The 116896-nt window shown below is 37.4% G+C and overlaps 2 protein-coding genes across 7 annotated transcripts; one reads left to right on the forward strand and one right to left on the reverse strand.

The window, feature by feature from the left end:
* Positions 1-224: 224 nt before the first annotated feature.
* DECR1 (2,4-dienoyl-CoA reductase 1) lies at positions 225-44031 on the reverse strand. Of its 3 annotated transcripts, XM_044245348.1 has the most exons (11): positions 43945-43990; positions 27610-27653; positions 25311-25513; positions 20771-20828; positions 20559-20645; positions 19440-19587; positions 5184-5283; positions 3522-3594; positions 1337-1483; positions 785-847; positions 225-685 (listed from the first exon to the last, which is right to left on the reverse strand). In XM_044245348.1, the coding sequence occupies exons 2-11, from the start codon at positions 27610-27612 to the stop codon at positions 626-628; spliced, it is 942 nt and encodes a 313-aa protein (XP_044101283.1). In that variant the 5' UTR covers positions 27613-27653; positions 43945-43990; the 3' UTR covers positions 225-625. The 3 variants fall into 3 exon arrangements, with proteins under 3 accessions (XP_044101283.1, XP_044101282.1, XP_044101284.1); XM_044245347.1 differs by lacking the exon at positions 27610-27653 and having other exon boundaries at positions 43945-44031; XM_044245349.1 differs by lacking the exons at positions 27610-27653; positions 43945-43990 and adding an exon at positions 41969-41999.
* A 16132-nt stretch (positions 44032-60163) lies between these two features.
* On the forward strand, positions 60164-111295 carry NBN (nibrin). 4 transcript variants are annotated; one of them, XM_044245350.1, is made up of 16 exons: positions 60164-60302; positions 62554-62684; positions 63816-63964; positions 64407-64566; positions 67114-67217; positions 78055-78172; positions 79157-79350; positions 83183-83280; positions 86373-86487; positions 88054-88329; positions 90071-90512; positions 96286-96357; positions 97539-97694; positions 100969-101082; positions 109787-109836; positions 111108-111295. In XM_044245350.1, the coding sequence occupies exons 1-16, from the start codon at positions 60266-60268 to the stop codon at positions 111136-111138; spliced, it is 2247 nt and encodes a 748-aa protein (XP_044101285.1). In that variant the 5' UTR covers positions 60164-60265; the 3' UTR covers positions 111139-111295. The 4 variants fall into 4 exon arrangements, with proteins under 4 accessions (XP_044101285.1, XP_044101288.1, XP_044101287.1 ...); XM_044245352.1 differs by lacking the exon at positions 60164-60302 and adding an exon at positions 61041-61211; XM_044245353.1 differs by lacking the exon at positions 62554-62684 and having other exon boundaries at positions 60193-60302.
* Positions 111296-116896: the final 5601 nt, after the last annotated feature.

Below are 116896 nucleotides of genomic sequence, written 5' to 3' on the forward strand. Positions count from 1 at the left end.
CATCCACAAATAATTATTTATAGGTCTCTCTACCCTTCTAGATAATGTTTCAAGAAGGCAAAGGCTGTAGATGGTTCATGTTGTATCCTCAGTACCAAATAAAATGGCAGACTGTAAGACAGGTCCTGGAAAAAGTTTGTTTGAATTAATATTGAACTATCTAAAGAAGATAATTCACAAATCCAGTGAAAAGGAAATCTAATGGAAAGGCAGAGTCCAATAAATCAGAGTCCATTAAATTTATTGTATACCATCACTTTCTTTTTTTAAGGCCCCATCATCACAGGCATGGTTAATACATAACTCAAATGCTGCTTCGACCATTAAGATTCTCCTGATTTTTCCAGGCTATAATATCTGTTTCATTCACTGCACTTCCAAGCATTTTACCTCTACCATAGCCTTCTCTTACTTGCCTTTTTATTAATTATTAAAAAAAATTCTAGAGGGAAAATATCCCATCTTACATATCTGTTAATGTACAATATCTACCTACCACTGGCCTGGCACATGATATACACTCAGTCCTGGTTTGTTGATTAACAATTTATTAGACTTGAAAATAATTCAAAATATCATAAACTATAGCATTTCCCTTATAACCAAGATGAAGGCAAGAGTGGTCTTAGGAGCCTTTTGTCTTCCTGATGAGTCCTTCTATTCTGTCCCACTCCTCGTTGGTAACCTAACACAAACAGAAAAAGGCAATTTTATGTGGTTCTTGCATATTTTTAAAGCTTGGTATCTTAGCTGCTAATATATTATATTCACAAAATGGCATTACCTTCCTCAGACTGTTGAATTCCCCTGAAATAAATACTTCCTCTCCACCATCAAATCTAATGACCTGAAAAAAAATAACAAAAACTCTGAAACTAACTCCTTTTGAAAGTTTCTGAGTTAGCCATTTTCCCATCTTAATTGGATGTAACATCTCCTTGGAACTTTCAATCAAAACCCAAAGTCTGAAGACAAAAGTCATGATTAAACCCAATCTGATTTACTAATTTTAGAACCTCTTTCCCCCATCTCAACAATTTCAAATTCTACCCAATATTAAAGATCACCTTAAAGACATATCTACCAGAGTAATTGGCATGTAATAAAATTAATTTATCAATGAACAAACTCCATAGGCAAAACACCTATATTAATATTTTAATATTATCTACAGCTAAATAAATATTTTCTTTTCTAACTTAATTTTATTTTTTCAGTGTTCCAAGATTCACTGTTTTTAAGTCACATTTATATTCAATATTGTCAGGAGGTTCCACAATATGCCTTCCCACCCCAAATACACCACCCCAAAAAGTCAAGAGAAAACAATACTTACTGCCCCATTAATCCAAGAAGCATAATCACTGCAAAGGTAAGCAGCAAGATTTGCAAGTTCTTCTACAGTTCCTAGCCGACCACAAGGAATTCTAGCAATCATCTCCTTCTCAAATGTTCCCATTGGGTCAAGACGACTAAAGGCACCCTTAGAAATTGAGAAAATAGTTTTGCTGCATTAAAAAGAATTTAAGAACTAGTCTGCACAAAATGGAATATTACGATGGGAGCCTGTTTATACCGCAGGCCTTGCAAACAACAAAGAATTTTGTCAAATTCTTCCAAAGTCACTTCAGCTCAAAACAGGTCATTTTATCTAATACTGGCCTATAAATATCACCAGAAAATAGAACCTTTTTACCCCCATCTATAAAATGAGGAGGAAAACTGTTGTAAGCATCAAATGAGAAAATGTATATCAAAGTACTCTGAAATCTGTACAAGCTTAGTGTGGGGGATGCCATGGTACTGTGTTTGATTGAATAATCACAGAAGAGTGACTCAAGTGGGAAACCTTTAAAAGGAAATTCCTTTTCTTCTTTCTTCTCAAAATAACTGGAAAGGAAGAAAACAAGTATGTAGGAATATTAAACTGAAGTAGCTCCTAGAGGGAAAAAACCCTGTAACTAAATTTGCCAACCAATGTCTGACTTCTACTAATGATGCAAAAGTGCAGACCAAGATGAAGTATGCATGGGCAGTGATTTTTTTAAAAAGAAGATTGAATTTCTCTGTATCAGTGCCTGGAAGTCTAGGTGAGAGTTTTCTTCAATAAAACCAGTGAGAGACAGAGCAAAGTTGCTCTCAGGAGGCTCCTTGTGAGCCCTCCAGCCCTTTTGCTGTCCCTGGGCAGGTATAACCCAGCAGAGGCAAAGGGCAGCAATGGGTCCCAATTTGGGCTCTGTAGGGATTGCTGTGGAGTTTCTATACTTTGTTTTCTTTTCATCTGTTTAAAGCTACATACTTGTTCCTTGTGTACAACTGATACTTCTACTGCTACACTGTAAACTCCTTGATTGCAAATCCTCTGTCACAAATGTTTGGTATCTTGCTCAGTACCTTTGCACATAGTAGTCACTCAAATATATTTTAAGTAAATAAATAAAATGCAGGTGACCTTTCCTAGGGGTTGAGGTCCTAAAAAGATGCTTCTGTGACTCCAGGTTTCTCTTCAAAGAGTATTCAGCACAGGGCTGCCCTGAATTATGTGTTTCAATGTATGCTTTTGAGTTGTTTTTCCATTAATTGTATTAGATTCTTTATTACTAGAGTGTCAAACATGATAATCAAGTTTCATTCACTCAACTAGTTCTTCTTTCTATTTTCTACCCTTTGAATAACTAAATAAACTATGCAGCCATGTCCATATTGACATTTAGTACCCAGAACTACCTATAATCCAAATTGCTCCTTAATACTGTTTTCTAATGTATTTATACAACCAGAACAAGCTATCATACTTCACATAGGCCTTTGGAGCTACAGGTCAGTTGGGATTGTAAATTCTTGCTTTACACAGAAACGAAGAGTGAGAGTGAAGTTATCTGGGGCAATGTGAGAGAACACAGAACCTGTGGGCCTTCTGGCCGTAACCGCATTAGTAGTCATTGTGAGTCGCAATGAATATCTGTAAGCATTTTTTATTATAGAAGAAATGCCTGTCATCAGAAAGATTTGTAATCAGAGAGACATGGGAGTTATATGACATACATAATGGAGTGTTTACAAATGAAAGGCACAGACATGAGTCAAAGAAAATGCTACCTATAGAAAGACCAAGCCTCTATGATAACTTCCCAGAACATCTCTTAAAATAAAAATATACTTACACTTCCATGAACTAAAAAAGAGATGTCAATCAAAGTTAAGAGTCCATAAAATATGGTGAGGATTAAGAAATATAGGTTAATATCAGATTACTGAAGCAAATCAGACGAAATACGAAAATGGATGGCATAAAAGATCCCAGATTAAGATGTTGAAACAGTTCTTATCAAGAAGTTACACAGCTGTTGTATTCCTGTCCACCTCCTTATTTATATTGGATAATGGCAAACCCCTCTTCCCTACCACCACGGCTCCAAAGTCAGGCATCTCTGACAAGTCCTGCATACAACAATCAGAATATTCCTATCAATGTTTCATTCCTTAATCATACAGGAGATAATAGGCAAACTAAAACTTACTTTTGTTTTTATAGGCCCTGGTTGAATCACATTAAATCGCAGTCCGTATTTACCCCATTCAGCTGCAAGAGACCTAAAAATTTAAAATATTTTAATATTCTAAAATATTATACTATATGTTAAAAATAATAATCCAGACTCACTGCATGTTTACTATATGCCAGGGACCACAACCCCAACAAGTAGGTACTATTATCATTCCTCATGTTACAGACAAGGAAACTGAGGCATAGAGAGATTAAATCACTTGCTCTGAGTCATATGGCTAGTGAAAACCTCAAGCGGTCTACCTCCAGGTTTGTGCCTTTAATCACTCCACTATAATATCTACCATTTGCATTTTAGTGTTCTTAATCACAATGCTGTACTACCTACTCCTTATATTTAGAACTAAGTCCAATATCAAAATACATTATTAGAGTAAGTATCATAATTCAGCATAAAGAGGTGAGAGAATCATGACCCTCCGCCACACTTTCTGGAATTCAGTGCAACATGTACTACTTATATATAGTACATTGAATTATAATGTTTACAACATCATGAGTACTTTTAAGGAAGAGATGGATTACATAGTTATAAAATATTAACCACATCCATGTTTAATGAGGCTTTAATACAATTGCTGCACTACACTCAAAGGGAAATAGGAATCTAACAAAATCTTACTAAATGTCATGAAGCAAAACATAATAATAGCAAACATGGAAACTTGAAGCAATCTGTTTTAAAAGCCTACTTGATAGTTCTAACTTTCACTTTCTAAACTCATTCTACGACTTTACAGTTATATGTACATCTCTGTGTATATATACTGAGTCTAGCTTTAAAAAATGACTTAAGGTAATGACTTTTAAAATATACAATGCAAATGAGGAAGATAAAATCGTTGAAAGGAAAGAGAGACAGAAAAAAGAAGGAACCAAGGAAGGAGAAAGGAATCGAAAAATGGGTAAGGAAAGATTAAAAAAAAACCCAAGAAAGGAGCTAATACCTAAATGTTTTGTGGCATTCTATACAATCACAATAGGTTGGTCACAAATTTGCAACCACTCTTTCCAAGAAGCCCTAATCAATTACACACTTTGCAGAGCCCATAAGGGAAAGGCAAGTTAATTTCTCAGGAAAAGCACAATTGTGCTTGATTAAAAAAAAAAAAATCAGAAAAGCATTTCTTTCAAGAAGACTTCTAAAATGAAAAATGTGTAATACAGCAACACAATACGATACGGTGTCCTTGCAATAGATACAAAGAGATAAGTCTTATGAAACTATAAGATATCAGTTAATACATTCTGACAAGATCACCTCAGAGGCCAATTCAGCAAAACTCATTCGACAGGATAGGGGGCAAGTGCTCCAACTACAATCTGCTAGGCCAATTCAGCAAAACTCATTCGACAGGATAGGGGGCAAGTGCTCCAACTACAATCTGCTAATCTATCTTAGTCCACAGGTGAATTTTAGAGAATGGGTGGACTGCACCTCTTTCAGGCAAATCATACATCAAAACTGCTTCTGAGTGACGCTTTTGACAGAATTCACGACCATACCTCCCCGTGGCATGTGCTTGTAGTGCACCTTCTCCAAACTGCTAGGGAAGTAGCAACTCCGTGTCTTAACAGAATTATGAGCTGATGGGATTAACATAGTCGTACTCACTTGCTCATGGCTTCCACTCCTGCTTTGGCAGAAGCACTTGGTACTACAAAACCTGACCCACTTTCAGCATAGATGGTTGTAATAGAAAGAAATACTGCTCCTGAAATTTGAAAAGGATATAGTAATTAACAATACAGCTAAGTCATTTCACATCAAGAAAACATGATTTAAAAGACTGGGATCTGATTCAAGAGGACATAACAAAAATGTAGCATCTTTTAAACTTCAGTAGCCCTAAATTAATGACAAAGTAATCTAATGGAATTGCTACAACTTGCTAGTACTCTTGCTGTCATGCAAGATGACCCAGTCTGTGCTTACTGGAAATTCTATGGCAGGTGAGTCACGACGGTGACCCAAAACTCAGAGGCATGGCCGTATAACCCCCTGCATAATTAGCTGGATGGGCTTTCCATTAACTAAGCACCCACTTAAATAAGAAGAAATCAGGGACACTTGGGTGGCTCAGTTGGTTAAGCATCTGCCTTCAGCTCAGCTCATGATCCCAGGGTCCTGGGGTTGAGCCCCTTGTCAGTCTCCCTGTTCAGCAGAAAGCATGCTTCTCCCTCTCCCTCTGTTGCTCCCCTCACTTGTGTTCACTCACTCTAACAAATAAATAAAAATCTTTTTAAAAAATTAGAGCAAACAGAATCAAAACTATATTAGCAAGGACTTGACTTCCGGTCATGAGGGACTTGCCCTCTCCCTGTAAATAGCAAGAAAACTGTATAAGATACATAATTACATGATACAACTATTTTCGGATACTGTATAGCAAGCAGGGAAATACAAGGACTCCTGAGAGAAGACAAATGAAATGAGCCCTAAGGTCACCCCAGATTTTTGCCTAAAGGTACTATATGTGTATATACATATGTATATACACATACACAATGTACTGTACAATATACTATGGTGTGTACTACAAATATACACATTATACACACACACACACACACGAAATGTACACTAAACAGGAGGAGAAGTACAAGTAAAACATAGCATTCTCACTGAGTTGAGGAAACAGATTTCAGAGTTTGGGGAGACTGAGGAAGTTGGAATTTGTAAGGAGAGTTCTCCCAAGGAGGGAAGGATACAGAGACAGAGTTCCATAAATCTGCATAGTATCTCCTCGAGTCTTTGGCCAAAATCAAGCTAGAATGTTTAGGGGGAGATTTCATTAGACCAGGCAAAGAACCATCAGACAGCTGTACGCTAAGCAGTTCCTAGAGCTCACGTGGACGGGGAGATAAGTGAGTTCTAGGCAGCTTCACTGAACATCTAGGATTTTCAGTGGAGAATTCAGAAAGGCCATGCCTTATTAGGAGAGCTAAATTAGCTCAAAAATAAAGGCTACTCTAGATGTACCCAAATAAAGCTAAAAATGAACACTGAAATGCTCAAGCTGATCTAATGACTTTTGCTGGACACCCTATTTTCCTATTTTACAGATGTTTAATCCTCAACCCAGAGCAAGGAAGTGACTTGGTCAAGGTCAGCAGCTGTACAACTAGTAAATAGTAGACTCAATGTTCAGGCCTAGACATCTTTATACTATTCTACCTCTGTTGGTTATGGGAACTAAAATTGTTTATTATTTTAGTTTTCATAACTTGGATTGAAACTAGATTTTAGAACATTTGAGTCTTTTGAAACTGGACATAATCTTACATTCTATTATTTTTAATGACAATGTGATTTTTTTAAAAGAAGATTTTATTTTTAGATAATTTCTACACCCAGAGTGGTGCTTGAACTTAACGGGGACATCAAGAGTCTCATGCTCCACCGACTCTGCCTCTAGACTGTGACTTTTAGTGTTTCCTTGTTATTATTTTCTCCCATTTTGAAGTAATGAAGCCACTTGCAGCTTGCAATCTGGGATGACAGAGTTCGTTTCTCTTACGAAGGCCCCATCACCAGGGGTGGTGTGATCCCGCACATCCCCAAGTCTCTCTGATTGGAAAGAAGGGGCAGCAGAGACCCTTAGAGCACTGTTTTAACTAATCCCCTTCCTCCCTGTAATTGCACTGTAACTGGGACAGAAGAAATAATGGGGAGTGTGGAATTTTTGTAAGAGGCAAACAGAAAAGCATAGACAATGAGTGTGGGCATATAAAAGACTCTTGTACATTCTTAGGCTCAAAGTTTGATAAAGTACCTTTCCATGTGGCAGCACTTAATGTCAATTTGCTAGGTTTCTCTGTGTGTTTTATACAAAAATGGAATTGATAAACCATTTTCTAACAAAAAAATAAAATGACAAGCTGTTGCTCCCTTTCTTCATTTACCTGACCACAAATAACAGATTCATTTCTGCTTGTCTGCACTGGGATGTTAGAAATTTGTCATTTCCATACTTCTTCTGTAAGAAGCTATTCTAGTTTAAAGAATTGGCCTTGGGATACCTGGGTGGCTCAGTCAGTTAAGTGTCTGCCTGTGGCTCAGGTCATGATCCCCAGGTCCTGGGATCAAATCCTGCATCAGGCTCCTTGCTTAGTGGGGAGCCTTCTTCTCCCTCTGCCTGCTGCTCCCCCTGCTTGTGCTCTTTCTTTCTCTGACAAATATATAAAATCTTTAAAAAATAAAAACATTAAAAAATTAAAGAATTGGCCTTTCTGCAAAAAGAAAAATGTATCAATAACTAACCCTGGGAATCTGAGAATTTTTTATTTTTTAGTTTTTAGTTAATTTTTTTTTTTTTTTAAGAATTACTCATTTATTTCAGAGAGTGTGCATGAGTGGGGCAGGGGCAGAAGCAGAGAGAGAGAAATGCTCAAGCAAACTCCATGGAGTTTGGAGTCGGGCATGGAGCCCGACATGGGGCTTTGTCCCAGGATCATGACCGGAGCCAAAATCAAGAGTCAGAGAGTTAACCAGTTGAGACACGCAGGCACTCCACCACTGTTCACTCTTTAAAGTCCAGCTGTATTGTTCTACGATGCAGCATTAACCCAATTAGGATAGTACAGTAGAATTTTACCTCTTCCTTACATTCAGGGGCAGCACTGTCTCATTCTAAGCAGTGGGCAACCCAGCTCTTCAAGGCTGAGAAAATAACACCTAAAGGGAGAAAGAGGAGGACAGTATCTTTCATCTTCAGTTTCTGAATTATATAAAATGATTTAATTCTTCCTCTCCCACACCTGAATAAAATTTGTTAAATCTGAATCAGAAGTTAGAGTACTTTCTACTGCAGCATTTGCTTTATGTAAGTAAGTATCACTTTTTAAAGTAGTTTTTATGGTTTTGCTCTAAGGGTGACACAGTTAGCATCTGCTGTCAATGTTCCTTAATTGTGTATATGATTGTTCTATATCCCTCCTTTTCCACAGAGTTATTTTGGAAGAAAAGTATTTTCAGAACTCTGAAAGAGGAAGAGTTTGATATACAAAAGGAGTTGCCATAATGATCAACCATTCTTATTTCTCATACTCTCAGAATGGTACTCCTGCCCCATCTTTTTACCCCTCATGTTGGCCAGGATATGCTGAGTTTTGTTACTACTTTGGAAAATGCAGAGGGGAAGAGAGACTAACTATTTTTGGAGGAGGAATAAAATGTCTCTGAATATTCTTCAAACTATTTTTATTATCTTTCAAACTTGTATCCTTAAAATTTCTTAAAGTATGTACTGCTTTATAAAATATATAGTTTCATCCTTTTGCAAATATTAAACTTGTAATATTTTTTAGTGTAGCAGATAAGTAAGAAATAGAAAATCACTGATTTCTTGGCAGCTAAAGATTATTATTTTAAACTTTCATTTATTCATTCAATTTATTGAGAATCTATTGTGTCCCAAGCACTGTTGATTATTGTAAGTTTTGTGTCTTTTTTAATGTAGTTTTATACAGTGAGTTATTTTCAAAAGCAGTTTGGAAAACAAAAAATTTAAATATTTACTGATACATTTACTATTTCTAACAGCCATCATTCCACCTGAATATTTGAGTTTCTATTTAGTATCATTTTTATTTTGCCTGAAGAACATTTTTCAATATTTCTTGTAGTACACATCTGCTGGCATTGAATTCTTACAGCTTTTGTTTGTCAGAAAATCCTGCTTTTATTTTTGAGAATATTTTGCTGTGTACTGAACTCAGGGCTAATAGGTTTTTGGTTTTTTTTTCCTCTTTCAGCACCTTCAAGTATCATTTTATTGTTCTCTAGCTAACATTGTTTTCTGATGATGTCAGTGAATATTTCTATTAACTATTCCCTTTTTATATATTGTTCTCTGTTTCCTCTGATTGCTATTAAGATTTTCTCTTTTGGATGCCTGGCTGGCTCAGTTGGTAGAATAGGTGATTCTTGATCTCAGGCTTATAAGTTCAAGCCCTACTTTGAGTGTAGAGATTACTTAAAATAACATGTTGTTGAAAAAGGAAATTTTCTCTTTATCATTAGTTTTGAGTGACTGATTATGATATGCCCTGGTATGGTTTTCTTTGTATTTATCCTGCTTAGGATTTGTTTAGCGCCCTGGATCTACAGATTGTAGTTTTTGCCAAATAGGGAAAATTTTCAGTCTTTGTTTCTCCAACTGATATTTCTGCCCCTTCCATCTTTATATTATCTTCATAATACATCAAAGTAAGATATATATGGTTGCTACAAGAAATTTTAACAAATGAAGTTTAAATGTTCCATCAAACTAGCAAGATAACTCTAGCAAACAGTAATTTTTAAAAGGATACTAACACTACCCTAATAAAGTCCAACTGATGACCAGAAATGTTTTTAAAATTCTTTAAATGTCCCCACTATTCTAAGGAAGGCATGGACACAATACACAGAAAGATACTCATATGGTCCTACTCTACTTTAAAATCTAAACAGCACTTAACTTGCACTCATACTACTGAAAGATAGGAAAGCCATATTCTACTCCTGCTCTACGATTCCTTCCTTGTCAAGCAAGGAGCACGGCTTCCATACTACTTGATTTTGTCAAAATGCCTGGTCATCTTCTCTTCTAGTAGTGAAGCTGACAGACAAAACCTGAAAGAAGTATTAAATATGCCCTCAACTTCTCTTGTTTTTGTGGGTCTCAAAAATGTTTCATTTCATAAACAAAGCATCACCTTTGTGCTTAGTAATGAGTTAGGAATTCGTGGAGAGAGGACTGGAGACAGGGCTGAAAGGGTTTGCACATGGGATAGGAGTCGTGTATCTTGTTCGGTAAAAGCATTTCCGAACAATTATATTGTATAATTTAATTGTATAATTAAATATACAATTATATGGATGGGACAAGAGTTACAGGGAATAACAACAAATGCAGCATGTGTATTTTGAAATGCAAAGGTATCCGTAATGGCCTTTGAAAGGGCTTCTTTCATTGAGTTGTGCAACTACAGCTGGGCATGAAGATTCCATGCGGCTTAGGGATAAACAGCCAAACAAGGGGTGGTTATGGAAGGGGTGAGACTGCACAGGCTGAGGGCACCGGATGGTGGAGAGGGAAGGAAAAGGAACTGGCCAAGGACAGTATCAATGGATTAGAAATAAAAATATTTTAAAATTTATTTCTGTGTTTCCAGTTCACACACTAGTCTAAGACAGCAAGATCATTAAAAACCTTGGGATTTCTGATAATTTATTAAAACTTAGCATATGAAACGCATAAAATATTTTACCTAGTTCACATAGTCTACTATGTCTCCTATCTATTGACCAAAAGGATGCTCTCTTTTCTTATTCTTTCTTCAGTTAGTGAATTGGTTCAATTTATTCTTCCTCTAACAAGGCTGCTGGTAAGATTACCTCAGGAATACTTCCAATGACATCCATCTAACCACAATTTCCTTTGGACACATTTTTTTTTTTAAAGATTTTATTTATTTATTTGACAGACAGAGATCACAAGTAGGCAGAGAGGCAGGCAGAAAAAGAGAGAGGAGGAAGCAGGCTCTCTGCGGAGCAGACAGCCCAATGCGGGGCTCTATCCCAGGACCCTGGGATCATGACCTGAGCCGAAGGCAGAGGCTTTAACCCACTGAGCCACCCAGGCACCCCTGGACACATTTCTTAAGTTACTTTCCTCTTTCCCCTCATTTTATGTGATTAATCTGCCTAAACAGTGACCTTTCACTCCCTCCCTTTCCCCCATAAAGGCTTCACATGGTTCAAGCTGTCCTGGACTGCTTCTGACTATTCCCAACGCTTAGACACCCACCAAATTCTTCATATTATCTAGGCTACCATATGTTTATTCACAGGCATGAAGAAGCACATGTGCATTGGCAAGGCAATTTATATTTTTCATGAAGCTTTTGTAGCTATCAGTTTGTTTTATTACTAAACCTTGGAGAAGTAATTAATTATACAATCTGTTTTACAGATGAGAAAGCTGAGTAAAGGTAAAAATATCAGGACTCCCTAAGTGTCCAAGTATCAGAGTAAACTAGATGACTATGACTTAAACTGAACTACAGTTCTTCTTTTTTCTCACTAGACTTTAAAAATGTCAATTGTAGGGGCACCTGGGTGACTCACTCAGTTAAGCATCTGACTCTCAATGTTGGCACGGATCATTACCTCAGGGTCCTGAGACTGAGCCCTATGTAGGGCTCCTTGCTGAGCATGATTCTCTCTCTCCCTCTCCTTCCACCTGCACTTCCCCCACCTCCCGCAGCTTGTGTGCTCTATCTCTTTAAAAAAAAAAAAAAAAGTCAATTGTCAATTCTGACAATGATAGTTGATGCTTAGTAGGTATTTAACAAACCACAGTTTCTTAACTGTAGAACTGAGAATTTAAAACATCTACCTCATATATTAAAAAAAGACTAACTCTGAGCCACCTGTAACTATACAGGAATAAGGTAAGTCGTATCTTACAGAGTAACTGCAAACATTAAGTGAGTTGATAAATCTTTAGCATTTAGAACAAAACCCAATACAGAATAAGCATTCAATAAATGTTTGGTATTTAAAAAAAGGAAGGAAAGATGGAAGGAGGAAAGGAGAGGAGAAAGAGAAAGGAAGAAAATCAAAACATTTCCATATAAATAATGTTTTGTTTTTTGCTTGTTCAGTATTCTAACACCTGTTCAGTCATCTATCTTTATTTAATAATTATAGAAGTTGCAGTAATGACTACAGAATGCTGATATGATCTCATGTGGGAGGAATTCTTGCTTCTTGGTATGAAGTAATCCACGTGTTACCTAAGCTAGTCCAAAATCAAGTATAATATCTGGGTAGTCTATCCTATAATAAAATTTAATAAAAATTTGTTTTATTGAGATAGAATACAAACATGTTTTTTAAAGACAACCATGGATAGGTGGCCAATTTTTTCACTTGGATGTCAAGTCATTTAAGATTCTGATAAACAGCCAAATAGGACATATATCATGCCATGTTGAACGCTCTTCTGATATGCTTTTGACAGAGGCCTAAGAGACGGTTTTGGGTGTAGGTTAAACATGGTATCAATTTCAAAAGGTAGGGCTGTAGCCAGCACATCATATCATGTTCACAAAAAACAGAGCTGAGAATGCCAGAGCAGGTAGGGAGGAGGAAGCAACATCTGCATATAAATTCACCTCAAATATGTGGCTCATCCCCAAACTGAACCAGCACTGTCACAGCTCTAAGAAACGCAATTAAGAGTAATATCTGGAAGCTGAAAATTTTAGCAAAACAAAATCTAGCAATATACAAATAGACAATATATCATAACTAAGCAAGATTTTTATTCATAATGCAATGTTGGTTTGAAATTCAAAAATTAATCAATGGAATTTACCATACTACCGGGTTTTTAAAAATCGGCATCTCAATAAAGATAGAAGATTTGACCAATTTAATGCCTATTCATAGTTTTTTTTTAAACTGTCAGTAAACGAGATATAGAAGCAAATTTCCGCAACTGATAAAGAGCATTTATGAAAACCTACAGGTAAACTCTTAATTAATGATGACTAAATGAGTGCTTTGCTTTTGCTATCAAGAGGAAACATTTGCTTTCACCACTCCTATTCAACATTGTCCTATTTAACATTGGAAGTCCCAGATGGTAACTTAAGGCAAGAAAAGGAAATACAGATTAGAAAAGGAAGACAGAAAAATTGTCTTTTTTCACAAACAATTATCGAATATAGAAAATCCTAAAGAGTCTACTGAAAAAGGTATAAGAACTATTAAGTAATTTTAGCAAGCTCACAAAAAAAGGCTAATATACAAAAACAAACCCACTGTGTTTCTAAATACTAGAAGTAAAAAATTTTTAAAATGAGAATATCATTTAAAATAGCACCAAAAATATACAATTATTTGGCAGAAATTTAACAAAATTTATATAAGACCTTACACACTAAAAATAGCAAAACATTGCTGACAGAAGTTAAAGACCTAAACAAATGGAAAGACACTGCATGCTGAAGGACTGAAAGATAATATTGTCAAAATGTGACTACTCCCCAATATAATCTATAGATTTACCACAACCCTCTTCAAAATTTCAGTAGACTCTCTTGTAAAAATTATTGAATTCTAAATTTATAATGAAAATGCTATAAACAGGGGTCCCTGGGTGGCTCAGTCATTAAGCATCTTCCTTTGGCTCAGGTCGTGACTCACAATACCTGATGTCAAGCTAACATAGGATAGATGTATGTATTACAGAGCTAGGTCATCAAATAATGATAGATGTATCAGTTGAACAGAATAGAGAGCTCAGAAATTGACCTACGTTTATATCACCAACTGATTTTCCATGAAAGGACCAAAGTATTTCACTGAGGAAAGGATGGGCAGTTAGAGGCAAAAAATCACTTACACTGTTGTCTCATACCAAATGCAAACATTAAATCCTAATGGATAACCTAAATGTAACAATGAAAACTATAAAAGTTCCAGAAGAAAACAACAGAGAAATTAATTATTACTTTGGGTTAAGGAAAGATGTCTTAGGATTCAAAAAGCATGAGTCATAAAAGAATAATTTCATTAAGTTGAACAACATCAAAATTAAAAATGTTTCATCTTCAGAAGACATTGTTAAGAACATGAAAGACAAATCATAGACTGAGAAAAGGTATTTGCAAAACATGTATCTGATAAAAGATTTATATTCAGAATATGGAAAATAACTTTTTGATCCAATACCAAGAAGACAAACAACCTAACAAGAAAATGGACAAAAGATTAGAACAGACACTTCAAAGAATTTATACAACTGATGAATAATCACATAAAAAGATGCTCAACTTCATTAGTCACTAGGGAAACATAAGGGGATATTACAAATGAGGGACCACTACACAAACTAAGGAAGGCCAAAATGTAATAGAACCAATCCGATGTGGGCTAGAATGTGGCACAAATGCATCTTATAAATTGCTGTTGGGAATGCAAACTCCTAGAGCCAATTTGGAAAACAGTTGGGTAGATTTGTCAAAATGTAGTTTCTTCTACTCACTAAAAGACAGTGATAAGGAAATGAAAAGACAAGCAGCAGATTGGGAGAAAATATTCTAAATATATGCTATATCTGACAAAATATACAGTCCAGACTAGACAAATAATTTCTAAAAATTAGTAATAAAAAAGACAAATAACCACATAAAAATGTATTAAAAAATAAGATAGTGGGGATGCCTGAGTAAGTCAGTTGGTTAAGCAAGCAACTTTTTTTTTTTTTAAGATTTTATTTATTTATTTGACAGACAGAGATCACAAGTAGGCAGAGAGGCAGGCAGAGAGAGGAGGAAGCAGGCTCCCTGCTGAGCAGAGAGCCCAATGTGGGGCTCAATCCCAGAACTCTGGGATCATGACCTGAGCTGAAGGCAGTGGCTTTAACCCACTGAGCCACCCAGGCGCCCGAAGCATCCGACTCTTGATTTTGCCTCCGGTCATGGTCTCAGGGTCATGAGATTGAGCACCTTGTTGGCTCCACACTCAGCATGGAGTCTGCTTAAGATTCTCTCTCCTTCTGCCTTGCCCTGCCCCTTTCTCATGCTTTCTCTCTCTCAAGAAAATAATAATATTAGTTGTTGTTATTATTATATATTTATAAAAATATATACATATATATGTATATATAGTGAGGAGTAAGTAGAAGATAGCAAGAGGGAACCTTTGGTGGCAGTGGAAATGTTCTATGTCTTGGTTGGGGCAATGGTTACCTAAATGTGTAAGTTTAGCAAAACTTTGATCTGAATATATAAAATTTTTGGATCTCACTATATATAAATTTTATCTCAATTTTAGCAAACTAAAATTAATACATTCAAGTTATGTTATGCATTGATTTACTCTTTTCTTTAAGAAGCTTATAATAATCTTGATTTCATACTGTTTGCATCCTGGTATATGAAAGTACTTTGTAAATTAAAAAATACCATAGTGGTATAAAGTATTATTAGTGCTACCTCAATAAAGTATTTTTTATTAATTATTTTTATTAACATATAATGTATTATTTGCCCCAGGGGTACAGGTCTGTGAATCGTCAGGCTTACACACTTCAAAGCACCCACCATATCACATCCTCCCCAATGCCCATAACCCATCCACCTTCACCATAACCCCCCTCTCCCCAGTGACCCTCAGTTTGTTTTGTGAGATTAAGAGTTTCTTATGGTTTTTCTCCCTCCCAATCCCATCTTGTTTCATTTTTTCCTTTGCTACCCCTCAAACCCCCCACTCCGTCTCTCAAATTCCTCCTATCAGGGAGATCGTATGATATTTGTCTGATAAAGTATTTCTTATGTGTCCTGGGGCACCTGGATGCCTCATTCAGTTAGGCGTCTGACTTTTGATTTCAGCTTGGACCGTGATCCTGGGATTGAACCACAAGTCATGTTCCATGCTCCATAGGGAGTCTGCCTGACATTCTCTCCCTTCTTCTTCCTCTTCCCCACCCATGCTCGCTCTCTCTTTCTCTAAAATAATAAATAAATAAATCTTTTAAAAAACAAAAAACAAAACTTACATGTCCTAAAATCATCTCTTGAGAGTTTTAAGAGGTATCTCTTGTTTCTAGTGTCTAGGGTTTGATGGAGAAATTTAGTATTTATTCTATCCTTGTGGCTAGATTTAAATAAAACCCCATATTAGTCTCTCTTTTGATCTCTTCTCAATGCAAGTTCTCTGATTCTTCAATAAAATTAGGTCTTCTTTTTCATACTGTTCACTAATTTTTACATTGATACAAGACATCCTAAGATGAATGGACCTCTGCATAATATTTTCAATATCCTTCCCAATAAGGATCAGCCACATATTTATTGACTTTTGTGATTATTTTTTTTTCCAATTTATTTATTTTCAGAAAAACAGTATTCATTATTTTTTCACCACACCCAGTGCTCCATGCAAGCTGTGCCCTCTATAATACCCACCACCTGGTACCCCAACCTCCCACCCCCCCACCACTTCAAACCCCTCAGATTGTTTTTCAGATTCCATAGTCTCTCATGGTTCATCTCCCCTTCCAATTTACCCCAAAGCACATACCCTCCCCAATGTCCATAACCCTACCCCCCTTCTCCCAACCCCCCTCCCCCCAGCAACCCACAGTTTGTTTCGTGAGATTAAGAGTCACTTATGGTTTGTCTCCCTCCCTATCCCATCTTGTTTCATTGACTTTTGTGATTATAAAAGCACATTGTGCTAATGTCTTTAAGAGTTTCCTAAATCTTTTATTTGTTCATAATTACTAATTTTTATCAATGCTACTTAAAACATAGTTTAATAATGTCCTTCTAATTCTTAGCTTCTCTAGCTATGGCCACTATTCTCTTCATCCTCAATCATCTGCTATCCCCTCTTTGAGTGTATGTCATCAACAACTCCTGCAAGCAAATGTCTATCTTTCAGTTGCGGTTACCCTTATCTTCTGTAGTCTGACTTCCCTCGATATCTTACCTTGACTGATCTCTTAAACTCCAGACCAACAAACATACTTCTGACCACAGATTACCACAGATTGCCTGCCCCCTGAACTGACTTCTTTGACCTACTTCAGAGATCATTAGCACCTGAATTTCTTAACTCTTGCTCTAATACCAGAACAGACCCTGTGCACTATACTCTCCAGAGCCCAGTGGCATAAGTCCTTCAAACTCTGTCAGGTTATGGCATCAATAACTGACAGGAATCTTGGAAGAATAAAAACTGGCTTCCATTTTTTAAAAAGTCTTAGCTAATATATTTTTAATGAAGCCCATAGAATTTTAATCCAATGTGATGAATAAAAATAGATCATATTCTGTTAAAATGAAAGACAATAATGAGAAAAGGGAGAGTCAGACAGAAATCAAGAGTCAGCAGAAGGAATAGAAAGAGAATGAGGCAGAGGAACACAAAGAGGAGAAGGACCAAGCAAAATAGGGAATCAAGAGTGAAGAGCTGACAGAGAGAGACAGAGAAAGAAATAGAGAAATAAGTAACAGATAAGGAGAGAGAAAATCAGACAGTGACAGGCAGAGAGAGAAGAAAAACAGAGTCAGGGATCCTTGGACAAAAAGGAAGAGAGAAGAGCCCATTCTTCTCTGTCTCTCTTCCCAATCATCCATCTCTTCTGGAAAACAACAACAACAAAAACCAACCACAAACAAATAAGCAAAAACTCACAAAATTAAAAACAAACAAACAAACAAAAAATCATGGACACTCCAAATGGAATTGATATTCACTTTGCTGTAGTGGGAATGAGTGACCTGGGACTTCGATTTTAATGAGTGCATGGAGAAAGGATGGAAGTTATACAGACACCGAAACATCTAGCACCTCTCTAATAGCCTTCTGCCTGTTCTATATCCTTTTTCCAGTTGGCTTGAGAACTATCCACACAGTAAAGAAGAAGAAATTGATAGGGCACCTGGGTAGCTCACTCAGTTAAGCCTCTTCCTTCAGCTCAGGTCATGATCTCAGGGTCCTAGGATCAAGTCCTGCATTGGGCTCCCAGCTCAGTGAAAAGTCTGCTTCTCCCCTTCCCTCTGTCTGCTGCTCCCCTTGCTTGTGCTCTCTCTCTAATAAATAAATAAAATCTTTTTTAAAAACTAAAAAAAAAGAGAAGAAATTGAATCTAATGAGGCAAAAACTTCTGAACCAGAGGACAGAAACTGGCCAGCTCCATGCCTTCTCTTCTCCCCTCAAAACCCAAAGGACATCCTTCAAGGAAAACAAGGACTCTTCCTTCTGTTCCTTGCTCAGAATACTTTCCACCCTGAGAAATAACCCTATCTTTTAAGTCCAAACCCATCCCACTTGTTCAGGGACAGAGTTTCATTCACCTCTATCATTCGGGCATACCGCACAGGACCTGCTACACAAAAGTTATAAGTAAGTGTCCCTTAAGTGAACAAATATACACTAATTCTAGACTTGTAAGTATATACACACAAACATATATGTTTACGCACAAACATATATATATTTACTGCTTATATTATATGAACTTTTATAAGATTTGTACACAATACTAAACAAAAATGTTCTAGTAATTTCCCTCTCAGCAGTGTTCTCAACCACACTGATGTCATCATCATCCAAACTATTCACTCAGCATAAACTCTCTCATCTAATCAGAAAGGCCTGCTGATTTTATCTGCTAAGTGTCTCCTAATTTATCCCTCACATAATGCAGCTACATGCCAAAAGAAAAGTTGGAATGGTCTCCCTACTCTTTTCTATCCCCACATTGTTGCCAGTATCCTTTTTAATCAAGTCACATTCTTCATGAAACACCTTCAAGAGAAATCCATAAGGAAATAACTCCCCATTTCCTTCAGAATTAAAATCCAACTTTCTACTTTGGTGTTGGGAATATTCCCAATTACACCCAACCCACCTACCAATAGTCATTTCCTACCATTCTCCCTCTGCATCTCTAACCACATCAAATTTGTCAACAATCCCTAAACCCTCATTTTTCTCTTCCATCAAGCCTCTTTCATGGACATTTACATTTACTCCCCACCCTCCTTCCACCCCCACTTCTCCACATCTAGATATGGGAAAACTCAGCTCAAATTCCATCTTGTTCCTCAACCTCATACTCATCCTTAGGCAGAATTAGTCATTCCTGTCTCTGGGTTTCCAATATATATGAAGTAAGTATTTATTATAGCTCATATCATAGCATGTGGTAATTATTTAAGTAATTTCTTCTCCATTAGACCATGAGCTGTACAGCTATCAACACTGCCTTATTGATGTTTGAAAATATCCCAGGACTTATCACACAGAACCTGTGTGTAGTAGGAACCTAATAAATACATGAAAAATTAATAAACATACCTTTCTGTGCTTTAATTAGTTGTTTTCCAATTTCTAGTGTCACATAGGCAGTACCATTTAGAACTATGTCAGTTATGGTCTTCCAAGCATTAGGAGAGAGTCTTTCAGTGGGAGAAATAAAATTCCCTGCCGCATTGTTTATCACAATCTAATAAATGAATAAGGCAAGTGACACAAATTTTTAGATAAGGAATAACATTTTCCCTGAAGAGTTTTTACTTCTGAAACTTATTATTCCAAATAATACAATAAAGCTAAAGCTGATAGTCTGCTATAAAATAATACCATCAGATTTGGTTTGGTTTTACTTTTTTTGAGCCTGTGAAAATCTCCTGTGTTATTTACCAAATTTCAGAATCCTAATCCCTGTCAGTAGCAGGGTAGAATCTATCATTACGAAAACAAATACAGATAAGCATATCTACCATCTGTCTATACTGTATTTCAAGGAATCTCAAAATGTCGTTCAATTTCTGGTGATATTTTGGCTTAATTTACCCAATGAAATTCTTGGTTGATAACATGTTTCTTCATTATCAATAAAGATTCTACCTAGTTCTATTAGCAGATCAATATTATTGGTCTGTCTGAAAATACCTTTAACTTAGAACAGTGCTCTGAGACTACCAGAGGAAATGACTTCTTTCTGATACATGAACCAAAAAACAGCAAAATACCCATGCACATCTCGAGTCTTAAAAAGAAAAATTTGGAGTATCTTGTAGATTTCTTTACTTGAATCACTCTCCTCTACTGATAGAGATAATCAAAAGTTATTAGGAAAGGCAAAGAGCATGAATCATTTAAACTAGATATTGTGCTCTTGGATAACTGCTCTTCTTACTTCATGATCTTATTAAAGAAAGTGAAATCAAGTTTGACTGCAAACGCATTTTTAAAGTATTTCCGAAAGGCAATGGTGTAGCAGTTCACCTAATCTGTTCCCTGCTCTGACCAGAGCTGGATCTTTCCTAGGGACAGAAAATAGGTGCTTCTCAACACAGCATTTGCTCACATCAGTATTTTATTTCCTTAGTGCATCCTCAGCACATCTTGGTGGGTGTCATCAATGTCAAAGGCCCCATCAATGGTCAAAGGCCTCATCACCATTACACTTACATCAGGATGTCCTGCAACTTTGATCAATTCTGATACAGTGTTTTGCACCATTTCAGGATTCCTCACATCACACTGAAGCGCATGAACCTGAAAAATATCAGAGAGAAAAAGGAATCCTCAATTTTTTAGACTTCTTAAACCAAAAACATGAATAAGTTACTTAAGCATGTTTTAATTCCTAAATCTAAATTAAATAACTCTTTTTAATATACCTTATTTCCAGTCTGAGAAGAAATTTGTTCTGCAGTCTCTTTTAAAACATCAATCTTCCTAGAAATAAACACATGGTACTTCGCATGAGTTCTGAAATGACTTCATATTATTTTTTTTAATTCCATAAATTAAAAAACAAAGAGCATCTATAGCTTAAACAGAGGCAATCCTGACAAAATACAAAAGCTGTATCTACAAACAAGTCAGTTTGAATGAATTCACTTTCTACAAGTTAAATTAGTACAATTTTTGTATATCTAATACTCAATTACTGAATTATTTACTTTTAAACTAGTTGTTTTATATCTACACACATATTTAAACTTATTTCTGTAATACAAAAATACTGATTCAAAGGGGTACATGCACCCTGATGTTTATAGCAGCATTATCAACAATAGCCAAATTATGGAAAGAGCCCAAATGTCCATCAACTGATGATAGATAAAGAAAATGCAGTGTGTGTATACACACACACACACACATATATTTATATGGATAAAGAATGGATAGATAGATAGATAGATACGTATATGAATGGATAAAGAAGGAGTGTCTTGATGGAATATTACTCAGCCATCAAAAAAGAATTAAATCTTACCATTTGCAGCAGTGTGGATGGAGCTAGAGAGTATTATGCTAAGGGAAGTAAGTCAGTCAAAGAAAGACAAATACCATATGAATTCACTCATGTTGAATTTAAGCAACAAAACAGATGAATATAGGGGAGGGGAAAAAAGAAAGAGGGAGGCAAATCATAAGAGACCCTTAACTATAGAGAACAAACTAAGGGTCACTGGAGGGGAAGTGGTTGGGGAATGGGCTAGATGGGTGACGGGCAGTAAGGAGAGCACTTGTGATGATTACTGGGTGTTATACATAAGTAATGGATCACTAAATTTTATTCCACAAACTAATATTATGCTATATGTTAGCTAACTAGAATTTAAATGAAACTTGAAACATGACAAAAATAAAACAAATAAAATTATTTCACTAACTACAATAATTTCTGTTCCCTTGCCCAAGCCTGCTTTAGAAAGAAAACATACTCATGATATAATGTAAACTTCTACTATACAAAATCTGTTATGTATAAAATTTGTTAGATTTTAGACCAAATTTAAGAATATAAAAGCATCTTTTCCTTCAAGTACTATTGAACTGTATGGTTATTCAGGTAAAAGCAAAATCATGGATAATTCAGGAATGATCTTCCTCTTGATGGGAAAGAGGAAACATTGCTTATTTTCTCCCAGCTCATCCATGTTTTATATGTTTGTTTGTTTTTTGAGTTGACCCTTTATGATATTTCACCAGAACTTGAATATGTGCTAAATCACATCAGCAAAGACCTGGCATACATAATATTTTGTGTGAGAGTGTATGTCAAGGAAACATTTCAGTTCTCTCATCTGCTTTCATATTACCATATTCACACAGAACACTTCACTTCTAACACTGTGGCTGAGGCTGTGGATTTTCCCTCACCAGGCAACTCTGCAACACCAGCTGGGTGTCCTGTAGTTTCACTCAGCTTTGACCTGTCTGCCTTGATATGGCATCTGATCCCACAGGTTAAGGGCTCAGTCATGTGAGACTGTTTCCATCACATTCAGGTGCCAGTCACAAGTAGGAGGGGCCCAGGTTACCCACAACTTCTCTACAACTTGGCTACAAATCAGAGGTTCCTTCAACTCCTCCTCTGGTTCAACTGAGTGGCTCACAGAACTCTGGGAAACATTTGTTTTCATTTACAATTTATGAAAGGTATGATAAAGGATACAGATGAACAGTCAGATGCAGAGACACAAAGGGCACAGTCTGGGAGGGTCCCAAGCACAGGAATGTCTATTCCTGTGGAGCTGGGTTTCATCTCCCTCCTGGTATCTGGATATGTTTACTCACCTGGAAGTTTCCTGAAACCCCTGCTATGAGGATTTTTATGGAGGCTTCCTTACATAGATGTGTTCTGCTTTCAGCCCCCTCCCCTCTCTGGGGGAATGTAGGGGTTGGGGTGGGGGTGCCGAAGATTCTAAATTCTAATCATGGTGCGGTCTTCCTGGTGATGTGTCCTCACTGAGGAGCCATCTGGGAGCCCACCCAGAGTTGTGTTATTAGAACAAAATATTAAACTCAAAGTGGATGAAAGACCTCAATGTGAGATAGGAATTCTTGCCAGTTTTCTTAAGGGGATTCTTTCTCTCTGCTATCCCTCAAGATTCTGTCCTTGCCTCCCTTCCTGACTGCACTGTCCTATTGGGCAATCTTGCCTATTGGGCAGGTGGAATGGACCAGCAGGGTCAAAATGCACAGCTTCTAGAAGACAAAGGGATACTCCAGTCTGCTCTCAGGACTTTGGAGTCTTTGTGTTTTTGGTGCTGGCGAAAGGAAATGAGAGAGGAGAGCAGACAAGAAAGAATGCTAAGTCATTAGAGAGAACTGGTGGGATAAAATACAGGCATGATGAGTAGAATGAGTTTAAAAACCATTGGGTAATTTTTTTTTAATACTCAGTAAGAATATTTTTAACAAAGCGAACTATTTAGTTTTGAAGTATTCATTCTTATCATCATTTGAGTTTTAAGATAGGATTACATTACATGATTGTCAACATTATTTGTCACCATAACTTTTTTTTTTTAATTTCGGATAGGAATTTTAATAAGATAGCATTTTATTTCAGTAGACATTTAAGTTAAAATTTAAATGTACATATGTTCTTTCCCACATATTATCCAAAGGCTACAAATTAGAGTGGAAGAATAAGGAGAATCAAGATACTTGTTTTAAAGTTCTTTTTACATTGTTTTGAAAATATTGTCTTCCTCATTTATTTCCATCATTTACCATGTTAACAAAATCTACAAACCTGTACTTGGTAAGTACTGATTGGGCTGGGTATAGAGGATGTCCACAGGGAAGCTGTCCGTTCTCTTTCAAACTGAACTTTGTTTATTTTTAAGCAAAATAGTCACTTTATTCTTATATTTAATGGTAACTTTATTGTAAGAGGTTTAAAGTTTCCTAATAAATGATTTTACTTATTTGTAAAAAAAAAAAAAAAAAAAGAATATAAAAGCATCATATGTATTGTTTCATACTCTTGAAAGAAACATGAAAAATAAACCATAAACATATATTATGTAGTATTACAAAGAAAATAATATATTAGGGGTGCCTGGGTGGCTCAGTGGGTTAAAGCCTCTGTCTTCGGGTCAGGTCATGATCCCAGAGTCCTGGAATCAAGCCCCGCATAGGGCTCTCCGCTCCATGGGGAGCCTGCTTCCTCCTCTCTCCGCCTGCCTCTGTGCCTGCTTGTGATCTCTGTCTGCCAAATAAATAAAATCTTAAAAAAAAAAAATTTAATTATTTGTAAAAACATAATATTTTTAAAAAATGTTCTTGCCAATTTGCATTAAAGGAAATATCTGAAAGAAATTCCTTTGGCCCTTTGTAATTTACATAATGACTTGTCATTCAGATTCTTATTCAGCCTATGTAAAAATCTGACACTGTTCAAAATAGGAAGAAGGTGTAGATTTTTTTGACCAGTCTCTGAAGTTGTAGACTTACACAGTTACAGGATCCCAGGATAGGCCTAAATAAGAAAATTCCATCTATATGGCCTTATCCTTCCTACATTTATCACAATAGATGTTTTGAAACATCTGCCCATCTTATAGAGAATGGAAGGATTATATCCATTATCCTAATACAACGTTAATTATCCCTTGAAGCGGTAACTATAATCACTCCTACTGAAAGCAGCCTCAATACAGTGCTTTTTAACTTAAGCTTCAGGTACAAGAAAAAAAATTCTATCACTGAATTTGAGAAATGTATATACCATGAGTTCCATAATCAATCATTACTGATCTTCCTCAATCTAACAATGGGGTTACATCCCTGGTAAACCCACTTTAAGTTGAAAATACCATAATGTGAAAATGTATTTAATATACCTAAGCTACTCAACATCATGGCTTCATCTGGCCTACCTTAAATTAGCCTATAGTTGGGAAAAATCATCTGACACAAAGCCTGTTTTATAATAAAGTGTTGAATCTTTCATGTAAACTTACTGAATACCACACTGAAAGTGAAAAACAGAAGGGCTGTATGTGTATAAAATGATTGTGTTCTTGGTTGTTCACTCTCACAACTGAGCGGCGGCTCACTGGAAGTTGCACTTCACTGCCGGCATCAAGAAAGAGCATCTTACTGCATATTATCAGCCTGGGAAAGGTTCCAAATCCAAAATTTCAAGTACAATTTCTACTCAATGTGTATCACTTCCACACCATTGTGAAGTCGAAAAATCCTAAACTGAATCAATGGAAATCATGGTCCATCTGTATTTCTATCATTACAAATTATAACTGGTTTTTCCAAGGAGATTTATTTAAATAATCTAAAGGATATGCCATAGAAAATTAAGACGAAAAACAAAACTCTCACAAATAGTGTTTTCAATATCATGGCACAGAACTGTTCTATAATAGGCTCTTGCCAGACAACTCGCTGAGCAAGACTTACCGGCTGGCTATCACACACTGAGCTCCCAGGCTGGACAGAAGAGTGGTCATTCCTTTACCAAGGCCTGTACCTCCCCCAGTAAGAAACGCCACTTTTCCTTGAAAACTATTAGGTGGTAGCATGGCTTTTTGAAGGGGTTTGAAGAATTTAGACTGAAAAGCTTCATTGTTTTGATACAGTATTTTTGTTCCATAACTGAAAAACTGAAAGGGAAAAAAAAGATTAATTAAAATTTTCAAAAATGCATTTCCACAAAATAGATGATTTTCAAAAAACTTATCTTGAATTTACTATTAATCAAATTCTTGGGTTAACAAACCCACTGTAAACATATTGGTATTGTATTTAATCAATTATGATTCTTTTTTTACTGAAATGTTAAGCAACATAGTGGAATGGTTAAAAGCAGGGGCTTTGGAGCAAGACTACAAAGGACAGAATTTTCCCATTAGTTGCATAACCTTCAGCAAGTGATTCAACCTCTTTGTTCCTCAGTTTCTTCTATAAATGGAGACAATAACAGAACCTAACTCAAAGGATATTGTAAGCATCACATGAGTAAATACAAGTAAAATACCAAGACCATTGTTTAGTTTATACCAAGCACTTTATAAATGCTAGTATTATTATTTACAAGGGTTCTGCTTAAATTTAACTTTAAAAAGCACTAACATAGCAAGGAAACAGTCAATAAAACTAAAAGGCAGCCTACGTAACAGAAGAAGATATCTGCAAATGTCTTATAAGATAACAGGCTAGTATACAAAAAATCCAAAATCTATCAAGAACTTATGAAATTCAACACCCAAAAAAAGAAAAAATCAAGAAATGGGTAGAAGACATGAATAGGTATTTCTCCAAAGAAGACAAACAAATGGCTAACAGACACATGAAAAAGTGCTCAACATCACTCCACATCAAGAAAATACAAATCAAAACCATAATGAGATACCACCTCACACTGGTCAGAATGCCTAAAATTAACAACTCCAGAAACAACAGATGTTGGCGAGGATGCGGAGAAAGGGTAACCCTCTTCCACTGTTGGTAGGAATGCAAACAGATTCCGCCACTCTGCAAAACAGTATGGAGGTTAAAAATAGAGCTACCATAAGGCCCAGCAATTGCACTACTATGTATTTATCCAAAAAATAAAAAAATTGTGATTCAAAAGGGACACATGTACCCCCAATGTTTATAGCAACAATGTTCACAATAGCCAAAATATGGAAAGAACCCAGATGTCCATCAACAGATGAATGGATGAAGAAGAAGTAGTATATATACACAATGGAATATTATTCGGCCATCAAAAAGAATGAATTCTTACCATTTGCAATGACATGGATGGAAGTAGAGAATATTATGCTAAGTGAAATAAGTCAGTCAGAGAAAGACAAATGCCATATGATTTCACTCATATGTGTAACTTAAGAAACAAAATAGATGAACACAGGGGAAGGGAAGGAAAAATAAGATTAAAATTAAAAGCGAGGCAAACCATAAGAGACACTGAAATCTAGGAAACAGAGGGTTGCTGGAGGGGAGGTGGGTGGAGGGAAGGAATAACTGGGTGATGGGCATTAAAAAGGGCACGCGATGTAATGAGCACTGGGTATTATATGCAACTGATAAATCACTAAATTCTACCACTGAAACTAATAAAAAAATAAAAAATGATCCTAGTTGAAAGATGCATTCTAATAAAAGTTGCAAAAAAAAAAGGGAAACAACGTAAAGCACATTCATCTTTTAACGAGAATAATTTGCATAAAAATCACATTCCATTTTTGAATCATTGAAAAAAATTATTCAAATTTCCTCATAAGGCTTATTAAATCAAATGTCTTTTCCTATGTTGTCTTCCTGAGAGTAAATTTAGAATAGATAACTATTTGTTATATTTGAAATAGGGGGAAAATAATATCTTACACTAAAAATATTTGTAGGGCGCCTGGGTAGCTCAGTGGGTTAAGCCGCTGCCTTCGGCTCAGGTCATGATCTCAGGGTCCTGGGATCGAGTCCCGCATCGGGCTCTCTGCTCAGCAGGGAGCCTGCTTCCCTCTCTCTCTCTCTCTGCCTGCCTCTCTGTCTACTTGTGATCTCTGTCTGTCAAATAAACAAATAAAATCTTTAAAAAAAAAAAATATTTGTATTGCCCTATCTTATAAGTCTTACAATTCACATTCTCACATTACTTGTGAAAAACACTGCCACTCTCTCACATCTAATTCTAAAAACAGACTTTTAAGTGTTGAACATAACAAACAATAAAGAGTTAATTTCATCAAATGCTTACCATGTGTCAGGCTTCAATTATCAAACCAGTTCATCTTCACCACTCTATGAAATAGATACCATTTTTACCCAACTGCACAGGAAGGACCCAGAGAAGTTAATTATATTGCCCAAGTCACAGAACAAAGATTCCAATGTGGTCTGATACTCCAGAGCCCTCCCTCATCATCACCTTGTGTATTTCCTCACTACTCACCGAACTTCTACAGACCTTAATGATCACCCCAAAGACGCACATGATATTCCCCAGGTCATGGCTGGAAATTAAAACTCCAGAATCTTATCATTTCCTGATAGAATATTCCTATATGCTAAGTGGGTTTCCATCAGTTGGTCTAGGATATCTAGAAATGTATACTAAAGAAATAACTGGCAATGTAGTCAATGATTTAAGAGAAGGCTGTTTATCAACAGGAAGTACACAAGAAAATGCGTATGATATGATGTTAAGTGAATAAAAAGGTACACAATATGTTCTGAACTATAAATAAAAATATATGCTTAGAAAAAAGACTACAGGGGCACCTGGGTGGCTCAGTGGGTTGAGCCGCTATCTTTGGCTCAGGTCATGATCTCAGGGTCCTGGAATTGAGTCCTGCATCAGGCTCTCTGCTCAGCAGGGAGCCTGCTTCCCTCTCTCTCTCTCTCTGTCTGCCTCTCTGCCTGCATGTGATCTCTCTCTGTAAAATAAAAGAAATAAAATCTTAAAAAAAAAAAAAGACTACAAAATAACAACAGTAAGTAGTAGATTCAATATTTACCATGTTCCAAGGTCTACTAAAGACTTTTAATGCATTACCTTGCAACAATCCTGTAAGGTGAATTCTATCATTATCCCCAAATTATAGGAAAAAAAAGCTGAAACATAGAAAGGTCAAGTAACTAATTTTTGAAGACAAATAACCAGTTGAAAGGGGCCGACTCAAATCTAAGATGTGTCTGAGTTCAGGGTCCATCCATTACATTCCTTACACAGTTATTATCTCTAGGTGATGAGATTATGGATGATTATTTTTGCTTTTTGTTTGGTTGGTGTTTCATATTTTCAAGATCTTTTCAGAAGTATGATTTGCTTTTATACTCAGGAAAAACCACTGTTGAAAGACAAAAATTTGAAAACATGTATAAAGTAATTGGTGAAGATAAATCTGTAAATCTGATTATGTTCCATGCTTGCTGGTTGTTGTATTTCCTTTAACTTCATGTTGACAAAGCATTTTCCTTTTGTATCCCTTTGCCAGAGCATAATAATCCAAGTGACCTACAATAATAATCTTTCTCTACATAAATGGCAGTTTTACTTAAAGTTGCCGCCGCCTCCAGGACTACTACATTAAAATGATGAATCAGGAAATTTGCATAAGTAGGCTGGTGAGTTAGTCATTTCCCATTAATAATGAAAAAAATGTATTCTAATTTTTCAAAGGCTCTAAAATGAATTTTTATTTATTTAGTGTTGATTTGTATAAGGAATACAATGTGGTACTTCATGAAAGATAAATTAAGTAACTAAATAAAATATTTGTGTATATACAAACATTTTTTTATTTATCTTAAAACATTTTCCAACCTCCCAAATAATAAATCACTTTGATAATAATTCCTACTAAGTGTCTATAAGGTATCAGGTTACTACATTGCACAGGCTTATCTGTTGTATTTTATTTGACCTAATCAATACTGATTTTTCCCACTAAATCAGAAGTAAAGAAATTGATCTGCTATTTTAAATCATATTACCTTCTGATAATTCATAGCATATATGCTATTGAATATTAAATTCAAACCATCCGTTTGCCTAAAAGCAGGTTTTTCATTTCAATATTAAGACCCATAGCAATGGGGCGCCTGGGTGGCTCAGTGCGTTAAAGCCTCTGCCTTCCGCTCAGGTCTTGGTTCCGGGGGCCTGGGATCGAGCCTCGCATCGGGGGCTCTCTGCTCAGCGGGGAGCCTGCTTCCCCCTCTCTCTCTGCCTGCCTCTCTGCCTTCTTGTGATCTCCATCTATCAAATAAATAAATAAAATCTTAAAAAAAAAAAAAAAAAGACCCATAGCGATGACCAGACCTCACAGAATCATGTTATATTCAGTCTCCTATTTCTAAAAAGGAGGATCCTGAATAACCTGAGATAGCATTTTGGCCATTTCTTTTTGAGTAATAAAAAGTGAATACAAAATAGACTGTAAAGTTTTCAAATCTTGCTTTGTGTTTTTTCTAGAAATAAGTTGTCTTCTGAAAATAGATATAACACCTTTCATACCAAGATTGATTTCTTAGGACATTTTTTTAATTTTTTTTATGTAAATTCAAGTTAGTTAACATGTAGTATATTATTAGTTTCAGGGGTAGAACTTAGTGACTCATCAGTCACATGTAACACCCCTTGTTCATTACATAAGATAGTGCCCTCCTTAATGCCCGTCACCCAGTTACCCTATTCCCTACAACCCCCTCCTCTACAGCAACTCTGTTTGTTCCCTATAGCTGAGTCTCTTATGGTTTGCCTCTCTCTCTGTTTTTATCTTATTTTTCCTTCCCCTCCCCTATGTTCATCTGTTTTGTTTCTTAAATTCCATATATGAGGGAAATCATACAGTATTTGTCTTTCTCTGGACAGCTTTAAAATCTAAAATTCTTAAAACTCTCTAACATCTTCAATTTTGGCAAACAAATTTACTTATTAAAAGTTCTAAAATTTTCCCTCTCCCAAAAAAATCAGCTATCATCTGCCTTCCCCTCCATATGACTCTCCCACATCATATAAACAATATTTTCTTCCTTCATGTGGTCCTAAATGATAGCATCTAAACTAATGAAAAGTGATCATACTTCTAATCCCTCAGAATGGCAATTCTTTTAAGAGTCTTGACTGTCCCCTTCTAGAGAATGAAAACTATATACCATTGAGATTTCATCTTAAATTACCCAAGTATTTTGGCTGGTCTCAAATGCTAGAATAAATAGCTACAACAAAGGCAGATTGGTGACTCATACCACATGTTTTGTTAGGCCTGCCCAATGTTTGAAAATTTTTGAGCCAATATTTGGATACCGAGAGAATTCAGATAAAAATCAGAAGCTCTACCAACACTTAGGTCCAGCTTCTAATAAGGCTGAGTTAATGTCTCCTTGAGACAAGGCCTGAGCTCTGTCCAGTCCCTACACACAAAGGCAGTCCCTACACACAAAGGTAAAGTGAATTCTTTTCACTGGGCAACCACTGTCATTTCTAGGACCATCCAGAACTTGAGGCATTTGAGTTCATGACCCTTTATCTAAATGAAGCCCAAGAACCCAATACATATTAGAAAGCAGAAATGATTTTTTTCCTTTTTCAATACCAATATAAAAACAATTGTTTAATGTTCTAGGTATACTATAAAGAAAATTGGGTTTCAAATCTGTAAAAATCATTATTAACAGACCCTGACACAGAATTCATGGAGCTAAGGAATGTAGTATTTAAATAACTCCTAGAGATCTTACCATCATTGTCACCATTACTAATTGACTGGGCCTCCACATTAAAATCCCATACCTCGAAAACACTGATGTCCCTGGAGTGCCTGGGTGACTAAGTCAGTTAAGCATCTGCCTTCAGCTCGGGTCATGATCTCTGGATCCTGGGATCAAGGTCGACCTCGGATTCCCTGCTCAGCAGGGAGTCTATTTCTCCCTCTCCCTCTGTCCCTCCTCCCCACTCCGGTTCTCCCTTTCTCTCTCTCAAATAAATAAATAAATAAAATATTTAAAACAAACAAACAAAAAACAACAACAACAAAAAAAAAAAAAAAACACTGACGTCCTCCAGAGTCAAAAATGCAAAAATTACACTCTTTAGCATAACACTCAAGCTGGACAACATGACCTCAACCTACCTTCCTGGCCCTATTTCTAACCATTTCTACCACTTAGAGGTATACTCTATGCTCACCAACCCCTTAACATTCCTGAAACCTGCCAATAACTTTCTCCTTCTGGCCTTGCTCCTGATTTCTTGTCTTCCTGAACTACCCACTTTTTTTGTCAACCTAGCAGAACCAGCCTTCAAAACCAAGCCAAAGTGTCAAAAATTGTTGACACTTTTGAACATGTGCCTTTGTTACAAATGGGCCAAACAAATCCCTCCCTCCAACAGGATCTCCGTTTTTGGCACCAGACTGTGAGCACCCAGGAAGACAAAACAGTCGCCATTCATTACTGTAATTAGGTTTCTAACACCAGTTAAAACATTCAGTAAATGCTTGTTTCATTGATGGTAACCCTGACTGGCCAGGCTCCAATGCCATCAAAAGTGCATGAGTGCAGACAAGTAGTCTTAATAGAGCTATGGATACAAACCCAGCTCTCTGTCACTTGTTTCATCAAGTTGAAATAGTCATTTCCCATGATTCTAAATAATGCCATCTCAAAAAGTAGTTTAACCCCCAAAATTAGTTTAACCCAAAAAAAACCTATTGATACATTAATATTAACAAGTTATTTGCAAATAGAAAAACTGGGCAAAGGCTTTAAAAGATAGTCCACATGCAAAAAATACAACCATTGTTACAACCAAGTGAATGTAATTAAACAAAGAAGGTATCATTTGTCTCTCACAAGATTGGTAAGGTTCAAAATCTCATAATACATAATACAAAAAAATTGCTTATTCAAGTCACTCCTAAAATCTGCTGATATGAGTTGGGGCAACTTCTTTGGAGGCCAATTTGGTAAAATTTATCAAAATATTATCTAAACTATACACACCCTTTGACCCAGCAATTCTACATTTAGGAATTAATCCGAAAGATATACTCATTCGTTTGGGTATGGAGGGAGAAGCTATGTTCAAAGATATGCACTAAGATGAAAATGAAATTAACAATTCTCTTCACAATCACATCAACAGGAATAAAATGCTTACTAATAAATTTAGTAAAAGTATAAGATTTATAAATTTAAAACTATAAAACACCATAAGAGATTAAAGAGGCCCTAAATAAATAAAAAGACATCCTGTGTTCACGAATTGGAAAACTTAATTTTGCTAAAATGACAATACCCCCCAAACTGATCTACAGATTCAATGTAATTCCTATCAAAACCCCAGTTGGGTTTTTGCAGAAGTTGATGAGCGTATCTCAAAGTTCACTTTTAGAGACTCAGAAATGCAAGGGATACAGAATAGTCAAACATATCGTATATGAAAGATTGTTTGTAATCAAAAAGACGAGAAAACAATCTATCAGCATTTCAATAGGTACCCCACCAGTTAGGGCACATCCATACAACAAGATACTGTGTATCTAGCAATATTCTATTAATTCTATTAATATTCTATTCTATTCTAATAACAATATGTGGCTATTCAATCACTCAACAAATATCTGTTGAATACCAAGAATACAAGGCAATACATGTTAAAGGAAAAATCCACAGTAGGGAAATATGTATAAAATACTCCCATCTGTGTGGTGTTTTTTAATGAAAATATCTTCATACATATGTTGATATATGAACAAAAATTATTGGAATGATCTACAAGAAACTATTCAGAGCACTAATCCCTTAGGAGAGGAACTTTCTATACAGTCACTGCATATCATTTTGTACTGTTGAGTGTTAGATATGCTCATAAATTAATTTTACTAAAAATAGTTAACATAGGGGCACCTGCATGTCTCAGTCAGTTGTGTGTCTGACTCTTGTTTTCAGTTCAGGTCATGATCTTGGGGTTGTGGGATAAAGAGCCCAGCATAAGACTCCCCACTCGGGGGGAGTCTGCTTCCCCTTTGCCTCTCCCTTTGCTCCCCAACCCCGGCTTGTGCACTCTCTCTAAAATAAGTAAATAAATCTTTTTTTAAAATAGTTAACACAAAATCAAATCATATTTGCAAGCACATGATCTAAAAAGGGTATAAAGGAAAAGTTACAGCAAGAATACTAGCATATGATCAGTGTTCTGAGGATGTTACTTAAAGTCTAAGTACTATTTATTCCACACATAAGTGTGAGCTATACTTAAAAGGAAAATGAAACATGATCATATCTATTTATTTTGGGGGGGGGTTCTAAGTACCTATTGGTTTAGGTTAACACAAATATTTTTTTAAGAGCAAATTTATCCTGACTCAAATTCACAGAATAAGAGCTTTGCAGATTGGGCCTTGACTGTCATATAAAAATGTCAGCTTGGTAAAGACCTGACAATCTTGTTTTTCAAAGGTTATCTTTGGGAAATGTGTATTTTTGCACTCCCAATGCAACTCAATAGTCCATGCACACAATAAGTCTCTAGTAAATTACTTCCTGATGTATTTTTTTCCAGTTGCCTAGACCACTGCCACTTCAGCATAGTGGAGGTGTCTCTTAGCCAGAAGCATCTCGAAGTTACAAGAGAGAGCTGGGCAAGATGCTCGACTTAATGCTCCAGCACAGAAACAGTGCTGCAGAATGAAGAACTGTCCCACCCACGAATACCAACAGAAATACTACAAACTGTAAAAAAAAACTTAAGAGCCCAAATTCTGCCACAGACCCTGTTGCACTCAAGCTGTGTGCCTGCGTGGATTGCTTGAGTATCTCACCGTCGCCTTCACTTAAAGCAGGGCACTGAACAGAGGCCACTGATATTCTGAGCTTCTGCGGAACACGGATCCCGTTGCCACAGCAACTTGAAGGTAAGGCTGAGCAAACATAAAAGAAAGTGAGCTGGACCCCAAGCTGCAGTGGCTAGGCTGAATTATGCAGTTGTTGCCAGGAGCAACACAGAAATTACATTTTTAAGTCATGATACACCTTATAGCAATGAACATGAGTCTGAAAAAGTAGTTGCTCTGAGCTTCATGGTATATACTTCCTGTTTTTATTACAGTTCTTACTTGTCTGCAGTTAGATGTGGACCAAACGATGCTTCCCCCATGGAGATGGGGAGATGAAATCAAGGAGACAAATTAGCAGGCAGTTTGAAATCTTGAAGTGGGGTCTTCACTCCTGCTTACCTCTCATTTGAGTAACCTCATTGATGCCCATCACACTAGTCATAACTAATATGACTATCTTTTTTGAACCAAAAAATAGAACCCCTGTTCTTGGAAAGGTTTTGTTTTGATTTGGGAATCTGCATATATATGAAAAAATATTAGAGATAAACACAGTATGATTTGGTATGGAGTTAACTCATTTATCTATTTTTAACAAGTTTTTTAAGGAGCATCTCCTATGCTGTAGGCACTGTTCTAGGAAATGGCCATCTAGCACTGAGCAAAACAGATACAATCTTCTACCTTGAGAGATTATTTTTAGAGGGAGAGGGATAAATAAATAATACATATACTTACATAGTATATTAAAAGCTAATACTCTCTGTGGGGAAAGGTGTTTAGAGGCCTGCTCTATACTGTTCTGCCTATGTTGAGAAGCAATGTAGGAGGCAAGGTTGGAAGCAGGGATGATGCTTCTGTAGCTGGCCAGGCAAGAAGTGATGATGGCTTAGACCTGGAGGCCATCATCAGAAGGGGCAGGAAGTTAGCAAATGAAATTATTTGCTCGTAGGAAGGGCCCAGAAAATAAGGGTGTAATAAATTATCACTGTACTTAATATCATCTGGTCCAATTATTTCTTGCCTCAAAGCTCAACCTCAGCATATGTTGGTCTATTTCACTAAAGGCAGATAAGAGGCCCCCTACTTTCCTAAAAAGATCAAACCCATTCAGCTGAGAGAGCCTTCTTCATCTCCCTCCCCTTTGCCTCAGAATTCTATTACTCTTCGCATTGCCTTTGTGTTTTAGAAAGTAAGATCTAACTCTGAGCTAGAAGGAAATGGAGATCAGTCAGACAGAAGGTGTTGGTCTAGGGGAGAAGTAACGAGGGCAGCAGAAATAAAGACAACACTTTCCACACATATTTAACATGTAGTCTAGCCTGAATTCAGAAGCCAACCAGCTGGAAGTGGTGAGCAAGAAAGGGAGAGCTGAAGATGAGCAAGTTCTCTAGCTTATATGGCTACTTGTTGGAAGCTGCTATAAATGATAGGATTGACATGGGAAGACCCAAGTTGGAGGATTGAAGACAATGAGTTCCGTATTGGAAACGCCATACCTGCAACACCTGTGGGACATTCGGGTGAACATACCTAACCTGTGGTTGGAAATACAGTTTTGGAGCCCAGAAAATAATTCATGGCTAAATGTAAATGGCAACATTATTCAAGAATTTTGAAAGCCTGCAGTTCTACCATGGATGCAATGCAGTGTGGGAGTTTCCCCATACTGGAAAGACCAAAGAAGAATTGTCCCCTTACTTAACTTACTTATATTTACCCAGGCATTTCTGATTCCAAAGTGAATCATCACCGCAGGAAGAGAACAGCACAGGATAGCTGAGACAGTTAATCATTTTCTACCTGGAATTTTCTTTAAAAACCAAGGGTTGCCAAACCTTGATGGAATGCCTTCTATTATGGGCTGTAGGCAAACCTAACTTTAGAAATTCCCTCCTCGGGCACATACCTCAATATCATCAAAGCCATCTATGAAAAACCCACCGCAAATATCATTCTCAATGGAGAAAAACTGAAAGCTTTTCCGCTAAGGTCAGGAACACGGCAAGGATGTCCATTATCACCACTGCTATTCAACATAGTACTAGAAGTCCTAGCCTCAGCAATCAGACAACAAAAGGAAATTAAAGGCATCCAAATCGGCAAAGAAGAAGTCAAACAATCACTCTTCGCAGATGATATGATACTATATGTGGAAAACCCAAAAGACTCCACTCCAAAACTGCTAGAACTTGTACAGGAATTCAGTAAAGTGTCAGGATATAAAATCAATGCACAGAAATCAGTTGCATTTCTCTACACCAACAACAAGACAGAAGAAAGAGAAATTAAGGAGTCAATTCCATTTACAATTGCACCCCAGACCATAAGATACCTAGGAATAAACCTAAACAAAGAGTCTAAGAATCTATACTCAGAAAATTATAAAGTACTCATGAAAGAAATTGAGGAAGACACAAAGAAATGGAAAAATGTTCCATGCTCCTGGATTGGAAGAATAAATATTGTGAAAATGTCTATGCTACCTAAAGCAATCTACACATTTAATGCAATTCCTATCAAAGTACCATCCATCTTTTTCAAAGAAATGGAACAAATAATCCTAAAATTTATATGGAACCAGAAAAGACCTCGAATAGCCACAGGAATATTGAAAAAGAAAGCCAAAGTTGGTGGCATCACAATTCCGGACTTCAAGCTCTATTACAAAGCTGTCATCATCAAGACAGCATGGTATTGGCACAAAAACAGACACATAGATCAATGGAACAGAATAGAGAGCCCAGAAATAGACCCTCAACTCTATGGTCAACTAATCTTCGACAAAGCAGGAAAGAATGTCCAATGGAAAAAAGACAGCCTCTTCAATAAATGGTGCTGGGAAAATTGGACAGCCACATGCAGAAAAATGAAATTGGACCATTTCCTTACACCACACACAAAAATAGACTCAAAATGGATGAAGGACCTCAATGCGAGAAAGGAATCCATCAAAATCCTTGAGGAGAACACAGGCAGCAACCTCTTCGACCTCAGCCGCAGCAACATCTTCCTAGGAACATCGCCAAAGGCAAGGGAAGCAAGGGCAAAAATGAACTATTGGGATTTCATCAAGATCAAAAGCTTCTGCACAGCAAAGGAAACAGTTAACAAAATCAAAAGACAACTGACAGAATGGGAGAAGATATTTGCAAATGACATATCAGATAAAGGACTAGTGTCCAAAATCTATAAAGAACTTAGCAAACTCAACACCCAAAGAACAAATAATCCAATCAAGAAATGGGCAGAGGACATGAACAGACATTTCTGCAAAGAAGACATCCAGATGGCCAACAGACACATGAAAAAGTGCTCCATATCACTCGGCATCAGGGAAATACAAATCAAAACCACAATGAGATATCACCTCACACCAGTCAGAATGGCTAAAATCAACAGGTCAGGAAATGACAGATGCTGGCGAGGATGTGGAGAAAGGGGAACCCTCCTACACTGTTGGTGGGAATGCAAACTGGTGCAACCACTCTGGAAAACAACATGGAGGTTCCTCAAAATGTTGAAAATAGAACTGCCCTATGACCCAGCAATTGCACTACTGGGTATTTACCCTAAAGATACAAACGTAGTGATCCAAAGGGGCACGTGCACCCGAATGTTTATAGCAGCAATGTCCACAATAGCCAAACTATGGAAAGAACCTAGATGTCCATCAACAGATGAATGGATCAAGAAGATGTGGTATATATACACAATGGAATACTATGCAGCCATCAAAAGAAATGAAATCTTGCCATTTGCGACAACATGGATGGAACTAGAGCGTATCATGCTCAGCGAAATAAGTCAAGCGGAGAAAGACAACTATCATATGATCTCCCTGATATGAGGAAGTGGTGATGCAACATGGGGGCTTAAGTGGGTAGGAGAAGAATAAATGAGACAAGATGGAATTGGGAGGGAGACAAACCATAAATGACTCTTAATCTCACAAAACAAACTGAGGGTTGCTGTGGGGAGGGGGGTTGGGAGAAGGCGGTGGGGTTATGGACATTGGGGAGGGTATGTGTTTGGTGAGTGCTATGAAGTGTGTAAACCTGGTGATTCACAGACCTGTATCCCTGGGGATAAAAAATATATATTTATAAAAAATAAAAAAAATTAAATAAATAAATAAATAAAATATTCAAAAATCAATGTAATCCACCATGTTAGCAGGCTAAAGAAGAAAATCACGTGATCAAAATCAACTGATACAGAAAAGGCATTTAACAAAATTTAACAAAATTCAACTCCTATTTATTATTTAAAACTCTTAAAGAACTAGAAATAGCGGTAAACTTATATACTATATAACTCCAACTGCATAACATTTTCAAGGTAACTATGCTATGGAGATGGGAAACAAATTAGTGATTGTCAGTGTTTAAGGGTTGTGGGGGTAGGATGAGTAGGAATAAAGGGGGTAGCAGGAGAGAGATCTTTGTAGTGATAGAACAGTTCCTTATCCTGACTGGAGCAGTAATTACACAAATCTACACATGTGATAAAATGGCACAGAGATATGCTCACAAATGGTATCAATGTCAATTTCCTGAATTTGATATTATGTAAAATATAATTGTTGGAGGAAACTGAGTAAACCTCTCTGTACCATTTTTGCAACTTCCTGTAAATCTCTATCTCACAATAAAGTTTTTTTAAGAAAAAGTAAAAAAAAAAAAAAAAAAGAAAAAGAAATTCCCTCCTCTTTCAATGTGTTTTTATAATGATTTTTGTGGATATTTATGTATTTTTTTGATATTCTAGAATTAGCTTTATAGTTTTGGGAGGAAGTTTGTTTTGAAATTTCTTCACATGCTTATTTGAGCTCTGACACCACCATTGATCCATGGGATTCCTTCCAGTGACTCCCTTCAAGGCCTCTTTCTCTTCACCTGAGAGATCCAACCCATCTCTAGTCCCACGTATTTAACCTCCCAGTCAGTATCTTTCCTCTCCATCCACTGCTTGACTTCCAAGGTCTTCCAAGGTCACCCACAAATACAGAGGTCCTACTTTATGTCATCTCTTGTCTCTGGCCTCCAGTGTCTCCTCTCTCCAACTTCTCTGTGATGCTGCCCTCCAGAATACTGCAAACCTGCTCATGGTACTTTTCACCCTAAGGCTGATCTATGGCTCCCTGGCAGCTGCATAAATTCCAGATTCCTTTGCTTCACACAGCATGGCAATTCCTTGTGACTTGGCTCTTATCCATCTCTCCAGCCTCTTTTCCCTCTGCTTTACTCCCTTGAAATCTGCACTCAAGAAAACAAAATACTCAGGGTTCTCCAAACATAAATTGTTTCCTACCTCCTTATCCTACCAATTCCATCCCCGTATCACTCAACATTCATCATTCCAAAGATAGTTCTAAGAGTTCTTCATCCTTTCCTAACACTCCCAGACAGAATTAACGTTCTCATCTCCATTCCTGTGACCAGTTCCCCTGGTAAGTGCCCTCTCTTAATGGCACAGTCCTTAGCTCAAGGGCCAAAGACAGAAATCTGGGCTTCGTCTCATACCACACATCCAAACCACAAAGTCCAGTTTGTTCTACCCTAAATAGCTCTAATGCTGCCCTTAGTACAGACTCCTTATCATTTTTGTTTGGACTTCTAGTCTCCCTATGTCAAGTCTTACCTGATTACAACTGCTCACAACTGTGATAGTATTATAGAACCTCAATATGACCCAATCTTCCTTCCTCACCCCACCACCAACCAATCACCAAGGCCTCTCAATTTTCCTCTTAAGTATCCCTTGACTTTGAGTTTCTTTGCATCCACAGCCATTCCCTATGGGAGGCCACCACAGAGAGAGGATTACCTAGATTTGACTACATGTCTCTATTTTTACCTTCACTTCCATGCTGTCAGGCCAAAGCTCTCACTCTTTAATGTGGTCCACTGGCTGCTCAGTGGCTTCTGCTCATTAGTCTCCCCACCTGTCTCCCTATTCTCTACCTATACACTTAATTTTTTTTTTTTAAAGATTTTATTTATTTATTTGACAGACAGAGATCACAAGTAGGCAGAGAGACAGGCAGAGAGAGAGAGAGGAGGAAGCAGGCTCCCTGCTGAGCAGAGAGCCCGATGCGGGACTCGATCCCAGGACCCTGAGATCATGACCTGAGCCGAAGGCAGCGGCTTAACCCACTGAGCCACCCAGGCGCCCTACCTATACACTTTAGCCTGGCTTTTCACACAGACCACTCTGCCACGCAGAACCTTCTTATTCATATTCCTCCCCTTGGATAACTCCCAATTCATCCTTCAGGTCTCAGTCTAGATGTGTACCCCAAAATATATTCCATAAAACTGTACACCCCTCCCTTTGGGATTGGGAAATGGCTTCTTCCCCAATCCTGATGTGTCCTTCACATCAGGGGAGCTCAGTTAATGTAACTCTAGGCTTCTTCCCACACCCTTAGTTTCCTGGTCTCCGGAGATAGTTTATCTGACTGGTAGACTTTGACAGAACAGTTGGGCCTGAGTAGTTCTTAAGCCTTCCTCCTGAGATTGAGCTGCCTTCAGAGAACAATTCTACCGTCCTTGAGGCAACAAGTTTGCCTAATTCAGGAAGTCCAGTTAGCAGGGCCAGCTGGCTCTCACGTGGAATGGTAGTAAGTGATACTTTGGCCTCTGTCTTTACTCTTGTTTTTCAAACTGGAGAAGAGAGATGCTTTATTTCTGGACCTCTTCTGAGATCGAGAACACTCATCATAATACTTACCACATAAGACCATGTCATTCGATTATAAACTTCCAGAGAGAAGAAATCAGCTCTTTCTCTTCCTTGTATCTCTAGTACACTGCCTAGCATGCATGGCCTTCCATTTTTCCCTGACAATATTCAGTGTCAGAAGACAATGAAAACAATGTTAACTCAGTTCTAAGGGGAAAATAAACATAATACATCCAAGCAAATTTATGTCTATGCAGCCATCCTTTTTACCAGTACAGACACCTGGAATGATATTCACCAAATTTAAAGCCTGGTTATTTCTGTGTGGCCAGTTTAGGGTCTTGTGCTACTTTTTTAAACTATATTACCTGAATTCATATTAGTTAGGTATCATTTTTATAAAAATCCTAAAGTGGGGCACCTGGGTGGCTCAGTGGATTAAAGCCTCTGCCTTCAGCTCAGGTCCTGATCCCAGGGTCCTGGGATCGAGCCCCGCATCAGGCTCTCTGCTCAGCGGGGAGCCTGCTTCCTCCTCTCTCTCTGCCTGCCTCTCTGCCTACTTGTGATCTCTGTCTGTCAAATAAATGAATAAAATCTTTAAAAAAAAAAATCCTAAAGTATTACTCTTGATAAAAACAAAAGGAAAAGAAGTATGGCAGTGTGCATCGCAGACATTAATCCATAAGGGACGCCTGGGTGGCTCAGTTGGTTAAGCGGCTGCCTTCGGCTCGGGTCATGATCCCAGCGTCCTGGGATCGAGTCCCACATCGGGCTCCTTGCTCGGCGGGGAGCCTGCTTCTCCCTCTGTCTCTGCCTGCCATTCGTCTGCCTGTGCTCGCTCTCTCTCCCTCTCTCTCTGACAAATAAATAAAATCTTTAAAAAATAATAATAATAATAATAATTAATCCATAAAAGGAAGAATGGTAAAGTAAAAAAAAAAAAGAAGTTCACAAAGTAAACTTAAGATGAACTCTGGTATTTCATATTCTATTCTATTTTTCTTAAATTCATTTTGCTCCACAGAATTGATTTCCATGTCCATTCATGATTATCTATAGCTTGAAAAATATACATGAGGCTTGAGGTACCTTGGTGACTCAGTCATTAAGTGTCTGACTTCCACTCAGGTCATGATCCCAGGGTCCTGGGATCTAGCCCCACATGGGCCTCTCTGCTCAGCGGGGAGCCCTGCTTCTCCTGGTCCCTCTGCTGTTCCCCCTGCTTGTGCACACTCCCGTGCATGCGCAATCTGTCTCTCTCTCTCTGTCAAATTTTGAAAATCCTAAAAAAAAGAAAAGAAAAAAATTATATATATGACTTAATGATAGTACAGATACCTTTTCAACCAAGTATCGCCAAAGAATGCCCAACATTTAATAGGCACTTATTTAGCATTTCCTGATAAGCAACTGAATGCCTGCACATTTTCCTGAGAGCAACTTGAGAGCAGAGGTCATTTTTTTTCATCTTTGCAACCCCAAGGCTGGGCACACAGCCAGTTCTGCAAACTGTTTTATAATGAACTTTGTGGTGATCAAAATAAATGTCTGTTGCACTGAGTTGAGGCCTACTAGGTAAACAGCACAATTTTTTTTTTTAAGATTTTATTTATTTATTTGACGGAGAGAGATCACAAGCAGGCAAAAAGGCGAGAAGAGAGACAGGAGGAAGCAGGCTCCCCGCTGTGCAGAGAGCCCCATGTGGGACTCAATCCCAGGACCCTGAGATCATGACCTGAGCCAAAGGCAGAGGCTTATTAGCCCACTGAGCCACTCAGGCACCCATAAGCAGCACAATTTTAATCTAACACTTCATAAGTACATAAGTCATAAGTACGACTGTTGAACAAATGAAGCATTTCTTTCGGTAACAAAAATTTGGAGATTCAATTGTAATAACTAGTATTTGCCAACAAAAACATGATGTTTCTTGGAACAACCTCTCACTTCACAGATGTGAAGACACTTCTCAGAGTTCAAACCCAAGGCTGCCTATGCCAGGAAAACAAAACACACCACAAGAGGTCTCTGTTGGCTCTGAACCCTTATCCTCAAAACTTCTTTTTTTCTTAAGCAAAACAATTTCAAAATTGTCAGATTACAATTAATTTTTAAATGACTTCATTTTCTCCCTCTCATACTATATTGTCTGATAGTGTCAAAAGAGTTGGGATATGCTCTGTGTGACCTTATTACTACAGTCCTAATGATTTGTTGGGGGGCTGGGAACAACCTTTGAAGACTCTTCTACCTCACAGAGCTGTTGTAGAGAGAGCAAGTTCCAGAAAAGGCCAGAAAACACAGGCTTCTTTCGCAATGACCAAAATCTTTAAAGGAAAACCGTATCCAAAAAATCTTAGTGTTGAACAAAAACCATTTTTAAAAGAAAGTTCTCTTACTTGAGAGACTTATCATATTATTTCCTCATGTTCACATTTGGAACTACGGTCTCCGTTTCTCAAAAAAGATCATGGCTGCCCATTTTCTACTGGACTAAAAAAACGTGCTTGGGAGAAGGCACTGTCTGCTTTTTTCTACATCTGCCTTCTTTTTCTTATCCTCTCCAGCTGTCTTCACCTGCATTTTTTATTTTAACTCTGGGTCAGGCGGACATACATAAGTTGACAAAACAAAAAGTTGTCTCTCCCAAAGCATGCGGGAAACAGAGGTTGCCCCCAGCCCAAGACACACCTCTCCCAGCTTTAGCTCTAGGAAGGGGAGTCTAGGTAGCCGGGTTTCGGGTTTTTTTCTTCTTATAAAAGTTTTTAAGTGAATATGTTTGTATTAGTTTTGAAGCTTCCAGGGACATACATGCAAACTCTGAGAACCGCACCTTCTCTGACAGCAGAATGTGATTTTGCTCCTTCTTAACCCTAACCCCCGACTCCCACCGCCCCCCGCCCACCGCGCGTCCCCGCGCCCCGGAATCCCCTGTCCTCGCTCCCCGCACCCCGGGGTCCGGACCTTCGCTGTGCGCGCCCCCGGCAGCCTGTCCCGGAGACCCGCACGGGCAGGGCGCTCGCTGGAGCCGAGCCGGACCCTCAGTCCCTCCAGCGTCGCCTTACCCGCCGAGGACCGTGGTACCCAACAAGGAACACCCGACCTAGCAGCGCCATTTTGGACCTTCAGGACTCAGTCCCGATACCCGCGGGGGTCAGGGGGCGGGGCCGGGGTAGGGAGCAGGGGCGGGCGGGGGACAGAACCGGAGCTGGGCGGGGAGCCAGGGCCGGGGCGGGGATTGAGGGCGGGGGCGGGGCCGGCGCGGGGGCGGAGGCGGAGGAGATGGGGCCGGGGCGGGGGCCTGAGGCGGGAGCCAGGAGAGGGGAGCCGGGGTTGCTCTCCGCGCTGCGACGCCCCGCGCCCCCTACCCCTAGTCCAATTTGTAGTTGGTGTGGTGTTGGATCTTACATCATCAGAGTAATAACATCTTGGATTTAAATCTCAGCCTCCCTTGTCCGGGGGCGAAGGAACAAAAGCAGGAACTTCCGGGCGGTTTTAATTTTCCGCAGGACATGCCTCCCCCTATCTTCGAGAGGCAGAAGCGGTTTGACCTGGGGTCCCCGCCTTTGCTTTTCTCGCGAAGGGAGTGAGTAACACACGTTAAAAGCCAAGGGGTACTTTTAGTTCGTCATTCTGCGTCTTAGTGTCATGTATGTTCACACGCTGCATAAACTCAGATCACATTTTCTTCCTCACTTCTAAAATGTGACTTTTCATACCTGACTCAGCATTATTGTGACAACTGAAAGATGGGTGTAAAGCTCCAAGCTCAGCCTGATGGTAGGTGGACAGAGTTAACAAAGTGGTGAGAAAGAAGAACAGCAGACATTCAGAACCATTCACAGGTAGTCCATGCTAATCTCCTTTCAAGTATAAACCATCTCACAGAACACCAACCTCACAACTTGACTCCGAGATCAGAAGGTGAGACAAACATTGGGGTACAGATGGCCCTTCTTTTTGATGAGGGAGTAGAAGGCTGGCTGAGAACGGAGCAGGGGCTGGCGCCTTGCACCCCGTCTCCACCCACTCCCCTTGGTAATATGTGTGACATTCCACAGGCACCCCTGACTGCCCTAAAAGAAGAGCAAATGGTTATCTTGCAGAGATCACAGTCCTGCAAGGCAGGAGTCTCTCTTGGTTTACAAATGTCCTTGAGATTTACAACAAAGAAGTTACCTTATCAATAGCCCAATTTCCAAAGACACATAACTCAGTTCCTCAAGCCCTAACGTCACCCTCCCCTCCATAAAAAACCGAAAGGAGACGGAGGTAGAAGGAAAAGTAAATAAAGTTAAATTTCTTTTAAAACCTAAATCTCACTAACAAGGATGCCTGATAGCAGGAATGTAACATTCCACCAGGAGACTCCCAATTGTCTTTATGTTAGTGCCTCATTAGAGGGAAAGTGGCCTTGGCTTGATAGTAACCAGGCCTTCAATATCCTGACAGTCTTCTTTGCCCCAATAGCCTTTCTGAACACCCCTTTGTCCTCACCTACCCAACTCCTGTGTATATAACCAGACACTCCTCACAGGTCCAGGGCAGCCGCATCTCTGCCTGCCCACGGGTCCTGTCCCCGTGCTCTAATAAACCACCTTTTTGTACCAGAGACGTCTTAAGAATTCTTTCTTTAGCCGTCGGCTCCGAACCTCACCCCACCGAACCCGACCTAGGTTCGAGAACTTCATCATTTTCACATCTGTATCTTTGGGGTAAATACCCAGGAGTGCAACTGCAGGGTCATAGGGAAGCTCTATTTTTAATTTCTTGAGGACTCTCCACACTGTTCTCCAAAGAGGCTGCACCAACTTGCATTGCCACCAACAGTGGAAGAGGGTTCCCCTTTCTCCACATCCTCTCCAACACATGTTGTTTCCTGTTTTGTTAATTTTGGCCATTCTAACTGGTGTAAGGTGATATCTCAATGTGGTTTTAATTTGAATTTCCCTGAGGGCTAATGATGATGAACATTTTTTCATATGTCTGATAGCCATTTGTATGTCTTGAAGGGAGAAGTGTCTGTTCATATCTTCTTCCCATTTTTTGATGTGTTTGCCTGTTTCATATGTGTTGAGTTTGAGGAGTTCATTATAGATCCTGGATATCAACCTTTTGTCTGTACTGTCATTTGCAAATATCTTGTCCCATTCTGTGGGTTGCCTCTTTGTTTTTTTGACTGTTTCCTTTGTTGTGCAGAAGCTTTTGATTTTGATGAAGTCCTAAAAGTTTATTTTGGCTTTTGTTTCCTTTCCCTTTGGAGACATATCTTGAAAGAAGTTGCTGTGGCTGATATCGAAGAGATTACTGCCTATGTTCTCCTCTAGGATTCGAATGGATAAGGAAGATTTGGTCCATATACACTATGGAGTATTATGCCTCCATCAGAAAGGATGAATACCCAACTTTTGTAGCAACATGGACGGGACTGGAAGAGATTATGCTGAGTGAAATAAGTCAAGCAGAAAGAGTCAATTATCATATGGTTTCACTTATTTGTGGAGCATAACAAATAGCGTGGAGGACAAAGGGTGTTTGAGAGGAGAAGGGAGTTGGGGTAAATTGGAAGGGGAGGTGAATCATGAGAGACTATGGACTCTGAAAAACAATCTGAGGAGTTTGAAGTGGCGGGGCAGGTGGGAGGTTGGGGTACCAGGTGGTGGGTATTATAGAGGGCACGGAATGCATGGAGCACTGGGTGTGGTGAAAAAATAATGAATACTGTTTTTCTGAAAATAAATAAATTGAAAAAATTTAAAAATAATAATAATAATAATAAAAAGGAAATAAAAAACTTAAAAAAAAAAGGTGAGACAAAACAAGGCAACTTTATAATTTTGTCTAAGCACAAGAGAAGACCACCGTTGTTATACCTAACAACCTGTCTGGCTAAAACGAGTGACTATTTCATTACCAGTTACAGCTTTTACCTCATTCTGGTATCCCTTCCCGCTAGATAAGATTTACTGAGAGCTTCCACAGATTTGCCCCCGCTTTCTGACAGCATCTAACCTAGAGTGAACCGCCTACTTCCTTAGACCATCTCTCTAATCATCCAACCAAAGTCCAAATCCTGTAACAGGTTCTTTCTAACTCCCTTTCTTTTATTTAGACACCCCATGGTTTACCATGGTGTGTGTCCTTCCTTGCTACATAAAAACCCCAATTGGTTCAATCGTAGATGTGTCACTGGCAGACTCTGGTTGTAGGGCATTGACAGTGCCCTTACAGTGTCAACTCATTTTCTCACCTTAGGCATCCCCAAGGCAGACCAGGGAGCAAGGATCCAGTGCAAATGACTCTTTTGGGAACTTTGGGAATCACCCGTAAGGAAGAGAGGCAGGCAATACAGGGTAAGTTATTCAGCTTGCTGACATTGCAGACAACTAGAGGTAATGCCAGAGAAGACACTCTGGAGAAAATGGAGAAAACATGCTGCTATGGACTGAATACTCATTAAGGTAATGGTATTAAGAGGTGGGGCCTTTGGGAAGAGATTAGATGAGTGTCCTCATAAAAGCAGCCCCAGAGAGCTAGGTCGTCACTTCCAACATGGGAGGATGCAAGAAGTCAGCAGTGTGCAACCTGGAAGAGAGCTCTCATCAGAAGTTGACCATGCGGGCGCCTGGGTGGCACAGTGGGTTAAGCCGCTGCCTTCGGCTCAGGTCATGATCTCAGGGTCCTGGGATCGAGTCCCACGTCGGGCTCTCTGCTCAGCAGGGAGCCTGCTTCCTCCTCTCTCTCTCTGCCTGCGTCTCTGCCTACTTGTGATCTCTCTCTCTGTCAAATAAATAAATAAAATCTTTAAAAAAAAAAAAAAAAGAAGTTGACCATGCAAGCATCAGACTTCCCGCTTCTGCAAATAAGAGCAATAAATTTCTGCTGACTATGAGTCACCCAGTCTATGGTGTTTTGTTATAGCAGCCTGAACAGACTAACAGACTTGCCTCAGAGAACTCTTACCTGAGAAATGAGGGAGCTGGAGAATTTTACACATTACTTCTTTTTCAGTGGCTGAGCACTGCTAGGCATAGATACTGATTCTCCAGCCCTTCTTTCCTGTGGGCTTGGCATCCGGGCTTCAGTGAAAGACCTCAAGAAAAGAAATACTGGCACTGTAGTTGGTGTATGCGCTGCCTTTAAGTGGTAAGGCCCACGGGATCTAAGAGCGGGATGCTCCATTACCAACCAATCAACCAGCCTCATTTAATTCTTACAACCCTATAAGGCTTTTATTATTCTTTTCCCTTATTCCCAGAAGCATATACCAAAGTGGGTGAGGAATTTGCCACAAAATCCACAGGCTTTAAGTGGTAGGGCTGGGATGTGATTCTAGCAGTCAGTCCTAGAGCCTGTGCTCTTTACCACTGTATTTTTTTTTTTCCTGTTAGAATGTAACAAATTACCACCAAGTAACAAAATTCTGTCTTCATTTGTTGATGTTTAACTGCTGGTAGCTTTTAAGCCTCACCCCTTCCTTTCTCCTGTGTCTTGGGTCAGCTAGGCAAGTGGACAGGAAAGCCCAGATACTCTCTCCTTTGGCACTGCAGCCAAACCCCTTCTCACACATGGGTACCCTCACTCTAACCCCTAAACAACACCCAACAGCAATAAAAAATCCCAAGCCACTCTTTTTTTCCTTACTGTATTAATTTTCAAGGCCTGCCTTAATAAAGCAGCATAGACTAAGTGACTTAAATTAACAGAAATTTATTTTTTTCACAACCTGGAAGCTAGAAATCCGGTATCAAGATGTTGGTGGGATTGGTTTCTGCTGAGGCCTCTCTCCTTGACTCATAGATGGTGTCTTCTTCCACTGTCTCCACATGGTCTTCTTTCTTTACATTTCTGTGTTTAAAGCTCCCCTTCTTATAAGGACACCAGTCCTATCAGATTAGAGGACACCATAATGAGCTCATTTTAACTTTATTATCTCTTTAAAGCCTTATCTCTAAAACAGATGATTTGATCTATTGCTCAAATTCTAAGGTATTGGGGGTTAGGACTTCAACATATGAATTTGAAGGAGACACAATTTAGCCCATAATACTTTCTCCCTCAAACCATTTAAATCAGCTCAGGAGGCCTGCTCTGTCCTCCCAAACAGTCCCACTGCATAAATAATAAACATTTTTATATTCGTGTGTGTGTGTGTGTGTGTGTGTGTGTGTGGCATCATCAGTCTTGACATCCAAACTGAACATGGGGTGGGAATCCAACTGGTTTTCACAGAGATATTATAACACTAGTGTCTTAAAATGATGCATATTCATTATGTCACATTTTCCTACGGGTCAGAAATCTAGATATGGTCCTAGACAGTCCTGGGCAGACTCTAGGACTATCCAAGTATGCTAGGCTCTCAAAATACTGCAATCAAGTTGTCCACGAGGCCATGTTTTCCTCTGGAGACTCAACTGGAGAAGAATCTGCTTCCAAGCTCATTCAGGTTGTTGGCAGAATTCATTTCCTTGTACCCATATGCCTGAGGTCCCCAGCGCTTGCTGACTATTGGCTGGAGGCCACCCTCAGCTTCTAGACATCACTTATAATTCTTTTCTATATGAACTTCTTTAGTTTAACTGCTTATTTTATCAAGCTTGCGAGGAGAATTTTTCGTCTCAGAGAAGATCCAGTCCCTCTTTTCAGGATAATCACCTGATTAAGTGAGGCTCACCCAGGATAACTGTAATCTCCTTTGATTAACTAAAAATCAGCTGATTTAGGACCTTACTTATATCTGCAAAATCCCTTCACCTTTGCCATATTCTGTAGGCTAGAATCAAGTCACAGGCCCCATCCATATTCAAGGGTAGGGGATTATATCTGATATAAATACCAGGTCGGGCCGGGGGGGGGGTATGGGAACCTCTTAAAATTCTTCCCACCACAACCACTACACTAGACATGGGAAGAAAAGGTGATTGGTCCCATTTTAGGTAGACCCACACTTTACAACCAGTCAGAGGAGACGAGCCATAAAACACACTCAGGCAGGCTAGACACTGAGCACTCAGCTTAATTGTTTATGCACTAAGCTTGGTACACCTTGGCAGAGGGTTGAACTTCAAGAGAACAAGCCAACAAGGGAAAGGAATAACCCGAGAGGTCGCCCCAAAGGCCTGGAGCCCTTCTCATGATTCTGAGAGGGAAGGAGAGTGCAGGGCACAAAGATGAATGAGAGTAGGTAGGAATGAAAATAGTATTTTTACCACTAATGGTATGATATCTTGCTTTTGCAAACTTTACTGAAAAATAAATTGCTGTTGCCATTTTCTAGAGATGGTACCATAAAAATAATTTAGAGAACTTGTAGCATTCTTGGACACAACTAAAGAACAGACTGGGGGCATGAAAAAAAGAGGCCACTCCAAATGTGAGGAGTTATTTCAACTAGGCAGGAGCCATGGGGTTTGAATTCAATGCCCGAGGATATATTACTCCTGAAAGCTAATATTTTTCACCTTGTTCTGTGAGTCAGGCAGTGCTCCTCACCCTACATGTGTCCTAGTCCTCACAGGCATTTGTGGTTTGTACTATGATTATCCCCATTTAGAAACTGAGGCACAGAACAATTAGGCAAACTACAAAGCTAATAGCTAACAGTGCTGGAGTAGGAGGCAGCCCAGGCTGGGTCTGGGGCTGGAGCTCTCAGCCATTGCATTGTTCTCTGTGTCAGGGGGACATAGACATGGGAGTCAGACTGCCGGGCCTCAGGCAGAGTTATAAGGCTCACAGATGTGTCACAGGTAGCCAATTAAGAACTTTTTCTTTCATTTCCTTATCTGTGAAGTGAAGGTATGAAGAGTGCTAACGTCAAAAGGTTTTTCTCAGGTTTAAACAAAATAATATATTTAAAACACTTGCGGGATGCCTGGGTGGCTCAGTGAGTTAAAGCCTCTGCCTTCAGCTCAGGTCCTGATCTCAGGGTCCTGATCTCAGGGTCCTGGGATCAAGCTTCATCAGGCTCTCTGATCAGCCAGAGGCCTGCTTCCCTTCCAATCTCTCTGCCTACTTGTGATCTCTGTCAAATAAATAAATAAAATCTTTAAAAAAAAAAAATAAAGCACTTGCAACAGGGTCTGGCACATACAAACCAGCAGAAAATGCTTGCTATGGTCCTGCACTTACAGACCGAGCAGTAGGTAACCCAGAGTTAAGGGGAATCCCTGATATCACTATATAATGTATAATGTTTGTTTGTTTGTTTGTTTGTTTTCCAATGGAACCACAGGTCATAACTATTAAGCAAATTCAACAGGATTTTTTTTTTAAGATTTTATTTATTTATTTGAGAGAGAGAGAAAGAGAGAGAGAGCATGAACAGGGGAAGAAGCAGAGGGAGAGGGAGAAGCAGACTCCCCGCTGAGCAGGGAGGGAGATGGGGGGTTTAATCCCAGGACCCTGGGATCCCAGGACCCTGAGCTGAAATCAGACGCTTAACCAACTGAGCCACCCAGAGTGCCCCAAGTTCAACAAGATTATTACCCAGAAGATAAACGACCCATGGAAGAAAAAAAAAAAAAAAAAAAGAAAGACTTACAAAGTGCCTTGCTCAAGCATTGTCTAGAAATTACACTCAGTGCTATTTCATATTTTTCTTAGAGAGTTCTACAGACTCCTAATAGGAAGTGTCTAAAATAAGTTCATAAAGTTGTGTTTCAGTGAAATTAAGCCCCATCACTTCTGCCCGCAGGGGAGGAGGCTGAGGAGGGGGATGGTGAGTTGCAGCCAGCCTGGTAATCTAAGCGGTGTAGCTTCCCAACTTCAATGGTGGATCAGAAACCAGCCCCCTGTCACAGAGGCAGGGTGAGACTGAAGAGGGCACTCCATGTTGGTAGGTAGCCAATTTTAACAATAGCAAGGGAAACTTACATAAGGGGTTTGTCTTAGACGAATGGACAGCAACACAGATGGACCCCTGCACCTGTCCTCCGAATCTTAAAAGCTTATAAAGAGACCCTAATTGGGCTCAGTCCTGTATACCTTGAGACCTTTTCAACATCACCTCGCATCTCAAGGCTATGTCCTAGAGCAACCTCTGAGAGCAGGAAAGGCAAGTCAAACCCACATTCCAAGGGCAGGGGAGGGGGTAAAAATTCTTCAAAGTGCCCTGGTCCAGCTCATGGGTCAATTGGTAGTCACATTGTTTCTGATCACCTTCCCTAACGAGTGGGTATACTAAAGGAAGAGACAATTCTCCCTATTGAAAATAAGGGGAAAGACCCCCCTTTTTTTTAGAACATTACTTTTGAAAACTTGTTATTATAAAGTCTTTCTTGAAATGTGTTTAATTCCTTTTTAAAGCTCTGCCACCTTTACAACCCAGCAATGTCTTTCTCAAGGACCTAGGGGCATCTCCTTGAAATGTAACCATCAAGGAAGATAGTTTCCTAGTTCAAACTGCAAAACTACCTCCTGTCATAAAGATTTGAGAAGTTTATTTGTCCTTTGGTTAAAGGCAGTTGGCTAACACAACGGTCACTCCAATTGCCGAGTGAATTTAGCATGAACTACTCAAGGACTAGCTGTTGCTTACCTTGAGAACATGTAGGGAATGAGTTTTTTCTCCTTGCCTGTTTAAAAGGGCGATATTTCTCTTACCAATCTCTTTAGCAGATTGCGTGGGATTCTGCTTTATGCTTATTCAATAATAAAACAGTTTCCTTTCTCTTCTATATTGGGATAGCAGAAGATTTTGTTTTAATTAAGTTTTCCCAGTAGCAATGACCTTCAATCTGCAGCAAACTCCTTAATGCCCAGGTCTAAAGTCACGTAATATACATCAGCTCAGGCCTGACTGCCAGAGAAATAAATAACCACCTCTTCCAGGAAGGCCAAAGGGTTGTTTAGCATTGTCTTGGAGAGGGCATGAGAAGTCCTTTGACTGGTTTCTGTTTCACTCCTGAAGAACAGGAAGAAGGCTCACCTGAAAGGAGACCTCATGACCTCATTAGAAGGGCGGTACCCCCCCCCCAAAAAAAAAAAGAAGGGTGGTACCCGCTGTGGGACCAGTAACATTCTTAAAGTTACAAGTCTGAGTCTGAGAAAAGGAAACAACAGTTGATAATGTTCCCACCTCTGGTTTTCCATCCAGCATTCATTCCTGGCTGCACAACTTGAGGGGGATTGTTAAACGGTGGTATCAGCTGGGAAGAAAAGCCAACCTCAAAGTAGGTTAGTAAATGCTCTGTTCATCCTCTTAGTGGGGATATAACCCAGAGAAAGAATTGCTCCAAAGCTTGTCAGTTTATAGGGGATTATATATTTTAAAAAAGGAAGGGGTAGATATGCTTGCAAGAGTTTTCCAAAGTCTGCACATCACAAGGTATAATTTGTTCAGTTGTAAAAATTAAGGTTTATTGATTTCCATATCAACACATGGGAGACCCATAGGTCATCTTAATATATTTATTATGTTTCTATAATATCTGATAAAAATATAGCTCACATGCCTCCACTTGACTGATTTTCTGATTCTTCTTGGTTTTGATTTCTCCTGGAGTTCACTTGAAATGGTCACAGGAGGCTGACATCATTCACCTAGTGTAGTTTGAGCACACGGTTAGTGCTCAGAGGACTTGGTCCAGGCTACTGCTGAAGGAAGGAATCCACAGAGATTCTGCGCTGACAAGCAGAAGACGTGTGTGTCATGACTCCACGACAGACTGGCTTTCTGCTACTGAGCAAGTAAACTTCTATCACCTTTATTTTCCTCATCATAAAACGAGGTGTTGGTGTAAATTATCTCTAAAATCACTTGTTCTAAAAGTCTGTGATTACAAATGCATTAGATTTGGCAGAGTAATTATAGGCTACCTGGTGTGGTCCTAAGAAGGTCATTGTAAAATGCTCTTAAGATTAAAAAAAAAAAAACAACTGATGGATAATATTCTTTATTTAGAATATTAGCTCTTGAGTATTTCTGGTGTTTGAGTACCTCATCTAATTTTACACATTTTAGGTGAATATTAGGCTTCATATTTTCAAAGTGCTTTACAATCATTAATAATTTTCTTGAATGACCTCTGGAAGGGAGGCTTACCCATGATCCCAAAAAAAGACTTTTCTTTTCTCGTGCTGTAAAGGCAAGTCTTAAACTTGGCAATTTGGGACCTTACATACATTTATTTTTTCAATTAAAAAAATAAATTATACTTAAGCAGCCAATTTGATTCCAGTAACCCACTGATGTTTCGGGTAATTCTACTAATAATTTACAGATTAACTTGATATATGTTTTTACTTCTATATCAAGATAAAATAAGACACATAGAAGTTAATTTTTTTTATTCTAGTAAAATATAAAATAACAGTAAAAATAATTCTAGTAAAATAGACTTAAGATTGAGCTACAAAAATAGAACTCATTTGTTCTATACTACCTGATAATCTTTAGACTAAAAAAGATGCACACTGAGTCATCACTGGTTCTCCACATGCTTCTCATTTCTCCAAACCACACCAACTTTCACAGTTCAGCATAAGTACTAACACAGGTGCAAAAGTATTTCAATGAGTAGTTAAATTAATAAACAGTTGCATCAGATGTCCATCATTATGGTAAATATTAGAGCTATAAATGTGATTTAGACAGTAGGCACCCAAAAATGATTTAGACACAGCCCCTACCCCTAAGGACCTAGAAGGAAAGGAAAGGAAACCAATATTTGTTTAAATCCATGATGTATGGTGTAGTGTCTCAATTAATGATAACAATAATACTGCAAAGTAGATATAATTTAAGCCCACTTATGAAAGGAGACTGAGCCCCCTTTGTTGTTACCTGTGTGTGACCCTGAAACAACAAAATCCTAACTCTTTTAAGACTATATTTTAGCATAACATTAGTTAGAAATTAATGGTCAAATTAATGAAATTGGAGGGAAAACAAGATAATCTTTTATTTATCTTTTTTTCCAAGTTTTTACTTAAATTCCAGTTAGTTAACACACAGTGTAATATTAGTTTCAGGTGTAGAATTTAGTGATTCAACACTTACATAAAATCTCCAGTGCTCATCACAACAAGTGTACTCCTTAATCCCCATTATCCGTTTAACCCATTCCCATGCTCACTCCTTCTCTGGTAACCATTAATTTGTGCTCTAAAGTTAAGAGTCTGTTTCTTGGTTTTCCTTTTCACACCCCCCCCCAATACTCATTTGTTTTGTCTCTTAAATTCTACATATGAATGAAACAACCATTTGTCTTTCTTTGATTTTGCTTAGCATAATAGTCTCTAACTCGGGACGCCTGGGTGGCTCAGTTGGTTAAGCAGCTGCCTTAGGCTCAGGTCATGATCCCAGCATCATGGAATCGAGTCCCACATCAGGCTCTTTGCTCAGCAGGGAGCCTGCTTCTCCCTCTGCCTCTGCCTGCCTCTCTATCTGCCTGTGCTCGCTCTCTCGCCCTCTCTCTCTGACAAATAAATAAATAAAATCTTTAAAAAAAAAAATAGTCTCTAGCTCTTTCCCTGTTGTTGCAAATAGCAAGATTTCAATCCTTTTATGACTGAGTAATATTCCTTGATATTCCATACACACACACACACACACCATGTATGTGCAGGTATATATATATACCACATATAACATTCCATTATAGTCTATGATATTGCATACATATATATCATTTCCTTATTTAGTCATCTATTGATGGACACTTGTGTTGCTTTCATAATTTGGCTGTTGTAAATAAACAGGACTGGGTATCTCCTGCTGAATTAGTGTTCTTATATTTTCTGGGTAAACATCACAGGTTATTTCTATTTTTGAGTTTTGAGGAACCTCTATACTATTTTCCAGAGTGGTTGTGCCAATTTGCATTCCCACCAACTGTGTAGGAGAGTTCTCCTTACTCCAAATCTTGCCAACACCTGTTACTTCTATGTTCATTTTCGCCATTCTGATAGGTGTGAGGTGATAGCTCATTGTAGCTCCGATTTGTATGTCCCTGATGACAAGTGATGTTGAACAGTTTTTTATGTATCTATTGCCATCTGGATGTCTTCTTTGGGACAATGTCTATTCATGTCTTCTATCCATTTTTTTAACTGGATTATTTGTTTTTTGGGTGTTGAGTTTGATGAGTTCTTTATGTATTTTTGGATACTAACCCTATATCAGATATGCCATTTGCAAATATCTTCTCCCATCCTATAGGTTGCCTTTTAGTTTTATTGATTTCTTCTTCACTGTGCAGAAGCTTTTTATTCTGATGAAATTCCAATCATTTATTTTGGCTTTTGTTTGCCTTCCTTTAGCATACCTATATAATAAGAAATTGCTATGGCCAATGTCAAAGAGGTTACTGCCTGTGTTCTCCTCTAGGATTTTTTTTTTTTTAAGATTTTTATTTATCAGAGAGAGAGGGGGAGAGAGCGAGCACAGGCAGACAGAATGACAGGCAGAGGCAGAGGGAGAAGCAGGCTCCCTGCTGAGCAAGGAGCCCGATGTGGGACTCGATCCCAGGACGCTGGGATCATGACCTGAGCCAAAGGCAGCTGCTTAACCAACTGAGCCACCCAGGCATCCCTCTCCTCTAGGATTTTAATGGTCTCCGGTCTTACATTTAGGTCTTTCATCCATTTTGAACTTATTTTTGTGTATGGTATAAGAAAGTGGTCCAGTTTCATTCTTTTGCATGTTGCTGTTCAGTTCTTCAAACACCATTTTTTGGAGAGACTGTCTGTTGTATGTTCTTTCCTACTTTGTCAAAGATTAGTTGACCACATCATTGTGTGTTCGTTTCCGGGTTTTCTATATATTCTGTTCCATTGTTTTATCTGCAACTTGACCTTTCAATGGTTTTAAGATAAGGTGAAGGAATCAAAGAGAAAAATGGAAACTATGTAGGAGAAGGAGGTAACTGATAAAACAAGGCCTTGGGACAGATGAGGAGAAGGAATGGATTTAAACTAAGCACAAGTGGAAGAGTTGGTCCCAAACTGAAGGGTCAAATTATACCCTGAAACCAGAGAGAAAAAGGTAAGGATGAGGTGTAGGTGTAGATTTTAAAAGAAAAGAAGTTCCTTTTATGACGGGGAGAAGGACAGAGTAGGATAGAAATTATAAAGAAATCCTTACAGGAATTTCCTCATTAACATACAACACCATATTCTTTGAAGGAGGCCAGGAGATGACCAGATTTGAGTAGGTATTAGCAAAGGTATGGGATAGCTCTTCAGGACTTCAGAGAATGAGTTTTGTTTTGTTAAGATTTTATCTATTGACTTGACAGAGAGAGAGAGAGAGAGAGAGCACGAGCAAGGGGAGCAGCAGGCAGAGGTAGAGGGAGAGGGAGAAGCATATTCTACACTGTGCCAGAAACCCAATGCAGGGCTGGATTCCAGGATCCTGGGATCATGACTTGAGCCGAAGGCAGCTGCATAACCAACTGAGCCATCCAGGTGCCCCAGAAAAAAAAAAAAAAACAACACTTTTTTTTTTTTTTTTTAAAGCAGGAAGTGGGGCTGATGAGTCATGTTCTATAGTTCAACTAATATTAGAGGTTATGAATTTTCATTGATTCCACACTTTCAAAGATAGGCAGTTTAATGCAGAAGCTTTAGTACAGAAGGTGGTTGTATAATTAATTGGCTCATAGTTGGGGTTTCTCAGGGCTCATAGACAAGTTAGCTATAGAGGTGAGAGCTCTGAGACCAAAAGTAGTTCTGAGAGCTGCTCCACATACTGAAAGCAGAGCTGTAATAGTGGTTCAAGCTCCAATCCTGGTACGCAGCCTATCTTGAAGGAGAGGAGACTGATCACCTATGTAAAGTAGAGGGATCAAGTGGTAAGAGACCTGGATGAAGCTAAAAAGCAGGTGTTATGGAATGAGTATATAAGAAACGTAGAGGGCTAGGCAGCTCCAGTCAGACAAGTAGGGCATTAAAGATGGGGATGTTTCTGGAGATGGAAAGTTCTAAAGGGTGGCCATCAAAGAGGTTGTGTGTGTGTAGTAGAGGTGAAAATCACAGGATTTGAGAAAATTAAAAAAAAAATGTGAGCCTAATGGGTAAAACGAGTTTTCCACTTGTGTCTTACAGTTGCTTGAGAATAATGGCAGGAGTTGGGGTGGAGAAGAAAGCTCTCACACAGGTGGCAATGTTCTCAATGAATATGGACAAGTAACATAGATTTATCTGCAATAGGCAGCAGGAACAGGATTCATAAAGGGTAGCTACTCACACATAATGGTTCTATCTAGGAGAGATTTTGCAAGTCTGGGAAGAGTAAGACACCAAAATGGAAAGTGAAGGTATAGGTTTAGGGAGAAAGAGTAATCCTCCTGGCCAAAAAATATGGTGGGTATCCTATTGGTCAGTAACTATGGCAGAGGCATTGGGGCAACTATCCTAGAACCAGTAGAGAAAAACTGTTCTAAAGTGAGAGCTATATTTAATTTAAAGCAAAACATAGAGGGAAGTTTTCATGAAGACTTAAACAATCTAGCAGGGTTTATTTACAACAAAACAGCAGGTGAGAGAAGACGCCAGTAAGTTACAGAAAGCAGGGGGCATGGAATAGTAAGCAACTTGCAACCTATCTAAAACTCTATCTGCATTGTGCTCCCTCTTTCAAAAATTTTCTAACCTCTGATTATCAGAGGTAATGCTCTGATTATCTGATTATCAGAGGTATGCAATTAGTAAGCAACAAATAAATATTCCTTTGTTACGACGTTGCCCCATCTCTTCTTCTTGCAACCAAAAAATAAAGGGCTAAGATAGGGTAACCCAGCTGGGGAAAGACTAATGAGGGAAGAGGTGACTTTATAGTAAAGGAGCTGCAGGCTCATCAACATGTGTCAGCAGGAGCAAGGAGAATACTTTTGGGACTGTATTCTGAGGATGCTGAACAAGAGGACATGGAAAATGAATTTGGATAAGGGTGAGTTTATTGATTTGGGAGCACTCATCCAGAAGAGAAGAATGAATGCCCTAGTAAGGATCCCAGAAAATATGACTATCATACTTCCCTGATGGCTCATAGAAACTTGAAGAAAGTGGTGGCCCACATTGAGAGAAGTAGAAATAGAATTGTCATGGTAGATAGTAGAAGCAGGGGAGCAAGATGCTCAGGGAAGGGGACATGCTAGAGTGGCTATCCTATGGAAAGCTGGGAATTCCACTAGATGACAATGTTCTGATTCAGATGCTCCATTGATCAAAGTGACTAGGAATTTTCTGGTGAGAGGGGTACCCCATCACTGAGAAGCTCAGGTGTGGCTTTTCTTGGTGGATTATGGCTGATGATAAGAGATACTGTCACCAAACTAGGTTCAAAGATAGCAACAAGGATAATAGAATCCCAAAACAATAGAGGCCAGGGGGTAGCACTTAACCATCAGAAGGGCACAACTGTCCTACTGAGAGGCAAGATTGTAGTGGCCATCAACGGTCTTGACCTAGAGAGAGCTGTAGAGCTGAGGAGATGATTAATAGAAAATGGCACACCTAGGGGAAAAGATAAAAGCTAGCCAATAAGAGTGTGCTCTATTGGGAAAAAAAAAAATGAAGGATGGATGAACAAAAGACTGAGAGCAGCACCCTCAGTAAAAAGTTTGTCTCTTCCCCAGTTTCCTGACTTGTGCCAGTTCATCAGTCCATAACCCAGTGGCTAAAGGAGAGGCGGAAATGCCGGGAGGGAGGACCCTGAAACACAATAATGAGAATATATGGTAATGACTTCTTCTACACCAACCCCACCTCCAAATTTTTTCCAAAGGGACTTATGGCCATCCCCTTGGAAAACCATACACTTTAGAAAAGAGAATGCCTAAACATTTTTAATATTGTTGGACACAGTCATTACTGATACCTAGGAACTCTGAGTATTATTATGGTCCCCAAGTAGGGTAGAGGTATAAGGGAACCAAATGATGAGTGAAGATTGACTTGGGGTAAAATCTTTATCTTCATCCTAACTGTCACCACCAGTAGGGTGCATATAAAGGAGTAACTGCAATTTTTTTAGAAATCACAAATGCATGGAATTACAAACTTGGCTAGTATGTTAATGTCTTTAATTAGAAAATGTCCTTACGTTGCTTTGTAGCTGATTTTAAAAATTATTTCCAGTCACGATCAGAAAACGTAATTCAAAGTATGTATATTCATTGAACACCTTTCAATGGGATCCTCACTTCATAACCCAATACAATACATTTCAATACAGATCGCACTGTTCCTCTCCTTAACCACCAGGAGGCGACGAGGAGCCCACGTCTCACTCCTGCTTATCCCTCCTCTTCCTAGGCGGCCCAGCTCCCGGGAGCGCGCACGTTCCGGAGCCCACGCCGCTTGAAGAAGCTGCGGCCGCGCACGTCGGTCAGCCGCGGTTAGGCCTCCGCGAGTTGGCCGAGACTCGGGCGACCCAGGCCCATGTGGAAGCTGCTCCCCGTCGCGGGCCCGGCCCGAGGTAAGGGCGGACGGGAGAGGCCCCGGCACCGTGTTCCAGGGAGCAGCTGCGTTGGGCAAAGGGTCTGAGGAGGGATGCTTCCGGTCCGTTCCCGTCCCTCTCTCCGCCTTCCGGCGCCGCCTTCGTCCCCGCCCCGGGAGGCTGCGGGCAGGGGATGCGCGCGTCGTTCGACTGCGGCGGGGACCGCGCTGTCTTCCCGGCCGCTCCTTGGCGGCTGCATCCCTCACTCAGCCTACCGCCGGGTTCTCGGTGGTTGGGACCAGCTCCTCCGGCCGCACTGACCCGGCTTCTCCGGCGAGACCCGCACTGACCCGGCTTACGGGCCGCGCGGAATTGAGGCTTGGCCGGCCGCCTGCTCTCTCCTTCAGCGTTTTAAGCTTTTGGCCAAACACCTAGAATAAGTTATCCCAGGCGAGGCGCACGATGGCAGCAGATGACTTTGTTTTGAGCACATGGTTTAATTTTGTGAAAAGCCACAGAGAGGAGTTGGGTAAATGGCAGCCCCAGGAGAGGCAGGATTTCAGTTTTGTTTTAGAGCCTTTTTTGGTCATCCGAACGACGGAAAAAGTAGGGTTTTGTTGTTTTGTTGTTGTTTCTCTTCTGCCCTTTTTCAGCAGTGGCAGATGGTTATCTCCTGTTAATTGGTTGCCTGGTCCAAGTCCTTTTTAGTTGATAAGCAGAGGGTAGACTGCGATGAGGTCCTGCCCCCAGGAAGTTTATTCTGATAGGCCAAAGAGCTAAATTTACAAACGGCGTTCGAAGTTAGGAAAATAAGTAGTAAAAAGACTAAAGATCAAGGCCTCCGTGTGGACTTGGAGCAGTGCCGAGGTAGAACAGAAGCTCTTGCTGGGAAGCAGCACTTAGTTCCTTTCCAGGAACAGTTGTCTGTGGCTGGCTCTTCAGAGAGAGGTAGGTAACAGTAGACAAATGCATCCATCATCAGTGGCCAGCATTCTTTTTTTCTTTTTCTTTTTTTTTAATTTATTTGTTTGACAGACAAAGATCACAAGTAGGCAGAGAGGCAGGCGGAGAGAGAGGAGGGAGCAGGCTCCCTGCCGAGCAGAGAGCCCGATGTGGGGCTCGATCCCAGAGTCTGGGATCATGACCAGAGCGGAAGGCAGCGGCTTTAACCCACTGAGCCACCCAGGCACCCCCCAGCATTCTTAACTTCTAGGAGATTGTGACCTCTTTTCAGAATCTAACAGATCTTATGGGCCCACTCCTCTAGGAAAAAATGTAAGTAAACCAAGGCACAATGTTTTTTCCTCGAAACAACCCACTCTAGGGTAAGAGTTTCTGAATAACAAATATCCAAACGTGGCTTGCCTTTCTACTTCTTGAGTTTATCTGCCCTGATTACCCTACCACTCCGAAGATGGAGTCCCAGGCTCCCATACTAAACTGCTAGTCTCCAAGAAATAGGCTATTACCTAACAATTTGTGATTTTCAACATTTTTTTTTTAGAAACTAAACATGTACTTGAAATGGTTCCTTTAACAACAACAACAACAAAAAAAAAACAACAAAACAAAATTCCCCCAAATGCACACTTAAATCAGGTCTGAACATTTCTTGCATTGATCTATGTTGTTTATCCGGATTCAGTACCATATATTTTAGTTACTGTAGCATTAGGGCATAGTTTACCATCTGGTAGGGAAAGTTCTTGTAAATTTTAAATTTTTCTTTACAGTTTTTTAAAATTATATTTTTCACAATGGATTCTTGAATCAGATTCCAAACATAGTATTGTGATTTGTTTGGTAATGTATATTTATGTATGTTGATTTGGGCAAGACTTTTTTTAAGTTTTATTTATTTGAAAGAGGGTGACAGTGTGTGTGAGAGCCAGCGGACACATGCGTAGGAGGTGGAGGCAGAGGGGGGGAGAGAATTCCAACGACCCTGCACTGAGCATGGAGCCCAGTATAGGGTTTAGTCTCATGACCCTGAGATCCTGATCTGAGCTGAAACCAAAGGTCAGACGCTTAACGGACTGAGCCAGTCAGTCACTGTCGACACTTTTCAGTATTGTTTTCTCTTTAGAAAATGCTAGAGCTTTCCATCTAATCTTTTGCATCTTTCAGTGAGGCTTTATAGAAATTACAAGTTTTGATTTATTTAAAGTTGATTATTAAAGTTTAAAAGCAAAATAAAAATATTTTACATAAATATTTGCTGTACCTATGTATATAGGTACAGCAAATATGTGTCTATACATTTACTTTTTTTTTTTTTTTTAATTCTTAGAACCATTCAGACTTTTGACTGGTGTTGAATACGTTGTTGGAAGGAAAAACTGTGGCATTCTTATTGAAGGTGATCAGTCAATCAGTCGAAATCATGCTGTGTTAACTGCTAACTTTTCTGTAACCTACCTGGTATGTCACTAATTTTATTTCACTAGTTTAAAGTGAGGGGGTTGAAATTACAAGATTACTTTGGTGTGTATGAGGGAGTTTGTAGGATTTTTAATTCCATAAAGGCGTTAGTTTTTTTATGTTAAAACTAAATACTAATTTTGGTGGTTGTATCAGTGGTGTTTGTTTTGATATTTTAAGTTTCTGTTCCAGTGTCTTATTCTTTTGTAGTGATTTAGAAACTCAAAGGAATACTTACTGAATGAACATTAAGTGCTTACTCTGTATCCATCATTGTGCCAACCCTGGCAATAGAGCAGTGAACAGACCCAAGTCACATTCCTGCTTTAAAGAGTTCTTATAGCCATGTGAACATAGGCATTTCCCATGTAATGTAGGTTTTCACAGTGGGAATTGGTTCGTTTTAGTAGGAAAAACACCTGTTGCTTATGTCTCACAGTTCTTTGAATGGCTTTGTTTTGGTTGGTTAGTTGTTTTACTCACAACAGTGGGTGGTAAAAATACTAGTGTATATAAATGGCTGTGCTCTTGATAATACTGGTGATAATAAAAGCCATTATTTTGAGCAAAGACTGCGTACCAACAAATGCTGGATCTGTGCAGTAATATTTAGCTTTGGTGTCTGTATTCTTTTAGGTATAAGAGAAGATTATTATTGAAATTCCTAAAGGAAAAATAAAATTATTACTTTAAGTCAGACATTCTAGCCTTTTCTTATTGGACTTTTTTTTTTTTTTTAACTGTGTTATTTTGGTAATATATAAAAAAAAAAACTTCGGGAAGAAGCTGTCATGCATAAAACAGACCGCACAAAAGCAAAGAAATTCTCAAAGGTGTAAAATTAAGGGGTTAGAAAACTCTGCACTGACTTACAAAAATAAAGAAGCATGTTCTAAGAGGAGTGATGCTGGAATTCAGACATTTGCCATTAATTTCAAATTGAGTGATCCTTCTCTGCCTGCAACTGAAACAGTAACTGTTGCCTTCTATGTTAGGAGGTTGGCCACCTATTCAGTTACCTATTCAAAAAGTTACCCACTTTTTGTTTTGAAACCTTTTCCCCCTGGGAGTTGCATTTACTGAGTGGTAAAAGACTTTAATTGTATTGATTTTTTTGTTCATTTGCTTCAGAGTCAAATTGGTGAGACTCCTATATTGACAATAAAAGATAATTCTAAGTATGGTACCTTTGTAAATGAGGAAAAAATGCAGAATGGCCTTTCCCAAGCTTTGAAGACAGGGGATAGAGTTACTTTCGGAGTGTTTGAAAGTAAATTCAGGTAAGATTTTTTTTTAATTGGTATTAAAAATGGATGGCTTTGTTTTGCACTCATCAAATTTTAAAGGACATGATATTTATGGATAATGAATTTAAAACCATTTAATTTAGTTCCTGCTTATTACTTAGTGCACTTTGCATCGCATGTGGTTAGTGCATTTTGTCAGTCAGTGCCAGGAGTAGTTAAGAGTTGGAATGGTCACAGAGATCCTTGATGGGAGCTACATTTGTTTGATTCCACATAAGTTAAAGTATAATGTTAACTTAGATCATTGTTTTTTCTTAAGTGCAACTCAGGACTTCGGAAGTGGTAATTTCATAAATTAGAAAGTGTAAAAATACATAAAAATTAAAATAGCATGTGATGTGAGCTTAAAGTACTATAAATTGCCATCTTTGGAGCTATGATAATATAACTTTATGTAACTTATTCTCATTTGCAGAGTAGAATATGAGCCTTTGGTTGCATGCTCTTCTTGTTTAGATGCTTCTGGGAAGACTGCTTTAAATCACGCTATATTGCAACTCGGAGGACATACTGTAAACAATTGGACAGAAGAATGTACTCATCTTGTTATGATATCAGTCAAAGTTACCATTAAAGTAGGTTGAATGCCATGATATTATATTAAAATAAGTTCTGTGAATTTAAGCTTACTCACCAACTATACACAAGACATTGTTAAAGCCATTTATTTTAAAACTATCAGAACTGTTAGTTGTGGGTTTATATAGTGTCAGTCTGTGCCTTCATGTACCATTTAGGCTATAATGTTTAAGATAACCTGTTTATTATTTAAGACAAGCAAAAGCATATAAAATTATATTTAGCATTTAAAAAATTTAGCATTTTAAAAAATGATTTATGTTATATTTTCACCAATAAGTTTATTATAATGTGTACTTGGTAGCTCCAGTCTAAAAGTTAGCTTTTAGAGACTGGAAGTCCACTGCCAGTTTCCAAATCTAGCATCTCTAGTCCCTTCTGTCAAGTTGTCTTCCTCCAGCTCAACTCATGGTCTCATCCTCTCTTTACTAAGTTTTTATTTGGTATAATGCCCTTAAAAGACTTTTAAGTTTATAGTTTATTATTACTGTACTGTATCTTCACCATCTAGAGATCTATAGATATGTACCATTAGAGGATGCCAACTCTTATTAAAACAGTGATATATTTTGGTATGTTTTCAGATTTTACGTCTTCATCAGATTTGGTTATATCCAAAGCTAATTGAAGAATGACATTGGGAGGTGATTCGTCTCCTTTTAAACAGGTTGACTATAGATATGTGAGATTGTTTTAGGTTAATATCTATAGTAAAAAGCAACAAATATTTAGATTCCCTTATTAGATGGTACAGAAATCTTTTAATACATAATTAGAATATGTATATTACAGTTAAACAAGTATCAGAGAGAAAGACTTGCTGCTCAATTGAACCTCAAGTTAAACTTGTATGTTGGTGGGGTTATCACTGATCAAGGGTCGTTCGCAAGCTTATGAAGGTTATAAATTCAGCAGTGATTGGCCTCCTGAGTACTAATTTATGCTAATAAATCAAAACTTCCATTTATTAGTTTATAGTAGGGATGCAGCCTCATAGTGACTGTATATTTATGTATAGACTTCAACACAAAGGTACTAAGTACAAAGGTACTAAGGTACCTGAGAAGTGAAATTTAGATAATCATACACTTGCTTGGTGATTATGAAATAAGAGCAAAGGCAGTTAAACGGTCTTGAGAGATACTTTACTGAGTCCATGACAGACTTGGAACTGGCGTCCATTCACCAAAGTGCACACTATTCCAGCGACTGAGATACTAACAGCACTGGATATTTGAATGTCACTGTATATACACCAGCAGCGTTGTGCAGAGCAATCCTTTTTCAGTATTTTTGATCAGCCATGTGCCAAAAAAAGAAAACCAACTTACTATATTTTTATTTTGGTAAATTTTCCAAAAGTACAGGTTACCTTATATTTTTAAAATCATTAAATGTTTGAACCAAAAGGAAGCTTACAGAACATTCAGTTAAATTTTTATTTTCTGAAGAGGAAACTGAGGCATGGAGGACTTAAATCCTTTGCCCAGGATCACATGTATTGGAGCCTGCCCTCTGCCAGAGGCCAGTGATTTCACTCAACATTTATGGTTGTTGTATTCAGATTCCAGTTTTAAGACACCCTACATTGCTTGCTCATATTTAAGTAATACCCTATGTTATTGGAAGCATACTTAGAAATTCTTCAGTTGGATTATTTCCTAAAATTATGCTGAATCCTTATTTTCATCTCCAGTGGTGGTGGTTTCTAATCTTTTTCGGATTTTGTGGTATCTTTTTATTTGATGTTTATAGCTTAGTTCACTTGATAGTTGAAGTTTCTCCACCCTTATCTAACCCCAATCTCCATGTATTTATCTTGAGCTTTTATACCGCCCCAAACAGTTATTCCTTTATTTACTTTCTTGAAAATACTTTATTCCATAGTTAAAATCTGTTCAAAGGGCATTTAGGCAGAAAAGATCTTATAGCTCATGTGTATCTCTTGATGTTGTCTTCTCTAGGGTAGTTGTTACATTTTCTTAATTCTCAGGTCTACTTTTTTTTTTTTTTTTTAAAGATTTTATTTATTTATTTGACAGACAGAGATCACCAGTAGGCAGAGAGGCAGGCAGAGAGAGAGAGGGAAGCAGGCTCCCTGCTAAGCAGAGAGCCCGATGCGGGGCTCGATCCCAGGACCCTGAGATCATGACCTGAGCTGAAGGCAGTGGCTTTAACCACTGAGCCACCCAGGCGCCCCTCAGGTCTACTTTTTAACATTGTAAGAACTTTTAAATTGGAATACGTTTTAAAATTGACTTATTTTGTTACATTGTTCTGCCCTCCCCAAAGCAATTTTTAAATTAATATTGTAATATGTGGCTCCTTAAAATTAAGTGATGTTACAGAGATTTGTATACCAAAATTAAACAGTGATCAAATACTTTAGTTTTGTAGATTGTGGCTCCTTTATAAATTTAGAGAAATGAAAGGAAAAACCTAATAAACAGAGCAGCCCCTTTGTAGTCTCTAACCCAAAACTTTCCTTTAAAGAAAAGCTAGCACGTGGTTATTTGTATTCACTTATGTTTTCTTCTTTCCAGACAATATGTGCACTCATTTGTGGACGTCCGATTGTAAAGCCAGAATATTTTGCTGAATTTCTTAAAGCGGTTAAGTCCAATAAACAGCCTCCACAAATTGAAAGGTATATCCTGTATTTTTTTTAACCTATACCAGTTTATTAATGGATATAATATAGGATGCTAACCAACAGCCTGATGGAGAGATACATAAGGCAGGGTGTGGGGAAGGGGCACAGAGCTTCATGCTCACCCCAGGCACACCCCTCTCCCAGCACCTCCACGAGTTCACCAACCCGGAAGTTCTGCATTGTGTATTTTAAATAAAATACGACATGCAGAACGCAATAGCACTGATTTAATTTAGGTTGATTTCCTCGTTAATGACTGTTTCAGGATGTAGTGTTCAGTTTAGCAAAGTTTTTTTGTTGTTGTTAGTATGTAAAAGGGTTTGTTGGTGTTCCTTATCTCAGTGAAATGTTACATATGTGCCAATATTTTTTTTTTTAAGATTTTATTTATTTATTAGAGAGCACAAAGTGGGGGGCGGGGGTAGAAGAAGAGGGAGAAGCAGACTCCCTACTGAGCAGGGAGTCTGACGAGGGCCTTGATCCCAGGACCACGAGATCATTACCTGAGCTGAAGGTGGATGCTTAACCAACTGAGCCACCCAGTGCCCCCATATGTGCCAATATTTAAACAAAAAAAAAGGACAGCAAATGGCACAGAGGTATAGTCAAAAGGCCACATGTTCCTGTGCCACGCATCATGCAGGCAGGACCCCTGAAATTGTTGGTCTTGGAATTGGTGCAGCAACACTGTTCTGCAATCATGTAGTCCTGGGTCAGAATGCTAACAGCACTGTGGCTTTGGGAATGGAGCTTATTTCTTTTGAGCATCAGTTACCTCCTTTGAAAAATGAGACTCCTGTATTTAAGTATTTAGTAGTATTAGTTATTTTAAGTAATAGAGTATACAAAGTCTGAGCATTTTGCTTGGCATTATAGTAGGTGCTTATTAAGAGAAGTGCTGCTGATTGCAATAAGTATGGAGTAAGATTCACAATAGCTTTATGATGATGGTGAGGATGATTTTAGATACTCTGCTAAATTGGTGAACCACCAGGGGCACCTGGGTGGCTCAGCGGGTTAAAGCCTCTGCCTTCAGCTCAGGTCATGATCTCAGGGTTCTGGGATCGAGCCCCGCATCAGGCTCTCTGCTCAGCGGGGAGCCTGTTTCCTCCTCTCTCTGCCTGCTTCTCTGCCTACTTGTGATCTCTGTCTGTCAAATAAATAAATAAAATCTTTAAAAAAATAAAAAAAATAAATTGGTAAACCATCAGACTAAGGGATCTATCTACTATATAGTATTTGTGATGCTTTGAAGTAATATGAGCTATGGTTGAAGAGGAAGATGTTTGGATTTTTATTTTTGGATTGTATGGTTAAATTGCTGGTTACTGTAAAATGGTGGGTGTTATTTGTGGAGCATAACAAATAGCATGGAGGACAAGGGGCATTAGAGAGGGGAAGGGAATTTGGGTAAATTGGAAGGGGAGGTGAACCATGAGAGACTATGGACTCTGAAAAACAATCTGAGGGGTTTGAAGTGGCGGGGGGGGTGGGAGGTTGGGGTACCAGGTGGTGGGTACTATAGAGGGCACAGCTTGCATGGAGCACTGGGTGTGGTGAAAAAATAACGAATAATGTTTTTCTGAAAATAAATAAATTGGAAAAAAAATGGTGGGTGTTTTTAGTCAATTTTGCACAAGAACATGCTTGCCTAAAAGATGTTAATAGATTATAGTCTATATGGCCTAATAGGTAGATTGTGTATTTATAGGCTCATCTTAATGTCTGTAGGACAACTTTGAATATTTAAGGCTTTAAAAATCTAGAATGTCATGCAAGTTAAGAATTCTATTAGTAGTTCAAAATATCATTAGCTGTTATAAACTATCTTGCCCATTGCTGGTTTTTTTTTTTTCAGGGGGGGAGAGGGTACTATTATGCCTAATATGTGTCTGTTTTTCAAAGTAACTGAAAGTCAGATTTTTCTTCTTTTTATTTTTTTCATTTGGGAGGTTTCTTATATTTTATATTCAGGCTAACTGATAATGTAATATTTTCGGACTCTGGAAACAGGTCCTCAGATTTTAAAATAGATGATTGTAAACTATTTTGAGTCCTAGACTCCTGTGAGAACATGAAAACACTAGTCTTTCCTCCAGAAACTTAAATTTCATGCTGCCAACTTGCATAGTATTTCAGGAGAATCACATCTTTCTCTGAAGCCTATTCATGATCCTATGGAAGCCAATAAATACCATAAATAATGATCCTTGCTACAGATAGTAAATGATTATTAATCCTATATTACTTGAAGTGGAGGGTCTGATAGGTTTCTACTAATGATGATAATGTGTTTTATGGTCTTGAAAGTTTTGGAATTAGTCATTGATTTCCACTTACTGTTTAGAGTCCCCGGTATGTTTAATCTGGATCTATTTTTGACTTTAGGCTCAACATAATTTTTTCTAGCTTCAGTTTATGACTGTATTAACTTAGATGACTATATTAAAACATCTTTGCTGTAAGAGTAATAACTTCTCATTCAGTCTTAACCATGAAAAGCTTTTACATTAGCCTGTGTTTGATAATGGCAACTGATGATCGATCACATTTTATATTACATTGAAAAATTAGTTTTTGCCTTCATCTTACTGGGACCCATTTTAATATCCATATTGAAGTCTTTTTTGACTATGTACTCAACTATGAAATAGAAAAAGCATTCGATTTAAAGATTAAATAGTAGGATGGGTTACAAAAGGTTTATGAAATAAATGTGATGGCTCTATAATAAAATGTAACACTCTCTTCTTCTAGTTCTGAAAAGCATTATCACTGTATTTAAAATAAAAGAGATATTTTTAACCTAACAAAAAGTCTAGTTCTATTTAGTATAGTTGTGTCATCATCTCTTGCACTATTAGCAAGAGACAGGGTAAGACAGTTTAAGCTTTATGTACCTGACATGATTTGTGATATCTCATTTGTCTAAACTGTCATCAAAATACCAATGTAGATGAAGTCATTTTTAGAAGATGTCATTCAGAATACTTATTTTGATGATCAGTACTTTATTAAAGGAAGCTCATTAAAATATTGTATATTTTCTGAACGTAAAGAAATGATTCCTTAAAAAAGAGAAGGAGTTAACTTTTGTTTGAGTTTTTACAGTTTCATATTGTGGAGTGCTCTCTCAATTACTGTATTTCAAATAACAAGCATTGTTTTCGGGAAAACACTGTTGGGAGAAGGTTAATGTTTGCATTCATGTAATACAACTTGTCGAATGTACAAAAAGTGCAAGGCCCTGATTGCCCTATATACCCAGGCCATTTCTTACCATTTGCAGTGAGAAGCCTTAAGGGAAGAGGTAGTGTCCCTTTTGGGACAGAGAACAGGCCTGCTTATAATTTGCTGTGAAACTCATGGATTCTGAAATTCATTGTTCCTCTCTCCTGTAATACAACCTACTGTTTGTGCCTTTTATATCATCCCCACAGGACTTGGTCAGGGAGGAGATCTACCATAGATATGCTGAGGTTTGCTGCTCACATTGTCTCTGATCCAGGAGTCTTGTGTCTTCTGCCCACATCCACAAAACAAAAACAGGCTAACTAACTGGCTTATAGTCAAATATCAGACCCAAGAGACATATTAGTCTTAAATAGTCTTAGTTTATGGAGTTGACTGTATATAATCAATCAAAATTCAAGGCAAAGAAATCTAACATATGGCAGAAATTTTTTCCTGACAATATAACCTTATATTTTTACAAGTTTGAATATCACTGTAATTTGGGCCTTTCAGAGATCACCAGAAGGAAGCAGTATAATAAGTTCTTGTACAAATTATGAACATGGGGCTATAGGACTGACTAATGAAATAAACAGCTGTCCAGATGTTGGGCAAATGAATGTTGTGGCTTGAAATACAGTTTCCATGACCAAAATTATACATAAATTGAGAAAAATTCTGTATTTGAAAAATTTGAGGACAGAAATTAAGATGATGTACTTTGAATTAGATGAAATTTATGGGACAGATATTAAGATGATGTTCTTTGAATTAAATGAAATTTACTTAAGATGATTAAGGAATTTAAAAGCCATAAAAATGTACATAGGAAAAAGTATTTCTAGATTAATATTTTCTAGAATTTGTGAATTATATGTACTAGTTACTAGATAATGACATTATTTGTAGCTCTCAAAGTGTCTATATAAATTACAGAAATTATTTAGGCAATGTGCCTCTAACCTTGGTCTCTGCCCAGTTAATTTACTCTTTTCCAAATTTTTTTACTTACTGTCAAATCACTGGAGCCTCAGAAATGCTTTAAAACTTCTAGAACATACTGCTTTAGAAATACTGATTTTTAATGGTGTTTTCCTCACATTTATTATTAGTTTCTTTTCTTGTTCTCATCCTTATACTAGTAAAGAGAAGAAGGCTTATCTAGGTATATAAAGTTCAGAGCTTAGTGTATTCGCTGTATTATCAATAATTTTATATATTATATACATATATATACATATATGTATATACACACATACATGTATGTATGTACATATGTACGTATACACACGTGTACTTGACTCCCAACGTTTGGTTAGATTCTTCACAATACAGTGATGTATTTTTTTGCAAGATCAGTCTTACTAGGGCGCCTGGGTGGCTCAGTGGGTTAAAGCCTCTGTTTGGCTCAGGTCATGATCCCAGGGTCCAGGGGAGCCTGATTCCTCCTCTCTCTCTGCCTGCCTCTCTGCCTACTTGTGATCTTTTTCTGTCAAATAAATAAATAAAATCTTAAAAAAAAAAATCAGTCTTGGGTGGCTCAGTGGGTTAAGCCGCTGCCTTCGGCTCAGGTCATGATCTCAGGGTCCTGGGATCGAGGCCCGCATCGGGCTCTCTGCTCAGCAGGGAGCCTGCTTCCTCCTCTCTCTCTGCCTGCCTCTCTGCCTGCTTGTGATCTCTCTCTGTCAAATAAATAAATAAAATCTTTAAAAAAAAAAAAAATCAGTCTTACTGAGTGGCTCAAATTTACCACTGTGTTTTTTTTTTGTTTTTTTTTTTTTTTAACCACTGTTTTTAAAAGAAAATCAAGGGGCACCTGGGTGACTCAGTGGGCTAAGCCTCTGCTTTTGGCTCAGGTCATGATCTCAGGGTCCTGGGATCGAGCCCCGCATCAGGCTCTCTGCTCAGCAGAGAGCCTGCTTCCCCACCTCTCTCTGCCTTCTCTGCCTACTTGTGATCTCTGTCAAATAAATAAAATCTTTGGGAAAAAAGAAAGAAAACAAAAACATATTTTTTCAGTTCCAGAATTTTAATGCTCAAATCTATATATAGGGACAGTTAAGGGATGTTTACATTTTTTTGGTCTACTTTCAATTTATATTTTGTACTATCAGTTTACTACCAAATATTTCTTAATGCCTACTGTGAATTAGGCAATATAGACCTGAGGATATAGTGATGAGTCAAAAAGCATTGCAGTTTCTGCCCTCATGGCACTTGGTAGAAGAGCCAAACACTAAAAATGACACACATTGAAGTTAGAACTCTGATAGTGCCATCAAGAAAAACTAAAGGTTTATGATGCTCCTATCTTTAGGAATGTGATTCAAGGTTTAACAAATGTTCACTCTTCATTGAACTAAACTATAATGAACTATTTTCTGGGTATAGTAAACTATTAGTTGGGATAAAATTAAGAATGACAGTGTGATGAACAGTGGTGTAGGTCATTTAAAAATCATATTTCATTGTCATTGGAAGGCAGTAAGACTCACATCTACTCAGCTATATGTATGTGCTAAACATTTACACACCATTTTTACCTAGGACTGGCTCCATCATCTGGTGTTACAGTACTACATAACACTAATTCGTGAAGTAGCCATTTGTGTGTAAGTGAAGTGATAGTTGCCTTTCACACTGAAAGAAGTGTGAAATACGGGAGAATTCTTATTGAAGGGAGAGGATAAAAGGCATTCAAAGAGATAGTAAAATTTATCTTATTTATGAATTAGAATATTTACTAATTTTCTAGCACTAACTTTTCTTGTAGATATAACGTAAATGGTTAAAATAGTTTTCACTGCAACATGGGGGCTTAAGTGGGTAGGAGAAGAATCCATGAAACAAGATGGGATAGGGAGGGAGACAAACCATAAGTGTCTTTAAAAGTAAATAAATAGAATTGTAAAGTTAGGTGTTTAGAAATCAGAATAATGCAGTGGGTTGCATTTCCCTCTGTTGGCTAGGTCAGCTGTTCCCTGCAGATAACTCATTTATTTGAGATTACACGTTCTAGGAATCACTGTCTTAGATGTACAGTACCCTTTGTAGCAGGTTAAAACACAAACATTTTGTGGTTTGATCAGTTATAAGAATGTAGTTGTTTAATGACTTAGCTAACTTTGTGAAATACTTATGTTGCCAAGGAGAAATCTGAGGGGAAAAAATGTAAGGAAATTAGTTCTAAAATGTGGGAGAGTGATCCTTATGACCTAAATATTTTTACCTCTCTCTGCCTGTATTAGCTGTTGCTCTCTGCAGATAGCGGAGTCTTGATTGTTTAGTGACTAATTGTCCAGGTTGTGTATTTCCTCTATCCTACATTGCTCCCTTATCATCACCATGATATGTTAGTAACTTTTTAAATTTAAGATTTTTTTTTAGAGCCGTTTTAGGTTCATTTCAAAATTGAGAGGAAGGTACAGAGGCTCCCCAAGTACTTCCTGTTTCCATACATGTATTGCCTCCCTCAACCTCCATCAAAGTAGCATGAGCCTGCATTGACGTCATAATCACCCAAATTCTATAGTTTACATTAGGATTTACTCTTGATTGTACATTCTGTGGGTTTGGATAAATATATTACGACATATAGCAATCATTATAGTATTATACTGAGTATTTTCACTGCCCTGAAAACCCTCTGTACCCTACCTATTCATCGTTGCCACTCCACCAACTCCCAGCCGCCAGTGAACTTCTACTGTTTCCATAGTTTTGCCTTTTCCAGAATGTCATATAGTTGGAATAATATGGTAGGTAGCCTTTTCAGAATGGCTTTTTCACTTAGTATCATGCATTTAAAGTTTCTCCATGTCTTCATGGCTTGGTAGCTCATTTCTTTTTAGTGCTGAGTAATAATTGCAGTGTTTGAATATACTGTGGTTTATCTGTTCACCTACTGAAGGGTATCTTGGTTACTTCCAAGTTATGGCAGTTAAGAATAAAGCTGCTGTTCACATCTGTGCAGGTTTTAGTATGGACTTAATTATTTTTTCAGCTCTTTTGGATAAATACCAGGGAGTGCAGTTGCTGCATCATACAGTAAGGATGTGTTTAGTTTTGTGAGAAAGTACCAAATTGTTTTCCAAAGTGGCTTTACGATTTTGCATTCTCACCAGCAGTAAATGAAAGTTCCTGGCACTCCACATTCTCACAAGCGTTTGGTGCTATTTATGTTCCGGATTTTGGCCATTCTAATACATGTGTAAGAGTGACTCATTCTAATTTCCATTTTCCTGATAACATGATGTGTTGAGCCTCTTGTGCTTATTTGTTATCAGTATATTTCTTTGGTCACATAGCTGTTAAGATTATGGTCTTTTCAAAAGAAAAATTCTTAAATTCATTTTAGTTAACATATAGTGTCTTATTAGTTTTAGGGCTAGAATATAGTGATTGATCAGTTGCATATAACACCCAGTGCTCATTACATCAAGTTCCCTCCTTAATGCCCATCACCGAATTTCCTTATCCCCTTAGGTACCCTCCTTTCTTCCAGCAACCCTTAGTTTGTTTCCTATAGCTAAGAGTCTCTTATGGTTTGCCTTCCCCTCTGTTTTTCCTTCCCTTCCCCTATGTTCATCTGTTTTATTTCTTAAATTCCATATATGAGTGAGATCCTATGGTATTTGTCTTTTTCTGACTGACTTAGGTCACTTAGCATAATACTCTCTAGTTCCATCCATGTTATTGCAAATGGCAAGATTTCATTCTTTTGGATGACTGAGTAATACTCCATCGTGTGTGTGTGTGTGTGTGTGTGTATGTGTGTGTGTGTGTGTATCTATATCACATCTTTATCCATTTATCTGTCAGTGGACATCTGGGCTCTTTTCATATTTTGGCTGTTATGGACATTGCTGATATAAACATTAGGGTGCCTGTGTCCCTTTGAATCATTTTGTTGTGTCCTTTGGATGAGTACCCAGTAGTGCAGTTATGGGTTGTGGGATAGTTCTATTTTTTTTTTTTCCTTATTTATTTGACAGAGAGATCACAAGTAGGCAGAAGGGCAGGCAGAGAGAGAGGAGGAAGCAGGCTCCCCGCTGAGCAGAGAGCCTGATGCAGGACTCGATTTCAGGACCCTGAGATCATGACCTGAGCCGAAGGCAGCGGCTTAACCCACTAAGCCACCCAGGCGCCCCCGGGTAGTTCTATTTTTAACTTTCTGGGAAACCTCCATACTGTTTTCCAGAGTGACTGCGTCCATTTGTATTTCCACCAAGAGTATGAGAGGGTTCCCCTTCTTCTGCATTTTTGCCAATGTCTGGTGTTTCCTGAGTTGCTAATTTTAGCCATTCTGACTAGTGTGAGATGATACTGTTTTTGTTTTGATTTGTGTTTTCCTGATGAGGAGTGATGTTGAGCATTTTTTCATGTGTCTGTTAGCCATTTGTATGTCTTCTTTGGAGAAATGTTTGTTCATGTCTTCTCCCCATTTCTTGATTGGATTTTTTGTTTTTTGGACTGTTGAGTTTGATACATTCTTTATAGATTTTGGATGCTAGCCCTTTACCTGACAAGACATTTGCAAATATCTTCTTCCATTCCCTAGGTTGCCTTTTGATTTTGTTGTTTTCTTTGCTGTGCAAAAGCTTTTTATCCTGATGAAGTCCCAGTAGTTCATTTTTGCTTTTGTTTCCCTTGCCTCTGGAGACATGTCTAGCAAGAAGTTGCTATAAGATTTGGCCCATTTTTTTAATCAGATTGTTTTCTTACTGTTGAATTTTGAGAGTTCTTTGTATATTTTGGATAACAGACCTTTATCAGATGTGAGTTTTGCAAGTATTTTCTCCCACTTTTTTGTACATCTCATTTTCTTGATGTCTCTCATGGAGCAGAAGTTCAAAAAAATTTTTTTAGAAGTTTTAAATTTTAGTGAGTCTAGCTTATAATTACTTCATTCATAGATCATGCCTGATGTATCTAAAAAGTCACTGCCATAACAAAGGTCATCTGGATTTTCTTCTATTATTTATGTTATCTTCTAGGAGTTTTATAGTTTAGCATTTTACTTTAGGTCTGTGATCCATTTTGAGTTAATTTTTGTGAACACTGTAAGGTCTGCATCTAGATTCTTTTTTTTTTTTTAAAGATTTTTATTTATTTATCAGAGAGAGAGAGGGGGAGAGAGCGAGCACAGGCAGACAGAATGGCAGGCAGAGGCAGAGGGAGAAACAGGCTCCCTGCTGAGCAAAGAGCCGGATGTGGGACTCGATCCCAGGACGCTGGGATCATGACCCGAGCCGAAGGCAGCTGCCTAACCAACTGAGCCACCCAGGCGTCTTTTTTTTTTTTTTATGTGAAACGTCCCAGTATCATTATCATTTGTTGAAAACACTATCTGAGCTCCATTGAACGGCCTTTGTTCCTTTGTTAAAGATCAGTTGACTAATTTATGCAGTCTATTTCTGGGCTCTCTATTCTCGTTTATTTTTTTCATAATACCAGACTCTCTTGATTACTGTAGCTTTATAGTAAATCTTGAATTAGGGTCATATTAGTACTCCAACTTTGTTCTTCCTTAATATTATGTTGGCTATTCTGGGTCTTTTGCCTCTATGTAAACTTCAGAATCCGTTTGTGAGTACCCACAAAATAACTTGCTGGGGGTTTATTGGGGTTACATTTAATCTATAGATCAAGTTGGGAAGAACTGACATCTTGACAATACTGAATTTTCTTATCCATGAGCATTAGTAACTAGTAATTTTTACCTGAAGGTAGAGAGTTAAGCTGAAGGACTGAACAGTTAAAAATTGCTGTAGCAGAAGGTTTGATTATGCAGAAAGTTGAAACTGAACTGATGGGAGGCTTAAGAATTACCTGTTGATTTTATGTATTTTCTTCTTTTCCCTTATTGTCATGGATGATTAAGATGTTCTTATCTTATAGCATTATGTTAAAGAGCTAAAAGTGTGTTTTTGGTGGGGGGTGTAGGAGGGAGAGAGAATCCCAAGCAGTCTGCATACCCAGTGCGTAGCCTGCTGCTCCCACAACCTCAAGATGATGACCTGAGCTCAAATCAAGAGTCAGATGCTTAATGAACTGAGCCATCCAGGTGCCCCCAAAGATTGTGTTTTCTAATCTCACTTTGGAAATTTTATTTAAATTGACAAATATTTCAAGTTTTATAATTTTCTGAGCTTCTCTAAAGGGATCTCTAATAAAACACTTAAAATAGTAGTTCATAGAATTGGATGTGAACATTGTTAACACACATTGGTTCCTGGGAAACACAAGATGCGAATAGAATTTGATCTCTGTGGACAGTGTCTCTTTCAACCTTTTGTAATTCACAAAACTTGTTCGACTCTTGTAAATTAAACTGTACTTTAGGATTGTCTTCCCTTGGATTATACTTTTTTCAAAAATAAGGAACAGTTACGCTGTTCTGTTTGGCATCTGTCACCTGTCACCATTTTGTCCCAGATAAAACCCTTACTTTAAAAAAATAATAGTTTAATGATGAATTAATGATATTATGAAAATCAAACCTTCCTACTGTCTAGATAACCACTCTGTTCAGTATAACAGTATACATAGAGAATAATATATATTTAAAATCTACTGTAACTTTTTTTTTTTACAGCTTTTACCCACCTATTGATGAACCAGCTATTGGAAATAAAAACATTGATCTGTCAGGACGACAAGAAAGAAAGCAAATCTTCAAAGGGAAAACGTTTGTATTTTTGAATGCCAAACAGGTAATCTTATGAGCTAAATTTTGCTGAAGAAAACATTATCAACTGGATAAATTATTACTGTTATCAATAGTTTTTTTTTTTTTGAAATTTTATATGGAAGTGTGTGAAACTGTCTAGGCAACAGAACTTGCCTGGAATTCATGTATACGAGATTTTTTTTGACATATGTTAATTGGCCAATTAATTAAGTTTATATAAATATATAAGTGAGGGGGTGGAGATAGAAAACTAATTTAAGTCCTTACTTGGTCAGTTAGTAAATAGGTGTTGAATATCTTCAGTGTGCTGAAATGGGGATTCAAAGAGTTTATGTTGTAGGTGGAAAATGTAAGCAAGCCTACAGAGTACTGTGAATTAAGTATGATAAGGAAATGCAAAGAATGTAACAATTCCAAGGCTCCAGAGATATCTGGTGAACTGGGGATTTTCTGAGTGGAAGCTGGGATTGTCTTCTCAAAAAGTAGAACCAATTCTATTTCAGTTCTACTTTTATTTTACTTCTCTAATATAAATGAATGGATAAAGATGATATATACAATGGAATATTACTCAGCCATAAAAAATAATGAAACTTGCCATTTGCAATGATGGGGATGGAGCTAGAGGATAATGCTAAGCTAAATAAGTCATTCAGAGAAAGACAAATACCATATGATTTCATTCATGTGTGGAATTTAAGAAACAAAACAAACGAGCAAGTAGAAGAAAAAGAGAGGCAAACCAAGGAACAGATTCTTAACTGTAGATAACAAACTGATGGTTATCAGAGGGGAGGAAGTGGGGGGATGGGCGAAATAGGTGATGGGGACTGTGATATGTACTTGTGATGAGCACTGGGTGATATGGAAATGTAGAATTACTATATTGTATACCTGAAACTAATATAACACTGTTAATAGCACTGGAATTAAAATAAATTTAAAAGCATGTATTCAAGGAATTGAATGTGGCTGTTTCATTGTATTTTTCTATTTCTATTTTTAGCATAAAAAGTTAAGTTCAGCAGTTGTTTTTGGAGGAGGAAATGCCAGGTTGATAACAGAAGAAAATGAAGAAAAAGATAGTTTCTTTTCAGCTCCTGGAATTTGTGTCATTGATGTAGGAATAACAAGTTCACAGACTCTAATTCCTCCCTCTCAGAAAAAATGGATTCACTCAATTATGGATCAGCTCCAGAGGTACAGAATCATCTTTATTAATAAAAAAAATAAAGACCCTTTTATCTGTAACTTTTTTATTGTACTGAATTAACAGTGTAGAAGGATATACAAGAATTATATTTTATTGTGTAAAAACTGCTACTGAGATCATTTTTGTACATTTCATGGTCATGCTTCTGCAAGATACTCTTTGGAGAATATTCTTAGGGTTAGAACCTCTGGGTCATAGGTTATGTGAATACTCAACCTCTGGAATTTCAAACTTGTTTTCTGCTTTATACTTCTGCCCACAGTATGTAAGAGATCAAGTAGATGCACATTATTTTCCACACTCGGTATTGTTAGACTTTACAGTGTTTGCTAATTAAATGGATATATAATCATATCCTGTGATTTTTTTGTTTCTGTTTTTCTCATTACCAGTGATGCTTAACATTTTTTCTGATATTTAATGGATGTCCGTTTTTCCTGTTCTCAAATATCTGCTCATGTTTTTGTTTTTGTTTGTTTGTTTTTTAGATTTTTGTTTATTTGACAGAGATCACAAGTAGGCAGATAGGCACCCCACTGAGCAGAGAGCCCAGTATGGTACTTGATCCCAGGACCCTGAGATCATGACCTGAGCCCAAGGCAGAGGCTTAACCGGCTGAGTCACCCAGGCGTCCCTCTTGTCATTTTTTTTTTTTTTTGACAGGCAGAGATCATGAGTAGGCAGAGAAGTAGGCAGAGAGAGGAGGAAGCAGGCTCCCTGCTGAGCAGAGAGCCCCATGCAGGTCTCGATCCCAGGACCCCGGGATCATGACCTGAGCTGAAGGCAGAGGCTTTAACCCACTGAGCCACCCAGGTGCCCCCCTCTTGTCATGTTTTTACCCAGTTTTCTAATTGTAGTTTTTTATACGGATTTCCCTGTGTGTGTGTGTGTGTGTGTGTGTGTTTTAGTTCTGTCCAGTTTTATCACTGGTACATATATCACTACCTTAGTCAAGATAAAGAACAATTCCATCCCCACAAGGATCTGTCCTATTCTTTTATAACCATACCCACTTCCCTCCCTCCCTCTCCATTTCTCACTCCTTGTCCCCAAATCCTGGAAAACTGCTAATTCATTCTCCATTTCTAAAAGTTGGTCTTTTTAAAAAATGTTATATAAATGAAATCATATTATATACCCCTTAGGACTGGTTTTTCTCATTCAGCAAAGTTTTTTTGGAGATTCATCTAGGTTGTTTCTATCATTCATCCTTTTTAATTGCTGAGTAGTATTGAGTATATATAGATGTGTATATACTAGTTTTTGAGTCATTCTTACATTTTTTCCAATTTTTGTTACAAATAAAACCTCTGTAAACATACATGTACAAGTTTCTTTGTGAATGTAAGTTTTCATTTCTTTGGAATAAATGCCCTAGAGTGCAGTTTCTGGATCATATGTTAATTATATATTTGTGTATTTTTTTTTTTATTTGTAGAAGTTCTTTCCATTTCTCAATATTAATCTTTTTTTCACTCGTATATGTTGCAGAATTTTTACCACTTCATAATGTTTCACTGTGTGATACATGAAAGTTCTTAATTTAATATACTAAAAATTAACAACCTTTTCTTTCTTGGCGCCTTTTGTATTTTAAAAAAATCTCTTTCTATTCATAGATCAAAAGGATATTCACCTAATTTTTTACTAATTTGTTGCTAGTGTTTTGATACTTTCTTTTTGAAATTTGCTTTTAATCTATATGGAATTGATTCTACTTTATACCAATGTCCCATACATACATAGGAATGTTTTTGGCTTTTCTCTGTTCCATTGGTCAATACGTCCTTATACCAATACCACATTTACCACATTGTCTTAATTACTGTGACTTCAAGTGAGTCCTCATATCTGGTATGGCAAATGTCGCTGGTCTTCTTTAGAAGCTGCCTCTTCATTCTTGGCTCTTTATTTTTCCATATACATTTTAGAATCATCTTTTCAATGATCCTTTTGGGATTTTTATTAGGAATTCCATTGAATTCACAAATCAATTTGGTGAGAATTAAACAATTTTTACAATTTCCCTGTAAAGATCTTGAGTATCTTTTATTAGATTTATTCCAAGGTACTACATATTCTGTGGTAGATATCATGTATCCAGTAGGTAGAATATAAATAGATAATATGAACCCTTTAATCACATTTTCTAGTTGTTTATTGCTAGTGTATATAAATTCAATAGACATTTAGATATTATTCATATCCTACCACCTTGTTAGACTCCCCTTTTTATTTGTAATGTATCTGTAGTCCTTTTTTTTTGTAAAAATCATATTATCTATGTTTCTATCCTTTTTTAAGCCATATACTTCTGATGCTTCTCCTTTTTCTCTGTTTTGTGCCTACCAGCATGTCTAGAGTAGTGTTATTTAGAGATAGTCTTAGGAGCCACAATTATCTTGCTATTGATTTTATTTTATTTTATTTTTTTAAATATTTATTTATTTGACAGAGAAAGAGAGGTCACAAGTAGGCAGAGACAGACAGGGGGGGGGAAGCAGGCTCCCTGCTGAGCAGATAGTCTGATGTGGGGCTCGATCCCAGGACTCTGGGATCATGACCTGAGCCGAAGGCAGAGGCTTGAACCCACTGAGCCACCCAGGCACCCCTTGCTATTGGTTTTAAAAGGTTGTGTTTCCCCATTTAGGATGTTTCCCCATTTAGAATAATGTAATTATCTGTATAACATTATTATTAATTATATATTTAAAATGTTTTTATTTTATGGAGCCAATCTTCCTAATTTACATAATATATTTATTGTTTAAAAAAGCAAGATAATAAAATACCAATTTTGAATTGCCTGAACTGTCAGTATGTATATGTGATCACTTGATTATAATACTTTAAAAATATATTTTCATATTATAATTGCACATATAGTTGAGTTCTGTTACATTAACCCAGGACATACAAAAAACAAACAGTAGGCATTTGAAAAATACCTTTTAAACTACTACAACCACTTAAAGCATCTTAGCAATAAATATTTAAAGTAGTTTTGGGGCATCTGGTTGGCTGAGTCGGTTGAACATCTGCCTTCAGCTCAGGTCATCATCCTGGGGTACTGGGATGGAGCACAGCATCGGGTACCCTGCTAAGCAGGGAGCCTGTTCCTCCCTCTTCCCCTGTGCTTCCCCAGCTTGTCCTCTCTGTCACTCACTCCTTCTCTCAAATAAATAAATAAAATCTTAAAAAAAAAAAGTTTTGTAGTTCTTAAACTCTGAGGTACAGTTTTATATAGCAGTGTTACTAAATTGTCTTTGTCTCGTTCACATAATAGAAAACAGAAGGTAGGTTCACTATAAGATTCCTTTAAGAAGATTCCTTAATACATGTAAGTTTGGTAAAATGATTTTATTTACTAAACTTAAAATTACAAAACGTGTAGAGATACAGCTTATGATATTTCTTTGAACTTTTCTGCCTCTGTCCCTTTCTGCCCTCTTCTGTCTTTTAAGTTTTATCTTCGGATCCTAGTAATAGATGTGCTTATAAAAACTTATTTTATTGCTTCATCTGGTATTACTGTTTTCTTTTTCTGAAAGTGAAAGAATTTCAGAAATGGAAGGCTCTATCTCCTTTACTCTAGGCCTTTATTTTACAGGTGAGATGACTGACTTGCTAAAGGTAGTGCCCAGTATAATATTTCCCCAGTTGAGTAGGCCAGTATGCTGTGTATTTGAAATTCTCTCCATTACCATTAAATTGTGTTATCTCTTTTGGGAAGGAATAAAAAGATTTCACTTGACATCATGTTAATAGAGTTTGTTAGTTTTAATATATTATCATGCTTAAACTATTTTATTCTCATAGGCAGGGGCTTAGACCTATTCCTGAAGCAGAAATTGGATTGGCAGTCATTTTCATGACTACACAGCATTACTGTGATCCTCAAGGCCAGCCCAATACAGGTAATAAAAACAATATTTTATTGATTTTTTTTAACAGCTGTTAATTGTAACTTGGTGATAAGCTCTGTGCACATTACTATGTACTTGTTAAGGATAACGATTTTCACCACCTTTTGAAACTTATCTATTTACCATTTTATTTACTTGGTAGACATTTGTGGCTGCCATGTTCTACTGGGCACTGTTTCTAAAGAAGTGCTGAAGATACAGTGGTGAATAAAACAAGATACCTGTTACTGTGAACTTTATATTCTAAAAGTCAGGCTTCAAGTAATTAAAGGCAGATACAACTGATAGGTTCAGTTAAAGCCAGCCACCAAGGAAAAGCTAAAACAAGACCTGAAATTCTCCTTGTACAGCTTCTGCTCAAGAGGTCTGCCACTATCCGTTCTCACAGCCACTGCCGCAGTTGAACTTTACATTGTCTTCCTTTCCTGAGGGCTGTTAGAGTTGCCGGCAGTAATGGTCCTGCCTCTATACTCATCTCTACAGTTAATGTTTCACTTTGCCAGTAGAATCCACTTTTTCTTAAAACCTTTTACTAGCTCATTATTTATAAAATAAAACCCTAAGCCCTTCGTCTAGAGTTCTGAGTCCTCAACAGTTTAGCCTTTCTCCTCCTGTCTTTATTTTTTATTTTTATTTTTTTAAAGATTTTTATTTATTTATTTGACAGATAGATCACAAGTAGGCAGAGAGGCTGGAAAAGAGAGAGGAGGAAGCAGGCTCCCCACTGAGCAGAGAGCCCGATGCGGGGCTTGATCCCAGGCCCCCGGGATCATGACCTGAGCTGAAGGCAGAGGCTTTAACCCACTGAGCCACCCAGGTGCCCCCTGTCTTTATTTTTTAAAAATACATCTCCCTACAGTTTATATGTGCCATATTATTTATAATTTACACACTCCTCAATCTTGTTCATCCTGGTCCCTGTTCTAGAATGCTAACACTGCTCTTCAAAATTTGACTCATTTAGCAGATGCTCACCTCTTTCATGAAGTTTTTCTAAGTTGTTTTCTCTCCCATAATTCTTCTCCAAGTCAGAATTACTTTCTATACCCCAATAACGTTTTTGCATTCTAGCTAGACTTTCTTCCTACTTTGAAATATAAGCGATTGGTTCCATGCCTTTTTAGCCACTAAATGAGTTATAAGCTCTAATTAATTTTGGATCCCCTGACAGCACCACCAAGCACAGTACTTTTTTGTACAGGGTGTGAATATTTGCTTAATTGAACTAAATTATTGGCACACAGGATTATCTTTGCCAGTGTGGAGCAACAAAGTTTTATCATCCACTGTTGGAAATGTGTTCATGGCCAAAAGGGCCCTAGAGATCATCTAATCTGTCTTTCTATTAAAAGGTAAGCAAGCTCGTAAGGCTGAGAGCAGTTAAGATTCCATAAATCATTCATGGCCAACCCAATCCTAAAATGTGAGTTCTCTGAACATTTAGACCAGTACCTTTTCTGTTGTATCATTTCAGATAGAAACAGAGTCATAAGTAGTGAAAATCAACATTTTATTTAGTAGTATTACTTCTTGCACATACTTATAGATGGATCTGTGTAGGCTCCAAGTCCTAGACATGTGACTTACAAAAACAGTTTTAGAATACAACCCATTGGATGGAAATAGGATAAATGCATGTGTCTCTCCCTCCCTTTCTCCCCTCCTTATTTTCTTCCGTCTATGTTTGTTTATGAATTCAGCAAGCATTTATTGAACATCTGTTACATCCTGTAATTATTTTAAATACTTGGGATAAAGAGGTGAGCAAATCAAAGCCCTGCCCCTATAATATTTTTAGCAAGGAAAACATTGTAAATCTTTTGTTGACAAAGTTTCCTTATTCTGGGATCATTAGATCCAACTTAGAGTTTCTTTTAGTGACAATATAAGCATTTGTAATTACTATTTTTTACAAACTTCTGTGTAAGCTGAAATGAATTCTAGGAATATTTGTGTTTAAGGAAATAACAATGAGCTTCTAATGAGATCACATAAGGAAAGTGGCAGAATTTGGAATCAGTAATAAACATTTACTAAGCACAACCTATGTCATGAGACCTAACCAGTGATGATTTAACTTAGATACTTAGTAGATGTCAACATCTTAAATTTTTCATTTAATGATTTAATTCCATTAACTTATTTATATCTCTCATGTCCCAAACTTTGCTCAGGGACAGCAGATTTAGAAATGAACAAGAACCAGGTCCTATCCTCAAGGAGATTCCAAGTCTAATAATGGAAAGTAACAAGTAAACAAGTGTAGTATAAGGTGATGATGATGGTAACAGCTAATACATGCATTGTACTTACTGTGTTCCAAGCATTTTTCTAAGTGCTGTCAATGTATCAGTTCATTTTGTCCTTAAAACAAGATGGTTCTGATGAGGAAGCTAAGGTATGGAGAGGTTAAATAGCTTAATGCATGCAGTTGATGAAAGTTATGCATGCAGTGTGTTAAAAGTTAGCAGAGTGATGTAAAGGGTAGTATGGAAGCTGAAATGAAGGATACCTGATTCAGTGTGGAAGGTTCAAGGAGAGTATGCCAGAAAAGTATCACTTGACTTGCTATTCTAGTAAATTAAAAGATGAAGTAATCATTAATGGTTTTCTGGAGATGCCATGGAATTTATACCTAAAATATTTATATTTTCTTTTCAAATAGTATTCCTTCAGAAAGTGAAACTCACATTAATTTTTATTTGTGTCAACAGTAGAGTTAATACTCTTTCTGTGGGGAAGAAGCACAGTTTTTGTCTTCTAACTCGAATCATAATTTGAATTATAATGTAAGTTGATTTTATTTTTAAGTTGGTAATACTTCACAAAGGATTTGATGTAGCTTTAAAATGATTTAAATGATTCCATTACAGATGCCAACAGGCTGCTTTTATAGGGCCATTTCATTAAATATTTGTTGGTTCCAGTGAGTGAAGGTAGCTGTGTTCTGTGTTGCCCACTTATTTCCCTCAGCATGACACAGTCTAGCCATTTTTTTTTCACAGTCTAGCCATTTTAAGTGACAGAATGTCCATTTTGTGTCTAGCAGTTTTGATTCTTCCTTTCACTTGTGTCATTTATAGCACTGAAGAGGACTCCAGGGCCAAGCCTTTCCCAAGTCAATGAAAACCTGGTGCCAAGTGCCCCACTGAATACCACAACATATGTAGCAGACACGGAATCACAAGCGGATACATGGTAAAGCTTTATTGTTAACAAACTATTGCTATTCATAATATTAGTAAATTAATAGTATACTCAAGAAGTCAAGTCATTGTCTCTATTAGATCAGCTCTTAGGAAATAAAGCATGGGAGAATGGGGTGCCAGGGAAGATAGTACAGTAGGTCAAGGATTAGTAAACTTTATGTAAAAGTCCAGACAGTAAATCTTTTTGGCTTTGTGAGTGAGTGATCTGTGTTACAGCTACTCAGCTTTGCCTTTGTAGCATGAAAGCTGCCTTAGACAACATGTAAATGAATGTGTGTGGCTGTGTTCCAATAAAAATTTATGAAAACAAGTGGCAAGCCAGATTTGGCATGTAAGCCATAGTTTGCTAACCCCTGTCTGATGATAAAGCTTTTTTGTTTATGTTCCTTACAGATGTACATAGAAGGCTATAAAGAATTACAGTACTTTATTTGTGATTGTTGAAGCAAGTTTGAAATAAATTTGTACTATAATATTGCCTTTATCTGAGTATAACTTTGGAGATACTTTCTATGTGTCTACCTGGCTATCTAAATAACTAATATTTGTTCATAAAGATAGTTTTCTAGTGGTTCACTGTTGGAAGAGGTTTTTGTTGTTGTTCTTTGAGGGTTTCTTGGAGCAGGGGTAGGTCATTTGTATTCTGTGGTATTTTTCATTTAAGAGAACGTATTGTGTTTTTAAGTAATACATTAATGAACTACTCATATTGAAAAATACTTGTGATATCACTTTTAGGTCATATTAAATTTTTAATACATTGTTTTTTTTTATATTGAGGCCAGATGAAAATTTTTTTTTTCAGATGTAAGTTTTTAAAGAGAAACTATTAATGTTTTGAGAGTCATGTATATGACCAGTTTACTTGTTTTTCATGAAATGAAGAATATTAAGGGCAGTTTATGTAACCATACATTGTGGAACTGTGTGTGTGTGTGTGTGTGTGTTTATTTTAAATATTTTTCTGGTAGTAGAGAATTATATTCTATTTTGGGGACTGCCATCTGGCTGAAATGTAACCATATCAGTTCATCTATATTCCTGCCATCTGGCTGGAATATAACCATATCAATTCATCTGAATCTAAAATCATCTCATTTAGATCTAAATGGGATCTAAATATCTCATTATGTATGATGCTGGAATTATAGGAGATTGTTCTTTTTTATTTTCCTTTTTTATTAATTTTTTGCATGAAAATAATTGTAAAATTTTAAACAAGGCAAAAATTATCTAAGATTATCACTCGGTTTAATTTATTATAGAATACTAGGTTGATACACCATATATGTATGATAGTTTCTTATAGCAGAGTATGCCAGACATTGTATGTTATAGGGAATGAAGAAGAAAAAGTTATCATTTGTCTTTAGGGAGCTTTGATGAAAAAGGAGGGACTTTTTTGGTGTAGTGAAATACATTCCCTTTAATGATAGTCTAAAGATAATTATGTTCTAAAGCTGTATCACATTAGTACTATTTAGAAGACTTTTTTTCTTGATAGAAATTGCTATTAATCTGATTTTTTTTACATTGCATTCTTCTTTTGTTACAGTATGGATTTTAGTGAAAGACCTAAAGAAATCAAAATCTCCAGAGTGGAACAGAAATTCAGAATGCCTTCACAAGAAACACCCACTATGAAGGAAGCCCCCAAAATAAGCTCTGATGATAATAATGCAGTATCAGATACCATGGAAAGGATGAAAATCCCAACCTGTCAGCTTTCACCAACTAAATTCTCAGGTGTAAATAAAAGTAGAGATCAGCCTTTTCAGCGGCTGCAGACCAACTCCATCAAAAACTACTTTCAGCCTTCTACCAAAAAAAGGTATATTTTTAAATAAAACCTCTCTCTGTCTCTGAAAAATATTAATAGAATGGCATTTAGTCTGTGTTCTGCTTGGATATGCTTTCTGTAGAAAACGGACCCTTTGATTTCATTCCCTCTCAGAAACGTCTATATCTCCTCCTTCACCAAGGTCATTATGGATAGAATCTCCCTCATCCCTTTTTTCCTGTGTACCTTAAGCTTCTCTGTTGTTTCACTTTGCTGCACTCCTTTTGAAGAAGAGCTTTCCCACACCTCAGTTCTTTGAACTTCTCTCACTTCCTCTAAAACCATGCTCCCTCAGTTTTTCTCTCTTTTTCTAGCACTTTTAATTATTCTAGGTCCTTCTCTATTCAGAAGCTCTATCTCACTTTTATTTTTTAAAACATTCCCTTGACTTGGTTCTTTCCTCTAGCTACTGCCTCTTGTTCTTCACAATCATTGTTAAATTTCTCAGAAAAGGAGATTATTGTTACTGCTCCCATTTCTGTATGAAATATTTCTTAACCAGCAGTATTTCCTCTTGACATGATGTCCTTGAAAGTAGCCATTGACATAGTTGACAATTCTGGTGGCCTTTTGGTGCTATTCAGTTCTTTCAAACCTTTCTTCTCTGTATGTGTCTCCTCAGTTTTTGTAGTGTGGGCCTCTTCTGGTTGTTTTGCCTCTCTCACTTTCCCCTTTGCCCCCTCTGGGGACTTTCCCTTTTTCTACCACTACTTTTTATATGCCGTATACTGTACATTCAGAGTTTCATGACTTTATTACAGATGATCAATATATTTGGTCCTAACTTACCTCTTAAGTGTCACTTCTACTTTTCTATAGGAATTTTCTGCTGTTTACCCAAATAATAGTCCTAAACCTTTTCCCCTCTGTCATTGAATATGTATTATTTTTGTTAGGAGTTCATTTTGTCAAAATCTTGGACTCTTTCTCTTTTATCTTCCCAAAACAGCACTGTAATTCTTATTTTCATTGTTTTATAAATTCTTCCCTTTTCATCTGTTTGTTTTGCCAGACCTCTGACTCATTCTGACCACCTAAATTATTACAGAATCTTCTTAATCAGTCTCCAGCACACTGATAGTAGATTAGTATTATTAAAGTACCACCTTGACTATTCCAATTTAACATGAATTTGGTTAACTTCTTGGAAGCAGAGATGTTTTCTTTGGACCTTAGTACAATTTAAATGAGTAAAGTACTTATTCAGAACTTAATGAATGAAACAATATTGTACAGAAAATTCTTTGTCGTATATTCATATATTACTTGCAATACATAGTCTGTGCTGTATTCTGGATTTAGCCACTCTGACTTAATATCTTGAATCTAGCTCTCATTAATTCATCAGGTTTTATTCCTAAGGTAGTTTTTCCCTGCCTACAAGTTCCTACATTGTAAAGTAAGCTATTGTTTCCTGGCAACAAGTGCTTTGTATTTTTATATCTTTCTACCTTTTCCTCTGCATTGATTTACCAGCTACTGCTGCCTTGGCAGAGAAGATAGGCCTCTCCTTATTGTTTTAGCCATTGGTTTGACAGTCCTACAAAAACATTAGTGTCCATACGAATTATACTTTTTTTTCAGATGTCCCATTTTTTAATTTCCAGTGATACTAATTAATTAAATTAAGAATGTTGTGAATTCAGTGGGGAATGAATATTGTCAAACAAAAAAATTACTTAGCTGTGTTTATTTTCTGTTTTTGCTTTCTTCTCTCCTTTTTAAATCTAAGGGAAAGAGATGAAGAAAATCAAGAAATTTCTTCACCCAAATCAGCAAGAATAGAAATGTCTTGTTCTCTTTTAGAACAGACACAACCTTCTGCACCCTCAGTATGGAAAAATAAGGAGCAGCATCTATCTCAGGATAAGCCTATGGAAAAGAAACCAGATAATTTACTTACAGATAGAGATTTAAAATCCACTGTGAAAAATTTTGCCAATCATTCTCTTTCTTCAGAAAAACTAAGATCAGAAAAAAGAAAAGAAATTGATGATTTAGCCATAGAAGATGAAGTATTAGATCAGTTATTCAAGAACACAAAATCAGAGTTAGAAATTGGAGTGAAAGTTGAAAAACAAGAGGAAGTTGTCAATATTAGAAAAAAGCCAAGATTGGATATAGAAACAAATGGCACTTTTAATGAAGCAGTATCAGAAAATAACAGAATATCTGTAAGTAACATTTTTTAATGAGAAGTACTACAAATAGAAACGTAGAATGTTAAAAAGAAATTTGTGACAATATAAGCATTCATTCTATTTCCTTGAGGAAAAAATTAATATCTTCAATATCCAGTATTAAGTATAAGAATTTGTTGGTTGATAAAGTAAATGTTAAAAATACAGTGTTTCTTCTATAGTAATAAGCAACAAAAAATAAATTAATGCTTATTATTATTCATGATTGTTTTAATAGATTTCCAGGCTGTACTCTTATTTTACTACTATATCAGACCTTTGGCCTTGATGGTAAGTATAGGAGATGCCTTAATAGAGGAAAACAAACACGGAAAAATGAAGAAAATTAGGAAAACAAACTACTAAATAAATTTTTAGCATGAAATAGGTATAACATCACAGGAATTTTTATTTTCATTTTGATATATAATATCTTGTCCTGTTTTCCTGAATGTTGATAATTTGTCTTACCATTTCAGATTATTTTCTATTTTATGTGTAGGTAAGTTGCCTACTCTCTGTAGAATAGTTAGGTCATTAGGTCTCAAAGAGCACTGACCACATGAAGTTAAAAGGTAATATTCTGATCTTTCATATAGGTCCGTTAGCTTCCCTCTCATTCATGGTTGTGGTCATCCCCTCCTATAAATGGCTACTGCATAAAGATAGGACTAAGTAAAAAGATAAGGATTAAGTGATTGAAGGTACAGTGATTCAGTAAGTATTTGTTGAGAATTAAGTATGGATCAAGCACTATAAATCTGTAACTACTGTTGAAAAAACAAAGTATATGTCCTGTTTAGCCAAAATATTGGCATCTTGTATGAAGGAGAGAATCCTCATTATTTCTTTTGAGTGAATCCTAAGTGCCCTTTTGTGGATCAGCTGTGTCAGAATCAGCTGGTGAGCTTATCTAAAAATAGAGATACCCAGACCAAAACCCCAGAAGATCCTGATGTAATACATCCAGTTCTTTTTTCCCAGAAAAAGTTTCCTCATTTTATGGATTAATAATTCATTTTGCTGTCTTTAAAAATTCTAAAATCAGTGTCTTAAGGAAGATTGTATTGTTTTGTTTCTATAAAAGAAGTCCAGAAGTAGGTAACCAAAGCTGCTTGGAAGTTCTGTGGTAGAAGTTTCTTAGTATCTGTTTTTCTCTCTACAAGATTACATCGCTAGCCATCATGTCAGCTTCACAGGGAGGAAAACGGTGGAAAGGGGACAGGGTAAAGACCTTTCCACTGAGTTCCTCCTCACTTTGTAAGGAGCTCTGTCAGAAACTCCACTTTATGACTTCGCTCGTCGGCCAGAATTTAGTCCTGGCCCGCACCACTCCCCAGCCCTCAACCTCAGTCTACAACAGTATGGGACATGTTTCAGGCTTGGCACATTGCTGTCCGTGGCAAGCTAAGCATTAGATAAGAAAGATCGGATACTGAGATATCTGTAAGTCAATTGAGAACTTCAGAGAAAGAGGTATTCTTTATTATCAAAGATTAGCTGGCACTTTACAGAAGAGGTAAACTGAGTTAAGTGGGTTTATATATCTTACAAGTTACTATCCTTTAAGTTTAGTGGTTTCTACTGTAGTGGAAGTTAATGTGAGATTTAGTGAAATCCAAGGGTTGGTTTCCTATGTTTAGTAAATTTATTTATTTATTTAACGAATTTAGTAAATTTATTTATCTCTTTTTAAAGTTATGTTTACTCTGCTTGTATTACAACTTGACGGTGTTATTTTAGGTCTGGACTATTCCAGAATCTTTGTTGAGACCACTTAATGTTACAAGCATTTAATGTTTAGAAAGTTAGACTATATTTATATTATTTTGCTTACACCTTTGGAAATGCGTTTCCCTGCCATGTTCTTCTCCCTGTACTTAATTTAAACTTAAAAAACTTAATAGTTTTTTCTGACACATTCTTCTTTTCTTTCTCTAGTTTTCTTGTCCTACTACCTGCTTTAACTTTTAATAGCCTTTTTTTCTTTTTTTAAGTTCTATCCCACATTGGTCCCCTGCTCACAGTGGCTACAGCTCTGTCTGGAAATGATTGTGACTTTAATAACAGAACTCTTCGATCCCTCCTGTATGACTGCTGATTAATCTTCCTGAATACATTGGCTATATATTTTCCCAGGGCTCCTGGTCACCCAAGCAACTGGGCATTAGATCCCGGAGTGGAAGAGCCAGGAAGTGAGCATTACACACCAGTAATACAGATACCATTAAACAGTCTTTTTTAATCTAAAAAGACCTTTCATTTAATAGCCAAGGTTTACATGCTTTGTAATGTTATCAGGGAATACAGCCATTTTATTTCGCGCTCTGGTTCTGAAGCATAAATTTCCTTTGTCCTTATCTTACTATTTTAGAATTAATAACATTCTAAATAAAAATAATATTGCAGAAAACTGGAGAGTGAATAGTGATTTGATTGTGATACACTTTGGGTATGCTAAAAGTTAAATCAGTGTTCTGGCACCGTACATTTTTAGTAAGAACCTGTTACAAGAGTATTTTTGCTTTCAGTGTAAGATGATTTTTGACAATTTTGTATTTTGAGATAATTGTTGATTCACATGCAGTTGTGAGAAATTATATAGAAAGATCCAATTATACCTTTATATATATATCCAATTATACCTTTATATATATATATCCAATTATATAGAGAGATATAGAGAGATCCGATATACCTTTCATTTTGTTTGCCCTAATTGTAACATCTTATGTAAGCACAGTACAATATCAGAGCCAGGAAATTGACCTTGTTGCAGTTCATCAATCTTACTCAAACAATGGGAGTTTATTATTATTACTATTTTTAAAGATTTTATTTATTTATTTATTTGTCAGAAAGAGAGAGAGAGCAAGCACACAAGCAGGCAGAGAGGCAGGCAGAGGTAGAGAGAGAGGCATGCTCCCTGCCGAGCAAGGAGCCCAATGCGGGACTTGATCCCAGGACCCTGGGATCATGACCTGAGCCAAAGGCAGCGGCTTAACCTACTGAGCCACCCAGGCGTCCTTGGGAGATTATTTTTAATTCATTTTTATCATTTTGTTGGAAAGTCCTAGATGTTAGTGGATTAAAGGAATTGCACTTAGTTTTTCTAGCTTTGTAAGTGATCAGGAAAAAATTCTCAGTCCTTTCATTTAAAAAACTTTTTGCAATTTTAAGGCAAAAATGTGATACTTCCCTTTAACATTGGATTCCTTACATATATTTCAGAAAAGTAATTTCTAAAATATGTTGATGGTAGAACTACTCTTTTTCTATTTTGGGATTTAATATAGATTCTAGTACATCTGTAAATTTTTTCTTTTTTTTCTCCAAGATTTTATTTATTTATTTGACAGACAGAGATCACAAGTAGGCAGAGAGGCAGGTAGAGAGAGAGAAAGGGAAGCAGGCTCCCTGCTGAGCAGAGAGCCCGATGCCGGGCTCAATCCCATGACCCTGGGATCATGACCTGGGCCGAAGGCAGAGTCTTAACCCACTGAGCCACCCAGGTGCCCCTGTAAATTTTTTCTTAAAGATTTATTTATTTTAGAGTGAGTGGGGGCTAGAGGGCAGAGGAAGAGGAAGAGGGAGAGAATCACAAGCAGACTCCCTGCTCTGAGCATGGAGTTCATCATGAGGCTTGATCTCAGAACCCTGACATCATGACCTGAGCTGAAACCAAGAATCAGACACTTAACCTACTGTGCCACCCAGGCACCCCATAAGCTGAAATTGAAAGGTGTTGGCTAGATACTCCTGTTAGGTATATATCCATATATGTGTGTGTGTGTATATATATATACATATATATGACATTAAATATATTAAAAAGGATATGTATTATATCCGTATATAATATATGTTAAATAATATAATATGTTAAATATGTTATAAATAATATATAGAGAGATTTTTAAAAAATATGACCCCTGTGCCTGAATCTTGGCCTTAAAATTTCCTAGTCTCCATAAAATGTAAACATGATTCATCATCTTTGTTTATATTCCTCTTCTTAAACGCACCCACTGTCCACAGAGCATCTTTTCTTCACCTCATTCTACACCCTCTTATTCTAAAGGTTTCCTCCTCTTTCGTAACTATAGCATCTTCCAAAGCCTAGAGGTAATACCTACCACTTACTGGATCGCATCATTCTCTTTACAGCAGCCCTGCAGTGAAGCAGCAGTACTGTATGTATTGAACTGGTTAAGAAACTGACAGTAAAAAAAAAAATAAAGAAAGAAAAGGGAAAAAAAAAAAGAAACTGAGAGTAGGAGATCTTCAGTAACTTGGCAATGTCACTTAGCTGGGTTTTGAACTGGGATGAAAACAAAGGACTGCTCTGCTCTTTTGGCTGTTCTTTTGTCAGCTTTCTCAGAGCGTCGTATATTCAGTCACTCTACGCAGTGGGCATGCTGGCATGAAAGGCAGTCTGAGAGGGGAAGTTTGATAGGCCTTTAAAAGGTAGAATCTCCAGGACTTGGTGATTGCGCAGCATGAGAGATAGAGAGAGAGGGAAGAGTATAGGATAATTCCCAGGCTTAGAGTCTGAGGGCCTGGTAGGTTATGATACGATTCTCTGAGATAGAAAATAACTTGCTCAAGAGGATGAGCAAGTTTGAGGGAGTAGGGCAGGTTGGGGACAAGGTGTGGGTAGTAAACTGTTCTGATTGTAGGATGATGTATATGAAAGTAATGAAAGAGCACATGATAGGCTTGGACTATACATTTTTAATCTTACTGTTGAAAAAGGAAAACATTAGTTCTTAGTCCCTAGGCAGACACAAAGTATTTATTTTTCTGCCCTTTTCTTTCTAATTTTCTTACTACAGTTTTTCTTATTACAACTTTTATTACTGAATCATTGAAAATTTGATGTAAAACAATAAGCTCACCTACTATATCCCTAGGGATTATATTTTTTACTGAAAGTATCAGAAAGCTATCTGTGTATTATGCTTTCACCTGGAACCTGGTCTGGATATATGGACGTGAGGGATAGTATGACTGGTTACAAAGCAGTTTTCATTTTATTACAGAAAATATCTTGAGCAATTAAAATAACCCTGTTTCCTTTTTCCTGGATTAAGGGTGATTCAAAATTAAATACAAAACATAAGTTTAGATAGAATCTTTTAACAATTTTTTATTTTAGACTATAGAAGTAATACATAGCGGTGCCTGGGTGGCTCAGTGGATTGAGCCTCTGCCTTTGGCTCAGGTCATGAGCTAAGGGTCCTGGGATCAAGCCCTGTATCAGGCTCTCTGCTCAGCAGGGATCCTGCTTCCCCATCTCTCTCTGCTTCTCTGCCTACTTGTGATCTCTCTCTCTCTCTCTGTCAAATAAATAAAATCTTGAAAAATAAAGTAATACATAATTGTGTAGAAATATAGAAGACAAAAACTTAACAATTTGTTGATAATCCTACAGTCTATGGATAACCATAATTAATATTTTGGTATTTTCTCTTTTAAATCTTATTTTGCAAACTTAGAATCAACTGTTAATGCTATTCTGTACTATTTTATATTCACTTATTATCATTTCTCATATTGTAAAACGACTTACGTGAACTTAGATTGTTTCCAAATCTTTATTTTTGTATCTCCTACTACAATGTCTTTTTCTCTGTATATTTCTATTCTCATCTTACAGCTTCTCTAGGAAAGATACTTGAAAATCAAATAACGGGGTCAAGAACATAAATATCTTTAAAGGTACCATTTTGTAATTTCTATGAACAAAGTCTTTTTATTTCTTTAGGAAGAAAATGAAATTGGGAAGAAATGTGAGCTCAAGAAAGATTCACTATGGTCAACTAAAGAAGAACTATCTGTGAGTAAATTTTAATTTTTATAAAGATTTGACTTAAGAACTAATATCTCATCAGTTTCTGTCAGCTTACATTGTTAGGATTAATTATTTCCCTGTCTGTAATCTTTATCTGTTTCATAATTATGCCTCCTCTGGAAATGATTAGATCAAACCCATGATATACACAAAAAAAACACGATATAACAAATGGAGTATGGAGAAAAGCCTAAGTGTAATTTCCTGCCTTCCACTGCATAGATGTGTGATCCTGAACAAGTCACTTTCACATTTCTGAACCTCATGTCTTTTATGAAATCAAATTGACACTGTTCCAGCAGAATGGCTGTTTATATCAAATAGAGTAATGAATGTAAAATATTTGGAACTTAGAAAACACAATACAAAAGCATTAGGTCATTGTTAACTAATTAAGAGTTCCTAATTGCATTCTGTCACTAGTAGATGAACCTTGTCTTTTGACTTTTCACTTTTTTCCTTTGTTTCCATCTTCATTTTAGTCCTGTTGCCACTTGCCATTTAATATATAGTAAAAGAGTTTAAAAAACTAAGATGGTCAGCTTTGAGCAGCTGTAGCAATGTTGATATGTAACTAACCAGTTAGTAGTGAATGACATAAAGAAATTCACCCAGCAACAAGAAGGAATCTTGAGACTGATTTAATAACTGTTAATCTGTGATTAAAAACTGGCTTTCAGTTAATGAAGTAGTGTATCCAGAATTAATAATTTTTTGGAGATATCAAAAATAATAAAACAAATTACTGAAAATTCAAGAAAGCTTAAATATATTAGACGAGAACTTATAAAACAGATCATTGTAATAATGTTAGTTTATGGTTTTAATGAAAAATAAACAATACTGAGATTTTTTGCTAAGAAAATATATGCAAGAAGATAAATTATATATTGAGATGATATGTATTAGAATAAACTACTAAATTAAAATGCTATATGCTTTTAGTCGTCTAGCACAGAAGTTATAAATATTTTTAAAGTTAGTATTTGAGTAGTTTTCTTACTTGGCATAGATATGATTTGATTGCAAATACAAAATTCAGGTGCCAGAAATAAACCCTTTTTATTATTTTTTCATGTATTTGAACTTTTATTTGTAGCCTCACAAATGACAAGTAATTTTCCTAATTTTTTTCTGCTTATGTATCCATCTTAACCCTATTTAAGATCAAAGATGAACTTCAGGATGACAGTGATATGCTTCCAAGGAAGGTGTTACTAACTGAATTTAGATCACTGGTGGTTAGTAACTCTCCCTCCAGAAATGCATCCAGTGTAAATAATGATTATGGTCAACTGAAGAATTTCAAGAAATTCAGAAAGGTATTGTATTCCTTTAACTAAAATATCACAAGAGGGCAGTGTTTGAAATGTTTTTAGAAATACCACTGGTGCTAAATATAAATAGTAAAAGCAGTTCATATTGAAAACTGTTATTTCTTCTGCTTAAAACAGTTAAAATTACTCTAGGAAGGGCATGAACTGATAAGTAGTGAATATGTGAGTAAATGTATGATGAATATATAATGAATACTTGGAAACAAACTTCATTAAGACTGAATTCCTGGGACGCCTGTGTGGCTCAGTGGGTTAAGTCTCTGCCTTCAGCTCAGGTCATAATCCCAGGGTCCTGGGATCCAGCCTGGCATCAGGCTCTCTGCTGAGCAGGGGGCCTGCTTCTCCCTCCCCCTCTGCCTGCTTTTCTGCCTATTTGTGATTTGTCTCTCTCTGGCAAATAAATAAATAAAATCTTTAAAAATGAAAAAAAAAAAAAAGACTGAATTCCTTAAAGGGTGCTGTTTACCTGGCCTTCCCACCTTAAACAGCAGGCTTTGGGTTATACTGATAGGGTCTTCTATTTCTAATAATCATCTATGTCTACCTGAAGGAGTTCTTTAACTCAGGGCTTTAGGAAGATAAGAGATTTGTTGAAAATAGCTGAGTACATTAAATAATGAAAAGTAGGCATTTTACTATTACATGTATATATAAAAAATATAAATATGTACCCTGAGTATTATCATCAGACCTGAGTTGTTACTTTTCTAGAAACTGGGAAGATGTTTAATTTATCAGTATGGTTAAAAGAATATTTCTGATCTACTCTGTATTCTTTTGTTGTCTTTTCTGGAGTATTTGCTTCTTATCCCATTTTTATTACTGACTGTTACCTTTTGCTTAAGCATTTAATCATAATACAGTTTACATAATACAATCTTGTCCAAAGTGATTTCTGTGGTAGACTCCTTTTCACTAGAGTATAATCTGTATGTTTCTTGCTATACTGTGAGGTGTTGTAGTTTTTCTTTCTAATGTGAGCTACTATTAACATTTGTCAGTTAATTTTTTGCATACTAGGACAATGTGTAAAAGGTTCTAAACACCATCTCTTGTACTTGGAGTGAAAGATGGAGATATCTCCCAGTTAGGTGGCACCCACTTTCTCTTTTCCATCCACTTTCTCTTTTCCATCTGAAAGGTGTGGCTCATGAATACCACAGGGTCATTCTTTAACCATATGGTTACTTCATGTTGAGGATTATGTTACTAAGTCTCATTGTTAAATCAAAATTCAAAAGACATAGTATATTTTGTTATTAATGAAGTTACCAAAGATAAAGTGGTAATACTGTTGACCCAGGCATGGTGAAGGAGTATAGAGTTATACAAATTTCTGGAAAGTAACTTGAAAAAATTTTAAATTCTTAAAAATATTAATATCTTTGATTAAGGAATTTTATTTGAGACTGTAAAAGAAATTCAAACCAAAATTTATGTAGCAGAATGATTTAATTAAATTGGCTCTAATTAAAGAATTCGTGTTTTTCTTTATATGCCCAGATCTAATGACGTGGCTCTATTTGTGCTTTTAAAATAGTATTCAATGATGAAAACTATTTTAAAATTCCCTTTCCAGGGCACCTGGGTGGTTCAGTGTGTTAAGTGTCTGCTTTCAGCTAGTGTCATGATTTTGAAGTCATGATTACAAGGGTAATTGGCTCACATCCCTGAGCAGGGAGCCTGCTTCTCTTCTCCCTCTGCCCCTCCCCCTGCTCCTGGGCGCACGTGTTCTCTCTCTCTCTCTACTCTCTCTCATAAATAAATTTAATTTAAAAGTCTTAAAATTCTCTTTCCACTTTATATATTGACATTTTAAATGTATGTTCCATAGATGTTAAGGGTTTATTATTTCCTAAATACAATATTAACAGTGGCTTGATTTTCTTTTTCACAATATTTTTAGCACGTCTTTATTTATAAGCCATTAAAATTTTATTATTTATTTATTTTTTAAAAATATTTATTTGTTTATTTATTTGACAGAGGGAAACACAGCGAGAGAGGGAACACAAGCAGGGGGAGTGGGAGAAGGAGAAGCAGGCTTCCTGCTGAGCAGGGAGGCCGATGCGGGGCTCAATTCCAGGGCCTTGGGACCATGACCTGAGCCAAAGGCAGACGCCCAATGACTGAGCCACCCAGGCGCCCCTATAACCCACTAAAATTTTAATTAAAAACAAACTATTGCTATCTCCAACATCTTTTGCTAGGGATCTATAAATTAGAAAGTTTTGAGGACATAAATTTTCATGAGTACTAGACAAGACTTAAACTTTGACATCTTTAGAGCAAAATATGATACCTTTCAGTCTCTATATTTACCTTAAGTTGCTTTAACTGCTAACTGATGAGGTAAGGCCATTTTTTAATAAAACTCCCAATTAAAAATCTCAACTAGGGCGCCTGGGTGGCTCAGTGGGTTAAGCCACTGCCTTCGGCTCAGGTCATGATCCCAGGGTCCTGGGATCGAGTCTCGCATCGGGCTCTCTGCTGAGCGGAGAGCCTGCTTTCCTCTCTCTCTCTCTCTCTGCCTGCCTCTCTGCCTACTTGTGATCTCTCTCTGTCAAATAAATAAAATCTTAAAAAAAAAAAACTCAACTAAATTCTTGATACAGTGACATCTAAATCTGGGTATAGCAACAGCGAAAAATAAATAGGTCAGAAACATGGGCCTAGCATGGGCCTAGTTACTGATCTCTCTCACTTCCATTTGTAGGAATAAGCATTTTTGGCACTTCTGTTACACGTGATTTATATTGTGCTTTTTTATTAAGCTTTTTTATTTTATTTTTTATTTTTAAAGATTTTATTTATTTATTTGACAGGCAGAGATTACAAGTAGGCTGAGAGGCAGGCAGAGAGAGAGGAGGAAGCAGGCTCCCCGCTGAGCAGAGAGCACGATGCGGGGCTTGATCCCAGGACCCTGGGATCATGACCCGAGCCGAAGGCACGGCTTAACCCACTGAGCCACCCAGGCGCCCCATTAAGCTTTTTTAAAAAGTGATGGTTTTGAGGGTACCTGGGTGGCTCAGTTGGTTAGGCATCTGACTCCTGATTTCAGCTCAGGCCATAATCTCAGGGTCATGAGATTGAACCTCATGTCGGATTCTGCCTTTGTGGCAAGTCTGCTTCAGATTCTCTCTCTTCCTCTCCCTCTATGCCCCAACCCCCATGTTCACACATTCTCTCTTTTTAAAAAAAAATGAGATGGTCTTAATTTGTTAATGCATTTAACCTTACTATTTTTATTATATAATAGGTCACATTTCTTGGAGCAGGAAAACTTCCACACATCATTGGAGGATCAGATCTAATAGCTCATCATGCTCGGAAGAATGCTGAATTAGAAGAATGGTTAAGGCAGGAGATGGAGGTTAGTAGGAACTGAGGGCTGGTAATTTGCTTGGTTTACATTTTGTCCCTCATGGTTTCCTTAGAGCAAATCCTTAAAACCAAATTTTAAGATAATTGACCAAAGGTCATTGATTCAGGAAGAATCCTAAATTATAGAGAATTAAGATTAATTTGTACCTTTCCATAATACTTAAGAGGCCTTTAAGCTTATTAAAGTTATTAAAGAGGCTTTTAAGTTTGTTAAAAAAAACAAATGAATTAAGTTTGTATCCTAATATAAAGGGGAGAAAAGAGACTTAACCTACAAAAATGTAAAGAAAGCTAAAGGCTAACAATCAAAAGATGGTTGTGTAGTCATATGGGGGTTATTGCAAATAATATCAGTTACATAGTATATGAATGTACTGGGCTTTCCAGATCTGGAAATTATCTTTCAGTGGTCCTGAGAATTTCTCAGTCATCATTTTATTGAGTTATTACCTTTTTCCTGTTCTCTTGTATCTTTTTTCCCCTATGTTTAATTTTTTAAACAACTGTCATACTGTTTTCTAAAGTAACCGCACCGTTTTACATTCCCACTAATAGTGCTCACGGGTTCCAGTTTCTCCATATGCTCTCCAGCACTTGTTATTCTGTTGTTTGTAATGGGGTATCTAACTGGTGTGAACTTTATTGTGGTTTTGATTTGCACTTTGCTAATGATTAGTAAGGTCATGCATCTTCTCATACACTTGTTGGCCATTTGTGTATCTTTTTTGGAGATAAACCTATTCAAAAATTTCTTCCCATTATTATTCAGATTGTTTATTTTTTGTTGTTGAATTAGAGGTGTTATTTATGTAGTCTGGATAATAGTCCCTTATCAGATGTATAATTTGCAGATGTTTTCTCGCTTTCTCTGGGTTGCCTATTACTCCATTGTTTGTGTATTTTACAGATGCACAGAAACTTGACATTTTGGTGTAGTTCAGTTTATCAGTTTTGTTGTTGATACCTGTGCTTTTGGCATCATACCCAAAATATCGTTGCCAGATCCAATGTCAGAAAGTTTTTCCTTTTTTCTTCAAAGAGTTTTATAGTTTTAGTTCTTATATTTAGATCTTAAATTGATTTTGAGTTAATTTCCATAGGTGTTATAAGGTTAGAGTTTGACTTCATTCTCTGTGGTATACTTTTACACTTTGGTTTAATGATTCATAAGCACATCATCTCGAAGGCGGGGGGGGGTGGAGTCTAAGTCAGTTACACTATTGACAACTGCTTGCTGTGGGAAACTTGCCATAATGCCTCCTCCCATGGGCAGTTACTGATCTATCTCATTTTTCCCCAGAGTCTTTTTAAGTTTTAAGAAAGTAAGATCAATCATTAAATAATGTTACTAAATTATTAAGTAGTAACTATTTCTATTTAATTCAAATTCTTAAGCTTTTTATTATGAAAACTTTCCAAACTTACACAACATAGAGTAGTGAAACAAACCCAAAACACATCTTCAACAAATATTAGCATTTGCACATCTTGCTTTCTGTTCTCTTTCCCAACTTTTTTTCTTTCTGGAGTATTTTAAAGCAAATTCCAGTCATTTTATCATTTCATTTATATTTATATGTTCAAACATATACAGATTTCTGATCAAGTATATATTATGTCAGAGTGTGCTTTTCTGTGTACTTTTATAGTAGGATGCTTACATAATCAGTTCATGTTGATTTAAATCCTAGACTAGGACCAGCAACATAATTTTGACACTTGAGATTGCTTTAGAGTTTTATAATTTTGCTTACTTGCTTTATGGCATGTCTTTAATCATATCTATAAGTAATATGTTGCCTAAGTCTCAGGAAACCAGATCTCAGTTATAACATTGTTCTGGGAAGATATGAACTGCTTTATAGCTCTCCATGTTAGAACATGATTTTTAAGAATACATTATTTACACGTATCAGCTAAATATATTCATATACTCTGTAATGAAAATTCCCAGGGAAGATTATACAAATATGCTTCTCATTTTTTACTTATTCTTGGGTGTTTTGAGTCCTAGTTATTATTATGCAAAACAGCCATCTACCTGATTCATAATTTTTTCTACCCCTTATTTTTAACTGGAGAATTTAATAAAATTCAGTTAAGTGTCAACTTTTTACTGTAGAGGAAGTTACTGCATGAAAGTTAAGATTTCACATGACTGTTGAATTGAGAGATAACCAAGGTCTTGTTCAAGATTAGAAAGTTTTCTTCTTAGCCTTTGTGTTGTGTGATTATCCAGTGCTCCTAGAACCCAGAGGTGGGCTTCAGACAGGTCCTCTGAGCAGGCTATTTGAAGTAGAACTGTTCAGTAATGGGCAGTTAGGGGTCTTACCTCTTTCATGAACTCTGGTTTGACAGAAGTCAAATTTCACTTTCTTCTCTATCTTATTTTCTATACATTTTATCCCTTTTTTTCTCTGGATTGTATTCTTTGGTAATTTTTCCAAATTATCTTCTAGTTTGGTACTTTTCCTTTCTGTTCTTTCTGGTTGGTATTCCCACCCATCCACTGAGTTTTCATTCAGCCTATTGTATGTTTTCAGTTCTGGTTGTCTGTTTCATTCATCTCTAGGTCTTACTGTTCCCTGATGATATTTTTAAGCTCCTCCTGTATTCTTTGCCTCAAGTGTTGGTAAGTTTCTGCTACTCTTCTCTTACGGAGTCTTGTTTCCACGTATATGTTCTGTGATAGTTGAATGTGAACTGCTTATTTCCCTTGGAATTTGATCTGTAGGAATTCATTGAGTCCTAAGTTTAAGTTTTTTTCCTCTAGAAAAAATACTTTAGTTTCTGCCTGTCTTGTTCTACCAATACGAGACCACTTTAGCCTCCACTTGTGATTTTTTTTTTGGATCACCTAGGTAGTTAATATGTGTTTGGACCAGAAGCCCGAGTGAAGGCCAGCTGGTCAGTATAAACTTGAGTTTTTTAATTTTTCCTTCACCCTGTGTTGGGGTTGAGGCAGGCAAGTGTCTTTCTTACCTTCTTTTTGTATTGTACAGTTTATTCCTCTTTCTCTCTTTAATGCTGGGGTCTTTTCTTAGTTTTCCCCATCTTCGATTTTCTTTTATATTTCTCATCCCCCATACAGACATCAAAGCAGAGGGCAGTTTTTTTATGCTTTGCAGAAACCCAGAGGGCAAGGCAAAAGCTGGCCATGGTACTTGTTCACTTTTCAGGGCTTTTACTTTGCCTCATTGTGGGTTAATGTAGTCTTCAGCAATTTGTGTTTAAAAATGCTTTTTAATCAAAAAATTGTTAGGAGGGTCACCAAAATAAGTAGGGTTGTTAAGGTCACTCATGATACTTAGTGTGAAAAAATGAAAGGAGGGAAGTCACATCCTTTCCTCCTCTTTTTTTTTGGAAGACTAAATGGCCCTATTTCAAATGTGCATTTCAAAGAATTATGGTACTACATGAAAGAATGATGAAGTTAAAATCCTGAAGTCCAGAAATGACCCATTTAAACATAAAGTGAATTATTCCAGATTTCTCTTTATTGAAGAGGAGTAATAGCCAGGGATAGAGTAGAAAGAGAGGGAGAGAGATTGATAGAAGGAAGTAAAGCTGAAAGCATTACTGAATTTTTGGACACGTTTCTTCTTTTCACGGTATTTTATTTCCTGAGATCCCTCTAAGACCAAGGGGTGATAAATAAGACCAAAACAAAAACCACTGTCAGGTTAGAATCAGTATTTGTTTCAAACTGCCTACTTTGATTTTAGATAAATTTTTTGGCTCCCTGCTGTAAATAGTGAGAATATTTGTACTTTCTCCCTTCCCTGTTCGCCCTCCTTCCACATGCCACCATCTTTTGGCAGTGCTTTCTTTTCTCCCTTTTTAGAAGGTGACTTGCATGCCTACCCAGTTCCTTCTTAGGCTTGCAAGTCAGTAACGATGAGAGTATGTCTCAGTGTTGATCAGCTTTCCATTCATTTTTCCTGGAATGCAGTATGTTATTTTGATTTGCAGATGCAGGTCTTTTTATTTCAAGGAACTCTTCGGTACACTTTGAAAACATTTTTATATTTGTTAAAGTTCTCTACATTTAAGATGTAACTGTCCTTTTATTAGATCACCTTTGCCTTCTGCATCCATTTCTTTTTTTTTTTTTTTTTTTTTTTGACAGAAATCACAAGTAGGCAGAGGGGCAGGCAGAGAGAGAGAGGGGAGAAAGCAGGTTCCCTGCAGAGCAGAGAGCCTGACGCGGGGCTTGATCCCAGAACCCTAGGATCATGACCTGAGCCGAAGGCAGAGGCATTAACACGCTGAGCCACCCAGGCGCCCCCCGCATCCATTTCTTCTGCATTCACTGTGGTTTTCCTGAGCTCTTTCACTATGTCAGAAATTCAGATTTCATTTGTGTCTGTTCTGTTACCTCATCAGCTGTGTGATCTTGGACAAATTACTTTCTTATGCTTGTATTTCTTCCTTGTAGAATGCCTGTAGAATGGGAACAATAATAATAATAATAATACCTCTGTTTCACAGAAGTATTGTGAGGATTAAATAAGATGCTACTTGTAAACTGCATTTATAACAGTGGAAACAGTCACTGTTAGGTATTTCTAATTTGATTCTGAAGTGGTGTTATAGGTCTCAGTTTGTTTACTTAGCATTTGCTCCCTTTTCATTGTTACTGTGGTTTTTGTCATCTGACTTTTTGGTTTTTATTTTATTGCTTTCATATTCTCAGTAACTTCATTTTTTTGTCCTTCGGTTATTACTTCTTACGGACTAGGTTTTTCATCTGTCTTGCATGTTCTATTCCAGTTGCTGCCTTTTCTTTACCCCCCTCTGGTATGTGAAATAGTTTGCAGTTTTCTTTCATCTTGAAGCTATTTAGAGTAAAATACCATGTCCAGGTACTGTTTGCTTGTGAAGCATCGTATGCTATCTTGTGCAGGGATTACAATCTAAAGACGACTTGTACAACTGATGAATTAGTGAACTCTGCATCTGAAATTAATGATGTACTATATGTTGGCTAATTGAATTTAAATTTTTAAAAAACCAGACAAATGGATAAAGATGTGGTATATATACACAATGAAATGTTACTCAGCCATTAAAGAATGAAATCTTGCCATTTGCAATGACATGGATGGACCTACAGTGTGTTATGCTAAGCGACATAAGTCAGTCAGAGAAAGACATACCATATGATTTCACTCATATGTAGAATTTAAAAAACAAACCTGATGAACGTAGGGGAAGGGAAGGAAAAATAAAATAAGATGAATCAGAGAGGGAGGGAAACCAGAAGAGACTCTTAATTATAGACACAAACTAAGACTTGCTAAAGGGGAGTGGGGGGACTGGGGTAATTGGGTGATGGGCATTAAGGAGGGCATTTGATGTAATGAGCACTCGGTGTTATATGCAACTGATGAATCACTGAGCCCTACTTCTGAAACTAGTAATATAATATGTTAACTAAGTTGAATTTAAATAAAAAATTAAAAAAAAAAAAAAGACAGTTTGTGAGGCAAAAGTGACTATAGTCAAAATTACTACTACCCAAGCTCTCAGTGTTCTGGTAGAGAACAGAATTGTCTTGGTGGCTCCAGTCATTAGTATGGCAGTGTGCTCAGTCAGAGGCGATATGCACGTCCCATCTAATTTCTGTTGTGCCTAGACCTTGAATGCAGGAAAGGAAGGGCTCTGCTGGAGCTGCCTGCTACCCCTTCCTGGAACTGGTATGAAATGTGTACCGGGAGTGTATCTTATCCCAGAAGACAGCAACCTGCCATTTTAAGTTGTTTACCTCATTTGTCAAGGCTGCACGCAGCCTGTGCCTTTGGTCCGTGTCAGTCCCACTCACTTCCTGTGTATTTGTCCCTTTCCAGCAGTCCACCAGCATGTCTTCTCTTTTCTGCTCAGGATACTTTCCCCCAAATTTGTAGTATTACTGAGCATTCTCACGTTTGGTTTTAGTTTGTTTAATGGGCTGTGGCAGTGTTAGGAACGTGTTGCAGCAATCTTTTGGTTCTCTGCAGGCTTCTTTTCTCAAGTAGGTGGCTTCTTGATTATCATGGCTGTAAGGTTTTGTTTGTTTTTGCCCAGAGAGGAGTTGAGAAAATGACAGTGTCGCTAATTAATGACTTTTTTCTGTCTTTTATTTGATTAGAATTAGTTGAGAGCCTGTGTTCTAGATTTATTCCACCAAATCTCTCTTTTTGCTAGAGCAATTTTAGGTGCACTAGGTAGGTTTTACTCGTTAAGATAATAGAGTTGACCTGAGGCATCTGGGTGGCTCAGTGGTTTAAGCCTCTGCCTTTAGTTCAGGTCATGATCTCTGGGTCCTGGGATCGAGCCCCACGTGAGGCTCTCTGCTCAGCGGGGAGCCTGTTTCCTTCTTTCTCTCTGCCTGCCTCTCTGCCTACTTATGATCTCTGTCTCAAATAAATACATAAAAATCTTAAAAAAATAAAAATAGAGTTGACTTTCTTATGCACACAGTGTCTGTATGTAAGTTTGCTATTGCCTTGATGTCCTTTTTTCCTAGGCTTATGCCAGCTACCCTTAAGGGTTTTTTTGCCTTTCATTCTTTTTCAGTTTTTCTTTCTTTACGTCTGTTGCAGACCAGTCTTCATTTTGATAATCACCGAATCCATTCCTGAAGTTTTCTTCAATTTAGGGTATTTTCATTTTGTGCATTAAACATAATAATTCTTTGAAGACAGTATCCAGCCTGATTTGAATTTTGAAAGACTGGATATGTAATTCTCCCCAACCCTTAAAAAATGCCAGTAATATGAGGCTGTTTCTTAAAACTATTTTACTTAACATTTTTTACTAAGACACATAAAATAAAGCTGACTTTTCCTTACTAGTTTTTCTTTACTGTATTATAACTTTAAAATTAGCATCCCCTGCTGGGAAGCATTTCAAAGTAATTACAATAATAATACCAGCTGCTTTTTTGACAGCTGCTTTTTGAAAATCATTGTCTTCCCATTTATGTTCTGCTAAACCTATTAGTGTAGAAAGATAAAATGTCATTTTGATACTTCACCACATGAGTAGAAAATCATTCTGTACTAATCCCTGCAAGTCATTCTTCTCAGCCCTTTCGGAAGACTCAAAATCAGTATAATAGCCTGGTTAAGATCAGGTGTTAAGACCTGGTGGGGGTCTTCTTACTCAGGGAGACCAGGTCAAATCCCAGTTCTTCTGTATGACAACCTTTTGATCTTCTGCAAGTTACTTAACATAAGTTTTTGCTTCCTTGGTGGTTAAAACTGGAATAATAGTCTAATAGTGATAATGAAGTTACATGAAGATTAAATGAGATATATCTAGAAGGAGTTTTAACATAATATCTGGAGGGGAGCCTGGGTGGCTCAGTGGGTTAAAGCCTCTGCCTTCAGCTCAGGTCATGATCTCAGAGTCCTGGGATTGAGCCCCGCGTCGGGCTCTCTGCTCCGCAGGGAGCCTGCTTCCTCGTCTCTCTCTCCCTGCCTGCCTCTCTGCCTACTTGTGATCTCTCTCTCTCTGTCAAATAAATAAAATCTTAAGGAAAAAAAAAAGATAATATCTGGAAATACACAAATGTAAGCTATTAACAGTAAAAATAAATAGTATGTACATTCAAGGGACTTATGGTCTTTTAGCAAAGATACAGAATTATAACAGAGGGAAATCGATATGTATCTATGAGTTGTATAGCTGAAGTTTTATGGGAGTTCTTCATAGCAGATGCAGTTTTTATATTTTTTAATGAGGATTGAAAAACCATTAGTAAAGAGGTGAAGAACATGTTGCTGGACACCTAGTAGGCACAAATTATTATTGAAATGAAGGTGCACTGAAAGATTATCAGAAATGGGAAAAGGAGAAAAAGGAGGTAATTTTCTGGGCAGAGGAAAATGGTATTTGTTAAGAGGTGTGTGTGGTTGGTTGGTTGGTGGGTTGGTGATTCAGTTTTAACTGGCATCCAGTATTCATGGAGAGGGGCATGAGAAGTGATTGAGAGGGTGGTGGAATGGAGCCAGGTTATGAAGAGCCTTTCCCATGTTAGGGGTCAAACTGAAGACTTTGTTTTCTTTGGTAGGTTAAAAAAAAAATCATTGAAGGGTTTTAAATCGTTGAAGTGTTTTAAATCATTGAAGGGTTTTAAATGGCATGATAGGATCTAGACTTTAGAACGATGCACCCAGCACAGAGTTTTTCTCGTCCTAACACTCAGACATGCATTAAGAGTTTGGTTTGTGTTTAAAATTACTTTGTCAGGGCAGTAGTTAAGCAGCACCTTCAGAGCCCTGATTTGGGACCTTGGAGAAGAGAACCACTTCACCTGTAGAGCTGTTGTAGTTGAAAGTGGGGTAGAATTTGCCCTCTCAGCCCTTTCCCTCAAAACAATGATACTTCATTTAGTAAAAGGGTTCTTCTGGAAAATATATTTAAAAACTCAACAAGCTAGCAGTTTATACATATATTGGTTGCCTTTGATGGAGAGGGGATTGGCTGAAGAAAGTTGTTTAATTAGAGGACTTTTGCAGTAATCTTGGCATGAAGTGAAAATGGAGAGGATTTGGTGAATGATGGAAATACCGTAGAGGCAAAAACTCATAGACCTGGTGAATTCCTGGATGTGGAAATCTCCAAGATGACTGACCACCCAGTATAACAGTTGATTAACCATACATTCATCATTGAACACATGTTTGAAATTATGTAAATTTTGACAGGTGCAAAATCAGCATGCGAAAGAAGAGTCTCTTGCTGATGATCTCTTCAGGTAAAGTTTAATTTCATCCTTCTTTTATTCTTAGAGATTAAATATTCATGTCTTTTTTCTTTAGAAATAGATACAGCAGGATGCCTGGGTGGCTCAGTTGGTTAAGCAGCTGACTCTTGATTTCAGCTCAGGACATGATCTCAGGGTCGTGGGATCGAGTCCTGCATCAGGCTCTGCACTGAGTGTGGAGTCTGCTGCATGTCCTTCTCCCTCTGCTCCTCCCGTGATACATATGAGCTCTCTCTTTCCCTCAAATAAATAAAATAAAATCTTCAAAAAAATAGACACTTAGTCCCTTCACCTAAAGAATATTTCATTTTTAATGCTGTTGTTTTGTTGTTGTTATTTTGTTTTTTTACTACTTGAGTACCTCTCAGTGGGGTTTGCTGCATGTATCTTCAAGGTTTGGGACTGGTGAATTTAGCTGATACCTTTGTGAGATTTCCAGCTCTGAGTTAAATTATGAATGAATGGGTTTTGAGTTAAGACAAATAAAATACCGAAGCATTTGCTCAGTTTTAGTTGGCGCAAGAGTAAAAACAAGAGGCTGGATTAGAGTTTCAAATCAGGTTTTTGTGGGAGGTTTAGAGGAGTTATAGTGGGTGGCTACAGTTTAATTCTGATTTAACACATATCCAACATTCCTGCAGGCCCCAAACCTTACAATATTTAGCTCTCAAATACAAATAGTATAAAATAAAATTAATTGATCTACTTATAGGTGGGTACTGACTAGGAGAGAATAACATTTTCCCAAGTTTATATAAAGGCAGAACCAAGAAGTACTGTATTTTTTAATCTGTTTTGCTGCCAGTTTGATTCTTCAATTTCATTATTGACAGTATATCATTGGTGAAAATGTTGACAAATGGTGCTCATTTTTCATAAGTATTTAAGACTATCTGGTTTCTAGTTAAATTTGTTAATTATTCTATGAGAAAATTTTATAAAGTATGTCTATTTTAGGATCATCTTATGCAAATGTTATACTGTAATTGGGGGTGGAAGGAGTTTGAATCCATACTGAAAGAGGTGTAAACATGTATTTTTAAACCATTTTTATTAATTATTTTGATGCTTTTACTGGACTTTTTCTATTGTTGATATTTTATTTTTACCAAATATTCACCAAACCAACATCAAAACGGTAAATGAAAGTAAAAATGTCAGTGTTTAATCTGGATCGTAAGGATAAAATTGGCATTCTCATTGTGTTCGCCAAGGTGTGACTATGTTTTAAAAGCCCTTTAACTTTATTTCTTTCTTTGCAGATACAATCCTAATGTAAAAAGGAGACGATAATTGAGGATTTCATAAAGGAGCCGCTCACAGAGAAATATTTCCTATCAAATAGTTACATCAAGTTTCCTCTGGGATACATTCATTAAGTATATAGAGGGGATTTAAATTACAAAGGTTTTATGACCTAAATTTGTTGAATAAAATGCACAAAATTCCATTTCTTTTGTATGTGACAGTATTATTGAGTTTCCAGTCTCTGTCATCTCCTCTCTTATGGTAATTTTTTCATTTCTAAATGTGGCTTTTTATTTACTGAATATTTAATACACTCACAGTTCAAAATTCTAAAAGTTTAGAAGGATAAGAAATGAAAAAAATCTCCCTTCTACCACTGCTCTAGCTGTGTGGTTCCCCTCCTCTGATAAAATCCATGATACTCATTTCTTATGAGTCTTTATAGAGATTTTTGCCGCCTCTTAAAATTTGTATGCATATTATTTTCCAGTAATCTACAAAAATGATAGTTTAACATACACAGTATTCTGCACCTTGCTCCTTTTTGCTGAATAGATTGGAAGATCATACACAGATCAGAGCATACATTTTTTTCCCCATTATACCATAGTCTTCCTTAAGCTGAAGTAACAAAATGGATTTCAGGGGTGTAGATGTCACCCACCTATTCTAGTACTAGAAAAGATAATATGGAATACTTCATCAAGTGGTTAGATTTTACTAGAATGGGAAGACTTATTTGGTGGTCTTACTGAGCTGGGTGTGTATCTCTTGAGCTAGTTCTGGTTTTCCTATCTGAAAAACAGAAATTAAGATTGTTGTTTTTGTTAAAGGAAGATGGTAAGAAAAAAATGTCTTTTTTCAAATTTTATAATGTAGACAACTTGGCTGTACATGAGAATTACAGTAGACTTGTTATCAACTCTTAAGGACTGATGCATTAAGTTCTGGGAAGTAGAACAAGCTTTTTGTACTCAAATCTATACATGAAGTATTCATGGTCTCATGTAGGTTCTGCCACCCTAATGAGCTAAGCATTTTAGGTTGTTAGAGGTAGGCTAGCATGAAGACTTACATTGTAATTTAATATGTATCGTTGCTAGATCCTCACAGAAGATTATTGATCTTGAACACCTTTTCACGTGCTTGTTGGCCATTTGTATCTTTGGGGAAAAAGGTCTCTTCAGCTCCTCTGCCCTTTTTTTAAATTAGATTTTTTTTTTTTTGCTGTTGAATTATAGGAGTTCTTTATATATTTTGAATATTAACCCCTTATCAGATATATTTAATATGCATATATTTTCTCCCATTCCATAGGTTGTCTTTTTGTTTGATTGATTGCTGCCTTTGACGTATGGAAGCTTTTTAGTTTGATGTAGTTCCACTTGTTTATTTTTTATTTCATTGATTTTGCTTTTGGTACCAAATTAAAAAAAAAATCATTGCCATGACTGATGTCAAGAAGCTTATCTCCTATGTTTTCTTCTAAGAATTTCATAGTTTTAGGTCTTACATTTAAGTCTTTAATCCATTTTTAGTTGTTTTTTTTTTTGTGTGTGTATGGGAAAGATAGTGGTCCGGTTTCATTCTTCTGCATGTGGCTGTTCAGTTTTCCTGCAACCATTTATGAAGAAACTATCTTTTCCCTGTTGTGTACTCATGTATCCTTTGTCAAAAATTAATTGACCATAAACGTGACTTTATTTCTGGGCTCTTTATCTGTTCAGTTCCTCTATGTGTCTTTTTATGCCAGTACCAAATAGTTTTGATTCATATAGCTGTGTGAAATCAAGAAGTCTGATGCCTCCAGCTTTGTTCTTTCTCAACACTGCTTTGGTCATTCAGAGTTTTCTTAATGGGTCTAGCTTTATTTTTTCACATGTGAACATCCAATTATTCCAGCACATTTTATTGAAGAGACTGCTCCATTGAGTGTCTTTGGTAATTACTAGTTGGCGATATACACTTGGTTTTATTTTGGGGCTCTCAATTCTGTATTTGTCTTGATGTACTTGTTTTTATGCCACTACCAGTTCTGCGGACTATAGCTTTTTTTCTTTTCTTTTTTTTTAAAATTTTTTCAGTGTTCCAAGTTCATTGTTTATGCACCACACCCAGTGTTCTATGCAATACATGCCCTCCTTAATACCCATCATCAGGCTCACCCAACCCCCCACCCCTTTCCTTCCAAAACTTTCAATTTGTTTCTCAGAGTCTACAATCTCTCATGGTTCCTCTCCCCCTCCCATTTCCCTCAATTCACTTTTCCTTTCCTTCTTCTAATGTCCTCCATGTTATTCCTTATGCTTCACAAGTAAGTGAAACCATATGGTAATTGACTTTCTCTGCTTATTTCACTCAGCATAATCTCCTCCAGTCCCATCCATGTTGATGGAAAAGTTGGTTATTCATCCTTCTTTCTGATGGCTCAGTAATACTCCATTGTATATATATTTTGTAATGTAGACAACTTGGCTGTACATGAGAATTATCTCCTTTATCCATTCCTCTGTTGAAGGGCATTGGCTTTTTCCACAGTTTGGCGATTTGGGCCATTGCTGCTGTGAACATTGGGGTACATATGGCCCTTCTGTTCACTACATCTGTATCTTTGGGGTAAATACTCAGTAGTACAATTGTAGGGTCATAGGGAGCTCTATTTTTAATTTCGTAAGGAACCTCCACACTGTTTTCCAAAGTGGCTGTACCAACTTGCATTCCCACCAACAGTGTAAGAGGGTTCCCCTTACTCCACATCCTCTCCAACTCTTGTTGTTTCTTGTTAATTTTGGCCATTCTAACTGGTGTAAGGTAGTATCTCAATGTGGTTTTGATTTGAATCTCCCTGATGGCTAATGATGATGAACATTTTTTCATGTGTTTGTTAGCCATTTGCATGTCATCTTTGGAGAATTGTCTGGCATTTTTGACATGATTTTCTGTTTTTTGAGTGTTGAGTTTGAGGAGATCTTGGATATCAGCCCTTTGTAGCGTGATTTGCAAATATCTTCTCCCATTCCGTGGGTTGCCTCTTTTTTTTTTTTACTATTTGTTTGCTGTTGCAGAAGCTTTTGATCTTGATGAAGTCCCAAAAGTTCATTTTCGCTTTTGTTCTTTGCCTTTGGAGACATGTCTTGAAAGAAGTTGCTGTGGCTAATGATGAAGAGGTTACTCTCTATGTTCTCTAGGATTTTTTGCTGGGATTCCTGTCTCATGTTGAGGTCTTTCATCCATTTAGAGTTTATCTTTGTGTATGGTGTAAGAGAATGGTTGAGCTTCATTCTTCTATACATAGCTGTCCAATTTTCCTAGCACCATTTATTGAAGAGACTATCTTTTTTCCACTGGATATTTTTTCCTGATTTGTTGAAGATTATTTGACCATAGAGTTGAGGGTCCATATCTAGGCTCTCTACTCTATTCCACTGATCTATGTGTCTGTTTTGTGCCAGTACCATGCTGTCTTGGTGACCACAGCTTTGTAATAAAGCTTGAAATCAGGCAATGTGATGCCCCAGTTTTTTTCTTTTTCAACATTTCCTTAGCAATTTGGGGTCTTTTCTGGTTTCATAAAAATTTTAGGATTGTTGGTTCCAGCACTTTGAAAAATGCCACTGGTGTTTTGATCAGGATGACATTAAAAGTGTAGATTGCTCTGGGTAATGTAGACACTTTAACAATATTTATTCTTCCAATCCATGAGTATGAATGTTTTTCCATCATTTTGTGTCTTCTTTAATTTCTTTCATGAGTGTTCTGTAGTTTCTAGAGTATGGATCCTTTAACTTCGATTAGGTTTATCCCAAGGTATCTTATGGCTTTTGGTGCTATTGTAAATGGAACTGATTCTCTAATTTCTGTTTCTCCAGTTTCATTGTTAGAGTACAAGATAACTGATTTCTGTGCATTGATTTTTGTATCCTGCCACATTACTGAATTGCTGTATGAGTTCTAGTAATTTGAGGGTGGAATCTTTTGGGTTTTCCACATAAAGTATCATGTCATCTGTGGAGAGAGTGAGTTTGACTTCTTATTTGCCAATTTGAATATCTTTTGTTGTTGTTGTTGTTGTTATTTGTCTGATTGCTGTTGCTAGGACTTCTAGTACTATGTTGAACAACAGTGGCAAGAGTGGTCATTTTTGTGTTCCTGATCTCAATGGGAAGGCTGTCAGCTTTTCCCCATTGAGAATGCTATTCACTGTGGTTTTTTTCTTTTTCTTTTTTTTAAAGATTTTATTTAGTTATTTGACAGAGAGAGAACACAGGTAAGCAGAGAGGCAGGCAGAGAGAGAGGAAGGGAAGCAGGCTTCCTGCTGAGAGAGAGCCCAGTGCGGGACTCGATCCCAGGACCCTGAGATCCTGACCTGAGCTGAAGGCAGCGGCTTAACCCTCAGCCATCCAGGCGCTCCACTGTGGGTTTTTCATAGATGGATCTTAAACAAAGTTGAAGAATGTTCCCTCTATTCATACACTTTGAAGAATTTTAATCAGGAAAGGATGCTGTATTTTGTCAGATGCTTTTTCTTGATCAATTGAGAGGACCATGTGGTTCTTCTCTCTTACTGATTTGTTCTATCACATTGATTTGTGGATGTGGAACCACCCTTGCATCCCAGGGATAAATCCCACCTGGTCATGGTGGATAACCTTTTTAATGTACTGTTGGATCCTGTTAGCTAGGATCTTGTTGAGAATCTTGGCATCCATTTTAATCAGGGATCTTGGTCTGAAATTCTCTTTTTTGATGGGGTCTTTGCCTGGTTTGGGGATCAGGGTACTGCTGGCTTCATATAAAGAGTCTGGAAGTTTTCCTTCTGTTTCTGTTTTTTGAAAAACAGCTTCAGTAGAAATAGGTATTATTTCTTTGAATGTTTGATGGAATTCCCAAGGGAATCCATCAGGTCCCGGGATCTTGTTTTTTGGGAGGTTTTTGATCACTTCTTCAATCTCGTTACTAGATATTGGTCTATTCAGGTTGTCAGTTTCTCCTGTTTCAGTCTTGGAAGTTTATAGGTTTCCAGGAATGCATCCATTTCTTCTAGTTTGCTTAACATAATGGCATATAACTGTTGATAATAATTTCTGATGATTATTTCTATTTCCTTGGTGTTAGTAGTGATCTCTCCCCTTTTGTTCATAATTTTATTAATTTGGGTCCTCTCTCTTTTCTTTTGGATTAGTTTGGTTCTTACTAATTCTTTCAAAGAACCAGCTTCTAGTTTTATTGATGTGTTCTACTGTATCTCTAGTTTCTAACTCATTGATCTCTGCTCTAATCTTGATTATTTCCCTTCTTGTGCGTGGGGTTGTCTTAATTTGTTGTTGATTTTCCAGTTATTTAAGGTGTAAAGAGAGTTGGTGTATTCAGGATTTTTCAGTTTTTTTGAGTGAGGTTTGAATGGCTATGTATTTCCCCCTTAAGACCGCCTTTGTTATATCCCATAGGTTTTGGACTGATGTGTTTTCATTCTCATTGGTTTCCATGAATTATTTAAGTTCTTCTTTGATTTCCTGGTTGATCCAGACATTCTTGAGCAGGATGGTCTTTAGCTTCCAACTGTTTGAATTCCTTCCAAACTTTTCTCGTGTTTGAATTCTAGTTTCAAAGCATTGTGGTCTGAGAATATACAGGGAATAATCTCAGTCTTTTGGTATCGGTTGAGCCCTGATTTGTGACTCTGTGTGTGTTCTATACTGGAGAAAGTTCCATGTGCACTCAAGAAGAATGAGTATTCTGTTGTTTTCGGGTGAAATGTTCTATATGTATCTGTGAGGTCCATCTGGTCCAGTGTGTCATTCAA

The sequence above is a fragment of the Neovison vison genome, chromosome 4 (genome assembly GCF_020171115.1).
Source record: "Neovison vison isolate M4711 chromosome 4, ASM_NN_V1, whole genome shotgun sequence".
In the NCBI taxonomy this organism is placed as follows: domain Eukaryota; kingdom Metazoa; phylum Chordata; class Mammalia; order Carnivora; family Mustelidae; genus Neogale; species Neogale vison.

What these genes read in the sequence shown, in the direction of transcription:
- DECR1 (XM_044245347.1), bottom strand. Translation starts at nt 43,995, where the DNA reads ATGGCGCTGCTAGGTCGGGTGTTCCTTGTTGGGTACCACGGTCCTCGG. An exon ending in CTTCTCAGACTGGAAATAAG is followed by an intron (nt 20,646 to 20,770) that starts GTATATTAAAAA and finishes GATATTTTTCAG; the next exon opens with GTTCATGCGCTTCAGTGTGA. An exon ending in AATTCAACAGTCTGAGGAAG is followed by an intron (nt 686 to 784) that starts GTAATGCCATTT and finishes TGTTTGTGTTAG; the next exon opens with GTTACCAACGAGGAGTGGGA.
- NBN (XM_044245350.1), top strand. Translation starts at nt 60,266, where the DNA reads ATGTGGAAGCTGCTCCCCGTCGCGGGCCCGGCCCGAG. An exon ending in CAGTCAAAGTTACCATTAAA is followed by an intron (nt 64,567 to 67,113) that starts GTAGGTTGAATG and finishes TCTTCTTTCCAG; the next exon opens with ACAATATGTGCACTCATTTG. An exon ending in CAGCCTTCTACCAAAAAAAG is followed by an intron (nt 88,330 to 90,070) that starts GTATATTTTTAA and finishes TTTAAATCTAAG; the next exon opens with GGAAAGAGATGAAGAAAATC.